The sequence below is a fragment of the Miscanthus floridulus genome, chromosome 10, assembly GCF_019320115.1.
Source record: "Miscanthus floridulus cultivar M001 chromosome 10, ASM1932011v1, whole genome shotgun sequence".
Lineage (NCBI taxonomy): Eukaryota > Viridiplantae > Streptophyta > Magnoliopsida > Poales > Poaceae > Miscanthus > Miscanthus floridulus.
Genome location: NC_089589.1, coordinates 29,241,377 through 29,385,555, shown reverse-complemented (window position 1 = coordinate 29,385,555; position 144,179 = coordinate 29,241,377). Strand labels below are relative to the sequence as shown.

General features: G+C 44.0%; 4 protein-coding genes and 2 pseudogenes across 17 annotated transcripts; 4 read left to right on the top strand and 2 right to left on the bottom strand.

Annotated features, from left to right (window-relative positions):
• Positions 1-39,315: 39,315 nt before the first annotated feature.
• Positions 39,316-79,035, bottom strand: LOC136486434 (receptor like protein kinase S.2-like). 6 transcript variants are annotated; one of them, XM_066483324.1, is made up of 16 exons: positions 78,906-79,035; positions 78,735-78,809; positions 70,100-70,169; positions 69,841-69,986; positions 50,528-50,792; positions 48,830-49,055; positions 48,582-48,735; positions 48,244-48,459; positions 43,711-43,768; positions 43,284-43,450; positions 42,935-43,196; positions 42,634-42,829; positions 42,388-42,538; positions 42,099-42,278; positions 41,348-41,440; positions 39,316-40,035 (listed from the first exon to the last, which is right to left on the bottom strand). In XM_066483324.1, the coding sequence occupies exons 3-16, from the start codon at positions 70,158-70,160 to the stop codon at positions 39,520-39,522; spliced, it is 2,691 nt and encodes an 896-aa protein (XP_066339421.1). In that variant the 5' UTR covers positions 70,161-70,169; positions 78,735-78,809; positions 78,906-79,035; the 3' UTR covers positions 39,316-39,519. The 6 variants fall into 6 exon arrangements, with proteins under 6 accessions (XP_066339421.1, XP_066339423.1, XP_066339424.1 ...); XM_066483326.1 differs by having other exon boundaries at positions 43,284-43,429; XM_066483327.1 differs by having other exon boundaries at positions 43,284-43,426.
• A 6,101-nt stretch (positions 79,036-85,136) lies between these two features.
• On the top strand, positions 85,137-86,181 carry LOC136488315 (tetraspanin-8-like; annotated as a pseudogene).
• Positions 86,182-88,099: 1,918 nt separating this feature from the next.
• On the top strand, positions 88,100-92,045 carry LOC136489921 (uncharacterized). 9 transcript variants are annotated; one of them, XR_010767440.1, is made up of 6 exons: positions 88,100-88,486; positions 89,189-89,292; positions 89,372-89,443; positions 89,523-89,598; positions 91,602-91,664; positions 91,745-92,045. XR_010767440.1 is itself a non-coding variant. In XM_066486434.1 (6 exons), exons 1-6 carry the CDS (start codon positions 88,453-88,455, stop codon positions 91,787-91,789), a joined length of 372 nt encoding a protein of 123 aa, XP_066342531.1. In that variant the 5' UTR covers positions 88,100-88,452; the 3' UTR covers positions 91,790-92,045. The 9 variants fall into 9 exon arrangements, 2 of the variants coding, with proteins under 2 accessions (XP_066342531.1, XP_066342530.1); XR_010767441.1 differs by having other exon boundaries at positions 91,592-91,664; XM_066486434.1 differs by having other exon boundaries at positions 89,372-89,411; positions 91,592-91,664.
• A 5,629-nt stretch (positions 92,046-97,674) lies between these two features.
• Positions 97,675-98,780, top strand: LOC136488314 (uncharacterized). The gene is made up of 3 exons (XM_066485294.1): positions 97,675-97,758; positions 97,925-98,199; positions 98,750-98,780. The coding sequence occupies exons 1-3, from the start codon at positions 97,675-97,677 to the stop codon at positions 98,778-98,780; spliced, it is 390 nt and encodes a 129-aa protein (XP_066341391.1).
• Positions 98,781-106,420: 7,640 nt separating this feature from the next.
• On the top strand, positions 106,421-107,222 carry LOC136489920 (uncharacterized). The gene has a single exon (XM_066486431.1). The coding sequence runs from the start codon at positions 106,546-106,548 to the stop codon at positions 106,924-106,926; it is 381 nt and encodes a 126-aa protein (XP_066342528.1). The 5' UTR covers positions 106,421-106,545; the 3' UTR covers positions 106,927-107,222.
• A 4,422-nt stretch (positions 107,223-111,644) lies between these two features.
• On the bottom strand, positions 111,645-113,261 carry LOC136488313 (uncharacterized; annotated as a pseudogene).
• Between the last annotated feature and the right edge of the window lie 30,918 nt (positions 113,262-144,179).

The following is a 144,179-nucleotide window of genomic DNA, read 5'->3' as shown; positions in this document are numbered from 1 at the left end:
ATGGCCGATGCAGGTGATCTCTGGACATTATTAAAACATTGATAGTTCTGGCACCCCTTGTAATATTCAAAATAGTCTTCTAGCATCGTTGGTCAGAAATATCCAGCTCCGCGAATAATCCATTTTATCTTATAAGCTGATTGATGCGCTCCACATATCCATTCATGCACCTCACCCATCAACACCTTAGCTTCTTCTTGGTTTAAGCATTTGAGCAACACCCCATCGATTGTTTTATAATATAACTGGTCATCTAACAAAACATATTTAGCCAATTTATACCTTAGCTTTCTGGTAACTTTCTGAGACAGATCTCTAAGGTAGTCGGCTATTTTGACTCTCTAATCATCACTTGAGGTTTCACTACTCAAGACTTCTTGAAACACTCGATATCCTAATGCACTTTGAGTTAGACGATTAGCTTCTTGGTTTTGTGCTCTCGAAATATGTTGGAAAGAGATATGAAGGAACTCCTTGGGTAACTTTTGGCACTCATCATAGTATCCTTTCAAAGTCTCTTCTTTGCACTCATATAGGTCGATCAACTGATTAATAATTAACTGTGAATCTCTAAATACTTCATTTGCTTCGGCCTTTACTTCATGAAGAAGTTGAAATCCCTTGAGAATAGCTTCGTACTCCGCTTGATTGTTAGTAATCATTGGCTCAGTTGAAAGAGCAAACTCAAAACTTGCCCCCGAGGCGAAATAATAACAATACCAATGCCACCACCCTGCTTGCATGATGACCCATCAAAGAATAACGTCCAAGGCATCGGCTCTACATAACCAATGCTTGACTTATGATGCTAGGTGACAAAATCGGCCATTACTTGTCCTTTGACTGCTTTAGCCGATTCGTACTTGAAGTCAAATTTCGATAACGCAAGAATCAACTTTCCCACTCTTCCATTCAGTATTGGTATTGATAACATGTGCTTAACCACGTTAGCCTTGGAAACAACTGTACACTCGACCGATAATAAGTAGTGTCACAGTTTAGTGCAAGAGAAATATAAGCACAAGCTTAACTTTTCAGTGGGAGAATATCTTGTCTCTGGATCCAGTAGTCTTCTACTCAGATAGAAAATAACTCTGTGTTTTCTTTCAAATTCTTGCATCAAGGCTGATCCAATTGTCTTGTCATCGGCTGATATGTACAACTTAAAAGGCTTACCTTGCTGAGGAGGGACCAGCACAGGTGGACACTTTATATATTCTTTTATCTCTTCAAACGCCCTTTGTTGTATGTCACCCCACTTGAATTCTTGATCATTTTTCAACTTCAACAAGGGAGAAAACGGCAGGATCCTTTTTGACAAATTTGAAATGAATCTTCTGATGAAATTGACCTTACCAAGCAGAGATTGCAACTCTGTTTTGGTAGTCAAGGGAATTGCCTCATCAATTGCTTTCATGTTTTTCTAACCAACTTCGATTCCTCTCTCGTGGACCATGAATCCTAAGAATTGTCTAGATGATACTCCAAAAGCACACTTATTAGGATTCATCTTTAAACCATGCTTTGTTGTGCATTCTAGAGTCTCACGCAAGTCAGCCATACTTGAGGTTTACCGGATGCCTGAGCCTGTTCCATCTCTTTATTCCTTAGGCGTTGCACCCTTCTCTTCTGGCTTCTTGTTAAACCTCCTGGACACCATTGGCCTTCCAACCAAATATATTTTCTTTTGTTGCCTTCTTCTTCATAATCAGCCCAGTCCTAGTCAACAACTCTTTTTCCTTGCCGATTATGAACACTTTTATTTTTTAAGCGCCGATCCATGTTATTATGATGATATGCATCTTGAGCATGGATAGACCAGCAGTTGGTTTGAGACTACCTAAACTCCCAATATTGATTGCTGTATTCTGGACAGTCATGTCTAGTAGGCAACTTCAAACCTTCATTCTAGCAATGTCTGAAGAAAGGATAATTCCAATGTAATTCGGTTTGTTTTCTTTCATACCTCTCTTCTATCAATTGATGCTGGTATGTTTGATCATTTAACCAACGCTGATAATCCTTTGCCTTCTGCCGCTGCCACTTATTCAACAGAATCCAAGATGTAACTTGCAGCTTTGTCGTCTCTGCTTTGGACGTCTCCCCCTGCTCGTATCGGCTCTTTTGCTTGGCACGACGTCTTTTAATCTCTCTATACTCGTTAGCCGATATTTGTGTCTTGGGATCGATTGTTCTAGCCTCTTTTGATTTGGTTGATGTTAGGACCTTAGTCTTTCCTTTGAGTAGCCTAGCATCAACCGTGTTTTGATCTCCTAGGAAAGGATTATCATCAACTTTCATTTTCCAAGGCGTATCAAATTTGAGCCTCCCCTACTGAATAGCCCTCTGTATATGCTGTCGGAAAATTCTACATTCATTGGTGGAATGAGAAGTAGCATTATGGAACTTACATAACTTCTTATTCTTGAACTAATCTGAGGGCAACATGACATGACCATCGGGCAACTTGATCTACCCTTTCTCAAGCAAGAAGTCGAAGAGCTTATCTAATTTGGTGACATCAAAGTCATAGCTCTCCTTGACTCCTCTTCCCCAAGGATTTGGCACCATTACTGTCTTCTTGCCTTAATTCCATTCAGCGGCAGCAACCTCTTCTTCTTCATCTTCATAGCCGTCATTGACTGAGTATGGATCATAAGCTTCAGCTACTGTGATACTCTTCTGAAATCGGGTATCTCTACGCATACTCTGGAATTGGCTATTGAGCGCTGCCACTCATTGAGCCAATTGACCCACATTGTCAAATTCTTGTCCTAGCAGCTTTTCTTTCCACATTGGCATCATTCCTTGAATAGCTAAATCAGCTAGTTGATCATCAGCCAAGTTTAAGGAGAAGCACAAATTCCTAGTCTCCTAGAACCTCTGAAGAAACTCAGTGCCCGATTCATTAGTCTTCTATCTTATAGTTGTCAGATCGGTAATCTTCTTTTCTCCAGTCCCAGTGTAAAAATATATATGAAACTTCTTCTCTAGGTCAGCCCAATTGGCAATAGAATCGACTGGTAGTAATGAAAACCAAGTGAAGGTTGGCCCTGATAAGGACAAGGAGAAGAAACGAACTCGATGGGCATCCTCGACTGATGCTTCACCTAATTGTGTAAGATACCGACTGATATGTTCTATCATGCTTGTACTATCTTGGCCAGTGAACTTAGCAAATTCTGAGAGCCTATAATTTGTGGGAAGAGTGACCAAATCATACCTTTCTAGATATGAGTGTTTGTACAAAAAGGTCAGCCCTTTTGGCTTCAGACCGAACTGATTTTTCATCATCTCGGTCACCCTCAGCAATAATTCATTAGCTTGCGGATTTGGATTCCTCTACACCTGCTGACCCATCTGTGGATTGAAATCCCATGTGCCTTGATATCCTGGATTTGGCATCATGTGAAGGGTGTTATAATCTGTGCCATACTGATACCCTTGTGAAATCTCGATCTACTGGGTCCTTTGCTAGCTTGCTGCTTGAAGTCTCTGATTGTAGACATAAGGATCTATATCTTTACAGATCCTTTGAATTGATGGTGCTATTTTTTGAGCCGACGATGGTATGTGGCTTGATGTGCCAAAATGGATCACCTAGTTCTAACTTTGCCCCGCTGGCTGTTGCACATGCTATACTGATGGTCCAGGATTGTACTGTATCTGATTTGCAGTAGTTCCTTGAGTTTGTTCAGATGAGCCCTGAACTTCCTGGGCGTCACCATTACCAGCTGGTACTACTTCTTGATGGCTGGTACCAACTTGATTAGTCCCTTGGGTCGACAGATCTAGAATGTTGTAATAAGCCAACCCACCTTGACCAACTGGAAACCCATGAATCACCTCTCTCATGGCATTGTGGAATATGTCCAAGAAAGCTTTATTATGGCTTGATATGGCATCATGAACATATTTATCTACAACTTCCTTAAAGAAACACCTATCTTCATCTTCAGTTGTATCTGTCTGCCCGTGTAGTAGAACTCTTGGTAGTGGAAATTTCTGAACAGTTGTATTGTCACGTGTATTGGTGTAGGACAACAAACACTTGTTCTGAAACTCTTCTATAGCTTTTTTGATGATACCCTTATCCACATCAGGTAGATCTTCATAATGCAGCATAAGGATGTCATTGTTGTTGTGAACCGCCATGACGACGTGGGGTCCCACCGAGCGTGCCAGAAATGCGTGTCGACACAGAATTTTTGTCCCGTGCTGAGGACACACGAGCAAGCCAGAAGGGTCCGCTTGATGGAGCTAGAGATCTGCCTAGCTTCAGCGCAGGGATGGTCGATCCTACGCAGTCCCACCAAGCGTGCCAGAAACGCATGTTGAAATTTCATCCTGTGCCGAGGACACGCGTAGCAAGCCGGAAGGGTCTACTCGATGGAGCTGTAGATCCGCCTAGCTTCAGCGTAGGGATGGTCGATCCTATGCAATCCTCCCAAGACGTGCCAGTCAATTTGATCCTATATTGACAAGGAGAGAAACTTCATCAGTAATTAAGGGTGGAACATGCCGGTGTTTCCAGATAGTCCTGAATGTGCGGCTCTAAGAGCCGATATAAAAGGAGATAGACTAAATAGTCAATTCCAGCATATTCGTAAGAATAAATCGGTTAAAGCTCATGGGGTTGTGTAAGAAGAATCGGTTATCATTCTAGATGAATATCATTTTTAGACAAATATTGGTCACTGGCAAAAAGATATCAATAGTAATTAGTTCATGCTAAGCCAATGACGGCAAGTAACTGAACCCCTTTTATGAAAGCAACAGTTCATCATCATTCAACCATTTAATAGAGATAGATCTAATGAACATATTAGATCTCATCTATCGCTATGACCAGTGGGGCATGAGGCAGAATCATGCAGGGTGTAGAAATAATAATAGACTCGACGACCCTAACTTATTACTAATATCAGTGGGGCATGAGGCAGAATCATGTAGACCATAATACAATAATAAGATCATGGGGCTAACACATCTTTCAACTTATTGCTACTTCAACGATCTCGTGATGCGAACTATTCATGAAAGCGCTCGATATCGGCTAAAACAGCCGATTCAAGCATAGCGCAAAGCTAAGGTCATGCCCTCTCAGGAATAATCTACCAAATAACGATCCCCACTCCACGGTGCTAATAGTGGGGTGTGAGGCAGAATCATATAGGCCATGATAACGTTTTCGCTAGCCAATAGATCTACTCAAGATCAAACACGCCTTAACCACACGCTATGTATGATCAAGATTGATGTAAAACAGCCGATAAAACATAACTCATCATTTAAAGTACAGATTAGATCAGTTATGATTAACAAACGATGGGTTAAAAAGGATATAAGGCCGATCTAGATCAATCCCAATCGAGCGAAGTGATATTGCTATAATTAAATAGATAATGGAAGCAATAAGCAATATCGGTAACTTAATGAATCTATCCAAAGGAACGCCACACTTAGATAGAGCCGATAACTTGACCTTAATCTAGTTCGAGCAGTGGAGGTCGACCGGATTGATGCAGCCATACTTGAACTAGACAATAGTCGATAACTAACTTATACCAGAGTCGCAGTGGAGGTCGACCGGATCGATGCAGCCATACAAACAGAGGAATAAGCCATGATGGTACTTACTGACAAGCAGTGGAGGTCGACCGGATCGATGCAACCGTACTTGCTGAAGAACTCGCCGAGATCTACTCTACTCCTACTCCTAAGGGGTGGCCGGAGCCAAAAAAAGTAAATAACTGGTATTGGATTAATTGTGTGTCTCTTTACAATAGCCGAGGTTTGATATTTATACCCGAGACCTACGTATGACTCCTATCTAAGCACGACCCATCACAATCTTTGGCCCTAAGAGAAAACATTCCTAATTTAAGATAACTTGGACTCTAATCTTTCCCCTTTTGTAGAGTCCATCATGTCTTGTCTCGGCGCCGATCTTAGCCTTTGTCATTATCTGCTGGCGCTGCCTGAAGAAAGCTAATTCCAGTGCTGCATTCGAATCAGCTGATTCCGATCTACACGCAATTGATTCCCTGCTGACATAATCTTGGGAGCTTTTGAGTCCCTGTGACTCTCCTTCCGATCTCATATGGACACTTGCCAATGAAGTGATCGGTACTACCACAATTGTAGCATGCCCTCTTCTTCTTGTTTGGAAATTTTCACTTCACTACCTTGTAGCCTTGCTTCTTTAGACCTTTTTGAAATCTCTTCATAAGGAGAGCAACATCATCAACCTTCTCATGTTGATCATCATCATTTTCACTCTCACTTGAGGATGATGTAGTCTCTACTTGTTCTTGGACTTGCTTGCTTGCTTTGGGCTTGCTTGTTGATCTTGGACTTGCTTGTAGAGCCTTGCTTGCTTGATTTGTTGGACTTGAGAGCTACATCCTTGATCTTCATGCCTTCTAGCTTTGCTTGCAACTCACTAAGCTTCTTCCTCTCATTTGCTTCTTCTCTTTGCATGTCAAAGGTCAAGATCCTCCCAAGTACATCATTTGGTGTGAAGTACTTAAACTTCTTCTTGTCTCTAATTAGAGTCACTACGATCTCATTTCTAGGTGAATAAGCTTCCAACATAATCTTGACTACCTTGTGATCATCTAGCTCATCACCACCATAGCCTCTATTCTTGCCCACCATTGTCATCAACCTATCAAACATTTTGTGGCCCTTCTCCATCCAAGATTACAAGTTGATCTTGGCCATCAACAAATCAATTCTTGCCTTTCTCACTTTGTCAACTCCTTCATGTGCAAGGTGCAAAGTGTCCCATATTTGATTTACAACATCAACTCCAATCACTCTATTGTACTCATCACCGTCCAAAGCACTAAGCAACACACTTGTGGCTTGACCATTGAGGTGAAGGATTTTCATCTCTTCCAGTGTTGGGTTCTTGGGATCAACTGGTACCTCAAATCCATTGCACACGACCTCCCAAATGCCGGGGTGTAGACCTATAAGACAGGCTCTCATCAAGTGCTTCCACTTGGCAATGTTAGTCCCATCGAAATGAGGTAACTTGCCCATGGCCACATTGATGAAAGACCTCCGATCATGGTTAGTCATAGGCATAGAAGAATAATTAAATGATACTTGATATGTCACTTGATGATGCATTTGTTGCCTTCTCTTCTTCTTCCTTCTTTTTTCTAACTTCTCTTCTTTTTCTTCTTGCTTCTCTCTTGAGCTTTCTTTCTTCTTTTTTTGCTTCTTGTCTTCAAGCCTTTGATGCTCCTTCTTCTTTTCTCTTGCTTCTCTTTTTGCCTTTCTAGCTGCCTTCCTTTTTCTTCTTTCTTCATCATTTAGAGCTTTCTTAGCATCGGTAGCCTCAAGCTGCGGGAGTGTGGTATTGCTCGCTATAGAAGCACTTAGCTCGCTGTTGTCGGTGTCATGCAACTCCACATCCTCTGAATCAATGTCAATGTGCTTCACACCACTAGTACCGCCTCTGGGCTCCATACCTCACACGGAGAAGTGCTCATGAGGTAACCCGCTCTGATACCACTTGTAGGATCTCTGGTTAGCCTAGAGGGGGTGAATAGGGCTATTAAAACAAAACTTAAACTTTTGTCAAATTCAACCCGTGGCACTGCTACTCTATGCCCACGGCACTGCCGCTCTGTGGCACTACCGAGCTAGAACAGTGGCACTGCCACACCTGCAGACAACTTCAAGATATAATTCAAAATCAGTGAAAGGAAACTTGAATCCAAGAGTTTACTAAGGTCCCTACAGGTGTGTAGAATACAGATTGACAACAAGAAGTGGTAGGAACACCACACAAGTAGATCGGCCACAAACCCTATAAATCACCTCAACAACAATATGAATCACAAGAGTGTAAAGCAAGCAGGCGGTTACACAATGATTTATCACGTGGGTTAGCTCGCCACTAAGGCTTGCCAATGTCTATATTGTTGAGGTTAGCCACTAAGGTATAGGGCTTTCCAACCCTTCCTCATTCTCAAGTCAAGAGAGTTAACTCTTGAGATGAGGGGTGAATTTACGAGCTGCAAGAGTTGGTTACAAACCTCCAGAGGCTGCCATACAAGTTGGCAAGCTCCACGGGCGATGCTCCAGCAGGCTAGGAGCCAAGCTCCAAGAGTAACAAACGCAACCGCCGGCTAAAACGTGAACCAAGTGCTCTTTAGAGTTTGTGAATCAGTGGATCTGCTCTCTAATCGAGTTTGGCACCTTTTTCTCTCAAGGATTGATGGGGAAATCAATGGAGAAGCTTGAGAGCTCAAGGTCACCAATGGAGGAGAGAGAGAAGAGCACTTTTCAGCTTCTGCACGAGCTGAACGGCTGAGGGAAGAAGATAGACGTTGGAGGGCAAAGGAAAAGTATAAATACCCCCCTGCCTCCAATAGTCATTTAAGTTGCGGCAATGCCGCTCAGCGGCAGTGCCTCTCTCAAGGTGCGGCACTGGCGCACTAGGCAAGACAGCAAGGGTAAAGAATGAAGTGCTCAAGGTCACCAATGTATTTGTAAGATTGAGCACTTGATAGCACACTTTAGCTTAAGCAATGTGTCCCCCTTTATAGTACGGCTTTTCCTATACTCAAATTCAAAATATAAAAAATTTAAACCTCCTTTGAGTTTGAAGCCATCAACAATTGTAAATGGGGGCTTCTCTGTTTCGTTTAACATCCTCGAATAAAGATTCCCTGCTTGTCATCTTCATAAATCTCATTAGTTCTCTAATTGCGTAGTCATTATCACCAAAACTACAATTAGGGCTTCATTGCACTTTCAACGGGGCCTGCTGCGGCCTTCTCCACTGGAGCAGCAAGCTTCGCGCCACCGACGAGCTCTACACCAGTGAATTCCACGCGCCGATGAGCCTCCATTCCGAAGCAGCAAGGAAATGTTGCACTGAAAGCGAATGTTGCAAACGTATGTTTCAAGTGTTTCAGATGTTTCAGAGGTATGTTTCATGTGTTTCATATGGATGTTGCAAAAGTAGATCGGGATGTTGCATATGCATGTGGTGCAAGTGTTTTAGAGGCATATTGCAAGTGTTTTGCTCTTTTAGATGTATGTTGTAAGCGTTTTGATCTGGATGTTGGATATGTTTCACATATATGTTGCAAGAGTATGTTTTAAATATTTTAGCTGTTCTATTCTTATGTTGCAGTGAGTGTTTTCATGTTGCAAGTATTTTATCTAGACATTGCATATGTTTTCACATATATGTTGTAAGTGTATGTTCTAAATGTTTTATCTGCTTTAGACTTATGTTGTATTAAGTGTTTCGTGTTTCAAAGGTATGTTGTGTGTTCAGAGAGTCATGGGGGCACGGCGTGGGCGTTGGGGAAGGGGCGCGACGAGCCGAGGTCCGACAGATGGGGCGTCCGGCGCACCAGGGGTCCTGCGGACGGGGCGCGCTCTTCCTCATCCGGGCTCCTGGGTCCCGCCCGCGCGGAGAAAGAGGAGGGGGTCAGGGGGAAGGAGTGGCGGGCGCAGCCAGGGTGGCGAGGCAGATGGGGGACGGATGTGCATGTGCATCAGCGATACGTCGCAGCGGCAGGTGCGGACGGATGGGCTTGGGCAGCAGCATGCGCGGGGCGTCCGGACGTGCTCATCTGCTCCGGACGTCCCAGTGGCGGGCGCTAGTAAGCCCCCAGCAGATAATGAAGCACGAGCGGTTTTCTAGCCACGCCTGTCTCCCGCCATGCTACGTACACCTGCTCGTGGTGTCCATGGACAGCTCCTAACAGTGCGTCATGCATGGATACTGGTAGGAGAGAGCTACCCTAAACACTATCAGATCGCACTTCCAAAAGCAGGCACGGAAATGTTATGAGCTGAGCTATTGCCTGTTGATCTGCTGCCGTGTGTCGCCTGTGTCGGCATGCTTGCAGCTTCAGCTGTCGACCAGCAAAACTGTGTTTCAGGCTTCCAGCCATGCATGTCCGCCTGTCGCGTCGTCTGATCTTTTTGACTCCCCCACTGTGGCTGCGAGATGAATCCCTCTCAAATGATTGTTTGACTTCTAGGCGCTCTAGCTACTTTTGGCATGTTCTTGTCGCTTTCAAATAAACTAACAGCCACATGATCCAAGCAACTCCTTACACATGGGCAACGTGTGATGCAGATCATTGTTACTGAGACCTCAACGCAAAGCCTGAAATCGACCGAGAGCACGTGCAATGACTCAATTTTAGTCTAGCTACTAGGGTGTACGTGAACCGAATCTCTTTGGCGACAACTACAACTCAATCATTCCTCTGATCAAAAAGCGAAAGAAGCAAGGCTCTTAGTGAATCTCTTTGACAGCACTCGGTACGACTAACCGTTGCACGGTATGACGAGTCATCGATGATTCATATATCTCCCACAACTAAAAAGAACAAAACGTGGACACTTTTTGATGCGACTTTTCAACGTGGGCCCGTAGTCCTGCCTGCTGCGTTCCCGCAGCCTCTCTCTGCCTGTACGATCCCACGGCATAACATAATCGTGTGGTCCCTCCCTCGCGCACGTGAACACTCCCTCCGACAAAAAAAAAAGCTCGCCCGCAAGAATTCGGAAGAAAATTGGATGGACATTGGCACCATTGATCGATCAATCACTGCACAATCACCGCAGCCCCAGAGGGAAAAGGAAATCACTGATCAAAACCCGCTCCTGCCCTTCCTGCGCTCGCCCTCGCGCCTCCTTCTGCCTATCTTCCGGCGCCGGTCCAGCGAGACGTGGAGGTGTCACCGCCGCCTCGCAACCATCCTCCGCACCTGCACAGGCACCTCGCCCCGCCCCTGCTCTGACCCCTCCAAGCACCCCTTTTAGATCTGCGAGGAGCCGCGCCCGTCGCTCCATCACATCGCTATGCCTCGTCTCCACCGGACGCCTCCACGCCAAGGTCGCCACCAGGAGCGTCATGCATGCGGCGCCTGCACCGGCACCTCACCTCCAGAAACACCACCGCCTCCATGACCTGCCCTGTCGTCGATGCCGCCGCTGAACGCGCCACCGCCTCCACGACCTGCCCTGCCGTTGCTGGCTCGCTGCTTCGCGCCGTTGCTGCTCCACGCCGCCGGGCGCCAATCACTAGCCGGAAACGAGCGCCCAATAGGTATGCCACCCTTCTCTTTGCTGCGAACTAACTTTGATCCCGTTCAAAGATTATCAGTCGTTCATGTGCACACCAAATGTCCTTTATTGGATGCGTGCCTGCAGTTGTGTGCTTTGATCTGCTTTGCAGGTTATGTTTATTGGGATCTGATCCAATTACAAGTGTTCTCCGTTTTAGCGTCCAATCACGGCCTCCATCTGGTCTTCGATCATGGCGGACTCTCGGATTGCTCACGCTGTCAACATCTTCCTCGCCATGGTCTTCACTCGGAAGGAGCTCTTGGATGACGTTGCACCCGACCTCCGCGGCGCCCAGGTAGAGTCGTAGAGATGGCCCTTTTTTATTATCTAGAGATGACTGCTCAGTTTGCCGAAATCTGAACTTTGCTTCTTCAATGGTGCTTCTGAGACGTGAGGACATTTCTTCTTTGGGTTCTAATATTATATAGATATGCAAGCTGTAGTCGGCTCTTCTTTGATCGTAACAATAAGAAGTTTGAAATATTATTGTTTCTTGTTTTCATCAAGTTTGAAATAATAATTTAATCTGAATTTTGAATATAAATATGAAATTTGAATATAATTCTTGCAGGAATAAAGTTGACACAATTTTGCGTAAGCTGCAGAGATGTGGAGAAGGTTGACTGGAGATTGCAAGAATACGACTGTGCAGAGGTAATGTTCTGCGATTAACTAATTATCACATGCTGTTTATAAAGATTAATGTTACAGAGTTGAGAGTTCCATTACTGTTTTCTTCCTGCTTGCGCACTGTCTGAATGTATACATGTCTAATGTATCTGCAGTATGTTCTCCATGAGCTTGCATCTTCTCCAGTAACATCTTCCTATTGTACAACATTTTTCTGAGCTTTCTACAAGTGTTCTATTCATGTTATATTCAACTAAGATGCATGTAAGTATAAACATTATTTTTTTCTCGAACCAAAGTATAAACATTAATTATTTAGCATGATTTTATATTGGCTTCTTTATAAGAAAAAAACAATGATAAAACATAAATATTGGATAAAATTAAGAGTACTCCATTTGTTCTAAATTTTTAGTCATTTTGGTTTTTATAATTACATAGTTTTTTCTAGACACCTAGATATACACCATATCTAGATACATAATAAAAACTATGAATTTAGAAAAGCCAAAATGACTTACAATTTGAAGAGACAGAATAGTACTTCAACTTATACAATTAGCTCGTGCGTGCTCCAATAGAGTGAAACATGGCCTATTGGCCAAACCGAAGACCCAAGACCCGATGAGAGGTGGCTGTCAGCTAGCGCTCGCTCGCTTTTGTCATATATATATGTGCATTTAGTTACTGGATTAATCTTAGAATTATCATAGTTGCACAGCGACTTGTCTAGGAGAAGTTTTTGTTGGTGGGGCTATACATTTGCCCATTAACTAATGTTTGGACATAGATCATGCTTGCACATTTACATTACAGTTGATGAATTAGTACATGTCTTGAGTTGTCCAAGATAAACAGAAGAACATCAGCTACTTAAAAGCATATAAGATAAATAAAGAAAGCTCATCCATCAGTTACTAAATGATATGATCACGTAGGGAAAACTCAGAGCTTTTTTTCCCCTGTGCTTACCTGTTTCTGAATCCACTATGCAGTAGCAGATAACTTTGATGAGGTTCAGGTGTTTAGGTTTTTTTCAGATATGTCAGCTTTCTTTTGGCAGTAAGTCACCGAACTTATGTTTTACTAACGGTCAGGACACAAAGCTAGAAGTTGCTTACTTGTCACGCAAATTGTGAAGGTTAATGACCACTTTTTTATGATGTGAACAAGAATATAATAGATAATCGAGAATATTAAATTGACATGTTCTAATTTATTTCTGAATGAGCACGCAAAGTGGGCAGCTGTGCACTATCTCAGTTATACCATTCCAGTGATTATGAATTCACCTTTATGAACTTCTGAGTCATAGTTTATCCATGTACGATATTAGAATACAATAGTTCGGCCGCATGTGATTTAGTTGGCTTGAATCGGAAGAAAAAAGTTCAGATCTACATGTGATTTGAATCTTTATTATAGACTTATGTAATATTGATGTTTCAAACATCACGGTTGCAGCCTTTTGTACTATAGTGGCTGACGTGTTGAAGATGGGTGATTCAGTGTAGGTACAATGGTGTGGCAAATGCAGGTGAGCAGTACCCTGTCTGCAGTTAACACAACATGCAAACTGTCGCATCATTTCAATGATTTGGTTTGGAACAATATGAATACGATAATGAGTTAACGTTGCACCCTGTCTCCAACTAATATGCCATGCAAATCGTTGCATCAGAAAAAAAGAAGCTAACTATATTGATGTTTCCTGGCTGCCTTGGTAGCTTAACAGTAAGCATTTGTATATGCTTATCTCTTTTGTTTCTAACCATCTTAGTTCCACCGTACCTCTTGGTTTACTGATCAAAGTGTCTTTCTTTGATGCAGTAATGATGGGAACAGAGTGCATCATGGCAACACAACAGTGCCGGTCATAGCTGGTGGTGGCGATGATGATCCCCTTCTTCCAGCGGGTAACGCACATAAATGTAGAGAATGGTTAAGATGATTCTTTAATAACATCACATAGATGTATTACCCTTGCAACATGATGTCGGCCCACACGAAGGTGGTCGGACATGTATTTATGCCTGCTAACTTCGTTCCCTTTCAAAGATTATCATGCGTACATGTGCACACCCATGTCCTTTACTGCATCTGCGCTTACAGTTTTGTGTGCGTTACACTGAATGTTCTGTGCACTGAAAGTTTCCCACTCAAGAAAATTTGCTTACGTGCTGATTTCAGAACTCTGCATTAGGGGCATGCTGATGATGAAATTGAAGTTACCTTATTTATGTGGCAGCGGCCACCAGCAGCATCAAAATAGGAGAAGAATGGTTTCCTTATTCTAAGGTTTAATTCGGTTTTCAATCTAATCCAAATCTTTCCTCCACCCCAGTTAGTTGTCGAAGCCATCGCGCGGTGGGAGACCACAATGCGGGCGCCTGGCAATGGTTAGGTGGCGGTATGGGCACGGGCACCAAACGACCCTGGCCCTTGACTCTGCCCTGGCGCAAGAACGGCAACCCGGGCCCAGCCTCGGCGTGGTCGCGTAGGCTGCCATTAGCACTGTGTATGCAAGAAGACCCCAATCAGACACCAAGCACTAATTAAGCATGGTGCTGATGAAGATATAAATATGTCATCACTGTTATCATTATTGCTCCAATTTACTGACAGTATTCTGATATCAACTCCATGGTGCCTGCGTTATGTATTGATATTTTTTGAAAGTGAATTAGATAGCCAGATCAATTTCTAACATATGAAGTGAACTTTTTACTCGGTATAAGAAGTTGGGTGGACTTTCCTGAGTTTTTGTGCTGGTAATTTAAACCACATTACTATTTCGTAAAGATGAAATTAATTGCTGGATCTTGGTTACATCAGTTTTTCAATCCACTTCTCTAGATTCATTTCTAAAACAACGGTCTTTTTGAGAATGAGGAAGTACATTTAGTTGTCATTAATTTAGAGATTGTACGTCATGAGTCCATAGATTGTACGTCATAAGATTTTTATATGTTTTAATCGTGTGACATAGTATCATAGAATTCTACATGTACCCATACGACAAATGTACAATACTATAAATGCATACCTTGATGATTGCAAACATCAATGAAAATTTTAGCCATGCATAAAATTCAATTGTAATATTGACATTCCGAACATCTTTTATAACAATACAACACGTTCATGCTCAAATTATTCAGGGTATTATTTGTTCCCATTGCAACGCACGGAAAGGTCTATACAGTAGAGTTGGTGAGCATGTGACACCGCGCTCTCCATGATCGTGAAAATTTCACGAACTTTGCTTTTTGGATTAAATGTCACTTTAACGTCGAATTTAATTTCACAATATTGTTATCTTATCGTACGATCCGTATGTTTTTACTAAAAAAAAGTTTAGTTGTCCCGTAGAAACGTACGGGCACACTACGTAGTAGTAATATATATACAACAAAATATCAGCGTCGGTCAGTGTCTGCAAATCTTCTCACCACTTACCACTTACACGCAAAAAAAGAGAAACAAAAATGATTCTCCGTTCTTATCTCACCACTAAACTTCCTCTCATAAGTAATACGTACTAATCGAGATGTTGTGCTCATGCGTAACACTGAAGGAACTGTTTTCGCCTGCTCGAGCACCAGGGCATAACTTCTCTGTCACACTCACACGAGCATCACGCTGCTGGCTTCTCTGTCGCTGTCGTGAACACGTATCAGTGTAGTAGTGAGGGCAGGCCGGCCTGGCCGACAATCAACCAAAACCGAACTGGGCCAGTTTGGAAAACTGGTCAGCTCTAGTTTCTTCAGAGCCCATACAGTAGCAGCCCAAACCGGCTTGGGTCGGTTTCTAAACCACCGTGGACCGGTTTTTACTGGGGTTTTCATGCAATTTTGCCCAAATTTGATTCTTTTGAATGTATTTGAATTCCTAACTCGAATTTGAACTTTCCCGGTAACTTTTTTGTTGTCAACACCTTCAAGCAATGCATCCAAGCACCTAGCAAGATAAAAAGGTGTGAGAATAAATCTTAGTATGCAAACTATTTGAACAAGTCATTTAAACTGCAAGTTCAATAGACATCAATTTAAATAAACATAACAAATAGGATAGTGGATAAAAAGAATCATGATTATGTTAATATCCAATATCATGGCCATAATGAAAAATAATAATGGACGTTCATGTTCTAATATGTACTCCCTTCAGGTTGCTAAAAAAAAAGTCATTTTGAACATGGCTTGAGTCAAACATTGGTAATATAAATCATGAATAACATTTAAGTTGTTGAGTTTGAAAATGTGAAAACTATATGAATAGATTTGTCTTGAAAAATACTTTCATAAAAATATACATATACCACTTTTCAATAAATATTATATAAAAATAAGAAGTCAAAGTTATACTTTGGAGACCGTGTCACTGTCAAAACGACTTCTTTACCAACCTGAAGGGAGTAATAACTAAGCCACGACTACATATCAATTTCATGAGAAACGACACTTCTTATATTCACCTTAATCTTTGCTAACATTAATACTTGAAAAATAATAACCACCTAAACGAGTACAAATGCAATGCGTATGTCATTTTGAAAGACCAAAAAAGAAGGGGGTGAATAAGAGGCAATTAAAATTCTTTGTAAGAACTTGGCCTATGTCCTTAATATAATCTACAGTCCCATCGAGTACCGTTAGCCAATATCATATGGTCACAGTGGACCTACTAAACCTACAAACTAGAATGGGAAGATACGGAAGAAAATAGAGGTCAAAATGAGCAAACTTGGAAACCAACGCAAAAACCGGCCTGAGCCAATTTTTTCATAACACTGCTCATGGAAAGACAAAAGTCAAAAACTGATCAAATGACCTCCAAAAATCTGAAATTTAGTGGAGTAGTTTGTAACACTACAGAAAAGATCTCTACCAAAAAAAATTACCTCAATGGAAGCAAGTTAAAAAAACCGGCCTAGGCTGGTCTATGAAACCGGCTTGGGCTGGTATCTACTATTTTCAGCAGAATCCTCTCCAAGAAAAAATCAAAGCAAAATCAAATGAGCTCCAAAATGTCTGAAACTTGGCACACACGTTGACTAACCCATATATAATCTACCCCCAAGAGATCAACTTTAAAAGATCAAAACTTGAATGGGAATTTCAAAATCCCTCTCTCAAATTGGGGTTTTTGTCAAGAATCCTCCAAATGATGATCTCTAGGTGCCTGTGGAAAATCAGTTGAAACCAGTGGCTAGATAAGTTCCCAAGGGGTCATAGCACCTAAAGATCAACCATGAACAACCCAAAACCTTCAGATCAATCATTTCCAAGAAAATCATCAAAAGATGTTTCAAAAGGAGAGGTTTGGGAAGGGAAACTTGTGAGATGAGAGATGGGCTTCAAGCCATGGTTTGAACAAGTTCCAGGAGTGCCAAAACACTACAAAATTGAGGCTACAACGCAACCAAACCAGCAGATCAAAAATCACCCAAAAATGACCACAAAAATCACCAAAAAAGAAAAGTCGGAGGCGGAAGTTGATGAACTCAAGATTTCAGCCAACAACTTGATTAAGCAACCATGAAATCTTCTTTACAAGACCAGGTCTAGCCTCCTCCCTTCATCCTTCCACTAGATATAGAAAACTAGAGCAAAAGGTGCTTATATGTCTCTGCTTCTTATATCCCTCACAAGAAAAACACTTGGCTAGCCTAACAGAACAACTTGGGGTGGAAGAGATAGCTATCTTGGGAAGCCACTATACTTATTTATAGGGCTTTAACCACTTAGCCACGAGGGAGAAATGGTCCAAATCAGATTCCGTACATTGGATGGCTGCAAGCTGTCACACCCCAAAATTTTTGATTTTGGGTTGTGCGTAGAAAACACTAATTAAAATAAATGTTTTGATTTTTGGATAAAATTTTCCAAGTTTAGTTGAGGATAGCGTCAATTAGTTATAGGAAAAATGTGAATCTTTAGACTTTTCTGAACTAATTTGATGGGCTATTGCTTGATGTGATGTTTGCTTGTTGCTTCTTTGTGTGTTGAGAGTGAGCAAAGTCTTTAAAATGCGTTTAGTAGGTCGATTTTCCTTCTCCGGCACGCCTTTATCTTTTTCTACAATAAAATTCTTTGTTTCTCGGCTCAAGTTTTCATTGGGAGCTTCCTAAAATCTTTTCTTTATAATGTAAATTACTTCTTCAGTCAATCAATCTCTACGAACTTCTCGGGAAATTTTTCCAGCTTTTTTTGGAACTTGTTCCTTGTGAGCATAATTTAATTTTTAGATGCTCCAAATTATGTTATCATGGGCTCCAAATACTTTATTTGGGTTCCTCATGTTCCATAATGTCTCTGGGAAAATTTCCTGAATTTTCAGAGCTTTCAGAGTATTTTTCGTGGCTTAAATAACAATTCTAGACTTTTCTAGAATTATTTTATCCATGAAATTAATTAATTCCAAAAATAATAAATCTCTCATTTTTTCCAACGCTCAAAGCCCATGTGCAATAATCCTAATAAATCCTAAAGGCACACGTCTTTATTTACTAATGGGCTTTAATATTTATTTAGGCCCATTAGTGCAGGTGGATGGTGTAACGTCTATTAGTACCATATCGCTTGTTGATGTGGATTTTGGGAGTTTTTATCCCTATAAATATATACCAACTCCTTGGGCAAAGCACACCAAAACTATCGTAAGGAGAGCCCCTAGTTTGGGAAATCGCTCGTGTAGTAAGTTAGATTTTTCTCCTCCTTCTCTCGTCGTCGCCGTCGTCGTCGCTGCCACACTACCCGACGTCGTAGACCCACCATCGATCGCATGAAGGCCCTAGGTGAGTTCGTCGTCTTCTCCTCTTATTCCTTGAGCTCTCGGCTCGTCAAACCATGGCCTCTAGGGCCCAAACCAAGCGCTCCGGGGAGCTTCTCGCCATCGTTAATGGAGCTCTGCTGCGCTGGTTTTCTTCTCCGGCTGGTGACTCTCTCCCCCTCCTTTCTAATCTGGGCAGTCCAGATTCAATCCAGCGGTCCAAGATCGCCCGTATCCCTTCGCCGGGTTTATTTGCAAAAGAGACCCTGTAGTTTCGCGTAATATAACCCGTAGTCCATGGCGCACTTCCAGAATATGTTTTCCTATTCTAGAAGCGATGCTTCTTTCTAGTAGATTCGGAATACGTTTTCTCTTTCAGAAAGCGTAAAATCCATCTGTTAGATTCAAAATACGTTTTCTTCTTTTGAAAACGTAGTTTCTTCGGCCAAAATACGCTTTCATCTATTTACAGTTTTGCCACTAGTCTTATTTAGGCCATAAAATCTTCGTTTTAACTCTGTTTTGATCCATTCAAGTTGTGTTAGAGTCATAATTGAGTAATCTACATGTTCATCCTACTGTTAAATATATTTTCAACTTTTGAAATTTGAGGTTAGATTTAATCTATTATTTTATTAAAGGAAATCTTGTTTAATTCATAACTCCTTCGTTATAGCTCCAATTAGAGTGCTTTTCACGTCTGTGTGTTCGTAGTGGGACGTAGATTTTTTTACAAACTTTTCATCTTGATTTTATGTTTGGTGTACTATTCTAATTTAGATCTATTGTTTGCTTCGTGTATGATTACATGGATGCTTGTGTGGTGCTTTATGATCATGTCCAGTCAGTGAGAAGTATGTTGATGAAATAGAAGAAGTTGATGATCTAGAAGAAGTCTTTTGGAGGTTACAATTCAGTAGAAGAAGGATCTGAGTTTTAAGGAAAGTATAGCATGGGATCTTCCTTGTGGTCCTATGCACCTTTAATCATTTAATTCATGCTGCATGTGTGTACCTTGACTACCACTAAGGATTTCCTAGTACTTTGTACCTTGTTCCTTGATACCTATGGGGTATTGCATTGGGTAGTATGATGCTAGTGCTCAACTACAACCATGATCTTATAACTTGACTAATGGTATATGCAATAAACATTAAAAGATGCTTTTTAGCAATATGGAACCAGGGGGCTAGAGCATTGGACTGTTTTTATGGTGCTCTAGATTTCTCTTCCTAAGGACTTATCTATAAACGAACATCCGTGACTTATAGTAAAGCTATGAGGGCTACATGGCTCTGGCTTTAGCTCAGTATGAGGACATTTTCTAGCTTGTTAGAGCACTACTACAGAATGGACTTGTTGTCCCGGGCGGTAACAGCCTTTAGTCCCGGTTACCGCGCCGGGACAACGATCCCGGGACTAAAGGTGGAACCTTCAGTCCCGAGTCATCGAGCCGGGACTAAAGAGGGACCTTTAGTCCCGGTTGGTAACACCAACCGGGACTAAAGGCCCTCCAGCCGAGCAAACCTGGCGCACCCTTTAGTCCCGGTTGGTAACCCCAACCGGGACTAAAGGTTCCTTTTCTTTTTCTTTTTTTTGTTTAATTTGTTTTTAGTTCAGTTACACGTATTTGTTTAATATATAATATGTTTTTATGTACGTATTCTATGCTGCTAATATAAATACACGCATGCATATAATTATATCTAATTCTCATCTTGAGCATTATTATATTCGAATAAAGTATGAAACTATATATATTATAGATATATATATATATATGTATATATACAACACTTTCATAATCTTGTTCTCGAAAATAACGATATCAATAAACATTTAATTTACATCATTTATTCCTTAAGATCAAAGTAGAACTCGCCGTTGGGATTTAGCACTTTTTCTAGAAGATATCTTGCTATTGACTCTTGAACTGCTTTCAGATGGTCTTTTTGCATGACCCTTCGTTTCAACCATTCAGTCTTGCATTTGAAATAAAAGGAAAAGTATTAATACACATATATGTATATATATTCATTTAAAAATAAATAAAAATTGATATATACGTACTCTGAGGACATCTTCAGGAGTTCTTCTTATGTGCGCAGTGATAAATTCACAAACGTAGTATCCACACAAGTTATTACCTGGTTCCTGCCGCAAACACCACTGTACGAGAAGAAGATTATTCTCATCATCTCACACATAAATTGAAGTACGATATAGTAATTAAACACGTGGGGAAGTGTATATAGTACAACTTACTGGTATTTCAACTACATTAACTGGTGCCTTGCAATCCTTGCGATGTTGCCGAATAAACTCTTTCCAAACCCTGTGCGACCAATAATGTACGATCGTTAATAAATTATGGCAAAGTCTATTCAATAATAGTTGTGCGCGAGAGATCGAAATTACCCCTGGATAATGTCTATCATATCTTGGTATAGTGCCCGTTCTTTTCTCAACGAGTCAAAGATTAGTAACCGACTTGAGTTTAACTCAATGACAATGAGTATCCAGTGAAAACTGCATTGGTTTATACACACACGTATATGCATATAAGTTGTATTGATATTACATAAAATGTGTAGACTACATTATTATTAACACTTACTCAAAGTTGTACGGGAAAAGTATTGTTGTCTTGTCGTGCTGCTTCACGAAGAACATCATCATATTCTCCTGTGCTTCAGATACCCATCGCTCCTTGACAATAATACCGATTTTGAATGCGATATAAGGATCAATAAAGCCAACACTGGTGTCTTGTATTCTTTGGAGCTCTGACATCTGGAATCTAAATATAAATATAAGTTACATGTGAGGATAATTATATACACGTACGCATGGAAGTGAGTTTATTAAATAAAAGTAAGAATCACTTACAAACAAAAGGAGCTAATGATTGATTTGTCCAGAGCGTCCATGTGGTATAGTTGATGCAATTCTTCGAAACTAATATGTAAGATGTCATTGCCACGGAAGTAATGATGGTCTCTAAATCTGACAAAGATCCACTGCTCACCCCTGCCACACGCCTGCATGTACCACTTGTTGAGCAAGTACATTTGCGTACCCAATTCATTCAGAGCCGCAGGGTTGTATAGACTTTTGCCATATTTATAAGTCTTCCAGGTATCAACTTCCAGGTTCTAGATTGGAGCTTTGCCCATCAATTGATCCAAGGTTAAACCAGTATCTTGAAAAAAAGCATTAAGGGCTTGAACCGACACTTCTCCAGAGTTGTCTGGTCGATAGACTTCTATGTTGGAACCATATTGATTAGCAACAACAAGATTTTGCATTGGTTGCTTCTGTTGTCCGAGCTATGGGACATCCTTCCCTGATGCTCTTTTCCTTTTCTTATCTGCATCATGTGACTTCACGAGGGAGCGGTCATAGTCTGATAGTGGCGAAGGCTTATGAAGTTCAATCATCTTTTTCTTGTGTGCATCGACCTTCTGCCTCAGCACATCTCGTGGTATGTAAAAGTACGGCTTCTCCTTATGCTTCGCTTGACTCTTGTTTTTGATATCTATAAAAAAATCTTTCACTTTTTTGTCTTCTTCAGCTGCTATTTGCTCATCAGTCTTTTCAGGAAGTATTTCTTGAGAAATAACTCTTTTTCTCGGGGTCTTCTTTGCCGCCGGGACCTTAGACGTCTTTGTAGTGCGTCGCTGTGGAGGGGGTGGGGGCGGTGTTGGAGACCGGCGTGGAGGCGATGTGGCCGGTGTTGGTGGAGACCAGCGTGGAGGCGTTGGAGATCGTTGTGGAGGCGGTGGGGCCGGTGTAGGAGTTGGAGATCGTCGTGGAGGCGATGGGGCCGGTGTAGGAGTTGGCGATCGCCGTGGGGATGAAGTCGTCTCGCCCCCCGCGATGCTGTGATGAGATGGGGAATGAATGATTAGGCTTGGCTGGGGGGAGACCCTGCTACAAAAACAAGTTGTGTGTCAATTATTTTTTAAGCCAATAGAAAATTAATGGAAAATAATATTTCATTCACTTTCATTCGTACCTAGGGTGAGGTAGGGGAAGCGGTGGCGCCCCAGGAATGATGATGAAGCATTTGCGCCAGTGAATAAATGTTTTTTCTGCTTCTCCTAGTGTCTTCTCCCCATCACCACCTTCAATGTCAAGAGGAACATTGCTGTAACCTTTGAGCACTCTATCGACCGAGACGCTAGCATATCCAGGTTGAATAACTGACCCATGGATTCTTGGTGTCTTCGTTCGGTCTATTGGAGATACAACCCCGACAGCCACCATGATTGATGCATTATTACCATCTGGAATGTGCAGCTCACATGTTGTTAGAGGCTCGGTAATGTCATCAACAGGGAAGCGCAACCCAGCGTCGTCTTGAATAACTGGCAGCTCCGTAGAAGCACAACTTCTTTTCATCTGACCAACGGGGCTAATGGTGACTCCCGGCGTTGATTGTGATTGCATTTGACTCATTGCTAGCTGCACTTGCCTCTTGATCTCCTCCTACATTCTTGCCTCAAGAGATTTTTCTCGTTCACGTGATTCAAGCAATGCTTGTCGTGACTCATCAACAAATTGCTCCAATGCACGGATTCGTTCTGCCTCCTCATCCTTCTTTCTTTGGCGGCTTTTGTAGGTATCCTTGTCTGTTGGGAATGCGTGTAGCCACGGAACCGCCCCATAGCCTCTTGTTCGACCACCGTGTTCGGGATTCTCTAGTGCATATGTCAATTCATCCTTCTCTCTGTTGGGCTTGAAAACACCACTATCAGCTTCTTCCCTAGCACGAGCTAGTCTCTGTGTTGCTCTCTCAATTTTTTGGCCAAAAATTAGCTTGCCAGTGTCTAGGTCTAGGCTTCCCCCATGAGCGTAGAACCAATTCTTCGCGCGTTGAGGCCAGTTCTTCTCTATTGTTTCAGGTATGATTCCCTTGGCAGTAATCTCTGCTTCTAGGTTCTGCCACTTGGGAATAGCACTCTTATAACCACCTGATCCCATGTGATGATGGTATTGCTTCTGTCGGGCATTCTATCGATTCCTCATCACACGTTCCTCACTGTCTTGGGATGTCTTGTATTCTACGAAGGCATCCCAATGGGACTCCAACTTGACAAACGCCTTAGCATTGAAATTCGGCGTAGCATTCTTCAAGATAAACTTTTTATACAATGTCTTCTTCCAACTCTGGAACAATGTTGCCATCTTCTTCATTGTCCAATCCCTCACTAGCTCCTTCAAAGCATCATCTGCTTGTAATGTGAAATGCTGAGTGATATCTCTCCAAGCTAGGTTCTTGTCACGATCAGATACAAAACTAACATTAGGAGCGGATATCTTCTGCTTCTATTCACGAGCACTAACTGGGATCCTATCCCTTACAACGAACCCACATTGATTGACATATGTCTGAGCATGTGGTCCCAATGGTTTGCCGGTGTCGGTGTCGAATTCTGATATTATGAAACGGCCCTCTAATGGCTTTTTTGGCCCTCGGACTTTCCTACTTTTATCGGTGGTTGATGTAGATCTAGAGACCGGCTACATGAGTAGAAACACAACGATTAACAACAAATATACGTACGCATGCATCTATAAGAGATGATAGATAATCGAATATACCTCGCCAGTATTTTCTTGCGCGACAATTTGTTGATCTTCAACCACCGGCATATTCAGGATATCCTCATAATCAGCAAAGTACTGACTCGTGTCATCTACATCCACATTGGTGCCGGCGTTGATAATATCCGCCATTATGTCATCACTCAAGTTATCATTCGGAGCAGCCATTTGTATCTTCAAGATAACACATAGATAGAATTACTATGGTACATAACATAAGTACATGTGATAACACATATAGAATTACTAAATTCAATTAAATATAATAACACATAATATTTCATCAACATGGAAATATGTACATGTATATATATACACATAGAATGATACAATATATTTTCTCTCTCTCTCAACACATAGAAATAAGTGCATATGTCTATATCTCTAGATATGCATGTGATACACATAGAATGTCTCTCTAGATACAATTTTCTCTCTCTCTCAACACATGAAAATAAGTACATGTATATATACATATAGAAATAATTAAGTACATATGTATACATATAGAATCTCTCTCTAGATATAATATATATAGAGAGATAGAATATATAATTACTAAATCCAATTAAATAAATCTAACATGAAATTAGATAAACTAGTAAGATAATACATTTTAATCTAACATATATCAAAAACTATAATAAAAAACTATCTAAAAAAACTATCTAAATAAAATACTAATTAAATTTTAATACATTTAAATCTAATATATCAAAAACTATCTAAAAATAACTAAAAAACTAACAATAAACTACATGTACTTATTTTAATCTAACATACAGCCGAGACTTTGTAAAAAAAATCTAAAAACCATGGCCGATCGAGAGCAGCAGATCATATCGAGTTCGACGGAGGTCGTACGGCGTGGGCGCGCGGGAAGCGTCGGCGACGGATGGTGGGGTCGGGTGCGGCGGCGGAGACGGGATGTGGCGATGTGGGCCTGGAGAATGGCGCGGCCGGGCGGGGGTAGACGACGACGGCGGCGCGGCAGAGACGAGCTCGACGACGGCAGATGGCGCGGCCAGGCGGGGCTAAGCGACGGAGGCGAGATCGAAGATGAACAGAATAGACGTTCGATATATATAGCCTGCGACCCTTTAGTCCCGGCTGGTAACACCAGCCGGGACTAAAGGGCATTTAGTCCCGACTGGTAATACCAACCGGGACTAAAGGTCCAACCCTTTAGTCCCGGTTGGTCTTACCAGCCGGGACTAAATGTCCTTTAGTCCCGGCTCGTGTTGCCAGCCGGGACTAAAGGTATTTTTTGGCGGGCACCGAAATTGCCGCCCACCCTTTAGTCCCGGTTCTTGGTCTGGGCCGGGACTGAAGCCCTGAAAAATTTGCCAACCCGCCAGCGTAATTGGAAAGGCCTGGGATTTTGTTTTTGTTTAATACTAGGTTAATCAATTAATTCCATAGCAACTTCAATACTTTGCAATATTTATTTTAAAAAATACTATTGATTAACTAATTATTTATTGTAAATAGGAAAATTTTGTAACCTAAAGTTTTTAATTTCTTTTATGAATATAGAATATAAATGTTACTAATACTAAGTATTTTGTTAATGCAAAAATATATTTCTAACTTAAAATTAATAAAACTAATATTATTCGATAGGAAATTTATTATCACATTATTGTAACGTTAATGTTTCAATTTTTTCTCGGTTTTTGACCAAAATTGACAGGAATTTTTTGTTGAACCTATAAAAATAGAGAAAATGTAGTATTTTTTGTTCTACAGCTTTCTCAAATGAAAAAATGGCCTATATAAGGATTGTATATATTGATGAGCTTAACAAACTCGGTATTCAAAACTTTTCAATTTGAGACAATCTAGGGTCCCGAAAACTAGTTTGTAGGCGTCGAAATTTAAAAATCACAAATTTGAACCGTCCAAACTTTCTCAAATGGAAAGTTGACCAAAACAACAATTGTAGATCTTTTTTAGTTTAACAAACTTGGTATTCAAAACTTTTCAATTTGAAGTCATTTAGAGTTCATAATACTAGAGTCAAAGTGTTGTTTTTTTATTTGACCAAATTTGACTTGGTCAAACTTGCTCAAATGAGACACTAAATGACCTCAGATGAAAAAACTCTGAATACCAAGTTTGATCATCTCAGAAAGATCTATAGTTGTTACATAGCTCATTTTCCCATTTGAGAAATTTTTATCAAACACTAGTCACAACTTCTTGAATCTCATATATACTTTCTAAAACTATGTCACACACTTGTGAAATTTGAACTACATTTTGTTCAAGCTTTCTCAAATGAAAAAATGGACTATATAAGAATTGTATATATTGATGAGCTTAACAAACTCGGTATTTAAAACTTTTCAATTTGAGACAATCTAGGGTCCCGAAAACTAGTTTGTAGGCGTCGAAATTTAAAAATCACAAATTTGAACCATCCAAACTTTCTCAAATGGAAAGTTGACCAAAACAACAATTGTAGATCTTTTTGAGTTTAACAAACTTGGTATTCAAAACTTTTCAATTTGAAGTCATTTAGAGTTTATAATACTAGAGTCAAAGTGTTGTTTTTTTATTTGACCAAATTTGACTTGGTCAAACTTGCTCAAATGAGACACTAAATGACCTCAGATGGAAAAACTCTGAATACCAAGTTTGATCATCTCAGCAAGATCTACAATTGTGAAGTCATAACATATTACATAATATCCGTCTCTAAAACATAATATATTAAACATGCATCGTTGTATCATGCGGGCACAACAGTGAATTTCTTCTTGACGTATGACCCTTGGTTATGATCTTGTCGTGACCATGGAGTGTCTTCATCATTTAACATGATGCTTGGATCTTTCTTCACTATGAAGGGTGGAATTCGGACATTTCTTTCGTAATCTTCTGACATGTCTGACTTGTCTTCAATTCCCACTATATTTATTTTCCCAGAAAGAATTATGTGGTGCTTTGGCTCATTGATCATTGAGTTGATGTCTTCGTTTTTTCCTCTCTTTGATTTTGTAGACATGTCTTTCACATAGAACACCTGACTCACATCGGCAGCAAGGACGAATGGTTCCTCTTTGTACCCAATATTGTTGAGGTCCACTGTTGTCATTTCATACTCTTTGTCGACTGTTACCCCTCCTCCGGTCAGCTTCACCCATTGGCACCAGAACAAAGGGACTTTAAAATTAGGTGCGTAGTCTAGTTCCCATATCTCTTCTATGCGGCCATAATATGTTTGTATATTCCTATTTGGATCTGTTCCATCTATGCGAACACCACTATTTTGATTGGTGCTCCTTTTATCTTGGGCAACTGTGTAAAATGTATTCCCATTTATCTCGTACCCTTGGTACGTGAGGATATGCCACGATGGCTGCCTAGCCAACAAATACAGTTGCTCATCAATACTGTCATCGCCTTGACATTCTTTTCGCAACCAACCACTGAAACTTTCCATGTGCTGACGCCTAATCCAAGCTTCAGTCTTCCCTAGAAATTTAGATCGTAAGAACTCCTTATGTATCTCGATGTACGGATGCACCAATGACGAGTTCTGAAGAACTGTGTAGTGTGCTTTATTGAAATAATCGTCTTCCATGCCGATATATGTTTTCTTCCCTAAAGTTCCTTTACCACTGAGTCGCCCCTCGTGTCGTGATTCGGGAACACCAATCGGGGCAAGGTCAGGAATAAAGTCAACACAGAACTCAATGACCTCCTCTGTTCTATAGCCCTGGGTGATGCTTCCTTCAGGCTTAGAATGGACTTTCACATATTTCTTCAAGACTCCCATAAACCTCTCGAAGGGGAACATGTTATGTAAGAACACGGGTCCAAGAATACTAATCTCCTTCACCAAATGAACTAGGATATGTGTCATGATATTAAAGAAGGATGGAGGGAACACCAACTCAAAGCTGACAAGACATTGAACCACATCATTCTGTAGAGTAGCTAGTTCCACTGGATTGATTGCCTTCTGAGAAATTGCATTGAGGAATGCACATAGCTTCATGGTGGCTAGACGTACATGTGGAGGTAGAATTCCTCTTAAAGCAACTGGAAGCAATTGCGTCATAAGCACGTGGCAGTCATGGGACTTTAACTTTAGGAATTTCTTATCTGGCACATTTATTATACCCTTTATATTGGAGGAGAATCCCGATGGGACCTTGATGCTGCTTAGACATTCGAACATGTTGTCCCTCTCTTCTTTGCTAAGCGTGTAGCTAGCAGGACTTAAGTAATGACGTCCATCATCTGTCTTCTCTAGATGAAGATTGTCTCGTTCTTTCATGCCCTGCAAGTCCTGGCGTGCTTCAAGTGAATCCTTTGGCTTCCCGTACACACCCATGAATCCTAACAGGTTCACACAAATATTCTTTGTTAGGTGCATCACGTCGATTGCGTTGCGGACCTCTAGGACTTGCCAATAGGGTAGCTCCCAAAAGATGGACTTCTTCTTCCACATGGGTGCATGTCCCTTAGCATCTTTGGGAACAGATTCACTGCCTTGTCCCTTTCCAAATACTACTTTCACATCCTTGACCATTGCGAGTACATCTTCCCTGGTTCGGTTATGAGGTTTCTTCCGATGGTCTAGCTTACCTTTAAAATGCTTCCCTTTCTTTCTTACTTGGTGATTCAACGGAAGGAATCGACGATGGCCAAGGTACACGACCTTTCGACATCTTTTCAAATATATACTGTCAAGGTCATCAAAACAATGTGTGCATGCATTATATCCTTTGTTTGTCTGACCTGAAAGATTACTTAAAGCAGGCCAATCATTGATTGTTATGAACAACATTGCTCGTAGGTCAAAGTGTTCTTGTTTGTACTCATCCCAGACACGTACACCTGGTTTGTTCCATAAAACTAGAAGTTCTTCAACTAATGGCTTCAGATAGACATCAATATCGTTGCCAGGTTGCCTCGGACCTTGGATGAGGATCGGCATCATAATGAACTTCCGCTTCATACATAACCATGGAGGAAGGTTGTAGATACATAGAGTAACTGGCCAAGTGCTATGACTAGTGCTCTGCTCTCCAAAAGGATTCATACCATCTGTACTTAAGGCGAACCTTAAGTTTCTAGCCTCATTTGCAAACTCTGGAAATTCCCTGTCTATCGCTCTCCACTGGGACCCATCAGCTGGGTGTCTCAGCATATTGTCTACCTTACGGTCTTCTTTATACCACCGCAACAACTTTGCATGGTCTTTATTTCTGAACAAACGTTTTAAGCGTGGTATTATAGGAGCATACCACATAACCTTGGCAGGGATTTTCTTTCTAGGACGTTGTTCACCCTCGACGTCACCAGGATCATCGCGCCTGATCTTATACCGCGATGCTTTACATACCAGGCATTCATCCAAATTCTCGTATTCATTGCCATGGTAGAGGATGCAGTCATTAGGACATGCATGTATCTTCTGGATTTTTAATCCCAATGGGCAGACAACCTTTTTTGCTTCGTACATAGTGGTGGGCAATTCATTTGGCTTCGGAAGCATCTTCTTTATAAGGTTCAATAAATTCCCAAATGCCTTGTCGGATATACCATTCTTTGCCTTCCACTGTAGCAATTTCAGTGTTGTACCCAGCTTTTTTTGCCCCTCTTCGGCCGTCGGGTATAGCAACTTCCTATGATCCTCAAGCATGCGCTCGAACTTAACTTTCTCTTTTTCACTTTCCCATTCTTATTGTGCATCACGAATGGCATTGCCAAGAGCATCACCGAGATCATCTTCTACCGCTACCTCTTCTTCATCTCCCCCCATTGTAGTATCATCAAAGGCACCATACTGAGCAATAATGTCATCAATGTCTAAATCTTCCCCTTCACCTTCTTCCATCATGATCCCGCTTTCTCCATGCTTAGTCCAACATATATAGTTTGACATGAAACCTGACTTAAGCAAATGTGAATGAAGACTCATTGAGCTTGAATATTCCTTTAAATTCTTACATAGGGCACATGGACAGCACATGAAACCATCCCGCTTATTTGCCTCGACCACACCTAAGAAATAGTGCAAGCCCTCAATAAAGTCTTGGGAGCGGCGATCGGCATTGTACATCCAATGGCGTGACATAATCTGTATTACACGACAAATTATGAAAACCTTGAACATAATTTAGTATTTTATTACACAACATAAATGACACACACACGATTGATTAATTAACTAAGTCTGGCTACAACGTAAGCAATCCCAACTATCACTAAACAAACTAAAACTACAATGCACTTCAGTAACATAATTATTTCGTGATCGTACGCAACTAAAACAAACAAATCATTCTTCTGTTGAATATCAATAAGCTTCTCCTGCTGGCTCACTGCCTCATCAGCAGCAGCCGCTACCTCAAGCGCACCCAAATTCTACATGTATGTAGCATAATCTTCCTCCCAGTACCAACCATCGCATCCATTGCCCTCCCACTGTAATTAAAGCCAAAAATTATTTAGTAAAAAATATTCAAGAAAAGCAGGTCAATTAGCCATACAGATAAAATGCGTAAGAAACTCACATCGCGATCCGGGCACTTGTAGAAAACACGACCCTTGTTGGGTCCCTGTCTCTTGACTCGGTACTCCATCACAATCTTCTGCTTACACTTGCCGCAGATAATGAGAGGGAGTTCTGGCCTCAGTCGTTTCGCAACCGAACGAGAGGCCGATGATCCGGTACCAGTTGTCATCTACTTTCTATACTTATTTTTGCAAACTAGTGTAAATTTCATATTTTCTAAAATGATATATTTAAACAAAACTAGTACGGATTTCACATGTTTCAATAAATAACCATCCGTACTAGTTGACCTTGCTTACGTGATTATCTCGGCCAGCATTTCTCCACCGGACGGCACCGTACTTGGCCAAGGAAGAGCTCTGATTCTACGAGAAAGGGAACACGGTCTTCCACGACCGTTGCCGCTCTCCCTCGTAGCATCAAAGTTCCTCCTTGACGTCCGTTACCGCTCGGCAGAGAACATGTTGGCCGAGCTGAACACGGTCCGCAAGTTCAACTAGTACGGATTTTCTATAATTTTCTAACTATTTACTAAGTTTTTCATTTCATGGAAAATTTAATTCTAAAAAAGGCATGATTTCTAAGTAGCTCATTTCATGGAAAAAATAATTCTAAGTGACCTGCTCGATATCGGCGAGCTCGCGGACGTTTAGGTTGCCGAGGATAGTAACATTTGTAGATCTGAAGTTATCAAATATCCATCAAATTATAGCTCAAAAACATGTTTCAATAAATGACCATCCGTACTAGTTGACCTTGCTTACGTGATCAACTCGGCGAGCATTTCTCCACCGGACAGCACCGTACTTGGCCAAGGAAGAGCTCCGATTCTACGAGAAAGGGAACACGGTCTTCCACGATAGTTGCCGCTCTCCCTCGTAGAATCAAAGCTCCTCCTTGACGTCCGTTACCGCTCGGCAGAGAACATGCTCGCCGACCTGAACACGGTCTACAAGTTCAACTAGTACGAATTTTCTACAATTTTCTAACTATTTTCTAAGTTTTTCATTTCATGGAAAATTTAATTCTAAAAAATAAAAGGCATGATTTCTAAGTATTTCATTTCATGAAAAAAATAATTCTAAGTGACCTGCTCGACATCGGCGAGCTCGTGGGCGTTTAGGTTGCCGAGGATAGTAACATTTGTAGATGACATTTGTAGGTCCGAAGTTATCAAATATCCATCAAATTATAGCTCAAAAATATGTTTCAATAAATAACCATCCGTACTAGTTGACCTTGCTTACGTGATCATCTCGGCGAGCATTTTTCCACCGGACGGCACCGTACTTGCTAAGGAAGAGCTCCGATTCTATGAGAAAGGGAACACGGTCTTCTACGACCGTTGCCGCTCTCCCTCGTAGAATCAAAGCTCCTCCTTGACGTCCGTTACCGCTCGACAGAGAACATGCTTGCCGAGCTAAACACGGTCCGCAAGTTCAACTAGTACGGATTTTCTACAATTTTCTAACTATTTTCTAAGTTTTTCATTTCATGGAAAAATTAATTCTAAGATCACGTAAGCCACCGGGGACGAGGATGGCGCGTGCTCCAGCGAGGACGAGCGAGGCATGATTTTGATGAACTAATTTAACTTTTGTTTATCCAAACATATATGCAAATCATCATGTGATTTGGAGCTAAAAATGACATATAAAATCATAATAAAGTCCAACATATAAAGTTACACATGCATCTACATCGCAAAATGAGATAAGCTACTGATAAAACATAAGATGATTAAGTTTGTTACCTCCAAAATCGAAGAGCAACACCAATGGAGGGGGAGAGAGCAAGAACAACAGCAAGCTGAAGAACAGAGGCAGTGAGTTTGAATGGAATGACTCGGGCTCGGGGAGGAAGAAATGAGCTAGATTATAGGTCGGGATAATTAGTCCCGGTTAGGGGTCCAAACCGGGACTAAAGATTAATCTTTATTCCCGGGGAATTACCCAAACCGGGACTAAAAGCTTTAGTTCCGGTTGGTATTACGAACCGGGACTAAAGGTAAACCTTTAGTCCCGGTTGGTAATACCAGCCGGGACTAAAGATCCCTGCCCCGCGGACGACCGTTGGGCAGGGACCTTTAGTCCCGGTTGGTATTACCAACAGGGACTAAAGGGTCCTTTAGTCCCGGGGGCAAAAAATACCGAGGCTAATGCTAATTTGGGACATCGTTCTAAAGTCTGTTCTCTAGTAGTGGAGGTTACCTTTATTGGCGTAAGAATGGCTTGCCGAATCGGGTATATGACAGCCTCTGTCCCCTTGTGTATAGGCTGCGTGTCATTGTGCCATCAGGAAGGGGGGTTCCTACATCTGTTTGTCGAGTGAATATAATGGCCCTAACTTGTTAGATAAACCTTTGAAAGGCTTCATAGTGAACCATGCCGACCTTCCTTGGAAGTGGGTCAAGAGATTAGCTACCTCGGGCGAAAGGGTAAATCATGACTCACAGTGAAAGTGTACCACCTCTGCAGATTGTAAAACTGGTATATCAGTCATGCTCATGGTCATGAGCGGCCTTGGAACATTTACGGAATAGATGATGAACACTAATGATATGGATGATGAAGATGCTCATTAATGATTACTGTTTATGCTATTTATTATTCATGTTTACTTGATCATGTGTTTATATGGGCTTGTGATAAACTTGTTGCTACTCCTATGCTAAAATTGTGACAATTAAAAGCTAATCGCAGTTAAACCAGTGTCAGCCTTTTGAGCCTCATGAACCCCATGTTATATTTGTTGAGTACGATATGTACTTACACTTGCTTTACTTTTTAAATCTTTGAAAAAATCTCGGATGGGTACTAGATTGCTAGAGTTTAGAGGAATTAGGCTTGTGATCAACCAGTCAGTTGTCCCTGTGGAATTAGAGTCTTCACCCGAAGATTGGAGTTGTCTTTCCGCTGTTTGTTATCTAAGATTATATTCTTTATACTTGGTACGTTATATATTGAGCATTGTCTATTGATATTACCCTTATTTGTAGCTATATGTGAGAATTGACTTCCTGGACTCATATATGGTGTGTATCTGGTTTTATTCTTAAAACCAGGTGCTACACAAGCCCTTCATGAATTCGCTTTGCCTCGACGCAAGCTCTGTGATGACACCACATGCCGCCCTGAGATCCTCCTCTAGTTTTGAGGGCCAAATCTGCCAAACCTATCGCCCACTATTTCAAGGCCCAAACCACCACACCCACTTGGAGTTGCGTTGTAGCTACACCTTCTCCGCGATGTTGACGCGTGTCCTGCTTGTCCTTCACTACTACAGAATAGGTATTCACTACCAGCTCCAGAACCCCCATCGCCGCCAGTTTTGGCCCTCGGAAGTGTAAGTCAACGGTGATGCCCATTGTCATTACTGCCGGTTACAAAACCGGCGATGATAAAAACTTATCACTACCAGTTCGTGTTACCAGCCGGTGGTGATAAGGATTTTCAAAAATTCCAAAATTGAGTAAAAAATTATCATTTTTTTAATCCTGGGAAGGCCCCACAAGTCACGCGATTTTTCGCGCGCTGCGCGGTGCTAGGATTCGAACCGGAGACCTATGCCCTCACGCGTAGCTGCTCTAACCACTCCGCCCCTAAGTCAGTTGTGTCCATACAACATGTATATTCCTTTGGTACTAACTTCTTATGATTTGAAAATGAATATTTAGAACCCTAAACGACTTCAGATAAAAAAGTCATCAACTACAAAGTTGTTGTTCTGATCGAGATCTACAACTTTGATGTTGGTGGTTTTGCCATCCGAGGTTGTTTGACAAATTTGAATTTCAAATCGTCAAAACTTCAGCCATACAGTTGGGACATCAAATAATTTCAAATGAAAAAGTCATCAACTACAAAGTTGTAGTTCTCATAGAGATCCACAACTTTGGTTTTGGTTGATTTTCCATCCGAGGTCCATTGCAAAATTTGAATTTTAAAATTTTTGAACTTGAGATACAAATTTAAGACCCTAAATGATTTCTAATGAAAAAGTTTTCAACTACAAAGTTGTAGATCATAGCGAAATCTATAACTTTGCTTTTGATCATTTTTTCATCTGAGGTTGTTTGTATATTTCAAAAAAATTGAATTATAAAATATAAGAGCTTCAAACAGAATTCTGGGACTGCAAACAATTTCAAATAAAAAAGTCATCAACTACAAAGTTGTAGATCTCATCGAGATCTACAACTTCAATATAAAGTTTATTTTCATCCAACTTTGTTTGAAAAAGTTATGAATTTTATTGTGCTGCAGCATAAATCATCACCGCTGGTTCGTATTACGAACCGTTAGTAAAAAAGATTTTCACCACCGGTTGGTACCACAAACCGGCAGTACAAATAGGTCGACCATCACTACCTGTTGGTAACACAAACCGGCTATAATGATAGGTTTATCACCGCCGGTTCGTGTTACCAGCCGACGGTGATAAGTGCCCAAATTTTCACCAACGGTTCATAACACGAACTGGCGGTGAAAATCATTTCACCAACGGTTCGTAATACGAACTGGCGGTGATGAGTATCACTGCCTGTTTTTAGCAAACCGGCGGTGAAAGTGGCGGCGGTAATTACCTGTTATGTAGTAGTGCATGGCTGTCCAATCACCAAGTGTGATGCCTTGACATGGTCCGATTGTCATCTTGACTTTGGTCAACACCATCTCCATCATCATCCTCGCATGTACACTTGCTTCTCGAGGTTTCCAAGTGCTAGATGTCCATGGCCCATCCTTCGGCCCTCAGTCCCTTGGTGCAAACCTTCATGTCCTCCCTTCACTGCTCCTAGTCCATCATGCACAGACTCCTCACTTGACCTTCACCATTATTATGGATAATCTCACGCTCAACACCTGCACATCATAAAGCCGAGAGACATGTTGCACACATAACGTACTCACGCCATAGTTAATCTCAGTACAGTAAACCAAAGCTTTGATCATCACCTTGATAATCACTCATTACTCACACATGAGCACATATCCACTGTATGTTCACACGTGACTTCTGTCTCCATACCAAATAAGGTACGAAGCTATATCATACCGCTCCTCGAGAAATATGATGTTGTATTAGTACAGTCGCAGCCATAAGATGATGACATAATCCACAATGGTATTCTGGAATAGTCATATAACATTCTCACCGACCCAGCTCAAATGCACTCTGGAATAGTTATATCACTTTTCTCAATGATCTAGCTCACATGCACCTCATGGCACGAATGCATATGATGCAATAATATTCTCCAATTGCAAGAAAAGTACTTACCACATACCCCACAAACATCCCCATGCGTAAACATATCAAACGCTTAAACATATCACTTACCTCTTGCTAAAATACTTTTCATAAGCTTTAGCATTAAAGAACATATTGAACTACGTGAAGGAATAAGTTACTAATTATTTAGGTATACCATATTTGTTTGGTTAATCTTTTGATAGAGTTTAGGTAGAATAAACCAAACCAAATTTATTTGCCATAGAACAATGATGCAAACAACACAAGTCACATTTTGGAGCACTGCTACACCTATTTTAGCAACATGAACTCAGTTCATACATTTACACAAGCATATTTGATTAGCAAGTAAAGTGATACCATGTTCCAAATCACCATGCAAACCAAAACAACAAGCACAACGTTCAGTTCACAACAATGGTGCTTGGTTATTACGTATCTTTAAATCTACAAAATGAATGATAGTACAAATACATATTTGGAAACTTAGAACAAAGGTTGCTAGCACCGTGGAGCCTCCACTAGCCATAGATATCACCACCCCGCTGTTGATCTACATAGAGAGAGGAAGAAGAGATGAGCATGACAAGGTGAACCCGAAGGGGATTTGGACACGCACACTACTACATAAAGGGTTTGTAGGGGCGGCTCAAGACCATTTGTAGGGGCGGTTTGGTCAACCGCCCCTACCAAATCGTCTCTGCAAATCATGTATTTGTAGAGGCGGTTCCCTGACCGCTCCTACAAATCGATTTGTAGGGGCGGCTGGTGTTATCAGTCGCTCCTACAAATCGATTTGTAGGGGTGGCTACTAACACCAGCTGTCCTTATAATACCTGTTTGTAAGGGCGGTTTAGTCTAGAACCGCCCCTATAGTACATTTTTTCCGAAAACAAATTCAAATCCATTGCCGTCGTGCCCCCGGAACTGCAGAGGCCACCGCGCCCACGGCCATCAGCGAGCAGGCAAGGGAACGCGCGTCGTGTGCCCGGTTGCCGCCCGAGCTGGCGTAGAAGCACAGGCCCACTGCTGCCAGGACCTCGCCGCTATAGATCCAGTCACCGTCACCTTGGCCACGCACGAGGGTGCGCGAGATCCAGCCGCTGCAGTCCCTCGACGTGCGCTGCAGCGGCAGACAGTCCGCACCCTGATGGTAGACTGTCTGCGCCTGAGCTGAGCGACGCTTCCTGGACGAGAACGACATGGACCGAGCAGTCGCGGGTCTGCTTGCAGCCAGCACTGGGAACGAGAGCGGCAGACACCGAGGAGACCGGAGCAGCCTGGGCTGAGCGGATGCTCACTGGAGCCCAACCCTGATACCTTGAGGAACAGAAAGGGGCGAGCAAAAGAATGAACGGGAAACTAACAGAAGGACCGGAGGAAAATAGGTGCTCGCCTGGAGGATTGATGCACGCTTTTGCCAAAGCAACTTGGCCAGGAGATGCACACGACCAGGATGCTAGCAATGGCAACTCACAGGTGCCCTCACGGAACCACAGCGAGAACCTGACGAAGAACAGTAAAGAACGAACAAGAAAAAAGGCACCAAGAAATTCAACCAAATCCTACCCAAACCTCCATGATTCATCCCCAGAATTTGCATAGGAGAAATTCGACTTGCTACAAATCTATCTCCAAGAAATCATCGCCTGGGATTAATCCAAACTCCGGGAAAAATTCAGATTGTAGACAAGAACGGGTTTTTTCTCCTCAAAAGCGAAAACCGGATCGATCTACGAGCTCGTGCCAAATTGATTTGAATCACTGGAGGGATTAGTTCAGCACGTGTCCTAGCTCGTCATGGATGAACTAAAAACTCCCCAAAACATCTCAGTCCAAAAAGATGAAGCAAGAAAGGGTAGGGAGAAGGACGACGAACATAGAACAGCAAACACAAAAATACACAGCTCAAAGAGATGAACCCCGGAGGGTAATGCAAGGTAAGGGCCTCTCTCATGAACAATAAAGGCAGAGTTGGGAAAAGGAAGGGGTGGGTGCGTGCGGCGGTAAGGGAGATGGCCACTGGCTGCACGTCACGCGACGGTGGATTCGCCAAACCAGGGGCACGGCGCCGGTTGTTTTCCAAACCACGCACGCTAAACGAGATGAGGTGGGGCCGGTGCAGCAGGGTCGGTCAGCAACCAGTGCCATTCCTCCCAAAACGCGCCGTCGCCGCGGGAAAATTGGGCCGGCGAATTTCCAATTCACGCGCGCGTGCTCGGTCTCAGAGGGAACGCGGCAAGGGACAAGCGAGGACAGGCAGGGCTCAACGGTTTAGCCGAAACTGCGGTTGCGGTCGCGCGAAAACAGGGGCGGCTGGTGATTGAGCCGCCCCTACAAATCGCAACACCAGGGGCGGTTGGTGAGTGAGCCGCCCCTACAAATCGACTCATTTGTAGGGGCGGCTTGTATCACCAGCTGCCCCTACTGTGCTATTTGTAGGGGCGGCTAGTCTCGTGGCTCCCGAGCACGCCACTGTAGGGGCGGCTCCATCACCAGCCACCCCTACAAAAAATTTATCCCGTTGCTATAAACCGTTTTTCACGTAGTGGCACCAACTTGGAACGATGAAGTTCCCTGCCCCCACACATGACCAAGCCATCCACCATGGAGATGATGCCTTCTCCGACGCCTCCCCTTTATGGATCTAACTAGTCCACCATGGGTAGATCCACATAGCATGATGCCCTAATCCACCGCCCTCCGCTTAGCAACGGTCGGATGCGTTGGCGCCCACATGAGATCCCTTACTGCTAGCACTAGATCCAACATCGCTTGTATGGGATCCACAGCCACCCACACTGGATCCATCTCCACCTGCATGGGACTACAAGAGAACCACATGCCGTAGCCGGTAGGAGAAGTCGGTAGGGGAGTTCAGCCAAGCATGCATGTCACTGCTAGCCATGGAGGAGGAGGCAGAGGGACATGGGGTTCTCTGGTGACAACCGCGTCTGGGGTGGCAGAGGGAGATGGAGCTAGGGTCGTGGGGATGGAGAGAGAGGCGGAGGTGCTCAAGCGCGAGACCCTGGTGGCAGCTGAGAATAAGATGAAGTGCTCAGCTAAGATGACACCCTAGGACGTGTTTGTATACTACCCAAGTTTGATGGGTCGATAGTGAGCCTCAAGCATATTTTGAAAGATGGACAACTTAAAAGCCAACCTGTAAAAATGGCCCAATTCTTAGAGGCGAGGTTCCAGCTGCCTGGCTCTATAAATTGATTAACATAGGCAAGGTTTGTCTTTAGGTCTCTAGGTATTATCAATAGAGACGGCTTTTTTATGCCCGCCTCTAAAAATAAGATGGACGTGTGTCCTAAAATCTTTCTTTTTGTAGTGCGTGTTGCGTCAAAGAATCCAATAAAACCACTCCTTTGGTGTAATCAAAGTGGAGATGTAATATTTTGTTTCTTTATTCATGTAGTAGTCATCATCATATTCATTAATACAGATATCCCAGTACGTATTAAATAATTTCGTCCAGAAACATGAAATTCAATTTTAACAAATCTCAAAAATGTCAAAAGTCGAACTAGATTTCATATATGCATGCATAACTAGATTTTAACATTTTAGGCCCTTTCAAGGCCATCACTGGGTCACCAAGCTGGTAGAAAACAATCCACGAAGAGACGACGGAGGTTCTCTCTGCGGAAGTGGAACCAGGGTCCAAAACAAACCGCAGTTTGCGTGTGGACATTTGTAGCCAGCTTCACCGAATGCACTTCACGGCCGGCCTCCTTGGCTCTGTTGATAAAACTGCTGTGCTGATAGAGGAAGTCAGGCGGAGGGGGGTCCTGTGCCAGCAGCAGGTCCTCGTCGCCTGCTCTAGTGCTAACAAGCTCGAAGAATCCGCCGCTGCTCACTGGTCTGCGCAGGGTCACGGCGAGGGTGAGCTTGGACTTCGGAGGCACCACGCCGCATGTTGGCCCCTCCAAGTCCCGGATCGGATGACCCTTGCTCAGGAGCCTGAAGGCGACGCGGTCATTGGTGTTGTTAATTAGGTGCAGCTTGGAGGAGATCGGCGAACCGCCACTTGGCGTCGAGGGGAACCGGAGCCGGAGAGGATGGATGCTGAGGAGATCGCTGCTGCTGGGGCCGCGCCTTACCTGCAACTGAGGGAGGAGAGTGCCTCATTCATATATTAGGTACAGAAAAGAGTTTAGAGCTTATTTGAACATCATCATTAAAAAAATTAAACATTATTGAAGCATGAAATTTGTGTGTCCATACACACATTTCACGCCTCAAATAACTTCATATGCTGATGTTTTTTATTATACCATCGCACGACACCTACCAAGTTTTGAGATGAATCGAGAGAAGATTCCATATAGTGGGTGATGTTATGCGATCACCGAGGTGGCGCTACCGCGCTAGGACTACAAGGTTTTAAAATTCTCTCAAGTTTTCTTGTTTTTTGCACAAATTGCCTACATATATGGTTATTGCTCATCTTTAGAGTTTTCACTAATACACAAGAAATATTAAATATCATGTAGTGATTACTCCCTCTGATTTATTTTATAGGGCATCTTGTGACATGGCACGGTCTTTTAAATTATACTTTTACTATTTATTTAGATTATAATATATTGTTTATAATTATAAACTTATAATTATTGGGTATAAATTTAATAGTATCAAGTCTGTATTACAATATTTAAAATTTGTTAGCTAAATTATTGACCAAAGATTATAAAGTTTGGCTCAACACATATGCGAAATGCCTTATAAACTACTCCCTCCATCCCATATTATCCGTCGCTTTTGGTTTCCGTGCCGCAAGTTTGACTCAATTTGTAGAAAATACGTACAACATTTGTATCTCTAAATAAATTTATTAGAAAACTAGATTTAAAGATCTTTTCAATGATACCAATTATGCACCATAAATATTAATATTTTTAATATATATTTTATCAAAGTTATTTCTCGGGAAGCGAAAACGACAGATATTTTGGGACGGAGGGAGTAGACTAGAAGGAGTATTATCTATGACCCATAATGAAAGAAAGAATCTTTATTCTTTCTACTTCATTAAATATTCAGAATGATTATCTAACTACACAATAATAAAAATGCACATGTTCCCTTGTCGGCACTAAATTTCAATATTTCACAAGTACATTTTACAAATGGTTGAGGGTTAAAGGTGTGTTTAGAACTATCTCAAATAGGGAAGGTTATAGTTTATAATCTAGCTAGAACATTTCTCAAGAGTTATTTACAATAAGCGTCCTATAATTATTTTTGTTACAAAATATTAGTTTGAGATTATTGGTTCCTATATATAATTTATTTTTCTCCTTGGGTCACTTAACTAAGAAAACAATTGTGGACAAGAATATTAAACCTTGGCTATTTGAGAAAAACACTTGGAAAATGTTGAGATATGCTATTGGTAATAGTACTAAATGAGCTCACCTCAGCACTTGTATCTTCTGGCCCCTCAGGTTCATGTATACTTTGCTTGGGTGCATATGCAGACACACATCCCGGTGGGGGCGGTGGGCACGGCTATTAATGAATATATACAATTTTTTTTAGTGATATATAAACTCTCGGAAAGAAATCGATTCTCTCATAGACCAAGTCAAAAAATATAAATGCATACAATTTTATTTGAAGAATTTGCATGCCTTCAATTTGCAATATAATATTCAGATATGTGGATGCCTATATAATATCACAATACCATTACATACAAACAAATAAAAGAATAGCATCATCTCTATCTAGCAAGGCACGCACGGTCTAGTCTTGTACCAGCTGCTTTGCACGAATATACTGTACGTGAAACAGGTATTGTAAGTTATATATGATGTATGACTTGTATTCTTAATCTTTACACTATATCGTTGTTAAATACTAGAATGTAAGAATTGATTGAATAACACTACCTAATTATTTCATACTTCAGCTGCTTTAAACGAGCAAGCATTTTAAAACAACAATTACATGTGGATGCCCATGGTATTGCTGTGTGTGTGTCCCACAGTCCCGGTGACATGTGGGGCTCAACCGTATCATTATTGACTGTGTCGCAAATATGGAATTATCCAAAATTGCAATGGAAGGAAAAAATTACTCCCATATTTATTGATTGGAAGTTATGCTGCTACGAGGGAACGTCCACAGAAAAGTAACAAAATATATGTACAAATGATCATAGTACCTTGATTTCCATCCTGTTCAGCTTATCTATGATCTCCACTATATTGGGCCTTCTGATTCTTTCATGCTCCACACACTTCAATGCTATTTCAGTGCAAAGCTTTACTTGTCGGCAATGTGTATCCAGTATGGAACCAACGAGTGTTCCATTATCCCACCTTTTCCTCCAGATCCTTTGTACCTGACAATACAGATGTATCCTGTTAAAGAAACATTGCATATGCAGTTTGTATATTTCCATATATATAGAAACATTGATACTGTTAAAGACAAACAATACTGTTTCTTACGTCATCAGCAAACTGTTCAGAATTCATGCCACGATATTTGGAGTAGCCCCTTTTTCCAGCCACAATCTTTAATATTATAATTCCCAAGCTGAATATGTCAAATTTTTCTGAGATCAATCTTCTTTCTATGTACTCTGGTGGCTGGTATTCACTGCATCCAATATATCATAAAAGAAATTTGTAGTTAGCACGTATGGGATGACTGGAAAGTGATACATAGAACAAGGCAGACCGCTTAATAATTACCGTGTTCCTATATAGCCCTTGAAAATCTCGGCCATGCCCAAATCTCCAAGTTTTGGCACCATATGTTCATCGAGTAATATATTGCTAGGTTTTAGGTTCAGATGAACTGCTTGACGTTCCTTGTGGATATATTTTAAACCTTCACAAGTTCCCTTGATAATTCTGTACCTTGTATGCCAGTCCAACACGTCTTCATCTACAGTTTGAGTCAACATTATCAATATGGAACAGGACTATCCCAACTAACACATTCAGAATTAAGAGTAACAAACTACAAGCTATTTGTGAAGGAACATCATACTAGACAGATGGTTTTCGAGGCTCCCATTGTGCAAATACTCCAGACAGAGTGCTCTTGTTGTCTTTTCAGTCATAACTAATCTACCATTGTATGGTACAGCTTCATATTGTGTTTCGTAGCAATAGTCAATCAAACACACAATGTTTGGATGCTCAACCTTCATAAGTCTGTCAAACTCAACCTTGAAATCCTCAGCATCAGGTCCTAGCCCGTCAAAATCAAGTATCTTCACTGCAACTTTTTTTCCATTTTCCTTCTCTCCCTGTTAAAGATGTACTGATAATCAACTTATATTAGTGAAAGATGGAAATTTACTAGACTTACAATGCTTATCCACGGTATGTTATACCAGGTACACTTTTCCAAATGAGCCTGCACCAAGTTTCCGATTCTCGGAGAAATCGTCCGTAATTCCTTTTAACTCTGTGAGCATGAGACCTGTTGATCCCTTAGTTGTTGAGTAGCTGTAACGTAGCGGCCTTGCTTCCATTTCTGCTGGTAACAGAAAATTGTGTGCTGCATAAGCAAGCATGCTATAAGATCAGAGAGAGAGAGAGAGAGAGAGAGAGAGAGAGAGAGATGTGTTAGAGCTAATTGTAACCCACACATTCTCACCCACTTAAAGATTTACACTTTAGTCATTGCTTTGTCAAAAAATTGAAATGGGGGACGATGGCTTGGACTCGTGCTAGATTAATATGTTGGTAGAAATTGCAAGCAAGTTGATAGTAAGCCAACATGGCATGCATCTACAGAGAGTGAGGTTTTCCATGTACCGGCAATCAGTTGGGCTGATATTTGTTCTTCGCTAGTTGGCATGATCATTCGGGGGTCCTGCAATAAAATAATCATTCACACATGTAGAAATTATGTGCAACCAATAGAAAATTACTTCACTTTGTCTTCCTAAGCATATTAGCACTCAATATTCGAAAGAATATAAGCCTCTTATTCTGTTTTGTCAATTAATGACATTGTGACAATCATGACAAACATATGCTTTGTTGAAATGATATTGAGTGAGGTCACAATGATGGCTTTATTACTGATTTTTTCGTAGTGGTTTGTTGGATATGGTTCAATGGATATGCATAATGACCACAGGATAGACTTCTACTATGTGTCATTTTTTGAGTTGATAGATACTCCCTCCATCCCAAAAAGAATGTTGCTGTGGGGTTCATGTTGGTAAAATTTTCTTAAGTTTGACTAGATTTGTAGTAAATATTAGCAAACATTTGTATCTCCAAAGTTTATTATGAAAATATATACAATGATTAATCTAATGATAATAGTTAAGTATCATCAATATTGATATTTTCTTATATATATTTCATCAAGCTTGAAAATGTTTGACTTCTATAACTTATGGGACGGAGGGAGTACATCAGTTTAGGTCTTATTTCTCCTTTGGCCATGGGGTGCGGGGGAGTTTGGTGGCGTTCAAGAGTATGATATTGAGCCTAGCAGTTATGTGTTGTGCACACTGAAATCTTGCATTTGGTGGCTTGGATGAAATGCTAAGGTGCAAAGACACAAAGACAAAGCAAGGACTTGAGGGGATTGAATTGTTGCGTATCCTAAAAAATTGTACTGAATGATCTCAACAAATAAAGTATCATATTGATTGATACTCACAGGATGTTCTAGTGGAATCACCAAATGAAAGTAGTAGGGTAATTGACACAAGGGCGTCTGAGACTTGACTGAGTGACACTAATAGGATGCTTTGGTGGTGTCACTGGACACTAGCACCACAGCTCAACCATATAGTAAAGTTCGCTCAACTGTGGTGGCTACGTACTTTTTGAGGGATTCATCACCATTTCCAATTGTGGTCTCTTGCTTCCAAGTTATGACCATAGTCACTCATCAAAGTGTCGAGCAAGATTTGGCAGTAGAGTGATTTGCATCTTCCTAGCCAAATGAAGACTAAGGACAACACTCATTTTTAAAAAGTAGCAAGTGTGCATCTATGCATGTCTTTGGCTTGTGTTTTTTCGATCAATTCGGGGGGAGTTCCCACCTACTTATATTGAATCAAAGGAGCAAAAAGCTCGAACAGATATAGTATACTTCCGGCATACAAGAAGGTGTACACATAGTAGGAGAGGGGGTGTGGAGAGATAGAGTACAGAGAGCAACTGAAGAGTTGTTACAACAATTTAGCACAGGTAACAGGCAAGCCATGGCACCACCCGTAAGACAACCACCAATCACCAAAGAATGCCACCACCAAACAACATACTCGCCGATGCACCAAGATTATTGTGCAACCACACCACCCCTCGTAACTACGTCGATCCAAAGCCATTCTCTATGATGGAGCACAATGGAAAGGGGACTAAGGGTGGTGAGAAACACTCCAACCAGGGCACGCTGGAGACGACGACCTCCCTTTAAGCTGAAGGCACCACCTATTGCAGCACATCCAAGCTCCACGTAGCGTAATCGAATGCCAAAATAAGGGGAGGAATCCTTGAAGGGGGATGATGGAAGAGGTAGACCGCATGGCATAAGATATGATGACACCACCAACAGGAGACCGCCGACGTAGCAGAGGCGCCGAGGGCGGACACTCACCAGGCCATGATAGGAGTCGAACTTGCAATGCCTGCCATGTCTGTCGCTAGGCAGGCTCAAGAGATGAACGAATGAAGGGGGGAGCAGGAGGTACCCCACACAGGCAACATGGGGCGAGCGGATTGTTGTGCCGAGATAGAGCACCTACCCGTGCACCTGGTGCAACACTTTCGTTGCACATTAGCCCATGGATGAGCATAGGCCGCCGAAGAACCAAGTGGAGGTGCCACTCTCCAGCACCTCCCCGTGCACCGGGCATGACACTTTCGCTACTCGGTCGAGCACACCAGGAAGACGTTGTGCCATCACAAACCACTCTGGCCAAAAGCCCCAAAGCCAAAGTGAGCGGTAGCTCCGTTGATTTTGCACGGTCGCCTAGGATCAGCACCAATGGAGGAAGTGGAGGGGCTTCGGCAAAGGGTGGCACTGGCGAAACCGAGCAGACGCCCATTTTCTGGGCCAGGTAGGTGAAGTGTGGGGCACGGGGACTAAAGGGGGGCTGGGTGCGCGCCTTCCCATGCCTGCCAGAGGCCGATAGAACTAGACTCAGGGAAGATGCGACGTGCGTCGGCCTCCTCCTCACCGCGCAGGCCATGGACTTGCCCTATCGGGGCCAGCAGATTCAGGCTCTGGGACATGGATTCAGATGAGGAAGTGATGGACCTAGGCTCGAGAGGCTGGGTCTGCCTCACCGACCGCTGGAGGGTGCCAGAGACAGGGAAGAGGAGCGCTAGGCGGTTTCGGTGGTGGATCCGGACTTGGGGAGGCTGGATCTACGTTGTCGGTAGCCGGAGATTGCCGAAGACGAGGAAGAGGAGCCCTAGGCCGCCGAGCATGTTCCTTGCACGGAGAGCTCTCGACCCGTAGCTAGGCAAACTGCCTCGTTGCCGCTGTCCTTGGGAGCCGCACGGGCTTCCTGGTAGCTCCCTCTAGCGGCGGCGAGGGGACGGGAGGAGGTGGAGTTGGGGCGACGGCGGCTAGGGTTTCTTGCCACCTGAACCACCCATGCAGGTGGGCTACACGGGCGTGTCTCACCAGATTATTCTTCTCCTCGTCTTTGGCTTGTGTAGATAATGTGAGACTCTTTATTTCTTACTCTAGGCAATGTTTTCCTAAACGGTAAACGGTCTTTACACGGTCGCCCTTCGTTTAGCGTTTAGGCTATTTACACGGTGTTTAAACGAAGTTAAATGGTCTAAACGGTTTTGTACTTTAAAAAATACATATAATTATATATGTGCATGTAAAAAATCAAGTATTCTAGCATTTATATATATTTATCCGAGTAAAAATCAATTATTTTGGTATGTATATATATTTATGCATGTGAAAAGAACCAAATATAGATATTTATGCATGTAACATATCAAGTGTACACATTTATAAATATAATAAACTTAAGTATACAAATTTATCTATACAAAACTGAACTAGATTTACCTCGTGTTCGCCTAAACGGCCGTTTAAACAGTTGTTTAGCTCGTTTAATGCTGTTTATCTCCGTTCCGTTTAGGCCGTTTAGGCCATTTTTTCCCATTTTTTGACCGTTTAAACGGTCAACCATTTAATTTCCGTTTACCCCCTAAACGAAACAGTTTACCACCGTTTACCGTTTACTGGCCGTTTAATCCGTTTAGGCGAACACTGACTCTAGGTGATCAGCATCACAAATAAGGGTAGGTGGTATTTGTTCTGACATCCCAAGGAGGAGACTTATGGAAGATCCAAAACAAGTTGTGCTCGATTTGGAATTAGCCAATCCAGAGTGAAAAATAGATTACCACTAGATAGCCCTTACACCTTATGTAGACCAAGGGAGAGTTGCAACCTTGCATAGGGGCTCAACGAGGACTAGCAAAGCTTGCCAACCATTCAATACCTCAGGAATAATCAAGTGTTCCAACCACTTCATTTATATTATATTCCTAAGTTTGCTTATTAACAATTTAATTTGTTTTGATTCCTTTCCTATATTTTCCTTGCCAATATACGATTTGAACTAGAATGAAAAACTCTGAGCCTTAGATATAGATGTGCATATCCACTATAGATATAAGTTATTTTAGCTATGTGGCTAGCATTTGTGTATTTTTAGAGCTAACTGGATATGACGTGAGGGGAGGGGGGGTTTTGTTGCTGATCAACACAACCCACCCTACTCCAACTCGCCCTACTCCAACTCAACCCCAGCTACAGATATTTTCATTAGGAGGATTGTTCCTTAGCATGTGTCTTATGCACTCTCTCTACGAAATATCTATGGACATCTTTCTGATGGTATACATCAAGGCTAAATCAAGTAGTAACTATAATTAAGTACTGCAATCTGGACTAACCACATGATTTGTGCTAAGTCTGGTAACTATTTTAATACTAGATAGACATGATCGAGACTAATGAGTAATGTGCACCAATCTGAGTACCCATCTTATTTGCCTTTAGAGGGAAAATGTGTAACACCATTATGTAAGTCTTACTGTGCCTCCAAGATTTTTCTAGTGTGTGGGGGAGATATATATATATATGCATATGTGGTGTGCAGGATCTACCATGTACTGTATCAAAGAAACAGATGTCAAAACTCTATAAGTTGTTCAAACATTTCTGAGACACAGGGATGGAAAATATGTCCCGTCATTGAAAGTTCTATTTTATGCCTTTAATAAAATATTTCCACACAAATAAATAGAAGTGTGCATACCATTAAATTTAATTCGTATACATACCCTTTCTATATGTCGACCTTGATTATTTTCAAACATGCCCATTTCATGTTCCATCGCATTCAGCTTATCAATGATCTCCACTATGTTGGGCCTTCTTCTTTTGCACTCCATGCATTGCAATGCAATTTCAGTGCAAATCTTTACTTGTCTGCAGTATGTATCCAGTAAAGAACCATTGCATGTTCCACTCAACTTACTCCTCCATTTCATTTGTACCTGATAAAACAGGAATGCAATTGAATCTAGATGGATACTATGTACACAAATACTCTACATTAAAGGCACATTTGAAGCAAAACAATATTATTCCTGGTAAAAAGAAAACTATCGTTCCTTACAGTATCAACAAAATTATCAGAAACCGTGTCATCAGATGTGTAGTAGTCACTATGCCGCTCCTCAATAATCTTTATCATAATAACACCCAAGCTGAATATATCAAACTTCTTTGAAACCACATTTCTGCCTAAGTATTCGGGTGGCTGGTATCCACTGCATCCATGGAATGGTACACATATAAATTTGCTGTGGGCTTGATTTGCTTACTAAGAGTATGATGCATTTGCACAAAAACCAGTCACCTTACCGTGTTCCTATCAGACAACTTGTGATCTGAGTTCCTTGGTCGCAAATCCTGGACAAACCAAAATCTGCCAGTTTGGGCACCATATTCTGGTCTAGTAATATATTATCAGGTTTTAGATCTAAATGAAGGACAGGTGGTCTTAGTTCCTCATGCATGTACTTTAAACCCTCACAAATTCCTTTGATAATCTTGTAGCGTGTATGCCAGTCAAGTTCTTCATCTGCATCTTATGGTAAACAAAACAAATACACTTTAATAGGATGGAAATACGTAGAACTATTTCTTTTTTTAGATAATGGATTCATTAATCGGACCTCTATATTCATGAAGGATATACACAGCCAAAAGAATACAAGAGCAGTTAGACTCACAACTCAACATAGAGGAGAATACACAACCAAAAGAGGGAAAAACTACAACCTTGGCACATCCCTACTTCCTAACATCCTCAGATTCGGCGAGTGAAAGTTGTCAAATCACCACCACCCCTAGTGCGCCATGGCTACGAACATCCGCTGGTGCCATCTTCATCCGCTTCAAGTGAGGCGAACGCCATGTGACGCCGGTTAGCCCACCTTCATCATCCGTTGTCCAATAAGAACTAGCCGATCGAAGGCCAGCTGACATGATCCATTTCTGCTTCGCCAGATTCCAAGGCCTCCATCGCCCATAGGGCAGCGGCAGTCATTGGGATCATGGCCTTCGCCTCTGCTGGAGTCCTTTGTGGCTGCCACCTAGGATAGCCTCTTCCACCCAGACTCCCGGCCTCCGCCACCCTTAGGGCCGCCGCTGCCGATGGGATCTGCCTCCTCCTCGCCAAGATCTTCACCAGTGCTCAGGCCATCGCTGCCCCTAGGGTTGCCGCCATCGCCGAGGAGGTCTTCGGATTGCCAGGCCACCGCTGCTCCAAGGACACGCCTGCATACAGAACCACCTCCGCTAGGTCCGCCTTCTCCTTGCCAAGGACAGGTAGTCGACGCTTAGGCCGCCACCGTCCTCCTTTACACCTGCCGCCGCTTTTCTATTGACATGCTACATTAAGAAGGGAAAAAATCCACAATAGGTTCCTCCACTATGCTTCAAAAAAGATAGTAGGTTCCTCTTTGTCCAACATTCACTGAGTACTTCACAATTGGTGAATTGACCCTTCTACTTGGCATGCCGGTTCACATGGGCTGTTTTTGGATGCAATGGACTCTGGTGTGGCATTTATTCATTGTCACGGATTCCCTCATCTCTATTCTCCCTCACTTCTATATAGGCCTGCTCATTAATCCCTTCCTTTATTTGTCTCTTAATCCTCGCAATCTGCAAAATTCCCTTTCTCCTCTCCCCCTCTCCTGCCTATCTTCTGCCTCCCCCATGACAAAACCCAAAGAAGCCATGGGGTCACAGTGGGTTGGCCGGTAAGGAATGGGAGCAGTGTGATCTCTCTCTACTACATAAGTGTGGCCACGCAGCATCCCCTAACTCAAAAGAGTTAGGCACCAATACATGCTACATTATTGGATGTTATCTGTCCTATAGATACAACCACGTCGTGCTATGTAATGTGAACCTGTATTTCCATAATAGCTTGTAATCTGTACAATTATAGTACACGTTGAAGTTGGACAAACCACCAAATAGAGGAACATAACAAATACAAGGTCTTTCTCAAATAGGAACAACTCAAAGTTACGGTGAAGGACACCTTACTTGTAGAAAGATGCCTTTGAAGACTCCCATTCTGCAAATACTCCAAGATGAGTGCTCTTGTTGCCTCTTCAGCGAGAACTAGATTTCCATTGTATGGTATAGCTACATGTTTGGTTTCATAGCAAAAACCCATCAACCGTACAATGTTTGTATGGTCGAGCTTCATTAGGTTGTCAAATTCATTCTGGAATTGCTTACTAACAGAGTCTGGTTCCCTATTGTAAAGCAACTTCACAGCAACCTTTTGTCCATTTTCATACTCTCCCTGTTAGAATACATATATTTACTATTACTTTTTCAATTGTAAAAGAATTATAAATGTCAACAGGATATTAGCATGAGAATTAAATGCTTCATTCTTCTATCCTTCATCCTTCCTGCGTGTCTTTCCAAATCAACATCACCTCCTCATTTCACTCCTTAAAAACCCAACAACACTTCATCCTTCATGCATGTTTTTAGAACGAGGTTCCAAAAAAACAGGGAGATAAATTTGCACCAAGGCCGACCCAGCAAAGAACACAGGTGGTCACACGTCACAAGTAACAATTCACATGATTTTATTGCACTAGTAGAGAAATGGGTTGTAGTCCTGGTTGGGAACTGGCTTTAGTCCCGGTTTCCCAACCGGGACTACGAATCCGGGACTAAAGGTCCTGGCCTTTAGTCTCGGGTCACATAACCAGGACTAAAGGTCCATCCTCAGGAGAAAAATAAACGAAATTGTAAGGATACCTCTCTTGCGATGTGTGAGATTCGAACCCAGGACCTCTTTTCTCGCGCATAAACTCCTTACTAATTCAGCTGTACATCACATGTGACAGGGTCCTGGACACTCTCCTTTTGAATTGACCTGTGGGGTACCTTTAGTCCCGGGTGGGAGACCTTTAATCCGGGTTGGTGACACCAACCGGGACTAAAAGGTCACCCTTTAGTCCCGGTTGGTGTTACCAGCCGGGACTAAAGGTTGAAGGACCTTTAGTCCGGGTTGGTAACACCAACCGAGACTAAAGGTGGCCTGCTGCGAAAGCGTGCCAGGACAGGGGCCTTTAGTCCCTGTTGGTAGCTCCAACCGGGACTAATTCTTTCTTTACTCCCGGATGCAAAAAATACCGAGACTAAAGCCCAAAATCGAAGCGGGTGAAAGGTCGTTTCTCTACTAGTGTTGAAACCATAATCTTCCACCTCATGTTATCGTTTCTTACCCTCCAACCACATTGTTGTTGCATTATTGGTAGGAATATCATAACCTTTCATTTTGAACATTGGTCGAAACAATTTTCAAAGGCATCGGCTTCCAAACAAGTATGACAAAAAAGTTTGCAAACATTTTTACAATTTTGCTTCAGATTGAGATGCATATGATACATCCCTCCATATAATTATTATAGAGAAACTGAACTTACTTAAACAGTAAGAAAAACTTTTTCAATGATTTTCAAAGGTAGTTCACATAGCAACTACATGTGTATATAAATGGTATTTACCAAGGTGGTTCCTTATGTGGACCACCTCAAAAATGGGCTCATTTCCACTGGGTCCTTGTAGGCCACGCCATTGGAAATCAATTTCTAGAGACCGTCCTAGACAGCTGGGCCCATCATGTGATTTCTAGAAACTCTTGTATTTATAGACCGCCTCTACAACAAAATAGTGGTGTCAATAAAAATCATTTTATCATAACGAAGCAGAGGAAGAGACGAAGTACAATATAATCATTGTAAGGTGTATGAATGTGTGAAGGAATATTTATGAGGAGGAAGAAGGGTGAGGAAGAGGCAGAGGAGCAAGGTTTTAGTATCTTGGGTGATTTCGACTCTAGGATCGATGCAATGGTCAACATTAAGGCCATAATGGCAGCAGAGCATCATATGCATCTTTCTCTACAAAGCCCTTGCCCAACTACCATTTGGCCTAAAGCTTGTGATGGAGGAGCGAATGGCATATATAGGGGAGGCTGGCACAAACCTGGATTCATGCAGTAAGGTGCGGTTGTAGGGGAGTACGACACATGAACATAGTGCTCATATGTCGGTAGGCACATCGTGGCATGTCTATAGACATCCATAACGCAAGTTACGAATGTTAATAGCCCGATATTGAGAGAGACCCCATGCTAGAGGACCATGATAGTGAAGACGGTAACATGATTACAAGGAAGGTGGCAACATTGTTGCTGAGAATGAGTCACCCCTTCCACAAGTGTTTAGGTACCCCTTTTGGGAATGGGTGGCTTTAGTTAGATATTCCCTTGGCAAAATTGGTTGTTGGACACTAAAAGTGAGGTTACTTTGCCAGCGGACACCGAAAATAAATCGATTTACTGGTGGACACTCTACATTGTGCAAAATTTGCTAGAGGACATCGAATGCATAAAAATATTAATTTCTGCCTTAAGAGGAGAGAGAACAGTGGTGAAATGATGATTCTGCCCCTGCCCTTTTCTTCTTCCTCCCTCCTCCTTCCTGCACGCAGCGCTTGGCACCGCAACCTGGCCGGCGGTGAGATTTCCGGCGGCAGGCATGGCACCGCAGACTTGCGTGGTCTCCCACACCCATCTAGACAAGTCGCGGTACCAATGGAGGCCTTTAGCTATGGCCGCGGCGTGAAAAGCGGCTCGACTCCTAGGTATGGCGGCGGGCTTTGCCGCCTCCGGCTCGGTGTGGCCTCTATGTGCGCACGTGAACTCTAGGTGACCAAGGTGGAGATCTAAGGTTCGAAGTCAAGCTTGGGAAGGTAGACGTGAAGCGTGGTTGCATCCATGGCGATGTCGCGGCGAGCTCATGGCTGCAGTGCTCGGCGTTCTACTACCAGCGGCAAAGACCTTGGCCACCGGCCACTGGCGCGGGCTCCAGCGACCTAGGGAGACACCAAAATGAGAAAGAAGGATGCGCCAGCCATGCGCGACCTCTGCTCGACAGCGTTAATGGCGGGTGCGGCGGTGGCAATTTCCCAAGGCGACGACCGACGTCGCCTACAACCTAGAGGACCCGCCCTCGGTGTACAACAACGAGTCCATCCACAGCCACCTCGATGGATACACATCGATGGCAAGGACGGTCCATGGCCCAGAGTATGATTTGAGCGCCCATGACCTTGATGGAGAAGTGGTCATGAGGGCGGGAGGAGGCAAGAAGCATGGCCGATTCTGGATTGGCGATGGCACAATCGACACGGCCAGTACTCTCACTCTCTCCCAGATTAGAGCATGGAGCACGAGTTCCAGCCCGGCGATACGCCCACGGCCAGACTCTACACGGTTCCAGATGAACGCACTCCAGGTTATTTCTATTTTATTCATTGTTCATTGATTTTTACATACTTTTGCATTGCATTGTAACATTGGGATGAAATATTGTAGGCTCAGTTGGAACAAGAAACGAGGCGCCGGGAGGAGCTAGAGGTGAAGATGGAGGCAGAGCGGCAGAGGATGGAGGCAGAGCGGCTGTAGATGTTTGAATATATGAGGGGTGTTTACGCTACAATCGGTCAACCTCCGCCACTGATGCCAGTCCCTCCTCCTCAACCTGCTCCAAATATTGTTTCAGGCACTGTGAGTCACTTCACAACCTTATAATCACCGTTTCTAGTTTATGCAAAATCAATCTTTTCTCCTTTGTGATGTGCGTATGTTTATAGTTTCTAATTTCTAGTTTATTTCTACTTTGTTGTTAACCTTGTAATCACTATTTCGTTCTCAACCACTGTAACTTAGCTACTTTTAGTTTCCGCAGAATTAATCACTTTTTCTAGTTGCTAGTTTATTTCTAATACTTGTATGTTTTGTTCTCAATCACTGTTAATGATTTATCTTTTCTCCTTTGTGCAGAATCAATCTGCGGCATCGAATGAGCCTTATGACCGACAGTGGTTACCGTGGTCATAGTTTATTTGCATTCCTAATGAGCCTGGAGAGCGACCGGGAACTATGTACTTGTGATTCTGAAGTTTATTTGTATTTGTGATTATGAAGTTCATTTGCATCTGTGATGTGGTCTATATATCTATATGAACTGTTTGTGATGCCTATTGTGAACTATCTGTGATGGATATGATGTTTATTTGAATGTGGTACGTGACTGTGACCGAACCAAATAAACTGATTATATGTGGCAGCTTTGCCGAGTGTTACACTCGGCAAAAGGGCTATTTGCCGAGTGCCATGAAAAATACACTCGGAAAATCATACACGTGGCAAAAATCTATGCATTATGGGGCTAAAATGGCTTCTTTGCCGAGTGTCTGCGCTGTGACACTCAGCAAAGAAGGCATATTTGCCGAGTGTCAGCACCTGGACACTCGATGATGAGACCAAAAGCTGGGTCTGGAATGGCCAGTCTTTGTCGAGTGTCTGGGATGTGACACTCGACAAACATGGATTATTTGCCGAGTGTCTGGGCCGGGACACTCGGCAAACATGGATTATTTGCTGAGTGTCATGGCTGGGGCACTCGGCAAACAATGTCATGCTTGCCGAGTGCCGAGGTCGTTAGGCACTCGGCAAACACGCCGTGACCGTCTCCGCGCTGTCACGTTACTTTTTTTTTTGCCGAGCGTTGGTTTCAGCACTCGGCAACGTCTTTGCCGAGTGCCCGATAAAAAACACTCGGCAAATAAACTTTTGTCGTCACTGTGTATGACGTGTGCTGTTTGCCGAGTATAACACTCGGCAAAGTCTTTACCGAATGTTTTTTGGGCTTCGCCGTGTGCCTTGGAGACACGGCAAAGATCCTGTTTCCGGTAGTGTTGGGCGGTCTTTCTCCCACCGACCGAGTTTTTTTATGAACAATATAGCCAGTTACAATATTCTCTAAATTAAGTACTAGCATAAAAATGTCAATACAACTAGTTGAATTTACTTCAGATGTAAAATAAATTATATATAGCGCATGATAAACATGAGAGGCAAGGTGCACAATGACGATGTTGAGCTGCACTAGATGGACCAAAACACAAGGGGACGAAATTTTAAGCTTCCACTACATATTTCGTTGGAGTTTCATTCAATAGGAAACAATGCGAACTAGTTTTCACGGGGATCAAACCCATCTTCTCTCTCTCCTATTAATTTTTATGCCACCGGACCATTTTTTCTGGTGTGGCACCATAATAGAAGTATGAGACCTCTACCGAAAACCCCAGTGAGGTTAGCCTAAGTGTAGTGCTTAGATGGTAAGTATGGAACCTATCCCATAGTTTTTTTGGTACGGTTGAGACTGCTCTTAGGACAAAGCTAAAGTAAACTATAATTTGGAATATTGAGAGTAGATATCTAGATAGAAGTTTATAAGGGGGCATGTCACACGCCCCAATGGGGCCCACCACAGTGGATCCAGCGTGCCGGCAGGAGGCGTGGACTCAGACCAGACCGTCACTGGAGGCGCCCAGCGCACAAGAGGGGTGCGCGCGGCCAGGGAGGACGGTCCGCCACCGCCTCCACATTATCCCGAACTCTAGGCGAATTGGGAAAATAAGGAGAGTAGGAAAATAAATAGAGAACTACTTAGAAAAAAACAGATCAAGGTTTATTAGGAAATAAATAATATTGTGCAATCCATACCACTGCCGCCCCACGCTGCCGTTCCCCTGTCCTAGCTGGTCCAACCGGCCAACCCCGAGCAGGACGATGACACATGGTATCCGTGGACCTGATGGATCTAATGGCCAACACCACTGTCACGCCCGAGGTGAAGAAGATATTGGAGGACTTCGCCGCTAAAATCAAGAAGCACGTCAACAAGATTGATGAGATGAACGAGGAAATCAGCAAGGACAACGCCACAACCACCACCGCGTCCAAGGCAAGGCGGGATCAGGAGATTGCTGCCAAGGAACTCGAGGAGGGAACCAAGCGTGCCATGGAGACAGCTGGGCGTGCTTTCCTCTTGGAACAGATGGAATGCTCCAAATTGTCAAGAATTCCAGAGATCATGGAGCAGGTCACAAACAAGTTGTTCATCACCAATACGGAGGAGGCGCCACCCAAGGTGCCCATGCCCCAGCCATCGACAACACCAGGCTCATCGTCTCCTCAACCGATAGTAGATCCAAAACTGCCTTCGGGTGGAATCTCTGCAGCACCCATACTCGCACCAAGGTCATCTACAACACCAACATCAACCATGCTATCCAGCACTTCGACCATGGCTGCAGCACCAGGATCATACCCAGCCATCCAATCCGCAGAGGAAACCTCGAACGTCAACAGTATTAAAAAGAAGTGCGACGATCATGACCGTGAGCATCATACCTTCGTTCCCGTCAATGACACCGCATTGCTAGAAGTCCCTATTCACCCAGCACAGGGCAATGACCGCCACCGCAGGATATGCCCAGCACAAATGCATCTACAGGCACTAGCTACACCACCGATGTAACACCTAATGCCATCACCAGAGCCGGCGAAACCATCGGCATCAACATAATAAGCATGAAGTTGGGGCTCCCGTACATGGCACTGTCAATCTGCAATGGTACACTACTGGAAACAGGGCCTTTGCCGAGTGCAAACTGCTTTGTCGAGTGTCAAAAATCGGGCACTCGGCAAAGACCACCTTTGCCGAGTGCCGCACTCGGCAAAAAAGGGCACTCGGCAAAGGACTTCTTTGCCGAGTGCCAGGCTCTCGGCAAAAGCGCGGCACTCGGCATAGGCTGCCCCGCGTAACGGTGTTCGGCCACGTCCTTCTTTGCCGAGTGCATGATGTTAGGCACTCCGCAAAGATTTTTTTTTGGAAAATACTTTGCCGAGTGCCCCTGACACGGCACTCGACAAAGATTCAATATTTTTTTTTGAAATGTCTTTGCCGAGTGCCTAACAGCTTCGGCACTCAGCAAAGGGAGGAATTAAAAAAATTACTTTTTTTTTGAAATGCCTTTGCCGAGTGCCCCTGTGAAGGCACTCGCCAAAGAGGAAATTTCTAAAAAAAATTCAAAAATCCTCTTTGTCGAGCGCCTTATTCTTGGCACTCAGCAAAGACCCCTTTGCCGAGTGCCATGCCCCGGCGCTCGGCCAAGTTTTTTTTTGTTTTTGGCCTCCAAATTTTTTTTGCAGCCCTTTTAAAGTACCAGGAACTTCTCGTTAAAATTTGGGGATTTTTTATGGCTTTTTGATATATTTAGTTACTTTATTTCGTTTACTTGAATTTTTTCGAAAAATATAAATTTGAACTGCACGTGGTACGAATAATGGAATTTAATGATTCAAAAAATGATAGTCATGTTACTTAGTGTAGTGTGAGGCCGTATCCAGGAACGGATCCGAAATTTCAGACATCTTGTTCACGAAACATGACCGCGAACTTGCGTGCGAAGTGTTTTTAAATTCTATAAAAAACAAATGAAGTCCGAAAATCATGAAACTTGTTGAGATGTCATGATATCGTATGTGGAGGCTATGATAAAAATTTAAGAAGATTTCAATGCCCGCCGCAGCCCCTCCCCGCGCCGCGCGCCGGCGCCTGCCCCCGCCCCCGCCCCCGCCCCCGCGCCCATGTGTGGCCGAGCGTGGCCAGCTCGCCCACGTCGGCCCGCCAACACCGGCGGGTGGAGGAGGGGAGGAGGAGGAGGAGGAGGGGGAGGAGGCGAGGAGGAGGCGAGGAGGAGGAGGAGGAGCCGGCCCTGCCCCCGACCGCGCCCCATGGACCGTCCACCCCGATGCCGCCCATGCCCGACCCCTTTCCTGACTCCGGCGACCCCGACCCCGACCACGACGCCGCCCGTCCCTACCCCCGGCGCCTGTCAGGTATGCCCTCTCTCTTGTTGTTGTCGTGGTAGTGATAGTTGTAGTAGTATTAGTTGTAGTAGTAGTGCTAGTGGTAGTAGTAGTATTAGAAGTAGTGGTAGTAGTAGTAGAACTAGTGGTAGTAGTAGTAGAACTAGTGGTAGTAGTAGTAGTAGTGGTAGTAGTAGTAGTAGTAGTAGTAGTGGTAGTAGTAGTAGGAATAGTGGTAGTAGTAGTAGAACTAGTGGTAGTAGTAGTAGCAATAGTGGAAGTAGTAGTAGAAGTAGTGGTACTACTTGGATATATTCTTCTGCATGGATTGATATCCAAACTACATGGCTTCTCTTGAGACATATGTGCTTGTCGGCCATCGTGCCGTTGTTTTTTGCAGGTTTTGGAAACCTCACCGTGCAGAGGAGGTTCTACCGAATTTTTTTAAATGACAGTATTTTGTTCCATTTTTGTAGAGGAGCCCGTCGAAGCCGAGTCGGTGTTCCCATCGCCGTGCCGGTCTGCCTGCACCGCGTCACCTCGCCACTGCACCGACCCACCATAGCCCCGCTAGCCTAACTCCGCCGCCACCCTAAGTATAACCCCTCTTTCCGTATCATGGTCGTAGATCGCGTAACCCAGTTAGGCGTCTCCCGTTCGAAAGAGATACGGTTGGAGGTATGCAGATCTTTGCATATCTATGACCGTATCTGTTTCGGATTGTCCACGTTTTTTTGACAGCCCGCGGATGAGTAGATGAGTTAGTTTCCATGGTCTGCTCCGGTCCGAGACAGAGTTTCGGCATCACCTCCCTGTTGTTCTCCGGATACGCACTCTTCTTTGGCAGGACGTGTATCTGGAGAACAGCGGGAAGGTGCTGCCAAAATTCTGTCTCGGATAGGAGTAGAGCATGGAAACTAACCTCATTTACGCGTCATTATGGAGGGCAACAGAGGATGGTGGCCCAGCCGGAGGCCGAGCGGGCCGAGCGGTAGGCCTAGGCGCAGAGGCTGGCGGACATTACGGAGTTCCTACAAGGGCTTGGGCTACGTGTGGGCTTCTCTCTGCCAGCTGGGCTGTTGGTTCCACATCCGCCTCCGCGTCCTGCAGCTGCAGCTACTCCTGTGAGTATGAAAGTTTTTTACTTTCGCATGTGCTTTGCTTGTATAGCCTCTACCTTCCTAGATTAGCTATCCAAATAATATTGTCTTACATGCAATCTTTTCTCCTTTGTGCAGTCTCCATCTGACGGTGGTTCAAATAATCCACCTCATGCACCTCCGAATGATGGAGCTGTGCCTTCACCACAGTCGCAGTGGCCGAGATAAGTGCACGTTGTATTTTTTTCATTTGTTGTTCACTTGGTGATGGACTTGTGATATACTTGTGATGCACTTGTGGACTTTGATGGACTTGTGGATTTATTTGGATGGACTTGAGCACTTATTATTATATATGTGATATATATTGTGATAGATGTGATATGTGCGGATGGATGTGTGGATGGATGAGATATATATGTGATGGATGAGATATATATATGATGAATGAGATATATATGTGATATATGTTTGTATGAATTTATTTGTCATGATAGAATGTAAAAAAAATGTCGTTTCGGGTCACTTTGCCGGGTGTTGCACTCGGCAAAGGACCCCGTTGCCGAGTGCCATGGTCACAGCACTCGGCAAAGCTGGAAAAATGGGCACTCGGAAAACCATTTTTTCAGCTTTGCCGAGTGCCATGACCATGGTACTCGGCAAAGAATTTTTTAAAAAAAAATTCAAACTTTGCCGAGCGCTGGCCAGGAGGCACTCGGCAAAGAATTTTTAGAAAAAATAAATAAAACATCTTTGCCAAGGGCCGGATAGAGGGCACTCGGCAAAGAAATTTAAAAAAATAATAAAAAATCTTTGCCGAGTGCCTGCAGGGTTGGCACTCGGCAAAGCGACCGTCAACGGGGCCGGCGCCGTGACGGTCGCTTTTCTTTGCCGAGTACCCGATAAAAGACACTCGGCAAAGAGGGCTTTGCCGATCAATTTTTTGCCGTGTGTTCTTTGCCGAGTGCAATTTGGCCTTTGCCGAGTGCCTCAGGCACTCGGCAAAGAAGCTGAATCCAGTAATGGTAGGAGACTGCCAGATTATGCAAAACTAGGCAACCGGCTACAGATCCAAAACTCCAATCAACACTCTCCGACTATACAGCTAATCTGGATAGATATCAGCATGCCACGCACCCCTACCAATGCCACGGGAGCAACACATGGTGTCACATCTCCACCAACACTGCGCAACAATAACCTCATCAACACCGGTGCTAGCTTGTTCCAACATCTCTGTTCGCATTGATATGGACAAACATAAAATTGAGGCCCTCTTGGTGGGATTACACGACACAGATATCTTGGGCGACACTTCATGGTTAAACAAACTTAAGCCAAATCAAGGGAACTTCGACGACAAGGAGATCTGCGTGAGAAGGAGCAGCTACACAATCTTCAACATCGGTACAGCACAAGCCTCGATGACAAGAACGCCACAACACATGGCAGCCACACACCATCAGCTCCAAAACACCCCAGGTACCAAGCTACAATATACCCCCACATAAGCAGATATTATTAACGGGAGATGGCAACCCCTGTCCTGTTAACAAGATCCAAGGAAAAATGGCGGTTCGCTAGAGTGAGTCTGGCCCAACATCAGACAACACCAACCCCCACAGCTACGCCGACTCTCTACAATACCTCACAGCTCTGGTGCTCCAACGACTCGTCATACAACTAGAGGAAATACAGGTGGGAGCCATAGTGCCACTTCAGTAGCTACAGATACCACCATCAGAAAGCTGCATCGGCATCACCAGCATCAGCGGCACCGCAAAACCAGCTTGGTCACTTGACCAAGGAATCATCATCAGCTTCAACATGTACTTCTACTTGCAGGCACCATCACCACCATGGCCGAACTCGCTCGACTTCCACTTTGCCATTAGTTGAATGACAACCTGGCACTTCATCGCAAAAGGCTCCCACGCTACAACAGCTTTGACACTCCTCTTCATGAAGAACGGCTACATCAACATACACCATAGCTCCGGAGGATGCCGTCACATCATCAACGCTGGTCGAGACACACATGCGCCGTCGATCAGGGACACAACACCACCTCATCTTCGACCACATCAACAACTTATAGCCCTACCCCGAGTTCGTCACCTTCCACATGGAGAATGAGTTGGGGCGCATCATCTTCATTATCCAGGTGGCTACATTTGAAGCAGCTTTCTTCCCCGAGCAGCGTCAATGACCAAGCAGGAATACAGTGCGAGGACGCGTTGTGCGGAGAACGGGGGAGGGATGTCACGCGCCCAAATGGGGCCCACCCTAGCGGGTCCAGCGGGCTGGCGGGAGGCCTGGACTCAGCCTAGACCAAGGCCGGGGGCGCCTAACACACAGGAGGGGAGCGTGCGGCCATGGAGGGCAGTCCGCCACCGCCTCCACATTATCCCGACTCTAGGCGAATTAGGAAAACAAGGAGAGTAGGAAAATAAATAGAGATCTTCTTAGAAAAAATAGATTAAGGTTTATTAGGAAATAAATAATATTGCTCGTAAAGAAAGCAGTCCAAATCTGCAAAGACTCTTCTTATAGTTTTCTTAGTATGCAAGTCTAGATTGCTTAGGGGCCAAGTCTCCAAGGACTATAAACAGAGGAGCGATGTAATCGTTCAATCTTAAGCAAAGAATTGGGCTTCGGGTCTTATCTACCCCCCTCTTTCTCTCTCTTCTAAGCCTCGGTCTTCTCCCCTGCCTCTCTCCCTCACTCGCGCCAGCACCCTACGCTGCCACCCTAGCCGCCCAACGCCGCCAGCAGCAGCCGGCGCGGCACCCCGACGCCGCCACCCCACACCTCCGTTCCCCTGCCCTAGCCACCCCAACCAGCCAACCCCGAGCAGGACCGTGATAGGGCAATAAACCGTGTTTAGAGATCATATGACAAAAGTGCATTCTTTGTATAAAGATTCTTGATTGTAGGATTTTGTGTAACATCACTCTCTCTCTCAAACCTATGGTTATATGGTGATTGGGGGTGAATATCGAACCAGCTCAGCTTGACTTGACTTGGCTTAGTCTGGATCATTATAAGATAATGAGATCTTGAAGTCTAGCTCAGCTGAAAGCTCAAGGTGGCTCATTTGGCTCACAAGCCGTAGCAATAATCCTCACTCAAATCAAATGGCATCAACAGTTGGGTTAAGCACCTAACGGAACAGCTATCCTAAAAAATAGAAAAAATACTTCATCCCAGGAACAAACAAAGCTGAGAGCCATTAAAACTTATTCCAAATCCAAAAAGAAAATTAAGGGATGTGGATGCATAGTTAGCCAGTCCCTAGAGTGCTCCACCGAACCAACCAAATGACTCATTTGCATCCCAGATTTTGAACATAATAGCATACTACTCTACCACAAAAAAAAAAATTGGGAGACTGCCCAATACCCAAATACCCAATGGATGTTAGCTGATAAAGAAAGGGGGTATGGACAATTTACATACCCAGGGGTATGTTATTGGGAGAAATCCTCTACGCGCCATTGGGTAGGCAGGTGTGGGTGTGCATGTGGGTATATACTACCGATACCCTCCTACCCGTGGGTAATAAATACCCGTATTAGAAGACTATCTATCCAAAATGTTAATTTTATTATCTAGTTGCTGTTGATTGTTTATTTGTTTGTCATATGATCATACACTCTAAGTATATGTATGTTGTGTACTAACCTTGATCATTTGATACTATTGTGCCAGGCAGGTATGAGTAATGAATGTTTTAAATGATGGATTTAATAATTGGCTTGTATTGTAATTCAATTAAATCAAATAAATCCTAAGGCCGATATTAAATGTTATGTGCATTATAGTTTTAGTCCCATTCTGGATTTTTGACTGGACGTTGACTCAATTTATATGGGTGGATTGTATGTACCTATATTGAGAAGTTGAGAGAGGATGAGGGCGTGCCACACGCGTGTGCGCCATCACCGCCGAGCCGAGCCTAGCTAAGGCAAGGTGAGGCATGGCCATAGCCATGCTGACCCGTCACGACATGGTGCGAGGCACGGGTTTGTTTTGCCACTTAAACCAGTTGATGATAGGAGTTTTAGAAGTTACTGCTCGTGATGACGGGACCTACGAGAGTTTGATCCATGAGAGTCGATCTCTTCCACTTCTGTCTTCTGATCTTCCGCATCAAAAGGCCACGATGTCTAAAATACTCATCTTAGCATCCAGTCTGTACTCTTGCGCAAATATTCCTTCACATAGTTTGTGCTACAACCAGAGTTCTCCCCGTCCTGGTTCCTACATGCATAGGAATACGGAGAGCAGGCCTTTGAAACCAAGCTATCCCCGTGTTCATCTTCTCAGGTGAAGGGCGGCAATCAGGTTGTGGAGCATCCACGTGTGACACGACTTCTCGATCGATCCACAACTTCCTTACTTTTTGGCGGTGACTTCCGTGGTGTTCGGCACTACAACTCTTCTGCACTGCACCGATCAGGACGACTAAAACAATAAGCGCTTTGTCAACTAGTGTAACAGGCTCTGGTGCCGCTGGGTATGCTACTACAATGACTCGTTGTGTTCTTATATTTTCTATGTTCGAATCCACAATAGTATAATATTAGCTATCTCATTTACGACTGGATCTCACACGCACCCTTTTGATGTCACCAACATGCTATTAATATTTTTCTAGATTAAATTAGTACTGAGTTTGCCTAATTTTTTGACAATCCAAAAAGTTGATAGGCATTTTTCAGTAGCTAGGTTTTCTAATGGACTAAAACCCAATGTTTTTTAGGGCACACACTAGAAGAGGTGGGGTCATCGATGCATCTTATGGTTGACTGCTACGCATTGCTATTTTGTTGACAAACCTACATCAATAGGACCGCATACTCCTAAAGAGGAGCGTGTGATCCATGAGGCTGACACTACATTCAAGGGGGCAATAATCAGCGTGCTTGGGGACACCATAGTTGATGCAAACATGATTTAGCCTTCTGGAAAAGAAATATGGGGTGCACTTGAGGCCAAATATAGAGATTCTAATGCTGGTATTGAGTTGTATATCATGGAACAGTTTTATGACTACTGAATGGTTGATTGTTGTTCCATAGTAGAACAAGCTCATGAGGTACAAACACTGGCAAAAGAGCTTGAGAATTTTGGTTGTGTGCTGCCTGATAAGTTTGTGCCGAGATGCATCAATGCTAAGCTGCTAAAGACTTGGACCAACTTTGCTACCTCTCTGAAACATAAGAAACATGAGTTCAACATTGCTGATCTCATTGGCTCTTTGGATATTAAAGAGAAGGCAAGATCAATGGATGCCCACGATAAGAAAATTGTTGAGGGATATTTTATGCCCATATGATGCTGAAAAATCCTTAAAATTTCCACAAGAAGAAATCAAGCAAGAACTCAAATAAAAGACCATGACTCCTTTTAAGAAGAAGAAGGAAAAAGGAAATTGTTTCACTTGTGGAAAGCACGAGCATTATGCTAGGGAGTGAGAGGAGAGAAAGTGGAAGCCTAACAAGAAATCTACAAACATGGTTGAGGCTGATGGAGGAACATTGGGTCCTGTAACTCATGTTCTTTTGGTTTGCCATTCACCTAAATGGTGGGTTGATACAAGTGCCAATATTCATGTGTGCTGATATTTTCTTGTTTTCTTCTTATTAGGTCAGGCGAACTTTCTCCTTGCTAATGGGGAACGGAGCATGTGCGGCTGTTCGTGGTGTTGGTACGGTCGACCTGATCGAAGCTTACTTTGGGAAAGATCATACAATTGAAGAATGTGCAGCATGTCCTCTCAATAAGAAGGAATTTAATTAGTGGTTCTCTGCTATGTCAATGTGGTTTTAAACTTGTGTTTGAGTCAAATAAGTGTATACTTCCTAATTATGGAACTTTTATTGGTAAAAGCTATGAGAGCGGAGGCTTGTTCCACTTAACTTTTACTAATGCTTGTTTTAATTCTACGAACCTTGTGAGCCATGATATTGAGTCGTATGTTTGGCATTCATGTCTTTGTCATATAAATTTTGGTTCAATGACACACTTAGTAGATATATATGAATTTAATCGCGAAATTTGATTTGGTCAAAGGTTCTAAGTGTCATGTATGTGTGGAAACGAAGCAACCTCGCAAGACTCACAAGGCTGCGGCGGCAAGGGACTTGGCACCATTAGAACTAATCCATTCCAATCTATGTGAAGTTAATGGCAAGTTGACCAAAGCTGGCAAATGATATTTCATGACATACATAGATGATTGTACAAGATTTTGCTATGTGTATCTATTAAAATCAAACGATGAAGCATATAAGATCTTTAAGGGTGATGTAGAAAACCAACTTGAGAAGAAAAGTAAACGGTTATGGTATGATCGTGGGGGAGAATAATTCTGAAAAGAATTTTCTGAGTTTTGCATGAAGCATGCATGGTATTATTCATGAGACGACACAGCATACTCACGACAATCCAATGGGATTTCCGACAGGAAGAACCGCCCTCTAACTGAGTTGGTTAACGCCATGTTAGAAACAAAGTGACTTACTAAGTAATGGTCGGGTGAGGCTATCTTTGATAGCGTGTCCTATTCAGAATAGAGTTCCCACAAGGAACAAAGAAATTACACCATTCAAGGAATGGGAGAAGAAGAGGTTAAATTTTTCTAACCTATGAACATGTGGTTGTTTGGCAAAAGTGAATGAGCCAATTAACAAAAAGTGAAAGCTTGGATCAAAAACTGCTATACACAGCATGGGTTATAGGGTTTTAATAATAAACTCTAGAATACCTGATATGAATGTTGGTACCATTATGGAATCTAGAGATGCCACAATTTTTTAGAGTGTATTTCCTATGAAAAATACTCCTAGCACTTCTAGTCATGAATCTATATCACTTTCCATAGTTGCATGAACCGATAAAACACGCTGATGTGAAACCCATGTGAAAAATCTTGAGGAGGATAATAATATAGTTACTCGAAAGAGCAAAAGACAGAGGACTGCAAAATCTTTTGGTGATTGCTATATTATATACCTTATGGATGACACTCCTAAAACCATAGAAGAGGCATATTCATCTCTTAACACTGACTTGTGGAAGGAAGATGTTTAGAGTGAGATGTACTCTATTATGTCTAATGGAACTTGGGAGGATGTTGATCGTCCTTATGGGTGCAAACCTGTAGGATGTAAATGGGTGTTCAAGAAAAAGTTTAGGCTTGATGGTATTATCAAGAAGTACAAGACGACGCTTGTTGCCAAGGTTATACCTAGAAAGAAGGCAAAAATTATTTTGATACTATTCACCAGTTGCTCATTTGACGACTATAAGAGTGTTTGGCAGCCTCACATGGTCTTCTTGCTCATCAAATGGACATTAAGAAAGTTTCTTGAATGGAGAGCTTGAGGAAGAGATTTGTATGGATCACTCTTATGGATTTGTAGCAAATGGTTAAGAGGGAAAGGTGTGTAAACTATTGAAATATGTGTATGGCCTAAAGCAAGCACCTAAGTAGTGGCATGAGAAGTTCGACAGAACTTTGACATCAGCCGACTTTGTTGTGAATGAAGCTGATAAATGCGTTTACTATTAGTACGGTGGGGGAGAAGGTATGATCTTGTGCTTATATGTTGATGATATACTAATTTTTGGAAACAATCTTACTATGATTAAGGAAGTGAAAGACTTTTTGCCTAGTAACATTGAAATGAAAGATTTGGAAGAAGCTGTTGTTATTATTAACATAAAGCTACATAGAGAAGGAAATGGTATGGTAACACTTGTGCAATCCAATATGTGGAAAAGGTGTTGAGTCGCTTATAGTGATTGCAAACCTGCTCTAACTCCTTATGACCCAAATGTGCTATTGAAGAGAAATAAAAGATTAGCATTGGTCAATTGGGATATTCGCAAATCATCGGCTTACTTATGTATTTAGCTAGTGCAACGAGGCCTGACATCTTGTTTGATGTGAGCAAACTCAGCTATTTTGTTTCAATCCAGGAGGTGATGATTGGCTTGCTCTTGAGAGGGTATTGCGCTATCTAAAAGGGACTATGAGCTACGGTATTCACTATACTAAGTATCCAAGGGTACTAGCGGGTTATTGTGATGCAAATTGGATATCTGATGCTGGTGAGATTTATGCCACAAGTGAATATGTGTTCTCACTTGGAGGTGGCATTGTTTCATGGAAGTTTTGAAAGTAGACCATCTTAACGAGGTCAACAATGGAAGCAGAACTCATAGAATTAGATATTGCCACTTCTAAGGTTGAGTGGCTTGGTGAACTCCTTATAGATTTATCGGTAGTTGAAAACCTATACTGGCTATTTCTATGAACTGTGATAATCAAAGTAAACAGTTCTAAGGATAACATGAAGTCAACAAGGCATGTAAAGATGCGGTTAAAATATGTCTGGAAACTACGAAACTCCGGAGTACTAGTATTGTACAATGTCCATACATCTAAGAATCTGGCAGATCAATTCACTAAGGGTTTGCCATGTAATGTGATAGATGGTGCATCAAGGGAGATGGGCTTGAGACCCATGTGTAGACATTCCATAGTGTGGTAACCTTTTATATGATTGGAGATTTCATAGTGTTCAACTTAACAGTCTCCATCGAAACCCTGCTATATTAAAGAACTATGGATTTGAGAATATTTGATATGCACCTTACCATTTGGTGGGGAATGTTGGATTTAACCATGGGCTTGGCCTATTTTCATTCAATTAAATCAAAGAAATCATAGGGCCCATATCAAATGTTATGTGCATTATAGTGTTAGTCCCATATAGGATTTTGATTGGATGTTGACTCAACTTATATGGGTGGACTATATGTGCCTATATTGAAAAGTTGAGAGAGGATGAGGGCATGACACACGTGCGCTCACACCGCCACCACCACCGAGGTGAGGCGAGGCGTGGCATGGCGTGGTCGACCCGGCTCGACCCGTCATGACACGATGTGGTGCGGGGAGTGGATTGGTTTTGCCACTTAAGCCGGTTGATGACAGGAGTTTCGGAAGTTACTGCTCATGACGATTGGACTTACGAGAGTTTCATCTATGAGATGAGAGTCTTCCATTTTCATCATCTTCTGTTTCCATCTTCTGATCTTCCGCACCAAAAAACCCCGACGTATGATCTGTTCTGCTTCCAAGAGACTTCTGGTCTTCTACAGGAGTGGGTGAGATAAAAGACTCATCCCGACATCCATTCAGTACTATTGCGCAAATATTCCTCCACGTAGTTTTTCTGCTGCAACCAGAGTTCTCCCCGCCTTGGTTCCTGCATGCACAGGAATAGAGAGAGGAGGCCTTCGAAACCAAGCGGCCTCTGTGTTCATCTGCTCAGGTGAAGGGCGACAATCAGGTTTTTGGGGAGTACTCCAACCACGATCTCATACACAATGTGGGGTTGACTCCTAGCAATAGAAGGAAAGGGCTTGGCCCTCTCTGATGGACGGCCACATCCTTGCACCCCCTTCACTCGTTGTCGTTGGTGCTTTAGTTGTCATGGGAGATGGAGTTGGGCTGTGCTACAACCTAAAACTGAGATTGCAGTGGCGCAAGAGTGATGAGAAGGAGAGAGTCTAATGTCTAGACGCAGCTGGCCCCACCTCCTCGATAGGGCTAGTAGAGGAAATAAGTTGGGTTTGTCCCCTTAGCGGCAAAGCGCTGGAGCTGCTCCGTTATTGTCTAATAGCTTGGGCTATTGGCTATTGGCTCATGAACTGGCTGCTTCGGTCGTCGTTGTTTTACGAGCTGAGGCTTGAGCTTGGCTTCATAAAAGAATATACAATGATAGAAGCGGAGATGAGGCAGCCACGAACCGAGCGAACAAGTTATGTGTTTTTTTCTAACGAACCCTAATCATAACTATTGGAATTAAAATATAACATAACAAAAAAAGTGCTATTGTGAGATCAATAAAAGCCATTTAGGCCTTGTTTGGATGCCCATGTATCCATCTCAATCCATATGTGTTCGGGTGGGTTCGTGTGGAGTTTAAACTAAATTCCACATCAATTCACCCCAATACACATGGATAGAGGTGGATACATAGGCATACAAACAAGCCCTTACTGATCAATAAAAGTGTGGAGAGATCAATGAGGAGCGAGGGGGCTGGGCCAGGGAGGATTCAAGTGGAAGCTACAGGAAGACAACAACGGTTCGATAGATAGAGGTCCTGCAGATGTATGATGGATCTAGGTCTTCTATAGCTCACTATATATACTTCTACCTCCGGTATCAAATATAACTGTATCTATTAGAAACTATATTGTTGTTTAAATACTTTTAGGGATATCTATGGAATCTGAGAAACTGACAAGATTGACATATACTCCTATATTATAGATTCATTATGAAAATTGCTTAAAAATGTATACATTTTTTCGTTCAAGAAATTATATTATCATAGATTTTGCTAGTTAAATTATTATGTCGAAAACCATATTAATATCCTAATTAATGCAATTGTGTGTAATGTAAAATGGAGTACCAGGTAGACTTGTCCAAATGTGCCTTGACCAAGTTTTCGCTCCTGACAGAAATTGTTAGTGATTGTTCTTAACACTGGGAGAGTGACATCCGTTGGCGTCATAGCTGCTGCTGCTGTTCCGTAACCCGATATCCTTGCTACTGTCTCTGATGGTAACAAAAACGTTGTGCTCCATAAGCATGCACAAATAAAGGAGAGGGAAAGGAAGAGAGAGAGAGAGAGAGAGAGAGAGAGAGAGAGACATAGGCGTTCAACTTACCAGCAGGCAGTACTTGCTCTGCTCCTACTCCTAGTCCTCCGCCATAAGCTGTCGTGATCATTTGGGGTTCCTGCAAACAAACCATTCATGCATTTACCACGAACAACAGGAAGGACTGAACTTTACCATGTACTCAATCGGACAAGCCGGGTTCCAATCCAAACAAACAATAATGCAGCAGATGGGATTAGCTTTAACAGCTTGTGTGTCAGCAGCAATGAGGCCGGTGAGAAGGTGATGATGAAACCCAGATACATATAAATACACAGTGTCTGCCCCGAGCTTCAGAAGTGGGTGTTTGCTACAGCAGATCAATATACCATATATTGTAGATCACATGGTACCGGCCGGTGAGCTGGCTAATAGACTACAGCCTCACCAGTCTCGCCACGGTGCCGGACACAGACATACCCATATATATATGCCATCTGGATCAATGCAAAGCAAGATGGGATCTTGTATATCTTTCTCTCTCTTTATTTTTATTTTTTATTTTTGCATCAGTGCCACATGGGCCTATGTAGCACTTCGCTGTCCACACCTCCCAAAGTCCACACCTCCCAAAGTAGTGAGAATACTCTCCGCGGATGCTTACCTGCGACGAAGATTCCAACAATTATATATATTATTATCTCCTGATAACTAACCAAATAGTAGACTAGGATTCTGATATCAAAGTCGCACATGCATATATATGCATCTCAACATCTGATGGTTGTTAAGTTGTTGTCATCGATCGCTACAAGCAACGAGATCAAAGTTTATTATATGGTGCAACAAAAGAAATGAATGGGATGGTATTATGAACTCGCCTTTGGATTATATTTATCACCAAGTGTTGGTCCAAAAAAATTGCCATGTGAGACACACTAAGGGCTTGTTCGGTTTGATAAGGATTTAAATCCTCGCAACCCCTTCCGACCCCCTTGGATAGGGAATTTACCGAACAAGTCATGAAAGAGTCGTCCGTGGGGCTTGCCCCATCGCACCGGTGCATTTACTATGTAATAATTGCCATACAGTTTTCACTTTGTAATTGATTATTACACTAGTGTTATTAATAGGTTTGCCTTTGCGAACTAATTAAGCAAATGAGGTTTAACTGCTTGTAGCAGCAATGAGGCCAGTGAGGTGGTGATGAAACATAGATATATGTTTTGTCGGATGTGAGGAAGAAGTGATGGGAATAATCCTACATGATTTAGCCCTATATGCATGCATGTGAGGATTAAAATCCTATTTACACCATGAATGCAGTTACCTTTTGCTATCTACCTTAGCTTCTTCTTACACATGATTTGGTATAACTTCCATCAAAATGTTCTGACTAAATGGTCATTTAGCATGTTTACACACTGTTTAAACTCTACACACTGGTACGTCATTTCCGTTTAATTGGCTATTTATCCTGTTTAACCAGCCATGTTGCTCGTCGTTTAAGTGGTTGTTTAGACCGAATAATGGTTAACAGCAAGTGACCGACTATTTACCATTTAGTGTTTAGGATAACACTGTTGAAGAATGATTTACTTAAAGCACAGGGAAATTATATTAACAAATAGATCAAGATAAATATCAACAGATAGCAATCTTGTGGTCTTCATCTATCCCATCATTAAAGCTGGGAAATTAGAAAGTGGATGGTGCGACCAAACAAACCTTCTTTATCTAACTGGGTAACCCCAAACATTTGATTTAGTGGGTTAGCTAGGATTTTAAGATATGGTGGTCTAACTTAACATAATTATTTTAACAGTGTCTTAACATGACAACACATAAAAGGATAGTATTTATCCAAACACACAATACAAAAAGATTTAAAAGATCTTATGAACATCATAAAATAAATAATAAGGTTTTTAATTTGTAAGAGTAGCTTTAAATATCTAGCTATGTAGTAAAACACACTAGGACAAAATGATAATGTGTGATTGATATATCATTGAGACCACCCTCTGGTAGTGCCCCTGATATGATATGATTGCACAAGAGATGTATGCAAATTAAACAAATATACACCCAAAGATGGGCAACTCTACCACATACAAAGGGAACTAACTTCCATCATATGAGAGTAGTTAGATCAGGCACCATAGTTTGGACCTAGAGAAACGGTAAATTTGTTATTTGACACTTCCATCATCCTAGATGAGCTAGTCTCGGGGTTCCAGAAGAAGTCTTCGGGAGTTCTAGTACAACTATTGTATCTTTTCTTCTGTAGGAGATTGATAATTTAATTCAGTTATCATCTCTATTTAATTTGAGCAAATACATTCGGCAATTTACTTGCATTATTCCAAGTTTAGATCAAAGTAGTTTAGTCAAGGCTTAGCCCTTTTTATCTAAAACTAGTTCTAGTACAGGTCCCTCATCCAGTGCTTACTATTTACTTTGAGTTGCTGCCTTGCTTTGACATTGAGTAAGTTAATAATCAATTCTGAAGAGTTGGAATTGGCACCTCATTTAGACCAAGAGAAAGCTTTGATACCATGTACATAAGAAATCAGCTGAGTGTGAAAGCCTCATGTTTGGTTTGGTAATTGAGACAACTAGTGGACTAACGTTTGCTATATGTTGACTAAGCTAGGTGAAGTCCACAACAAGATGGTGAGCAAGGCTAGGACTTGGACGAAGGGTGATCAATCCAAATGGAGCAAGCTCACACTTGGAGAGAGAAGATGAAGAGGTGAAAACAGACCAAATGCAAAGGTATATGTTAGTGGTTTTGTTTTCACCGGCCAAGACGCAATAGATTGTGTGGTCAAGTTTAGGATAGATAGTTGTATTATTAAGAGATGAACTATAAAGCAAACACGGTTATCTAATGTCACTAGGTGTTGATTTACATGCATATGCATTAGATCTAGTGTGTGTTGAGTAGCAAGTGTGAATCTTTTTTAAAACACTTTGAAGAATGGTAACGCATGGCTTAGATGTTTGGTAAAACATTTGAGAGTTGTCATGCTTGCGAAGAGGAGGATGAAAAGCACTCAGTGGTGCTGTTTAGCATTCACACCATAGTTCTCCGGTGTTGCACCGAAGGTGCCACTAGAGCTCTTAATCAGCATGCTGGTGCCCGCACCTTGCCTTCCGGTGCAAGACAGGGGAGGCGCACCGATGGGATCCGGTGTTGGCTTAGCTCTGTGTGGGAGAATTCAAAGGCTCCATCGGAGCCATCCAGTGTGGTCACCGAAGTTGGCACTGGTGCATTTTACCAGAGAGGTTGCAAAACATCTCAGAGCGCTAACATTCACCAGATCGTTCTGGTTTGCCACAGAGGGCTGCACCGGAGTCCGGTACAAAGAGGATGTTCTCGGGCTCAAGTAGATCTCAAGCGGTCCAATGGTTAGTTTTTGAGCCATTGGAAACTAGCAATTGTAAGGCTCTTCGGTGCGAACTCCAGTGCACAACCTAAGATATCTAGGGCACCCGCAACCTGCACAAGTTGAGGGTAATGGTTGGAATTGTTTGTGGGCTTATAAATAGCCCTTGTGGCTGGCCTTGATCACTCTCTTGGCACTCCATACACTTGTGCACATCCTCTAAAGCTAAGAAACACACTCCACTCATTTGCATCACTTTGGATCACATTTGGGTGAGATTAGAGAGGCTCTAGTGCATTTGCATTGATGATTTGCATCTCACGGCACTAGTTGAGTGTGGTCGCTTTGGTTTTCCTATTACTCTTGGTGATTGCCATCACCTAGCCGGCTTTGAGCTTGGAGGATCGTTGAGGGGCTTGTGGTGAACGCTTGTTGCCTCCGATCGAGTTGATTGTAAGGGGATCCCGTGCTCGTCCCAGTGGGAGATCTCGAAGAGCAACTCTAATGGAATGCTCGTGGCTAGTTGGAGTGCTTCTTATGTTTAATTCTTGCGGCAGCTAAGTTGTGGGTCTAGCTTTAGTGGATAGTTGCGCTTGAACCATCACATTAAGACTGGCCACAACGAGGACGTAGATTGCTGGCAAGCAACCGAACCTTTGGGATAAATCTTTGTGTTCATCTCTTGCACAGTTTGGTATAAACCATCTCACTAGCTTTACATTCATGTCTTGTGCTTGTATGCGGTAGTTGCTTGTGGTGTAGCTCTCTAGTTAGTTGTAGTTTTAGTGAGTAGAAGTAGCTAGTTAGCTGCTTCACTAGTTTAGCTAGAACTAGAGTTGTCTTGCTTAGCTAGTAGCTCTTGTGTGGTGAAGTGAACAAGTGTAGAATTAAATTGCTACTAGTATTGTTTAGGGGGGCTTGCTTGGGTGAACTAGAACTATTGCAAGTAGTGGCTTTTAGGACTTGTTATTTTACTTACCACTTTGCTCTAGTGTTTGTGAGTTTGTAAAGATAATTTATAGGTTATTTATGCCCCGACCTATGTATGTCCTTTAGAGTGGAGTCCTAGATATGCTTAAGACCAAAAGAGAAATGGTTTTGCTGTGGTACTCTCAAATATGAGCCATTCATTTATTTTAATTGAACAGTTACGATCATCTGTTACCTTCTAGGAGGTAATTGGTGAAATATATATTTATTTGATTTATATTTTGTAAAATAGGATAAATAAGGAAAGCTTTTAGATATTAAATCTTTCTCCTAGATTTGATTGATGAATACATGATCTGGCAGGTATGGTATTTTTTATTTTGCAACTTTGGATTCGATATATTTTTATTACCATGTAATTTTGCTTGTAACTTGATATAATTGATTTTGCATGATTTATCGATAAATATTTCTTTAATTTAATACATTAGTGACTGCGGCGGTCACATAAAAGGAAGGTGCGGCCATAAACAAGGGGCCACAGCCGTCTTGTTGTCTCCCGTCATGAGGGGGGCTTCCAGATGTCAACGGGGAATTCCCCGTCGGGGAGTGCCTCCCCATCCCCGTGGAGAAGAAAATTCCCCATCCCCATCCCCGTCAAGTGCCATGGGGGAGACTTTCTCCCCATCCCCATCCCCGCGAGGAATTAGTCCCCGTGGGGATCCCCATGGACCACAGGTATTTCATCTACAAAGTTTGCACTTTAAACTTTATTTAAGTAGCACATATATGTTCTATAGCATTTTCGCTTAATAAAAATTGGTTTAAAACCCTAAGTGATATAACGGGACTATGAAATGTAACTTTCGTTTCGCGTTTCGCGTTTCCGTTGATCGTTTCGACAGGAGCTAGGGTTGCAACATTGCTTATATATCACAGGTATTGGGCATTGCCAGTATATGGGCCTTTGGAATTGGGTCCCCGCGGGGAGCGGGGACGGGGGCCTGCATACCATCCCTGCCCTCGTGATCTCCGACGGGGATAACTTCAGCCCCGTTTAATCCCCCGTGGGGGTAGAATTCATACCATCCCCGTCCCCTAATGGGTGAATTCCCCGCGGGGATTCGAGGAACGGGGCCCCCGTTGACATCTATGGGGGGCTTGACATTTTTTCTTTTTCTAGGTTAATTAATTAATTCAAAAAATCATTAAAATCAAGGACTTAGATTTATTTGAGGTATTATCTCCTACTCCCTCCATCCCAAATTATTAAGTCATTCTAAAAATCTTGGAGAGTTAAAGCATCTTAAGTTTGACCAAATTTATATAATAAAATAATAATAACATTTATGATGCCAACTAAAAATCATTACATTTTTCATCAACTATAATTTCATAGTATACCTATTTGATATCATACATCTTTATAGTTCTCTCTATAATTTTGATCAAACTTAAGATGTTTTGACTCTCCAAGATTCTTGGAATGGCTTATAATTTGGAATGGAGGGAGTAGTACGTAAAGGAAGCATCATACTATTCCTCAAAGAGAAATACATTCTTCCAACCCAATGGCCCATGCATTTTTATAAGTTCATAAGTTTTGAGTCACTCCCTCTATTTTAAAAAGTACTAGATCATTTTAATTTTATTATTATAAGTAAAACTTTCACAAATTTTAACTAAATTTACAATAAATTATATTAACATCTACAACACTAAATTAGTTTCATTACACCAACATAGAAATATGTTTTTATAGTATATTTATTTTGGCACTAGAGATATTAATATATTTTTTATAACTTGGTCAAAGGGACATGTTTAGATATACTAAGGATTATGACAATCTGGATTCCGAATACAAAAAATAAGGCCTATTTTATCCATGGATTATAGACGGAGATTATATTATAGGCGGTCGAAGGTGTTTTACACGCATTATATCCAAAGAATAGGGTTGGAAATAGATAGATCGATTCGTACTCTTGTGGTTGGATAAATCATAATTTCTAGAGATCCAAAGTCCAAACGGATACTTAGAGAGGACTTTGAACTAACTTAAACACACTATAATTTTGAACGGAGGAAGTATTTATATCACTCAAAAATGATGTTGAGGTAGTTTTTGTCACATATATACTTAGCCGATGCATAGTCATTGGTGGGAAGACAAAGGCTAAGCTTAAAGGTGCGCCTAACAAGTGGACCCTAATTAATTATTTTTCTAGTCGAAAATATAGTAACTCGTAATATAGTCACTTTTAGATTTGCTTAGTTAAATTTGGACTGTGAATATATATAAAAAAATTATGTGGATCGACAATCTAGGATTAGCACCACTCCAAACATTGAGAGAAATACTTTGATTATATACATAACTCTTTTCATTAATATATATTCTTAAAGTAAAAAAAACTCGACCCATGGGGATATGGTAGTCTTTGGTTATTGTGCTTAAGAAGAAGACCTTCTAACGCAAGTCGAAAAACCTCGAACCTCTGCCTAGCCATACACAGTGACACCGCACCTCCCACTAGACTGGACTTGTCTTAGACATGTGCTTTAGTGTGGAGTTGGCAAAGGGATTCTTTTATGTCTCCGTCCAGCGAAACGTGCCCCGTCGGGCTCGAATTTGGGTCGCCAGGGTGCGACGCAAGATGGCTAGCCAATCATGTCCCCTCGCTATATTCTTAAAATATTAATGGTCAAAGTGCCATACTTTTTTTAAAGGACGGCAAAAGCTTTGCCGTGATTTTTATTAGAGGAAGAAAGAAGAAATGACAAGTGCCCGCCCAGTTTTTTGAATGAAAACTGGGCCCAAAAAACAAACAACTGAAGAGAGTGTGCCACTCATCCTACACAACTTTGGTATAACAACCAAACAACTATCAAAAACTCATGCCACTATTTGCTCCAACTTGGTCAAAATCGACCCAACTACAACTCAACTAACAACAAACAAGGACTGAAGAAAAACACGAGGACCTGTCGGGTGACGCCAAACAGCACAGTGGAGCACCACCATGGCCAGACGGTAAGGAGCAACCGCGGAACTGGAAAGCCTAGCAATGCCTCCAAGGAGGAAACGACGCTAAAATCGCCAACAAAGTAGCCCGCCAAAGGAAGGTTTTCACCTGCAGCATCCAGTACGGTATAGGGAGAGGTAGGAAATGACGCCTGCAAGAAGATAACGGCGTCTACAGACGACGTCATCCAAGCTTTCGCCTCGACCTCAAACAACCTCCACACCGTCGCCACCGAAGTCCCAACCCTACCAGGGATGCAGGGTGCGGCGATGATTCAGCAGCAGCCCCGTCCGGCCGCCGCCCGTAGGGACGTTGGCCAAGAGAAACACCAGGAAAACCCAGTCGGAGAGTCCGCCCCCGCTGGAACCGTCAAAGCCGGCCAGCAGCAAGCAGATCTAGCCAGCTCTGCCACGGAAACTAACCCGAGAAAGGGGAGAGGTAGATGACGGGGAGAAGAGGGCCAGGATCAGAAGATGCCCCAGTCGGCCAACCCACCAACGTTCCGACCTCTACCGAGCTGGCCCTGCATCCATCACGCCACCCAAGGCCTCGAGCAGCCTCCGCACCAAACTGCCACCAGAGGAGCGCAGGAGCATGCCACGAACGCAACCGCTGCAGCCCGAGCTAGCCTACCGCGCCACGCCTCGACCAGGCCAAGTCGGAGCCCGGCCACCGCGCTCGCACCGGAGTCCGGCCGCACCGCGCGGAGATCTGGCCACCGGTGCCCAGATCCGGCCACCAGGCGCGCCGCGCGACACTAGCAGCCATCGACACCGCAGCCACCGAGACGAGGGGGAGCCCGCAGATCCGGCCGCCGGCAACAAGGATCTCGTAGCCCCGCACGGATCCGCCCGCCGCACAGGCAGCGACGACGCGCTGCCGTTGGAGCGCAGCAGCAAGACCGTACGGAACTCGAACTCGCGTCCACGCCGCTGCGAGCAACCATGGCACAGCACAGACAATAGAGGGCAGGGTGGCCCCGCCGCCGCCATCCTTGCTGCCCGCCGGACACGCGGCCGGCAGCTCCGGCGGCGGCGAGGGCGGAGTCGCTGGCGCGGGGGCCTGGGGACGAGGAGCGAGGGGACCGCCCGAGCCGCCCTAAAGTGCCATACTAAAAACAGTGTTTATTCATAACGAATTTATATTGACGGTCAAAGAAGTTCACGCAATCTTTTCTCTCTCTTGCTGAAGGAACTAATGTTAGATCGGAAAACTTTTTTAGGAAAAGATTAATCTTTGCGAAACTTTTGCTGAATGAGGAGAAATTATTGCATTTCTCAAAACTTTGAGAAAGACTTTGAGTTTCTGAAAATGTAATGTGATGTAACACCATTGCCATAAATGGAACCTCACCTGTGGTGGCGCCGGCGGCAACCCGAACAGCGGCTTCTATACGGCCGGCGGCGCCCTTGCACCGACAGTCCGAGACTACAGAGATCGAGCGGGTAAAAACCAAAGGAACGGAAGAAGAAGGAAGGGTGAGAGGCATCAGACATGGTAGCACAACAAGACGACGATCCTCACCTACAACGCTTCCGTCAGTGGCGCCGTACGTCGGGCAGATCTAGCGAGCGAGCGAGGGGCTGCAGAATGAGGAGGAGGAGGAGGAGGAGAGGCGTAGCAATGTGAGCACAGAGGACTGCGGAGAAGGAAGTAAACGGGCAGCAGGAGGCAACGGACTTCACTTTCATTGGGGGCATTTAATTTCGCTTCGGGCCCCTCACAGGCGGAGACCGCGGAAAACAAAGTCGCGCGCGAGGACCGCCACCGCAGCGTCTTAAAATAAAGCTCTACACTACCGTACTGCTTCTAGACGCCACGAGTGGGGAGAGATGGAGGGTGAAGGCGTAGGAGCCCATTGTTTATGCACCGCACCGGACCAAGCTAGAGCAAATTATAGAGATTACTTTTATCTCGTAGGTGTTGCAATATAGTATGAGCTACGCTCAATAGAAATTCTGAACCAATTCTTAATAAATCTTAAAGTCGCATTCATATATATATATATATATATATATATATATATATATATATATATATATATATATATATATATATATATATATATATATATATATATGTATGTATGTATGTATATGAGAGAGGGATGAACTTTAATCCTTACTAGTTAGAGTGGAAGCTGCCATACTTAAATACAGAAGCTCTTTCTACTTCTCGTCAAGTCCAGTATACGAGAGAGGAAGGAAACCCACATGTGCGCTTGCCTCGCCTTGCTAGGCGTGTGACACATGCGTGAGTAGAGATGAAAACGGTACGGATATTTTCCAACCGTATTCGAAACCGAATCCGTTTAGAGGGGTTGAGATCTGTCCGTATCCGTATCCGAGTCCGGATATTCAATATCCGATACCGTATCCGTATCTGAATACTCAAATCGCATATTTATGATGTCGATATTCAATCGTATCCTATCCGACATAGTTGACACTATCCGTATTCGAATCCGAATCCGGACAGAAATATGAAAACAAATGTAATATCGGTGATATCCGTTCGTATCCGATCAATTTTCATCCCCATGCGTGAGTGATCCGCTAACACGTAATATACTATAACACTGGTCTTTTTTGTTTGCACTAAAGCTCATTAAATACACTAATGTGTCTTAATATTTATTACCGAACTTGAGGGCACGACCATTACTCTTCACGTCCTGGCCTACCACTTCCGATGACGCCCCGTTGCTGACGTCGCTTTGGGCTCATCGGGCTTCCGCCACCCTCGCACCGGTCCATCACGAATTGAAGGCGTTATTTGCTCTGAACCAAAGTAGAGTCTGCCAGCAGACACGCCAATCAATTTGGATCTATCTGCCCACCAAACCCACTAATTTTCCCTTGTTCGTAACTGTACTAGCAGTGTAGCAGTATGTTCGGTTGGCTGGTTTGTATCGTTGCTGATTCGTGAAGAAATACTGCTGGCTGATTTGTGTGAGAAAAAAATATACTGCTGGCTGATTTGTGTGAGAAAAAAATATTGTTTCGGCTGAAAATTTACGATCGTTTACGACAAACTACAGCCAAACGAACAGGTTGCTAGCCCTTATGTACTGATATGTGCCAGCTCACATGCATGATACCTGCAGACAGTCTTCTACTGTACCAACAAAAAACGGTGCTGTCGCCTCTAACCCTTCTTTGTCTTTGTGAAATATAATACCTCCGTCGAGAAAAACAATTCTAGTTCTTCTTTTGTTCAAACTATCTAAAGTTTGACCAAATTTGTACAAAAATATCAAGATTTCTTATACCAAATAGATATATGATAAAATGTTTCTTATTAAGAAATAAGAATGTAATAATCCTTATTTAGTACAGTAGATATCGATACTTTTATCATAAAGTCAATCAAACTCGAGATGTTTTTGACTTAATATGTGCTAGAATTTTATTCTTTCTGGAGTACCCCTCCGTTCATACTAATTGGAGTAAGCCACCAAGATCAAGGAGCATTATCCTTCACCAATCATGTATTAACTCCGCATGGTTATCTAGCACGAAGAGTGTTTGCTCGATCCCCCGAACATAGGTGTAGCGTTGGGTGGCTAGAGTTGGCCCGGTGAAAGCCCCTAGTTTGGTCTTGGTAATTGAGTGACAACTTAGGTGAACCCATATGTGTTTGATGTGAGATACATAGGTGTGTTTAGTCCATAGGTACACTAGTATGAGCAAATTGAGCCATGGTGGTGAAGTGGGTTGGAATTGTTACAATGCTCAATTAGTTATGATGGAGGAGCTCATTGCATATGAGACATGACATGATGTCATGTGGCTAGGTGGAGAAGGTCTAAGAGACATGGCTTGGCTACGAAGGACCGGATATTGCTAGTGTGAAGGGTAAGTCTGAGGCATGTTGGCGGTGAAGGTAGAGCAAGGACTTGGTACCGATGGACTGGGTGCAACGGTGAAGACCAAGTGGAGGTGCGATGGATGAACCAATAAGACCACATGATGACATGAAGTGGATCATATCATATACAGGAGATCAAGCCAAATGTTGATATATATTGATTACAAGTGGCTTCATGGAGGTTGAATGTTTGTGTGCGATCACCGAGGATGGAGATGAAATAGAATCCGCGAGGCAAAGGCATATTTGTAGGAAATTTCATTTCACGGGTCTAAGATTGAGTAGAGAAGTGATTAACCAGGTTTAGGATAGATAGCCATTCTATAAAGAGGGGGAATCTTTTAGTTGCAACGGTTATCTAGTGCCACTAAGTATGGGTTTTATTTGCATAATCATTGCGCTTAGTGACATGGGAGATGCATGAGAAAACACTAAAAAAATCTTTGTGGAAATACTAACTCTTGTGCTAAATTTGTTTTGGCATATTTGGTGGAGCTAGCACTTAAAAGCAAAGAAAAAGGAGTGCTCTGGGCCTCTCCGGAATTTCCCTGCAGGAGTGAGGGGGCGCGCGGCTGGGCCTTAGGCCTTAGCGCCAGCTTGCTATGTGCGCCAGTGGCCAGCTGTTTGGGCCGGCCCGTCGACCTGAAATGCGCGTGCGTGTGCTGCTGGCCCAGAAAGAGGAAGCGCGCGGGGCAGTGGTATTTCTCCACAAAAACAACGGTCGGGTAGTGATTGGTACCTCAGTTTCTGTACTCATACCACACAGACATAGGTACACTGGCCTGCTGCCTGTCGGACTATGCTTCCAGTCAGTGGCGGATGCAGAACAAGATTTAAGGAGGGGCTGGTCTCTTCTTCTTCCTCTATCTCTCTATTTTTCTTCTTTTCTTCACCTTTTCTTCTCCATCACCCTTCCCATATTTCCATTGATGCACCAGCAGTAGGGGGGCTGGAGCCCCCCCAGCCCCCCATGTAGATCCGCCCCTGCTTCCAGTGGAGTTCAGAAGAAGCTTTGATTCAGTCACGCTATTGGTCTCCTGGCTCGTATGGAAGGAGCGCAATCGCTGAGTCTTTGACAGCAAGGCGATGCTGCCAGGCCGTCTTACGGAGCTCATCCTTGAAGAAGCTGAATGCTGGATACAGGCAGGGTTTGCTCCTTTGTCGCTGCTAGCTGCTACGCACAGCTGAATGTGCAGCTCTAGTTTAGCCGCCAAATAGCAAGTGTGTAATAGCCCTTTCGTGCTCATTTTATCTGTGTGTTTCCGTCTATGTGTGCTTCTTGCTAGCGTACTATATTCCATATTGTGAAGAAGAAGAAATTCAGGAACTTGGTCATTTTTTCAGAAACGCCCCCGCTGGTGAGTTTGCGGAGAACCACCTCCGTCCCCCAACCCTAGCTTCCCTCTCATTCGTCTCCCTCCTCCCCGCCCCACCTACCCCACCGCCGTGCCGCTGCCCTTCACATCCTCTGCCACCAACCCTCGCTGCTGCTCGCTGCACGTGCTTCCCACACCGCCATCGCTCAATCGTGGGGAGCCGTGCGAGGTCAGTGGAATTCGGCGGGCACAATGGCACGGGGAGTCGCACGAATCGATGGTGTCGAGATAGGGCGGAACTCGCCGGCCTCCGCGGCGCACACGCTCGTCGCCCATGGCAGCAGGCAGCCGAGCTCCCAACTCACGATGAGAAAACTGCACTCCGTCAGATCTGGCACGGTGGAGACGGCCAGGTACGCGCCACCCGTGCCACACGTTGTGTAACCGTGGTCCATCCATCCATCCCTCTTCACCTTGATCCCAAATCAGGCGCCGGATGTGCCCTGGAGTTGAAGGGGTGGCATTCATCTCTGGTGAGCTGGCCCCAGCTGCGTCAGCGGTAGAGGGAGAGGTCGAGCGCTAACGAGAAGCCAGGTGAGTTGCAAGTTTCTGTGTTATGAGGAAATCGTTTGTTATGGGTTTCTGGCTTCTCATAACCAACTCTATAGTGTGGAGTGCTTTGTGTTAAGTATGAAGTTATCCTCATAGTTCCAGTTTAGCCTCTGCGTGGATGTTCAAGGAAAAGGTTTCTTTCTTTCCTAAAATAGCATATCAGCAAAGCACGATTCAAATTCGAACCTTTAACATGTAGTTTGAACAATAATGGGCATTACATCTCAGTTTCATGAGATCAATCACATAGCTTCCTTTCCATAATCAGCAATGTTTGGCGCCCCTCTGTTTTTGTACAGGAATATAAGCAAAATTTATCGGCTTAATGAGTTCCTTAATTCGAACAATAATAGGCAGTCACTACCGGAAACCTTAAATTTGTCGAGTATTTCTATGTTTGCCGAGTGCATTCCCTCGGGCATTTGGCAAACAAATTCTTTGCTGAGTGCTATCCTAAAAACACTCAACAAAAAAAAAACACTCGGCAAAGAGGAGAGTTTGTCGAGTGTCAAACAAAAAAAAACTCGTCAAATAGGGGTTTACTAAGTATCACAAAAAAATACTCGACAAAAAGAGAGGTTTGCCGAGTGTCCAAAAACAACACTCGGCAAAGCAAAAAAAATGAAGAAAAAAAAACCCACCCGCCCCTGAAATCACCCACCCGTCCCTCCCCTCCCTCCGAGCTCGCTCCCTCCCATCCTCTCCTGCGTGCGGTCGACGCCTCCCCTCCTCCCGCCGGCAGCCGGCCCCTCCCCTCCCTCCCCCCCCTCACCAGCGGCGCCCCTCCCCCGGATCCACCGCCTCGCCCCTCCCCCGGATCCGCCGCCCCCTCCCTCCCCTCCTTCACCGGCGGCGCCCCTCCCCCGGATCCGCCGCCCCCCTCCCTCACCGGTGGCGCCCCTCCCCCGGATCCGCCGCCCCTCCCTCACCGGTGGCGCCCCTCCCCTGGATCCGCCGCCCTGCCCCTCCCCTCCCTCACCGGCGGTGTCCCTCCCCCGGATCCGCCGCTCCCTCCCTCATCGGCGGCCTGGGCGAGCGCGTGCGGCAGGTGGCCTGGGAGGCGGACGTAGAAGGCGAGCAGCGATGGTGGTGCTTGGCGCGGACCCGTTCCTCCGACCGACGGCGTCCGTGCCCCCAACAACTCCTTCCCTAGTGACCTCCCTCAACTCGAGCGGCGGCGGGGCCCTCCCATCGACTGGCTGTGGCCACTCTCCCCCGACCTGCAGCGGGCCCCATCCCCTTGACCGGAGGTCTCCCCGTGGCAGCAGCCGCGACCCCTTTCCCCACAAGGACCTTCGACGTCGGCGCCGGCCCTGCTCCCTCCCGGATGTGGTAGCGGCGGCCCCAATACTCCCAACTGCAACAGCGACAAGGCCAGGAGCACCACGGCCCGCCCGCTCAGCCAGGCGCGGCTGTGCTGGCCTGCCCTGCGCGGCGTGCGAGCATATCAACTAACCACTTTCTGCTTGCTTTATCAGACAGGGGGAATATTGGTTCTCTGGGAAGCAGCTGTTCCAGTTTGGATATAAAAAGAAATTACACTAACAGTAGTTACTTGCCGCGCAGTATATCACTACTACAGGAATCAATTTGCGCAGCGTGGCCAAATTGGGCTCCGTGGCGGGCACCTCTTTTGCCCGCCACGGTTAACCGGTGGCCGGCCACCGAGGCCGGCCACCGAGGCGCCCGCTGCGGAAAAAGGGTTTACCGCGGTGGGCCACCTTACTTGCCCGCCGCAGGAAATCGTTATTTACCGCGGCGGGCATCGTTTAAGGCCCGCCACGAAAAATCGGAGGCCCAATAGGCCCAAAGCGAGGCCCACTATTTCCGTCGTCATATATATACACAGACTAGGGTTTCACTCGCACTCCCAGCAGCCGCGCCTCCCTCTCTCATCTCACTCTCTGCGCCGCGACTCCCTCCCACCCGCAGTCCCGCACCCCGGCGTCCACCAGCCATGGCGTTCCGGCTGAGCAACAACCTGATCGGGATCCTCAACCTCGTCACCTTCCTGCTCTCCATCTCGATCCTGGGCGCGGGCATCTGGCTGGGCCACCGCGCGGACGGCACAGAGTGTGAGCGCTACCTCTCGGCGCCGGTCATCGTGCTCGGGGCCCTCCTCCTCGTCATCTCACTCGTGGGCCTCATCGGCGCCTGCTGCTGCGTGACCTGGCTGCTCTGGGTCTACCACCTCGCCATGTTCGTCCTCATCGTCGTCCTCTTCTGCTTCACCGTCTTCGCCTTCGTTGTGACAAACAAGGGCGCCGGGGAGGCCGTCTCGGGGCGGGGGTACAAGGAGTACAGGCTCGGGGATTACTCCAACTGGCTGCAGAAGCGGGTCGATAACACCAAGAACTGGGACAGGATCAGGGGCTACCTCTAGGACTCCAAGGTCTGCAAGAAACTGCAGGACAAGAACGAGACCGTCGCGCAGTTCATGGCTTCCGATCTCTCCCCCATCGAGGTAATTATTTATTTGTTTATTATTCATTCACGTCAAAACTCGATCTATTTCTTTTAGCGGTGACCGAATCCGGCAGGTGATGGCATCCCGAGGCGGATCTGGTCGGTGGCGGCGCGCGGTGGCCGGATCCGGCGGGCGAGGACGGTTCGGCGCGGCGGCCTCCCTCCACCACGGTGGGATCCACCACGGCCACGACGCCAGGACCTCCACCACGGTCCCGAGACGCTGGGGCCCGGCCGGCTGCTCCTCTTCTCCCTCCCCGAGCGGCAAGGATCTGCAGCCGTGGGAAGCCCGGATCCGTCGCCGGTGGGCTCGAGAGCGGGCTCGCCGGCGGGCTCCTGGTTTTTTTTTGTTTTTTTAAATGATTAACCACAGCAGGCATCCTAACGTGCCCGCCATGGTAAAAGTATATGTACCGCGGCGGGCAAGGCCGCCCGCCGCGGTTAAGCCACGATTGGCTGTGGCCTCTAGGCCGCGGCGGACGGCTTTGCCCGCCGCGGAAAACCGAAAACGCCCGCCTCCAGTAAAATTTGTGTAGTAGTGTATGCCGCCATATATGATCGCAAAAAAAATGCCGCCATATATCTGCCATGTTTCCTGTTCTGAGTTCTGACTTATGACTAGGAGGAGACGGGGGCCTGGGGGAAAGGAGCCAGGGGAACCAAAGGTTTGCCTAGCCAAGCAGCGGCACTGGTCGGTCGGTGGTCGCTTTGCTTGTGGGATCGGATTCGCCCGCCGAGGAAACGGACTTTGGACTCGCCATTTTGGTAGCATAGTTTTTGAATTTTTTTCTAGATGTTGATTCTTCTGAACTTATACCTGTTATTAGTCACTTAAATTTGTTATCTTCATTTCTATGTCCATGTGGTTATTATGAGAATTATGTTGCCAGGAGCATGATGTGCACGTAGATATGGTGTACTAAGAGTGTTTTGTATGGCAGCTATTAATCTGAAATATGCTGAGAAAAAAATTATTTTTTTCTTTGAAAAATAGGTTTGCCGAGTGAATTTCCCAAAAATACTCGGCAAACAATAATGGTATGCTGAGGAAAAAATATTTTTTTCTTTGGAAAAATAGGTTTGCCGAGTGTAATTCTCAAAAACACGGCAAACAATAATATTTTGCCGAGTGTATTTTGGAAAAACACTCGGCAAACCACTTTTCTTTTGCCGAGGCCCCGTTCGGCTTACCCCATATTCGGCTTGTTTTTTCAGACGGAACAGTGTTTCTCTCTCACAACAATTCAGCCAGAACAGTGTTTTTCAGCCAAGATTCAGATCAGCGAACAGGACCCGAGTGTCAAATTTGACACTCGGCAAACCATTTGCCGAGTGCGCGATAAAAAACACTCGGTAAATAGTTGTTTGCCGACACTATAGATGTCGTGTACTGTTTGCCTAGTGTTTTTTGGTCTTTGCCGAGTGCCTGTGGCACACGGCAAAGTCACTGTTTCCTGTAGTGAGTGCAGTCAGTTTTTCACCATAGCTGCTTGAATTTCTTGTTGAAGAACCTATGGCTCTATGCAAGGTTTCGGTGGCTATGCAACAACAAAATTATGCCCACCCCAGAGATAAGAGCATGAAGTTTGCCCTGGCTTCATTTTTCTCAGCAATAATGGATAATTCCTGCTATATGAATATTATAGTTCAGTATTCCATATAAGAGATGCTAACATACATAAGTACATTACAATATATAACTATAACTACATATACTGACTAGAGCATTATGTTCGACTGATCTTCGTTGCTAGCTTGATTGCCACACGTACTGATGTTTTTTTTCCTTTGCTTTGTAGGTTACTCTTTGAAGAAAGACATATGTTAAATTTGAAATTGATTTGGGAAAAGGAGGGCGGTAAATAATTTTTTTACTAACAGGTAATTCATTCAATATTCCATTGTGCGTTCAGAAATGCCACTCAACATTTCATTTTCTTGAGAAATGGCTCTTTACAGATTATTGTAACTCTTATCTCTCTCTCTCTGCCTTGCATCTATTTTTGTTGTTGATTTTAAGGAGGGTACAAGAGATCTTTTGGGCCATGGCCAGGGCCGTCGCCCTCGGCACATATCTGCCCCTAGCTAGCACACACGACTTCTTATTAATGATCACCGTTGTTTAAGGTACAAGAGCTGGGTATGAAGTAGAAGACAGGGTTGACTAGTTGGAAACATAAATATTCCTGTCGTTACGAGACCAACCGATAGAAAACATACAATTGTTCTGTGTGTTACTGTATACCCAACAAGAAAATTATATTTATTCTGTCGGTCGTTAGAGTACCGACAGAGAAATTCTATTCAACGTGCATCTGGAATCAAAACTGGTTGCTAACCTGGGCCTGGGCCGCGGTGGCCTTTCAGCCAGCCCAAAAGGGGGCCGTGCTTAGCCTGAACACATATATATAAATGGTGTACCAACCCTAGCGCTCGCCAGATGCAGCCACCGCTCGTGCCTGTCGTCATCACGGCGCTGCTTCTACCTCTCATCACGGTGGGTCGGGCGGATCTAGGTGGCGGCGGCCGGCTCGCCCCACGCTCGCCCGGTGGCTCGTGGCCAGCAGGAGCGGCAGCGGCCAAGCGGGTAGTCGTGGCGGCCTGCCAGTTCCCGCGCCCGGGGCCCTCGCGTGCTGGCCCGGCGGCCCCAAGGCGGCGGCGGCCCCCAACGCAGCGGTGCGTCCCCCAGCTGCTCTCCTCGGTACGGCTCCAAGTCGGCGGTGCGCACCCCAAGTGACGGCGGTCCCAAGGCGGCGGCGGTCCCCAAGGCAGCGGCAGATCCGGCTACTCTCGTCTCCACCTTGTTCATGGCGTCACCAAGCTTTTTAGATCAGCATCAAGGTGTGTGCTGTGTAACCCTATCATCTCTCTCTGTCCTTTTAATTGCCTTTAATAGATCTGGGAATAGCCTGTCGTTGGAGATATGGTTGAATCTTTAACCAATTACATTGATTCTTAATGATACTAAGTTCAGCGACCATTATATAGATAAAAAAAGAAATCTGCAGCCTGTGGTATTGTAGGTGTGAGTTAAAATATGTTAGCAATGATGCCAGAGTTAAGAAAGAGTACAAAAGTTCCATTCTAGGATGTGGACCTGCACAGATTTGCTGCAAAATCATATCCTTCTGTTAGGTGTCATTCAAATAGGAATACTGGAAATTATTGTTGTACTGTTCCTTGTGCAAGTTACATCCCAAAATTTTGCAAGGAAATAATGATAGCATTGTTAGTGTAAGTCCTTGTAGAAAGACTTTGGAAAGAGCTATGCATTACTTCTCACATAAACCAAATAACTAGTAAATTTGATTTGGTTATAGAGCAGAAAGATTTAAGTGTCACATATAGGCCGAGAACATGTACGGAGGCATGAGCAATACGATACTACGTGAGGCCACCAAAGTTATTTTTCTTCCTTCGGCATATGCATAATTTTGTGTGCTCTGTAGGGAGAAGGAACTGAAAACGCTTGAAGTGATAAAGTCGAATCTTCTCCTATGATTTATGTTTATGTTTGCTTGAGAATTTTTTTGCCTTTTGTAGCAAACTCAAGAAACACATGGCAACACAAGACTACGGAAGATCTTGCTGCTGCTGAAAAGGAATTTGAAGATCTGCAACCGTATGAACTGCCTAAAGCTGAAATGGTCGATCTAGTGCAGTAGCATGGCGTAAGTCTGGTGCTTCACAGTGGTTTTGACTATAACTTTATTTGTCATGAAGCAGGACACAGTGATGCCATGGAGCAGCTGGCATGGATCAATTAGTTAAGGAACTGTTTTTTTAAATCTTCTATTGGTACAGTACCTTGTTGGCTCATTGATTTTTTGACAGTTCAAACATTGTAGTGTTTCTATTTTAATAAGCCCTTTTGCAGGCTTGCTGCTCTTTGCTGTTGCTGCATGCTGGATGATTGTTGCTGCTGTTTCTGACATACATGCACCTGAGACAAGGTAACCTTACATGCCTCTAGGTTGATGTTAATATTAGTCTGTACACAATGCTTGACTCTTTGCAATCAACAAACTTGTGTAGGTTAGTAAGCTTGTTATTTGCTCTACACCATGTCAATTATTTTTCTATGTGTAGTTTAATATATTCTGATGCTAAGAATATATGCTAAGTTAATATTTCTGTTAAATTGGTTAATAATTTGTATGTGTTTTCAAGATTTAGTTTGGCTCCAATAATCAGTGATTGTCTTGCTTAGTGAAAATTGGAATAAGAGTAGCTGCAGAACTAAGGCATTACTTAGTTGTTTTTTGTCACCCAATTTTAAGGATAAAATGGAGTGCAAAACCCTATGTGCGCCCAGAGATCAGTCACACATAAGCCGACAAATTATGAATAGTATCATCACCAATGTTTATTACATCACGAATAAGATATAGTTATTACATAAGTATAGCGGAAATAATAAAAAGATCTCTCGCGGAAGCTCCAATTCACAGGGACGTCAACTGGTTGACCACAAGTCTAGTAGTCCTCAGGGAAATCATCATTCTCAAGGTCATCTGTTACCCATCCGGGATTTTTATCCAAATAATGAAAATAAACAAGCGTAAGTACATGTCGTACTTAACAAGTGTAACACGGGGTTCATGAGGCTCAAAAGGCTAGACACAGGTTTAACAGCGTTCAGCTTTTAGTTGTCACAATTTTAGCTTATGAGTAGCATCAAGTTGTTTCAGTTCCCAAGGTAGAACACATGATCAAATGTAAACATGAGTAATGAATAGCATAAACAGATAAAGTTTAATGTTCATCTATTCCATAAATGTTCCAAGGCTGCTCGTGACCGTGAGCACGGCTGATATACCAGTTTTACACTCTGCAGAGGTTGTATACTTTCACTGTGAGTCGTGATACCCATATGCCCGGGTTTATAACTCCCAAAACACTTCCAAGGTGAGCAGGCAGGGGTCACTATGAAGCCTTTCAAAGGTTCATCTAACAAGTTAGGGTCATTAGATTCACTCGGCAAACAGATATAGAGCTTCCATTCCTGATGGCACATTGACACGCAGCCTATACACATAAGGCTAGAGGCTGCTCTATACCCGATTCGGCAAGCCATTTTTACGCCAATGAAGGTAACCACTAACAAGCTAGAAAAGGCCCTGATACTGAGCTAAAGCCAGAGCCATGTAGCTCTCACAGCTGTACTGTAAGTCCCGGATGATCACTCACAGATAAGTCCTTAGGGAGAGGAATCTGAGGCATTTAGAAAGTAGCTAAATACTCCAGCCCTCTGTTTCCATGTTGCTAAAAAGTCATATTTTATGTTTATTGCATATACCATTAGTCAAGTTACAAGATCATGGTTTAACTGAGCTCTAGCAAAGCTACCCATATGCATAACCCATAGGTGACAAGGCAATAGTTCAATTCTAGGAAATTCCTAACAAGAAGACATATGCAACATGAATTTAATGAATTAAAGTGAATAGGAAACAAGGATGATCCCATGCTATACTTGCCTTGAGCAACGTACTCCTGCTGGTCTTGCTCGTCAAAGTCGTACCCTTGACCTTCTGAGAACTGCTCACCGTCTATACTCGATAACCACCGCAACATACAAGCATCCAGGAGCAATCATGCAAAGCAAACAAGGCTATAGATTAGAACAGTACATCAACAGCAAAGAATCAAGATGAAAAGTTTGGAAAACGAATCTACGTCTCGCTATGAACACACAGCCGCTGTTGTTGTATCAAGTCTTGCATTTATTCTACGCGACTGTTGTTGTATCAAGTCATCGTTTGCTACTGCTTTCCAGCACTGCTTCATCATTTCATCGTTACGAATGTTCAAATCACCATATTTATTAAATCATACATCCAATTCATAATCTGATTGAACCTTTGTGCTCCTTCAAGACTAATATTGATTATGTTCTGATGTAAAATAAAATAACAACATGTGGGCACAATGTAATGCACATAGCTTCTGTCAGCCCACAAGACCCGTCGCTAATGCTGTGAGTAATGGCGTGGTGGCTGTATTCACTTGGCTCAAGGTATGGAAGCCATCCTTATGCATGTGTGATTGTTAATTTTTTAGAAACATGTGTGATAGTTAATGGTTGCACTTTTGTAGGCTCATATGCCGAGGAGGGGGAATGCACTAAATGCAACAATCTGATGAAAGTGATAAAGAGGACCCTAATCAGCAGATGCCATCATCCAGACCAGAGTAGTTATCTTTACTATTTATTTACTGTCATTTCGAACAGCAGCTTTGCAGAGGTTGCAGTAAGCCTCTTCCTCAAAACGGCCGAGTAGTAGTGTTTGCTGTCATTTTTCAGAAAGTATTGTCTGTTTGGACTTCATTTGTTGTGGAGATCGGAATAATGTTGAACTTCTTGCCTCTGATTTGGCTCTCAAATATGCATTTGTGTTTGACAAGTCGTCTCCAAGTTATGCATTTGAGTCATGCATTTGAGATATGCCTCTGAGATCGGAATAATTTGAACTTCTTGCCTCTGAGATATGCATTTGTGTACGACAAGTAGTTTGCGAGTTGTAATGTTAAAGCGCCTCCTCATGAAATTTTAGAATAAGGAACTAAGTTTGCATGTCTCAAAATAATTGAGTAAAAGAATCAATTCACAGACCTTTTATAACATCACATTTTTTTTCTTAAATAGTGTTACCTAGTGGGGTCTTCTAAGATTAAAATATTTTTTACTATTTTTTGTCGAATTTATAATTTCTAAAAAATAATTTGTATTGTTGTAGGACGGAACAATGAGAAGCGAGAGTAAAGTGAGAGGAAGAGAGCATAGAGTGAGAGAAGAGAGCAAATAAGTAACAAAAAAAAAGGTCCCCTCCACCTTCCCTCTCTATCTCTTTTATAGTGGTGGTGGGTGGGAAGATTTTTATTATTTCCCCTGTTGAGGCTTGTATTTACAAAAAGCTTCTAGGGCTATAAATGGTCCCTAAATGTTATCTCAAAAGCCCTAGGCAATGTACTTGGCCCTGAACGATACACACCAATAGTAACCCCTCAGGTATTCAGTTTTGATCAAACGTACAAAACCTAATAGCTGGACACAACTAAGTGTTGGCCCAAATACAACTCAGACCCAGCCACAAGAATCGACTTGTTTTGAAGACTTTTGATATTAAACCACACACTGAGCAAAATGGATAGTCTCTTCCATACATTCCTACACATCTCCTAGCGTTTTGAAACTTAAAAAAGTTATAGGTGTTAAACCGAGCATCCAAATCAAATTTCAATTACACCATCGTGTTTCTTGCAACAAATCCTTCAAAACAAGGTCTGACATGAATATATTTTGACAAAAATTTATTGACGAACATTTATCTCATGAAGATATATCATTTTGTATTATTTATTAAGCAAAGGCAAAATTCTAGGTCCATAAAACAATGTTGCGTCTTTTTAGTAAAAATGTTATCAGTTTAGGAAAACAATATTCTAGTTATAGGTTCATGCAATTGATATTATAATATCCATAAAAAAATAAAAAAAAACTATCAAATATATTGAAATAGTAAAAAATAAATACAATAATATAAATAAAAATATTAAAAGCTATAGCAAAGCATTAGGGAAACAAAAATAAAAAACCATGTAATATAGGAAAATTTAAAACATTACATGGATACTTTTCGAATATCCTAAAATATTCTAAAGAAAATCTCACTAGTACTAGGAATACTAAAAGATAGTATAGATCGAACATCCCATTTATAGAACATAAACATCTCAATATACATCATATAACATCACATTATATTAGTGAACATCACATATATGACATATAATATAGAAAATAAAAAAGTAAACGAATGAATTTGTTAAAATAAGTAAGTAGAGTACAATAACAAACAAGAAAAATGCACATAAAACATGAATATCAAATGATAAATATATAGAAAAATAAAATAAATGAATAACTTAAATAAGGAAGGAGAAAACACATACATACTATGCGAATAAGACATGCATCTTGTGCAACACATAAAATGAAAAAAAACTTGAAAACAAAAGATAGGTCATATAGTAAATTAAGGAAAGAAACCGAAGCAAGAAAAAAGAAAATAAAAAAGAACTAAATATTAAAAAAATAAAGAAAAAATTCATTAGAGTAAAGTAAAAAGGAAAAATGACATATAAAATATGAATAAAATAAAGAGAAGAATAAAAGACCATGCAAAATAAAAAATAAAAGAAAAAGAAATGTAACAAGAATAGAAAATAAAAAAGAAGTGAACCATATAGCCTAGGAAACCACAAGCATGAAAACATCGTTGTGGGCCGTACAGTTGCGCTCGCTGTAGGCCGCATCGTGGGCCATGCTTGCTTATGCAGTATGAGTGTAGTATCCACGCTCACAGCTCAGCGCATGGCTCCCGTTCAAGCGCTCAGACAGGAAGATTTTCGCTCTCAGCCTCCTTCCCTTTGGCATCAATATTATCAGACATCACATGCATACTACGTGAATATCATAGCATGTCATGGTATATAGAAAATTTAAAAGCAAACATGAAAATACAAAAAAATTAATTAGAGTAAAATAAAAAGAGAAAAAAATAAAAAATCTAAAAAAACTAAAATAAGAAAGGAAAACAAAAATATAACATGAAAATAAAAATAAATAAAATAAATAAAAAAATTAAGTTTAGTAAAAGAAATAAGAAATAAAAGAAAGATAAAAAATAAAAGAATGGATACAGAAGGATGTAAAGAAAAACAAAATAAAGATGAAGAGAACAATAAAAAATCACATAAAAATAAAAGGGAAGTAAAAATAAATAGATGGACATAAAGACAAAAATAAGAAAATAAAAGAAAATAAAAGAAATAAGTAATAAGAAAGAAAAAAGAAGAATAAGAAAAAAGAAAAAATCCACCATAGAGAAGCAAACAGATACGAAACACGTACTTGGAAGGAACGACACCTTGTTACTCAAGGCACGTGGCGCGGACGGTTTCTCTCGAAACCTGTCCCCACGAGAACGAAAGCGACTGCAACTTCCATGCTCCCGCCAAGCAGGAGCGTCAATCCCCTCCGCCTTCGGCAGCCTCCTGGCCTCGCATGTGTGGGGGATCTACGTCTCCTTGCCTAGCAGTGTAGATTAGGTTTCTGTTGGGGTTTGTATCCCAGCGGCGTCTGCTTGGTGGAGGCGGCGTTGGCTTATGTGGAATAAGATCCTCCTCGTCCCGATTCACCTCGTCATCTTCTCTGAGATGACGATGGGCTTGTGAGGGAGGCTCGCGGGGAAGTTGTTAGGTTTGCGGTGGACAGGCATGACGGTCTAGCTCTCTCTTCTCCTGGTCTCCGCTAGGACGGCCAAATCCAGGTCTAGGTTTGCACAGGGTGTGTCCTCGGCTGATATTTACTAGAGTTCTTCCCGTCCGTTGCGGGATTCTAGTGCAGCTCTTCTCAAAGGCTCTGGGCGATGGTGCTCTCATGGGCTTGCAAATGGGTGCCGTTTATCTCGGCTTTCTCCGGCGATATAGTCGACGGCAAAAGTTGGCGAAAGACGACGACTCTGGTGGACACGAAGGCTCTGAAGGGCTTCCTTATATTTTTCTTTTTTGCTGAGGTGGCTTTGTGTAGTTTGGATGGGGCGGCTTCCTCCCATGTATCCTTTGCGTCTGTGTTCATATGTGTATGTGTATTAGTATGTTTTCCTTACTATATGCAGCGCATATTTGATAAAAAACACGTACTTGGACCTTCCTCCACAGTCGTACTATAATTATTATTGGGCCACCGGAAAAAATAATAAAGCCCATAATAAAAATTAGATGTTGAGGTAGATGTTGGCGCTCCGCGCATGACTTCCATCCGAACGTTCGGACGGGAAGATTTCCGTTGGCCTGGCTGCGTGCGCTGTCCGGTGCTTATAAAAAATTATTAAAAGTACATACTACATAAAAGGATTATTGAAAAAGAGAGAAATAAACAGCAGGATAAAGAAGTCAGAGGCAGAAGCTGAAGGCAACCGTTCATCTTGGCAAAGACACGGAAGAAAAAGAAAGGAAATCTTTCAGTCAAGGTACTCCGATCCTCTTCCTCCCTGCCGGTCCCTCTCTCTCCTGGGTCCTCACGGATCCAAATGCAAATGCAATATCCACTAATAGAGACGGCTTCTTTGTCGAGTGTTCCAGCTTTTGTTGAGTGCTTTTTATCGAGCGCTCGGCAAAGAGGCTATTTGCTGAGTGCCATAGAGAAAGCACTCGACAAACAACTAACACTCGGTAAAGAGGTGGTTTGCCTAGTGTCGAGCACTCCGCAAACAATAACACTCGGCAAAGACCAGGTTTGCCGAGTGTCGAGCACTCGGCAAACAATAACACTCGGCAAAGAGACGCCGCCGTTTACCTTTTGCCGAGTGTCTTCTGCTGACACTCGGCAAAGCGGTGATTTACCAGGTGTTATTTTTTGAAACTCGGCAAACCATATTTTTTTCACTTTTGACCTCCAAACTTTTTCTACAGCCCTCATACAATACCTGGTACTCCATGTTCCAATACGGCACGTTTCTCGGAATTTTTCTATATTTCTTTAATTTATTTCATTTAATTAAATTTTCTTGGATAATTCAAATTATAACTGCTAGTCATTCGAATAATGAAAAAAATGAATGAAAAAATGATATTCATGTTATTTAGTATAATGTGAGGCCGTATCCAGGAACAGACCACCAATTTTGAACATCTTGTTCACGAAACATGGCCACAAACTTACGGTCGAGTTGCTTTTAAATTCTATAAAAAGCAAACAAAGTCCAAAAATCATGAAACTTGTCAAGATGTCATGATATCATATGTGGAGGCTGTGATAAAAATTTGAGAAGGTTTCGCGCAAGTTATCACGTATGATGCTTGTAAACCGAAGAATCTCCGAAGAAGTTTCATGATTTCATGAAGAGGCCGACGAGGTGATAAGCATCGTACGTGACAAACTTGCGTGAAACCTCCTTAATTTTTTATCACAGCCTCCACATATGATATCATGACATCTCGACAAGTTTCCAGATTTTCGGTCTTTGTTTGTTTTTTATAGAATTTAAAAACAACTCGACCGTAAGTTCGTGGTCATGTTTCGTGAACAAGATGTTCGAAATTGGTGGTCTGTTCCTGGATACGGCCTCACATTATACTAAACAGTGTTATCCTAAACGCTAAACGGTAAACAGTCAGTCACCTACCGTTTAGCCTATTATTCGGGCAAAACGGGTGTTTAAACGGGGAAAACGGCCGTTTAAACGGTCAAAACAACCGATTAAACGGAAACGGTGTACCACCGTGTAGCGTTTAAACGGTGTGTAAACGGGCTAAACGGCCGTTTAGGCGAACAGTGATACTAAATAACATGAATATCATTTTCTCATTCATTTTTTTTTCATTATTCGAATGACTAGCAGTTATAATTTGAATTATCCAAGAAAATTCAATTAAATAAAATAAATTAAAGAAATATAGAAAAAGTCCGAGAAATATGCCACATTGGAACATGGAGTACCAGGTATTGTATGAGGACTGCAGAAAAAGTATGGAGGTCAAAAATGAAAAAAATGGTTTACCGAGTGTCAAAAAATGACACTCGGCAAATCACCTCTTTGCCGAGTGTCAGTAGAAGGCATTCGGCAAAGAGATTGGTTTACTGAGTGTCAAAAAAACACTCGGCAAAGAGGGGGTTTGCCGAGTGTCATTTTTAAAACACTCGGCAAAGAAATAAAATCTTTTTTTCTAGAAAAGAAGAAGAAGAAAAAAAATAAAAAAAACTTTACTGAGTGCTCAGATCTAGTACACTCGGCAAACCCTGCTTTGCTGAGTGTCAGATCTAGGACACTCGGCAAAAAATAAAAAAAAATCATTTGCCGAGTGTCAGATCTAGAACACTTGGCAAACACTGCTTTGCCGAGTGTCAGATCTAGGACACTCGGCAAAGCTGCTATACTATATAACTGCACGGCGACGCGCATCAGCCAGGCAAATCCGAGGGTGGGCAGCTCACCCAGCAGGGCGCGAGTCAGTGCGCTGTGATGGAGCGACGGGTGCAGCAGCCCGGCGACGCCCAACAGCCAGGCAAGGACGGCAGTGGCGACTCTCCTCCTCCACCGCAACCGGTAAGACCCGCTCTCCTCCTGCTGCACAGAGCCCCACGAACCTTCTTGTACATCTTCATCCCGTGGAAGGTCTGCTTGCTGTCTGCTTGCCGCGGAAGGTCTCCTCCTCCTGCTACACCCGCTCTCCTCGAACTGACGCGCTTGCTGTCTGCTTGCCGCTTCGCAGTTCTTGGAGGTGACGTGCAGGAGCTCCGGCAAGGTCCAACGGTTCACGGCAGGGATGACGGCCCGCTGCGCGCTGCACGCCATCAACCGCAAGCTCGAACCCGGGGCCCCGTCGGCGCTGCACGTCGAGGCCGTCAGGGACGACGAAGAGCCCGTCAGCTTCGGCCCCAGCGCGGCCCTCGCCGACTACGGCCGCGGCTGGAGGCTGCAAACCGTCACCGCGCAGGACGCGCTCGGGATCCATCACGCGCTGCACGTGGAAAGGCAGCGGCGACGGTTTTTTTATATTTTTTCAAAAATTCGTTGCGAGTGGCGATTTAGCGCTTGGCAAAGGCTTTGCCGTCACGGTGGCGCTCGCCGTCACGACGACTTTTCTTTGCCGAGTGTCAGATTAGCACTCGGCAGAGCCTTTGCCGAGTGCCCGATAAAGTGTACTCGGCAAAGAGGTCTTTATCGATAAACTGTTTACCGAGCGTCCTTTGCCAAGTGTAACACTCGGCAAAGGTTTTGCCGAATGTATATCGGCCTTTACCAAGTGCCGGAGGCACTCAGCAAAGAAGGTGAATCCGGTAGCGATCGATCTCCAACTCGCGAGGTGTGTGTTTGTTCACGAACAAACCCACCACTTCTTCATGTGTGATAAAACTCGTGATGGGCCTCGATCGCACGCCTAATCCGAGCCGGATCAGCGTGTGGAAAGGAAACATGTGATCAGGAAGCCCATCAAGCCACGCGTCAGACAATTCATTCCTACCTTCTCATGCTCATAGGGCTTTTTCTTTTCTTTTACACTTTTGTCAATTTCCAAATCCATATGTGTCGTCAGTCTCAGTGTCTTACCTATTGGTGCGCTCTAATCCAATGAGTCTATGTTTATTTTTTCAGAAAAAAATCCTACGAGTCTACCTGTTATATAGTGCATTCTATGAATTTTAAGACAAATTAAGAGAGAACATAAAAATACATATACCCTTGTTTTATTTCGTAATCAGATGATATCGTAAGCGTAATTAATGTTGATTGGTTGATAAATGAAAATTATTTAATGCAAAACTATGTTTTATCCTCCAGAATGCATTATATTTGATGACAAATTTTGAATGTTAGAATACACTCTATTATAGGACGGAGGGAGTAGCTAAGGTAAGCTCCAGTATCTCATCACATGGGTGGCAATCTGATCACATGCATACAGTGCTTGCCAAATCGTAATAGTGAATCACTTGTCAAAAAAGGTACAGTTTTTTATAGGAACCAAAACAAACCAAAAGCTACTAAAACAACCATGTAACAAGTGAAAGGTCCTTGTTTGGTTTTGGTAATTGAGTGACAACTTAGGTGGACTAATTGTGTTTATGTGAGATACACAGGTGATTAGTCCACAGGTACATGTGTGTGAGCAACATATGCCATGGAGGTGAAAATGGTTTGGAGATGTTGCAAAGCTCACACATGTGACGATGAAGGAGCTTAAATGCACATGAGACATGACATTGAGTCATGTGATCAAGGTGGAGAAGATCAAGACAAGACTTGGCTTGATGGACCGGTTGCAAGCGTGAAGGGCAAGTCGAAGGCTTTGGAGTGATGGACCGCGTGGCGGTGAAGCTTGAGCAAGACTTGGCGCCGATGGACGATGGCAACGGTGAAGAGCAAGTAGAGTCAAGATCGATGAACCAATATGATCATGTGATGATATAAAGTGGATCATATCATTATTGATCGTGTTGGTGCATGTGTTGCATCGACATTGGAGGAGATGGAATGGAATGCGCAAGGCAAAGGTATAACCTAGGGCATTTCATTTCATCGGTCATAGGTGTGTAGAGAAGTTTATGACCGGGTTTAGGATAGATGGCCGTACTATCAAGAGGGGCAAACTTGTTTGCATATCGGTCATCTAGTGCCACTCGAGTGATCTAACTTTGCATTGTCGCTAGGATCGAGTGGCGTGGCAAGTTGAGTGGCTAACATCCTTTGGGAAATGATTGTGAAAAAGCTAACACACATACACATTGTGGTGTACACTTGGTGGTGTTGGCACATTTACAAAGGAGATGGTGTTTGCAGGAGTGAGATAGGTTTGGGTCCCTCTCTCCCTCCCGCCGAGCTTGTGAGGCAGGATTCGGCGCTTTCGGGAAAATTGAATGCCTATTTTCTATTGCGCCGGATGCAAATTCTTGTGGTTAGCACACTTGAGCAAGGGTGAAGAGAATGGAGAAGATGCTGGCGTCGGTCAACTAACCGGACGCTGGATCTGAATGCACCGGACGCTGGCAGGCTGCGTCTGGTCGCGCTGACGTATGGTGACGCAGTAGCTGGAGAGTGACCGGACGCTGGCTGCGTCCGATCGCGTTCGACCGGACGCGTCCGGTCATGCTCAGGAGCTTACTGAAAACGATCGGACGCTGAGGGTCCAGCGTCCGGTCAGTTGTGTGCTGAAGCGTCCGGTCAGGTCAAGTGACCGTTGGAACCGGGACACGTGGTCATCTGTGGGCGACCGGACGCTGAGGTCCAGCGTCCGGTCAACACGACCGGAGCGTCCGGTCGGCCCGACCGTTGCCCAGTGAAGGGGTAACGGCTAGTTTAGCCCTTGGGGCTATAAATAGAAGTGGCCCTTGGCCATGGCTGGTGTGGAGCACCTCAAGGGACTTAGTGTCCATGCTTGTGAGTGCTTGGGAGCCCTCCATCACACATATACTTGATAGTGATCATTCGATTGTGTGAGTAAGCGATTCTAGTGCGATTGCATCGTGAGGTTGCATCGAGTGGCACTACGTGATCGAGTTGCAAGCCGGTGGTGCTTGTTACTCTTGGAGGTTGCCACCTCCTAGACGGCTTGGTGGTGGTCTCCGTCGAAGCGCGCAAGAAGCTTGTGCGACGCTCCGGAGAAGTGCTTGTGAGGGGCATTGTGCTCGCCCCGCGGGAGCCGCGAAGAGCAACTCTAGTAAAGCGTGTCATTGAGCTACCCTCACTCAAGGGGTAGGATCTTGCGGCGCCCGACGTGCGGGCTTAGCGGGTGATGCTAATTAGCCGCCGAACCACCAAGTGAGCGGTCGACACAATGGGGACTAGCGTGTTGGCAAACACGTGAACCTCGGGAGAAAAATCATCGTGTCAACCTTGTTCTTCCCGTTGGTTTGCATCCCCGTTACACAAGCTTGCAATTACTTTTATACATATTAAGCTTGTGTAGTTGCTCTTGTAATTAGATAGCTTGTGTAGCTTGCTAATTACCTTCTTGCTTGTGTAGCATAGAAGTAGCTCCCTTGCGTGGCTAATTTGGTTTTAGTAACCTTGTTAGTCACATTGCTTAGTTTGTGTAGCTAAGTATTTACGCTCTCTAATTAGACATTGGTTGCCTTGTTATTGAGCATTGCTAGTGAGCTTAGTTAGCTTTGTGCTTTTGCTTACTAGCTTGTGTAGGAGCTCCCTTGTCACTTAAAGTACTAGTGGCATAGGTTTGTGTAACCTTGCTCCTAGAATTGTTTAGGAGAGCTCTAGCTAGCCCGGCATCTTTATTGCATAATTGTTATCTTTGCAAGGTGCTAGTGAACATATATAGTGGGGTATAGTCTTGGCTAGACCGATAGTTTTAATTCCGCATTTGTATCGGTTAGCTGACGCGATTAAGTTTTAGAAAAGACTATTCACCCCCCCTCTAGTCGCCATCTCGACCCTTCAACAAGCCCCACTAAAAACGTAACTCTCTATTCCAGTGTCACTTGTAAGCACAAACTTAATTGTAGTCCTTCCGTTCCAAATTGAATCAACTTTCAGAGTTGTCTTAAGTCAAAACTTCATTAAATTTGGGCTTGCCGTTCAAAATCCATATGTTTGTGCTTCCGTTCCAAATCCATATGTGCCATATGGACGGGGCATCTGGACGTCCGCGCTCGCAGCCTACGTCGTTTCACGCGCCCACATGGGGTCCGTGTTGTCTCGAACATCACCAGCACCGAGATGCGAGGAAGTGAGTGGCGGATGCCCAGCCGGGGTCTAGCGGAGGAGGAGACACCGAGACGAGGCAACAGAAGGCGAGGAGGGCTGGGAGATGCAACACCCGATATACTATTGAAAGATTCAGATACAACACTTGCAACATACGTCTCAAAGCAGGATGAAACACTTCAAATATGCATCTAAAACACTTGTAAAAACGCCTAAAAACACTTGAAACCATTGAAAAACATATGCAACTTCCAAATAAAATACTTACAATATATGTGTGAAAGATATGCAATATCCAAACAAACACACTTGCAACATATGTCTGGAAAACAGATGAAACAATTTTTGCGACAAAACAGATGAAACATTGGGAACAGAAGCTTGCAACATACGTGTACAACCATTGAAACATGTGCAACATCCCGATCTAGTTTTGCAACATCCATATGAAAAACTTACAACATACTTATGAAACATCTGAAACACTTGAAACATAGACTTGCAACATGTGTTTTTCACACTTCTTCCATACGACGCAGCCCGGAGCGAGGGAACGGCTGGTTTCGACGGCCGAGGATGGTGGACGACGGCCGATGGGAGGTTGCGTCAGCGGTCGCGCCGGCCGAGACGGAAGAGGGCCACCGACAGCGACGGACCTCTCGATCCGGCCATTGGGTGGTCGCGTCAGGTAGGGCGACGGTGGACCTAGCGTCGAAGTTGCCGAGGATGGAGGATGACGACCACAAGCGCGTGGGGTGAAGGCGAGGAAGACGAGCACCGTGGAGTCGGGCGTGCAAGATGAGCGCAGTGAAGTCGGGCGCGGTGGATAAGGCCACGACAGGTGTCCAGCTTTTTTTTAACAAAGCCGTCCGTCCGGACGGAGGCCCTGACTAAAACATTGCCGTATTAAATTTTATTAAATTATAGAAAACTGTATCAATATCTATGACAACAAATTTGTACCACTAGATATGTTGTGAAATTTTTTTTCATAGTGTACTTGTTTGGTGTCATAAATGCCATTATATTTTTCAACTAAGTTAGTCGAATTTGAGATTATTTGCCTTATAGTGATTCATATAAATTATATTATTTTAATAACGGAGTACTGACACTGTACTAATACTACTAGCTTTGTTGTGATCGTGGTGCATGGGTGCGTGGACTAGTGGCCGCGCCTGCTGACGTCAGTGTGCCATTCTTTGCGTCCGACCATGCGTGTGACCGCGGGCCCCACTCGTCTGTCCTCACTTGCTCCCGTCCCACGTGGACTCGACACGGCGGCCATGATCTTGAGCCTGTTCGTTTGGTCGTAATTGATTGTAATTAACCTGTTTATCAGTTAATGAATAATATTTTTTTTTCATATCAAGCCAGCTAACATTAATTTTAGTCATGGTTTATAAGCCAAATCAGCCCAAACGAACAGGACGCTTATCCACGTGCTTTTGCCGCCAACATGGCATGGGCCCACACAGAGTATCCCAGCCAACCATTTCTGGCCACTAGTCCGTCATGCATCGCCTCATATAGCTCCTTGCCTTTTGTTTGAGATCTCCTTTTGTTTTGCCTCCCCGTGGTGGTCGTAACTCGTAACAAAAGTCAAATGGAGAAGCACAGCAGGAACTAGCCATCAAGTTTTATTCACGCCCTTTCTATACTCTTTCTATTCACTTTAGACATAATTCTAAAAGAGTGACTTGTTGGCCATTGCATGTGTGGGTGTGTGAGTGCCTATGACATGTGAATTTCTTTGGTTAGCGCGACTGATACGTAGAGTCTGTCTTGATATGAGTGCTAATTGCTAGCTAACTAAAAATCAACCAAAATTAGTTCTAGTGCATCCAAATAGGAGTGCTAATATATAGATGGGTTACTTTTTTTTGTCAAATCTTCAACTACTTGTTAGTTAATTAAATAGCCAACCATTGCTAATTTAGACTACTTTTTAGCCCAAACTATTAACTAGCTATATATGTATGTAAACATGCCCTATAATCTAGGTTTGAAAGAACTCTGCGGATGCATATGAGGATTTTTAGCATGATGTAGTCCTACGCATCGCTATCAATCATTGTCATAGCATGATTTATTGGATCAAACAACACCCAAAAGTTATTTGGTGACGCTCCTTGTCACCATACATTTCCTACTATGCTGGCCCTAGTTCTGATTTGTGATACACATATTTAGTTCTCTATGGAAAAGTGATATTGTATTTTTTTTGCGACAAATGCCAATCCAATATGGATAACAAGAAATAAATGGAGGGGGTGTTGACTTCATTCAGTCAAACACCCCAAAGTTACTTTTAATAAATGATGCAGTAATCTTGTTTTGTTGGTTTTGCTCTGAATAACACATTGACTACGCCAATAGTCATAACATGGTGAAATCAACAAACATCGCACATCCAAGCTTGTCGATTGCTCGAGACGGTGGAGATGCAATTCTATCTTTCTTTGGATGGCCAAATAATGTAGAATTGAGTTGAGTTGAGTTTTTCATAACTATTTATGCTGTAATAAACAGTTGGATTCTCTCCTGGTCACAACAAATGAATCATATGATTTTCTTGGCTACTAGAGAAGAAGGCAGATCAACTATCTTCTAGACAACTGAGATATGGTACCGCTTGTACAACAACATATGTTACCATGATAACTAGGGAAGAAAACGGATCGGATACGGACGGATATCACTAATATTATATTTGTTTTCATATTTATATCTGGATTTGGATTCGAATACGGATAGTGTCAACCATGCCGGATAGGATACGATTGGACATCGACATCATAAATATGCAATTTGAGTATTCGAATGTGAATACGGTATCGGATGTTGAATATCCGGACCCAGATACGGACAGATCTAAACCCCTCTAAACAAAATTCAGTCTCGAATACGGTCGAAAAATATCCGTACCGTTTTCACTGAGAGAAAATAAACAGGCTAACAGTGAAATCCAGACCAGAAGCCAATCCATGATGCGTCTTGTAGAAAAATCCTCTCTCGATCACGTAATTAAGTCGTAACCGCTCCTCCATGTTATTAGTGGTGAATATTTTAATGCCACCCGTCGCCATCAATCAGTGAATGCAAGACGGTTAAGTACTGCTACCTACGTGGCGTGGCGTGATGAATTATTGGGGTGCCGAATACACAAAACCCGGAATGATGAAACACCGTATTTAATTATTTCTTCTTATTATAGCATGCACAAACCTCATCTCTGTATGCTCGCAACGCAATCGCAAATGCAGTAATTAATCTCGGATTTCTTTTTCTTTGAACCGTCGCTAAGGGCACCGGTAGAGAAATGGGTTGCGGTCCTGACTTTAGTCCCGGTTTCCCAACCAGGACTACGAATCTGGGACTAAAGGGTCACATAATCGGGACTAAAGGTCCATCCTCAGGAGAAAAATAAACGAAATTGTAGGGAGACCTCTCTTGCAATGTGTGAGATTCGAACCCAGGACTTCTTTCCTCACGCATAAACTTCTTACCAATTCAGCTGTACACTGCATGTGATAGGGTCCTGGACACTCTCCTTTTGAATTGACTTGTGGGATACCTTTAGTCTCAGATGGGAGACCTTTAATCCGGGTTGGTGACACCAACTGGGACTAAAAGATCACCCTTTAGTCCCGGTTGATTTTACCAGCCGGGAATAAAGGTTGAAGGACCTTTACTCCGGGTTGGTAACATCAACCGGGACTAAAGGTGGCCTGTTGCGAAAGCGTGCCAGGACAGGGGCCTTTAGTCCCTGTTGGTAGCTCCAACCAGGACTAATTCTTCCTTTACTCTTGGACGCAAAAAATACCGAGACTAAAGCCTAAAATCGAAGCGGATGAAAGGTCATTTCTCTACTGGTGGGTGTTCCCTACTTTTTTTTTTGTTTTTTTAATCCAGCCCAGAAATTGATCCCGTGAGGATTCAAATCTGGCCTGCTGGCCCATTCGCAATCTCGAATTTCTTCATAAACCGTGAGACGCAGATAAGCCAGTGATCTTGTGTGTAAAAACCGTTTGATGGGTCTTTGCACGTTAATGAAAGCCCGATCAGGATCAGTGTACGTGTGGAACACGTGATCAACCTTGTGCACTCGATTTTGATTCCCAGTCCAAAGTCACGGCACGTACGGTCAGACAGTTTGTGTGTGGTCAGAGAGACCTTCTCATTTTTTGGCAATCCGTGTTAGTAATTTCCATAACCATGACCTCAGCGTCTTAATTGGTGTGCTTTACTCCAATGAGTTTATGTTAGTTTCTTTTGTTTTTTTTTTTTATAAATGAAATGGAACCAGTGGGTCTAATAAAATGGTCGGTGAGCTCTAGTATCTCATTACAAGTCTTCTGGCAAAAAAAAAATATTTAATAATGAAATGGTCAACATTAGAAAGCGACCTGTACAGTAATTGAGCAAAATATCAGGGGGGAGATTCATAAAACAAGAGGCTAGAAACGCTTTCCATTCCATCAAGAAAATCCCAAACAAACATTTTTTTCTTAAAAAATGAGCTTCCTTATTAAAGGGTCGGAGCAGCGAAGAAAGAGACTCTGCTTGTCCGCACGGCAACCCCCACCCCCGCTCGAGTCCGACGCTGTCCTCCTGTCCATGGCAGCACCCCCGCCGGCTCGCCCCCACCAGCCGTCCTCGTCGTGCTAGATGCATGGGGCCGCCTCCCGCCGCGCGGCGCCGGCGTGGCGGTCGTCGTGCCTGGCGCTGTGTCTGCTGCCCGTCGCGCTGCCGCTGCTGCTCCTCTGCCTCCCGCTGCTCTGCGTCGCCGTCGCCGTCGCCCGCTTCCGCCGCCGCCGGCGAAGGCTGCTGATGATGACGGTGACGGCCAAGAGCAGGAGGTGCTGCCCCAGTCAGCGGTCTGAGGAGGCGGAGGGCGAGGGCCGCCGCGCCGCCGCCGCGCTGCTGCACAAGTACCTCGAGGACCAGATGGAGCTCGTGGGCGCCGACGCCGGGGCAGGGGCAGCCCCCGCCGCCGTTACCGTGGACCCGACGCTGAGCTCGCAGCGAAGCCACCCGCAGCAGCAGTAGCGTGGGGGGTGAGAGAGAGAGAGAGAGAGGATGGAGCTGCTCTGCTGATTGTGCGCAGCAAACAGAGCCTGGTGATTACGGCCGGCTGATTAGAGGATTCTTTTGGTGTTCTTGCGTCCCTCTGTTTGTCTCTTGGGATGGATTTGTTTCGTGATTTTCCGTTTCTGTAGCTGTATGTCGATTTGGGGAGGATTTGCGTTTGCGAGACGAGATCATGTCCTGAATTCCTGTCAGACGTGACCGTGTGAGGTATGTCAATGAAAAGATTCAGCTTTTAAGTGACTGTTTGGTTTGTAGCCAAATTTTGCCACCCGAACGATTTTGCAGGCCAAAGTTAGTTAAAAAATTTACCATAGATTTGGCTAAGCCAAATAAGAGATGTTAGCAAGTTTTGATAGTCAATCAAATAATAGCTAAAATTATAGCTAGCCAAACCTTTAGTTTAACATATTTTGGAAGCTAACCAATCAGCCCTGTCACTGACTCAAATGTGATTTCGGCTCATCTTCCTCTGTATCTTGCAGCAGCAACATCCTAGTGCAGTATTACTTCTCATCACAAAGCATTTGCCCTTCGCCACGATTACTTCCCCATTTTGGTGTGCATTTCTGAACCAAGATGCGATGTTCGTCAATCATAAGAAAGAAGACAATTATATTACACCAGCAGATCCATAATAATAAAAAATAATCTATGCAAAATTTCTACGGTTAATTTGTACGGGAAACCTTGGGGAGGACGGAAGGAGCCCTTCATTTCTAGGTTTTTTTAATAAAGGGTAGTTCATATCGGCTTCATCTATCTACCGATAGAATCATGCCAATTATTACAAAGTTCGGCTCGTAGGCTAGCACGCGAGCTGTAAAGAGTCTTCAACTTACAGCCAAACACACGAATGAACAAAACGAAATAGAAGTCTTGACTAAATGAGACCAATATGTCAATTTGACAACCATCCATTGGAGCCAAAGAAATGCAAGGCCGACGTCTCTAGATGCTGCCCTGCTAGGATCAGCTGGTCCCGTCGATCATCACACTGCTGCAATCTTGCCCATTGCCGGAGCCAGTGAGTTCCCCTGAAAAGAAGCTGCAAAGATATTTTGATCTACATTTGTCAAAAACCATCTCGTTTCTCGTTATCCAAACTGCCCAACATAAAGCCGATGCTGCTGTTAATAACAATGAACTATGATCGTTACTAGCCATCTTTGACCACCTATTAAATAGGTCATCTATGCTTTTTTTTGGCGGGGGGGGGGGGGGGGGGGGGGGGGCGATATTCCAAACAGTAGATAAACCGCGCGCCACAAGAATTTAGCATAAAGACAATCCAAAAAAAGGTGTTGAATGGTTTCGGAAGAGTGACAAAAGCTACACCTTGTGTCACCATTCTAGTTTCGCCGGGCAAGGTTGTCGTTAGTTAAAATCACACCCTTTTTTAGGTACCACAAAAATATTTTTATTCTCGTAGGAACTTTAATGTGCCATAAGTCTTGTGACACTCTCACCCCATTGTTAATCAACGCAACATACATGGATTTGACAGAAAAACTTCCTGATGAATGTAGCGCCCAAACAAAAACATCTCTTTCCTCCTGTAAGTTTACATCGTGTAAAGAAGCAACAATTCTGTGCCAATCCCTTAGGTTCGTACCCATTAAATTTCGGCGAAAAGAAATATTTAGTAGGGATGAACTAAGAATCTGTGCCACAAAGTCTTGTTTGCTTCTTACAATATTAAACAACACATGAAATTTATCTTTAAGAGGTTTATTTCCCAACCAAGTGTCTACCCAAAACCGGGTTTGCGACCCATCTTTCACCTTGAACGAACCAAAGCCCATAAAGGTGTCTTTGACATTCATCAAGCTTTTCCAGAAATGAGAGTCTGCTAGTTTTTTGACACAACTCCCTAGAGTCTTATCTTTTGTGTATTTATTCCTCAAAAGTTCCTGCCACATGCCATCCTCATTCAACAATTTAAAAAGCCATTTACTCAACAAGCACTTGTTTTGTATAGCCAAATTCTGTATACCTAAACCATCCTGAATTTTTGGTTGACACAAAATTTCCCATTTGGCTAATCTATATTTCCGCTTTGTGTTGGTCGTTTTGCCAATAGAATCTTGATCTAAAACAGTCAATTTTCTCTAACACACCTCTTGGGAGTTCGAAGAAAGACATCATAAACATTGGTAAACTAGAAAGCACCGAGTTTATTAAGACCAAACGACCTCCAACCGAAAGCATTTTACCTTTCCACCCACTAAACCTCTTTTCAATTCTGTTCTCAATCGTTTGCTAATCTTTATTGTTTAGTTTCCTAGTGTTCATAGGTAAGCCAAGGTAATGAAAGGGGTACTCCCCAATCTCACATCCAAACAACTACGAATAAAACACTTCATGGTCTTTAGCTTTACCAAAACAAAAGATTTCACTTTTGTGGAAGTTTATCTTAAGCCCCGATAGTTGTTCGAAAGTGCTAAGTATTAGTTTCATATTTATCGCCTTCCCAACATCATGGCTCATAAAAATCACTGTGTCATCCGCATACTGGAGGATAGATAGACCATCTTGAATAAGATGAGGGATAACCCCTTCAACTTGACCTGCTTCCTTTGCTCTAGCAATCAGTATGGCCAGCATGTCCGCCACTATATTAAATAGTATTGGCGACATTGGGTCACCCTGCCGTAAGCATTTTCTTGTTTGGAAGTAGGATCCTAGTTGGTCATTAACCTTAATATTAACATTGCCACCATGCGTGAATTGTTCCACCCATGAGCACCATTTGTGTGAAAACCCTTTCATCCTTAGAGTTTGTTGTAGAAAACTCCATTTTACCTTATCATATGCCTTTTCAAAATCAATTTTGAAAATAACCCCATCCTGTTTTTTTGAATGAAGTTCATGTATCGTCTCATGGAGTATTACTACGCCCTCCATAATATTTCTACCTAGGAGAAAGGCTGTTTGTGTTGGTCTAATAATCTTCTAGGCTATGGTAGATAATCTATTGGTTGCAACTTTCGTGAAGATTTTGAAAGAGACATTCAACAAACATATTGTCCTGTATTGTTGAATCACTTTCGCATCCTTCTTTTTGGGTAACAAAATTATGGTTCCAAAGTTAAGGCTATCCAGTGGCAAGGAACCCTGATGAAATTCCATAAACAAAGCCATCATGTCATCTTTTATTAAAGTCCAGAAGACCTGATAAAACTCTAGAGGGAAACCATCTGGTCTAGGTGCCTTATTATGTTCCATTTGGAAGATCGCAGCCCTCACCTCATCTTCTGAAAAATCATCTGTCAAATACTCATTTTCTAGAGCAGATACCTGTGGAATGTCCTCAGTCTGTAACTCATCCAACATGATGGGAGAGTTCTCCAATGGACCAAACAGGTTCTTATAATAATTGGTGATATGCATTTTGAGCTGAGCATCACCACTTATTATATTATTCCCATTCTCCAACTGGAAAATACGAGTTTTTCGATGTCTACAGTTTGCTAACAGGTGATAGTATTTTGTATTTGCATCACCCTCTAGAAGATTTTTCACTTTAGCCCTTTGGTACCATTTAAGTTCTTCCTCTCGAAGTAATTGAGCAAGCCTATTATTTAACAGATGTTTTAGATTAAATTCCATTTCACTAAGCATAGAAGTTTCTGCCTTTTTATCCAATTCGTCGAGTTTATTTAGAAGTGTCATTTTTTCTTTCTTGTAAGCACCACTTACATTTTTTGCCCATCCTCTGAGGTATTGGCGTAGCCTTCTGATCTTTAGCTTGCCACCTCTCTAAAGGAGTGCCTTCGACTAATACGCTATGCCACACATCTCGTAACATGTCACAAAATTCGTCTCTCAGCAACCACCCCAATTCAAATTTAAATTGGGGTTGATAAGATGAAGATGGATTATTTGTGCAAAAAAATAGTGGAGTGTGATCAGAAATCTCTCTAGACAGTGCATGTACAGTAGTATGCGGATACTTGGACTCAAAATCTGTACAAACCAGGATCCTATCTAATTTTTCGAAGGTCTGATTTTGTAAATGATTAGCCCAAGTAAACTTTCTTCCTGACATTTCTACTTCTCTGAGATTTAGAGTGTCAATCACGACATTGAACATGAAAGGCCATCTATCATTGTAGTTGTCATTATTTTTCTCATCCGGTCTACGAATAATATTAAAATCGCCACCTATAACAATAGGTAGAGCTTCTTTTGAACATACTCGCACAACTTCGGATAAGAAATTTGATTTGTGATCTAGTTGCGCCGGCCCATAAACTGAAATCAAATTAAACTTAAAATCATCTTCTTTGTGAAGTACTTTGAAACGAATAAAAAAATCCCCTTCTTTGATTTCATCAATGTCAAAAGTTAACAAGTTGATACCTAGAATCATGCCACTAGACCGACCCCGTGGAGCCATGCAATGCCAAAGAAAATCTCTGCCAGCGCAAATATTATTCAAAGTGGATTGCGGAAAGTTGACTCTACCAGTCTCTGATAAAGCAATAAAATCTAAGTTCTTTTCTTTTGTTAGGTCAGAAAGAAATCTATAATTTTTAGTATCAGCAAACCAGTTGCAATTCCAAAAAATACCTTTCATCTAGACTTGTTTTTAAAAATTTTCTTATATCTAGAGCGTGTCCTTTTGTTTTGTGATATAGGGGTCTGTAGACACAAAGGGTCACAACCCCCATCACCTAGCCCTTCAGAGATTTATGAACAAATTAGATTTAAAGCTTCTAGGTCTATGTTATGTTCTGTAGAACATACAGTCGAGACATCATCCAACAAAATTTTGTTCCCCTCCACTAACATGTCATTCTCATTCATTCTATGAAATTCTAGATCTCTTAAAGACTTTAAAGAATGCGACACTGCTTGTTCATTATCCCCAAGAACAACCCCTAACGAATTAGTTGTAGCTAACAAAACAGAATCATCGAGAGTATGAAAAGAGTTTGGCTGAGTTCCTTTACCTTTGCCTGGAGGGGAATCCAAGTTTTTGCGTGCTTTCGATTTCGTTGCCTTCTCCAAAGAGTCTTGGTCTGCAGTTGTCGCATTCCTTTTGCTTGATCTCATAGGTGACACTGTTCCACCATTTTGCCCTTTCATTTTATTGAGAAGACCAGAGTCATTCTGAGTAGTCATCAAATTAGCCTTCCGTTGGCCAGTACCATTTGCTATTATCCCACTCTGAGTAAGCACTATCACTGGTTTATTGCTCGCTTTCACACCTGCTGAGACAGATCCCACACCTGCTTCCTTGTTTTGCTGAATCCTAGAGCTAGCACCTCCTTCCTCTTGCTGGACAGCACCACTAGCGGCACTATGCTGACCAGAGGCAGGTAGCTGATTACCAGGTGCATTGTTATCTGCATGTTCCTCCTCTTTTTCACCATCTTCATCCATGTCATCCCCCTCTTTTTCCCCGTTGGGTTTATCTTCATCCATGGTAGAGTCCATGTCAATAACCTGAGGCTCACCATTGGACATATCTTGCTCAACACTAAATTGTAGCTCATAAACAAAATCCCCAATCACTACATCCACTAGGTCCGGGATGAGATTAGGATCCAGCACGGCTACTTTCATTCTTGCTCGACCAAACTTCTTTGTGAATTTTGTGTCAACAGCTCGAGGAACACCTAAAATTGAGCCAATTGCCCAAATAATAGGAAATTCCCGAAATTCCTTTGGTAAACCACGGAACTGAACCCAAACCTTGTCAATCTCATATTTGTAAACCTCGTTTTGAACACCTTTTTCTAAACGAATTTTTCCTTTCACTGTCTTTGTGTCCATAGGATCCCAGTTCACCATGTGATCCAGCAGTTCTGAGGATGGGAAATTAGTGATAAAGGCATCATTGTCTTTCTCCTCAATCACCCACTTATTTTTGCCAGGTAGTAGTTTTTCAAGTTCCACTGCCAACTGGTCAGCAGTAAGAGAACCCTCCAAAACACGTACCATAGCTGTTTTTCCTCTAAATTTAACTTGAGATTCTTAGCAACTGGAATAAAATAAAAGCCCAAACCTTCTACAGCATAGCCACATGGAATAGCAGTAGTTTGCATTTTCTTCATATTTGGGAAAATTTTTGTAACGTGATCACCATAACAAATGTCACAACAAAGCGTCACAGTGCAAATAGCCATGGTGTGTCCTTTAGTATGGCAACGATAGCAAAAAGGTTTACCCTTGCTCTTTTGAGCTCCATGAAGAGATGACTCTGGCGCTTCACTAGTCACAATTGAGGCATTAGTGCTCGGTGGGGCAGCGGTCTTGTGAGTTTTGGATGCAGCCGGCGCCGTCATAGTCGTGTGTGCCAGAGTCTTGGTCGTAGTCCCAGATGCATGTGGCACTGCCCCCATGACTAGTACCGGGTCAGCAACAGCGCCATGGGCAGTCTGGTTCGGCATCACTGGCGCATCCCCCGCCTGAACTCGGTCGTGGCAGCCGAGTGCAGGCCACCGGTCTAGAACACGACTAGATTTGGAGGAGCAAACAGATGTCCTCCCTGATTCCCCGGCACCGCAGACGGTTGGTGTTGAGGTTGAGGCCGACCGGAATTCGACCAGTTTCCTGGACCCCGTCCACTGCCATAACCCCCGCCATGGGGCCGACCACCACTGCCGAAGCCTTGATAGCCTCCATTGTAGCCGTTGTAGCCAAAGCCGCCATGCCCTCCATGTCCTCGTCCCTGGCCACGCGATGGGAAGAAGTCGCGGCCTCTACCCCTTCCGCCGAACCCTAGGTTGAAGCCAGGATGGAAGCCAGGATTGAAACCTGCCTTGAAACCTGTCGCTCTTCCCCCACCACGCGGACCAAAGTTGCCTGGAGGCATTCCATTGTTGTCTGATCCTTGAGCCGCCATGGACGTCCCCTCTCGAACCACGTCGGCGAAAGACCGCGAACGAGGTGATCCGAAGGAATTCGATGGCGGCGGCTTGGGTAGGGATTTTTTGGTTTTCCTGGTGCCTGTTTTCGCGAATAAGGCGCACAGCCCCTGTGTGGGCCAAAATATTTTCCCAGACCCGATAACAACTCGTTTTGGAAACCCAGGAGCGCCCTGATCCGTCTTCTCCGAAGCACCACGCGTGATGCACACGGTCGTTGCGACTGGAAGCACAGTGGGAGTTAAGGGAGGAAAAACCAGATCAAGACCCTGGGATTTCAAATTTTTGGAATTTTTCAAACCCTTTTCTTTCCTTGCCGGACTTGATCTCGCCAGCAATCTCGGCTGTCAAGACGACGAGGCCAAACCACCACAAGTGCCGGAGTGCTGGTGAGTTGCCTTGGCAACGAAATCCCTAAGAGTTCGCGGGGGATAAACTCGAGGTGAGGGCAAAGGCCCCTGCCATGGCGCCCCAACCAGCTTTCTCTAGACCATCTTCGAGATAATTGATTTAGAAAGATGACGATCACCGGAGGACAGAACATTACCTGAAGCCAGTGCTTGTTCTGCTCTGAATAGTTGCTCCACTGTGAAACCCGCATCTAAAGCATCCTTGATGAATTCTGGGGTTGATGGTTCGCTCTGCATCTCCTCCGACCCTTCATCTTCCGATTCTTCGGAGTCATCCTCATGACCCTAGAACTTGGACGGGATTGCATGTACTAATGGAGATTTCCCGATGTTTCTCTGAACACTATGAACTGGTTTTGGTCGTCGGGTCGCATCCGTGGCCAAAGCCACAGCCCACGACAGAGCCTCACGGCCCTCCTTGCAATGCCAGACGTCATCCCCCTCTGCGTCTCTGTCGTCTTCGGTGGCCTCAGCGGCTGTGGCCATCGGCCGCAGCACCTGCCTGACCGCCGGGGCAAGCTTCATCCCCTTCATTTCTAGGTGCGACGGTATTTTGTAAGTGGCGGAAGAAAGCTCATGACGATAAGGCCATGCCGAAGCTAGAGAGCCCTGGGAGTAATGTTTGGATACTTTTATTGTTGTTGTATGGGCTACCTAGTTGATTGTTGATGTGCTCTAGAGTTTTGAGCGACTGCCCGGGTTGTCCTCGACGCAAAGATTTTATTTAATTCTTGTTTCTTGTGAAAAATATAAAGCTACGTCATTAATGTTCAAATAATGCTACGAAAAATGTTATAAATTTGTTATACTATTTTTTTCTAGGTTGCTTGTATACGCTGTGTTTGTGACCATTCTGTATTTATTTATGATATACAAATTCATTCAAACTACGAAAAATTAGTAAACCATTTCGAAAATGTTTGGAACCTTGTATTTCCTTAACATGCAGTAATTGTAAGGTTGTATCAAAATTTAATGTGCATACAAGTTCAAAATTGATCTGAGGTGTATACGCTTCAAAGTTTGACTTGAGTTACATGAGGCATACCCATTTTGTAAACAATGTCCATGCTTCCTTATTTAAAACATTCAAAAATTTTATGGCAAGCATAAACAGCCAAAATATGACTTCATATAGATTTTTAGATTTTCATGAACACTTTTAGGTATTATTAGAATTATTTTTGTGGTAGTTTGGAGATAAAAGGTTCAATTATCCTTACAAAAGAATTGAATTTTTGAACTATCTCCATGAAAAATGATTGAATGCACCAAATGAGCCCAGAAATAATTTGTATGTAATTTTTTTGAAACTTATAGGGGTGCACGCAATTCAATTTTTTGAATAACTTTCGACTTTGGTTCAACTCGTTTGGCTTAGCTCGTTTAATTTGGCTCAGCTTGTTAAGCTCGGTTTGAAATTAGATCTCAAATAATTTAGGAGACTATGATAAATAAGATTATGTTAATTTTGGGGAAAAAATTAAAAAAATGCAGTTGACTTGTTATGCACCCCTTACCTCAATAATGATTGAAGTCTACCAAATTAAAGGCTATATATTTTTGAATTTTATGATAATTTTTAGAATTGTTTTTTTTCTTATGATGATATTTTAAATTATTATTTATAACGGTAAATGTGACTATTTTCAATGCAAATTTAGAGGTTACTCTATGCATTTTCAATAATAGGAAAAGCGGGTAACATGAAAGCTCCGTTGGATCCGTTGGAGGCCTCGTGTCTAGAGTGAGGTCTCCAAGCGGGCGCTCAGCCTGGGCGTTCGGTTTTAACCAACGGTTTGGTTCGGTTTTTTTGGTTTTTCAAAATTTTGGTTTCCAGAAAATGACCCGATCGGTTTGCTAAAATTCCAAAAACCGACCAATTTCGGTCATTTTTTAGTTCGATTTTTCGGTTAAAACCGAATAAACCGATGCAAGAAAATATCAGACATGATTTAGAACCGACAGCACAGCACAGTATATTATTTGAAGACTCAAGACTGTTACAAACTTAATAATTCAATGCTCAAATCAAATATTACAAATTTGCAGTTCATTCTTGATAATAAACCATAGTACTCCATCAGTTTTGATAAACAACAGGAAAAAAACAGGGTTCGGTTCGGTTTCTCGGTACTTCGGTTCGATATTGCATAGAAACCGAAACCGAAGCCGAACACCGAACTTCACAGAACTGGAAACCAAAATCGAACCGAAAAACCAAACTACAGACTATTCGGTTCGGTTTCGGTTCGGTATTCGGTTTTCGGTGAAAAAGTGCCCAGGCTGAGCGGGCGCAAGGCAACAGCCTGCACCTAACGATTGGGCCCGAGTGGACCAAACGTGCACGCCATGGTGGGCGATAAATTAAGCAGAGTCCCATTTATAAGTACCAACTTGTCCGCTAAAACCAAAACACACCGGATGATTATCGATTACCGTGATCATCGATTCACCGTCTGGTAAACACGGAGAGCAACTACACAAATATCCATGAAAATTCTCTGTAGGTGGTTCGGTAACACACTACACGTGTGTATAGCATTTTTGCCGCTACCTACGATCATATACAAATAATAAAAATGAATCTGTTATTATAGAATGGATTGCAAGTAGGAGTAAATACACAGGTAATGGATTCCACATACGAGTAAATACACAAGTAATATAACATAGTGGGAAGAGTCATAATTATGAAAGTAATTTTCATGTAAGATTGTGTTATTGACCTATATGAAATTTGAAATTTTATATATGAAATTTGAAATTATGAAAGTAATTTTCATGTAAGATTGGGAAGAGTCAAAATTATGAAAGTAATGGATTCCACATACGAGTAAATACACAAGTAATATAACATAGTGGTAATTTTGAAATATATATTGTACTTAATTTTAATTGAATTATTCTCCATAATTGTCTATATTAGCATCATATATGTCAACTTTAGGGATATTTAGTTTTTTTTATAAGAGCTCTTTTACAATGGTTGGAAAAGTACCTTGGTCTCTAGGTACTTTTATCTTTTTCTATTTTCTAATTAATTAGTTGAGAAATATATTATAGAGGGTATTTTAGTAATTGAGGTTGGGACCTTCTAAAACTAGACATAACCCTCTCAGTCCCTCTGAGACATGTTCCACTCGGCCGATAAGCGCTGCCGGCCTGCCGCCATGAAGTCTCGATAGGGTGCTGCCGACCCAGCCGCCGGCGCCACTAGGCCCTAGACGCCGCTGCTCAGTTGCACTTTTCCATCGACCCCGCACAGCAGAGCTCGGGCATCTTGTGTGTTAGGGCCATATCATCATGTTCCTACTGCAGGGTCCGGTCTTCCTCGCTCCTCTCGCTCTTGAGCGATCTTTCTATCCATGTTGAACATGTTGGTAAAGGACGTTTGCCTCCATGCTCCCTGCAGTAAATAACGTTTGGATTAACAAATGAACCAATTTTTTTCATCAAATGTCTACACAAAGATGTTGATTGGTTATGGTAAATCCCAAAAGACTGTGTAGAAAGAAAATGCAAACGTATGACCAATTTTTCTCCTAAGAATCCTAAACAATGATGTGTGCTCACCTATAGTCACCTGGAACAAGAGGATCAGCGACGTGTGCAAAGGGCAGAGGAGCCAGGCGGCGTAGGTGCAGACATACTGATGTAGACAAGGCCCGATCTTTCGATAGGTACGATAGCGTCGATTGGTGGAGACTCGATGTTCACGATCTAGGCTTCGAACCAAGACTGATTCGGACCCTTGTAACCGTTACACCACTGCTCCGTTCGTTATCAACCACGCGAACGCGATTGACCTCGCCGAGAAGGCTTTCATGCAAGCGAATCCAGAACATAAGCAAGAACGGGATGAACGCAATCTGAAATTGCAAATAAATATGAGGCTTATGATAACGAGAAGAAGTTCAGATCTTTATTCGAAAGGACTAATCGCCACAGGCGAACAAGATCAAGAACCGGGGCCCTGGTTCACAGCAAGCGGCCTTGGCGGCACAGTTGCAGCAAAACGATGTCTGTTTCACGAGGAAATCAAGAACTAAATAAAACCCCAAACCCTAAGGAGAGCGACGGCTGCTAATTATAGAGCCCCAGACGTCACCCCCCTGGATGCGCCCCCTAATGGGCTCTAAGATGATACACAGCCCAACGGACCAAAAGACGGTGTCACAGCACCATGGTAGATTCTGGACGCTGACTTGTTTTGACGATTCCCGTTGATTTCGAAGGGCTTTTGATGTAAGACCACTTGCATTGGCTTCGTTATCTAATTAGCTTTCCATCCATATGTGGATCATCGAAAAAAGAGCCCGGACGCGCCCGTGTGACTAGTTTTATGACAGACCGGTCCTAAAACCCAAGATGGCCTCGAACTTGATTTGGGCCTCCACCTTGGTGACTCGAAACGCATGAGCTTTGAGCCTCCTTCTCGGTTAGGACACCCTCGCTGATCTCCTCGTCCTCTATCTCCAAGCATGGTCGTATGCATGGAGCTCATGTCCTCATCATCCTCCCTTTCTTGATGAAAAGCCATCCTCGGCGTCGATTTTACTTGAAGTCGATCCTGCACAACATGAGGACAAACGATGTTTCCAAAATAATGGGAATGGACAATATTGTGAGAAAGAATATGACAACATGTCCAGGTTTGTAGATGTCTTGTCCTACGGACATGTAGTGTCGGTACAGAAAGTGACCAACTAGTGAATATTTGTAGTTTTGCTGTACGTTGTGATCGGAGGTGGCCTAGCACTCAATGACATAGGATTTATACTGGTTCAGGCAACATGCCCTACATCCAGTCGGGGTCGGTCGGTGACTTTATTCCTGAGCCCAGGTGCTCGAAGTTTGCTGTGGGGTTACAAACGAGAAGGAGAAAGATGGGGTGTACAAGAGGCCCGGTTGGCTCCGGTCGGAAGGGCCGAGAGCGACGGGGACTCCGCTATGAGCTAAGTGTTCAAGCGTGTGCTTGAGGTCTGAACCTGGCGGCTCTATGGTTGTGAGCTATTGGACTAATGAATCTAAAGGAATTGAGCTTGGATGGATCGGTCTGTCTTTGTTGGAGGAAGCACACCCCCTTTTATAGATGAAGGGGATGACATTACAAATGAGAGGGTGAGGGTACATATGCTGCCGAGCCTTATTGCCAACGCCTACCGAGCCTTGTTGCCCACACCGATGGGTACAAGATAGTGGTAGGCGCCTACAACACTGTTGCTATCATTGTAGAATGTCAGATGCACACGGGAGGTCGTGCTGCCTTTTTCAGGGATGGTGGACGTCGGTACCTGCAAAATACTATTTGATGCCTAGAGTCATGTGAGGAGTCTCGCTATGTTCACCCGGTACGATAAATCCTGGTGCCCATACCGCTATCAATGTCCAGAGACACACGGGGGCCTTACCGTATGGGAGTTTTAGCGGCCCCTACAATACTATAGAGGGAGATGTCGACGCCTACAATATTGTTTGTGTTAGGGTGGCTATAGAGTACTGTTCCATGCAGGGTATGGTCCCTGGTACAGTGGTTTTGACTTGTGAGCCTTGCCTTGCCTTGCCTTTCCCCACACGTCTTCTGGTTCCTATCGAACGGGCGTCCTAGGTCGGATGGCTCCAGTCGGCTCTAAGTGCGTCGGTCGGAGAAGAGCGGTGAGCTGGGTTCCTACGAGCCCCGGTTAGAGGGACGCGGGGTCAGAGTCAGAAGTAGGGCTTGGGGCAAGCCTTCCGATTGGAGAGGCCGTCCGAAGGCGGCTGAAGCCCGAATCGAGGGCTCCGGTCGGATAGGTGGGCCAAAGTAGATGACGAGCGGGCATTGCTCTTCTTGGGCCTGGCCTTCCGGTCGGTTGCTGGACCGCCCCTTTGCCCTGTTGTTTTTAGACTCTTGGGCCGAGCCTTGGCGCAGAAGCCGGTCCCCGAGGGATCTCGGGTTTATGAACCCGACAGGAGCCCCCGAGCCCCTAGGCAATTCGGGTAGAATCGTCCGAGGGATTTTTGTCTTGCCGACAGGTACGCGCGAGCGCACCCACGGGTGTAGCCCCCGAGCCCCCAGGCGGTTCAGGCAGAACCGTTTGTGGGGTGTTGTTTTAGCGGGCATGTGTGCTTGGTTTTTAGTTTGAGATGGAATTTTGTCAACCAAGGCGTCGTTGTGCAACCGAGGTGTTTTTAGGCGCGAAGATTTGGATTGAAACAAAACTTACTGATCCTGACGTCGATGCGCGCCGTGGATCGGGCGAGAAAGTTAGTTTGGACGTGAGAGAGCTCACTGATCCTAGCATTGATGCGCGCCGTGGGATCAGGTGAGGGAGTTAGTTTGGATGCGAGAGAGCTCACTGATCCTGGCGTCGATGCGCGTTGTCGGATCGGGTGATTGAGTTAGTTCAGATGCGAGATAACTCACTGATCCTAGCGTCGATGTGCGCCATGGGAACGGGTGAGGGAGTTAGTTCAGTCATGGGAGAGCTCACTAATCCTGGCATCGATGCGCACCATGGGATCAGGTGAGGGAGTTAGTTTGGTCATGAGAGAGCTCACTGATCCTGGCGTCGATGCGCACCATGGGATCGGGTGAGGGAGTTAGTTCGGTTGTGAGAGAGCTCACTGATCCTGGCGTCAATGTGCGCCGTGGGATTGGGTGAGGGAGTTAGTTTGGACAGACCCTAGTGTCGGTGCACGCCGTGGTTTTGAAATGGTTAGTTTAGGGGATGGACGAGACCGAGCCCGTGGGTCCTGGTGTCGGTGCGCATCGTGGGACCGGGCGGGTCGGAGTCATGGATCCTTGGCCTTGGCACAACCCGGGCAGCCGAGGTAGTTAGTTCAGTTAGTTTTCACGCGAGTTCAGAGTCATGGTCCCTAGATTTTTGGAGCGTAGTCGGAAGTGAAGCCATTACGTGAGTTCGGAGTCACGGTCCCAAGCCATAGCCGGATGTCGTAGATCCTGTCGACGTGAGTTCGGGGTCATGGTCCTAGGGTTTTTGGAGCACAAACAAAGCGTAGTTAGTTAGTTAAAGATTGGACGAGGTGGTGCTCGTGGATCCTGGCGTCGGTGCACGCCGTGGGACTGATCGAGTCATAGTCGTGGATCTGGTGAGTTTGAGGTCGCTTCCTTGGCGTTTGTCTTGAGCCCTGGAGCCCTGGTGGGCCTTCATGGGGGTCGATGTGAGTTATGTGCATTACCCCCATCCGGTTCCTCACAACCGGAGGGGCTGAGTTTCGTCCCTTGTCCTGATCGCTTGGGCTCGAAGACTAGCTCGGTGAGTTCGCTAACGTGTGTGATCGAGTGAAATCCAAGCCCATCATTCAGGACAGGGTCGGCATAGCCCTCTTGTGACATTCCACTAATCCTTTACCTGCAACCCGATAGATGCCTAGGTCGTTCCAGAGACCGACCTGGGTGGCCTAACGGCCTCCCCTCGATGGAGATTCTGTGGGCCTAGCGAGAGGTTCAGGATCGAACGAGAAGGTTGAGATGACCCGATCTACCAGATCGGGCTAGGGCCGCACGGTGCTCATCTATGGTTTTCTCCCCTGGCTCTGTTGGTTACTCATGTCAAATGAGGCAACTGCCGCTTAGTGACGCAACATGGAGCGTTTTGATGCATTTCGCTGTAGTGCGATGCTTAGTTCCTGAGCCCTCAGGCGGTTCAGGGCCTAAATCGTCCGGGAGGCATGGGTGTATGGAAAGAGATGTGCGTATGGATGTATGAAATGATTTATAAGGAAATAGAGGGGTTCGGTACTACTCACCTTGATGGCTTAAGTGATGAGGTTCGGAGAGCTTCAGTCGGACAAGTCTGACCGGGACCTACGCTTGTCAATCATGGGTGAGTTCTTGTGTGAATAGTTTTTGTATTAATGAACACATGCTCACCTTGATGGCCTGAGTGATGAGGTTTTGGAAAGCTTCGGACAGAAATGTCCGACCGGAATCTTGACAACCTGAGTGACAGGGTTCGGAGAGCTTCAGTCGGAAATGTCTGATCGGGACCCGTGCTCGTCGTTCGTGATGGAGTCGGCATGGCCTACATGGGCCGCCCCTTCGCTTCCTTACCTATCATTCGGTGTCTATCCGGAGTGATTCGATCGACTCAGGGGGTCGGATGGTTTTTTTGGCGGAAGATTTCGCTTTGGGTTCTTCTAGGTCTGGCCTGAGGAAGCGGGGAGCCGCCCGCGTGCGGTGGCGCTTCGGTTCCTGTGCCCGTCGTGTGGTAGTGGTTGATCATGCGGTAGTGGTGGGCCATGGCCAGGCCATGTCCCTTCTGATTAGGAGCCGTTTCGTCGGGCAGAGCATGTCTCATCGGTCAGGGCACATCTTATCTGCATTAAATGGAAAAGACAGAAATTCTCGCTCCATCATTCCAACTTCTCCGATCGGCGCGTCCTTCCCTAACTGTTGTTCCCTTTTCCTTAAGTAGGAGAAGGGAGAGGGTTTTCGTTCCATTCTTTTGCCTATTGTTCATCTGTCGCCGCCTTCTCTCTTCCTTTTTTGTCGTGAGCATTCCTGAGAGCCGCGGAGGTTTCTAGGGAAGAAAGGGGAGAGAGTGAGGGAGAAGAGAGGAACTCATCGAAATGTCGGACTGGAGGTCGTCCACCATGAGGACGTTGGTGCTAGAGGCTTTCATCATGAAGGGGTTTCTACCGCCGTAGGACGTGGCACACTGGAGGGTCCCTGGGAGGGAGGAGTTCCTACAACCTCATCCCGACGAGGTGGTTTCTATCCCTACCTTTCATGAGCGTGGATTAGGATACCCCGCGCACTAGTTCCTGTGCGGCCTCCTCAATGAGTGGGGTCTAGAGCTACATCACCTCAATCTGATGGGGGTGCTGCACATCGCTGGTTTCGTCACTGTCTGCAAGGCTTTCCTTGGGATGGAGCCGCACGCGGATCTCTTCCGGCTTTTCTTCTTCGAGAGAGCTATGACGGCGGGAATTTGGCTGAGACTGCACCGGTGGGGGGGGGGGGGGGTTTGCCCTACAAAAGAAGCCGAGCGCGGGAGGTGTGTATCCCGCGTACACCCCATGTGACTCCAACCAGGGATGGCATGGGGAATGGTTTTACATCCAGAATCTGGCGGAGGCGTCGTTTCCGGTGTTCACCGGTGGGAGGCCGGTGAAGCAGAAAAGTTGGTCATGGGGTTGCACCCGCACAGAGAGGCACAAGTTGGAGGTAATCGAGGAGGAGCTGTGGAAGCTCATAAGGCTTAGCCTTGATAGGGTGCGGGTGGTCCACACCCTCTTCCGCCACCGGGTTGCACCGTTGGCGGAGAGGATGCGGCTGATGTGGATGTACGGTGGCCGGTCGGACCCGGACTATGCGTCGCCGGAGGCCCTCTGGGTGCTGCAGTTGAGGTCCAAGGATACGGTTGTGGGGAAACCCATACCATTCAATGCCTCGGTCGTGTCCAACCTAGTATGATCCCTTATTTTGTTCATGTTTCTTCCTCTACCTTTGTTGTTTCTTGATCCTAGGTCATCCGTTCCATAGGGGCTTGAAAGGTACAAGTCCTGGCCACACCTTCCTAAGGGACCGAAGGGCAGGGCCTGATAGGCTGCCCAGAAGGAGGCGGCAGATGCCCGAAAGAAGAAGAGAACCAGGGAGGTTCAATAGAAGGAAGAGAAGAAGAAGGAGGTCCCCCGGTGCGTGAGGGTCGAGGAATGTAGGAGCGATGTCGAGTTGGAACTCACGTCGGATGATCCTACGGATTTGGATGACATGGTCTTCTCCGATGAGGAGGAGAGTCAGGAGGTTGTTGTGACCTCGACGGAGCGTCACAACCTTGCAGCTTGTGGAGGTTCCCACATCGAGGAAGCGTGCGGCGGGCGTGGACGCCATCGGTGGATGGGCGGCGAAGCGGACGCGGTCACTGCGCCTCTCAGTGGTGTCGCCGGTCCTATCGTCGCCCGTGGCGGATGTGGCTGAGCGAGCCAGGCGGTTCGAGGAGTGGTCCAGCAGTCGTGCATGATGGGACCGGTGTCAATGCTTGGCTCATAGCCGGAGGATGCTCTGCCTGCCGTGGGTGCAGTCAAGCAGACCGGGTGGTCCCCTGAGGAGCAGACTAGCGCCCGAGCGATGCGCGTCTTGCAGTCGGAGGACGCTCCATCCGCTGCTCTAGTTGGGGAGTCCCGAGCTAGAGGTCGTAGTCACCCATAGGCCAGGCAGGAGTCGGTCGGGATGACTCCGCCCTTGTCTGATGTGAGGGGGCGTGATTCGCAGCCTAGGAGCGGTCCTCATGCTGTAGGGCCATCGACATCGGGCCCTGCTTTCAGAGTCGTGCCATTCACCTTTCGGTATGTTTTTCTTTCTGTTGTTTTTCGATACTCCGTTGGTTGAGCTTTTTTGGATGGTGACTTACCCGCACTTTCTGTTAGCGGCCGAGGGATGCCAGGGTTGAGCGTCGCTCCGACCCCCATGTAGGAGACTTGGAGGCCTACCCTGCAGCATTCCCTCCTGGGGGTGGTGCCCCCCGAGGCAACTGCTGATAAGGCGGCAACGGCGGCATCGGTGTTGGCGGCGATCCCGGTGCTGATGGGGGTTGCGTCGGAGGTAACTCTCGTGGTCCCTCCTCTACTGGTCGTAGTGGAAGAGACAAGGGAGGGCGAGCTCCCTATCTCGCCAGGTGGAGGGCCGCATGGCTTATCCTTGCCATCGGAGCCAAAGGCACCGGAGGGAAGTGCGGTCGGGACAGAGTTGGGATGCCTGGCGGTGTTCCATGCAAATGAGGTGGTGGACATCCCATTTGACAACAAGGCAGATGTCATGGCGGAGACGCCGGTGTCGCCGTAGGAGCTGGTAGTGGTCCAGTTGGAGGCTGGGCCCTTCGGCGGTTTGCTGGAGGGTGACCTAGAGTGGCCCTGCCCTGAGGACCCATCGAAGGCGCGGTTCATCCTCCGGGATTCTCGGGAGCATCAGCTCTGGACATTTTTGGGGTGCAAGGGCATGTTGCAGTGTCCGAGCTCACCACACTGTCCGCAAAGCTTGAAAGTGCCTAAAAGAAGGCTCAGTTCGCTCGGCAGTTAGTTGAGGGCGACCTGCAGCTTGTCGCGGAGGTGAGTTTCTGGTACTTGTCCTTGCCCTTTGAATCTTTCATCGGTTGTTTTTAGCATGCTTGTTTTTTGTAGGATATAAGGAAGATGTCTTCCTGCAAGTCTTACTTCCTCCGGGCGGAATACACCTGGATGGCTGAGCTCGAGCGTCGGGTAGAGTCCGCTCGCCACGAGTCCCAAGACTGGGCGGCCGAGGCGGCCATGGCGTGGGTGGAGGGGCAGCGTGTAGCGGAGCGGGCGACTACCACCGAGCAAGGGCTCGAGGCGACGAAAGCTCGCCAGGCGGAGACTGAGGCGGAGTTGCGAGCATCCCTGGCGAGCACCGAGATAGCGCTTCAAGAGGCCTTGGCGGCCCTTGAGCTGGAGTGGAGTGCTTTGGCGTCGGAACAGGCCACCCTAGAGTCGGCACAGATGGCCCTGGAGGTGGAGCGAAGGGCCTGGTCAGAGGCGGACCAGGAGGTGCTCGTGCTTCGAGGTCGGGTGATGGGGACAGAGGAGGCGAACACCTGGCTATGCGCGCAGGTGACTCGACAGGCGGAGGAATTCTCTGCCCTTGAGAACTCTCATGCTGGTACGTACCCTTTCTTGTTTTTTGTTGCATTGGTTTCTTTCTTCAGCCTGTTCCTGAGCTTGTCGTCCCTCCTTCAGAGCTAGATGGAAAGGTGAAGATGCTAGAGCAGGACCTAGAGATGACCAAGGTGACCCTCAGCCGGAATGTGGAGGAGCTGGCCAAGTCCCACGAAGGGCGACATGCTCTTGAGGGGGACCTTGACCAGATTTGCAACGTTGCCCAGCTCGTCATCTCGGAAGTCTTTGGGCCAGTGCCAAGCACTAGCGCGCCTGCTGTCCAGCTAGCAGAGGTCCCGGACCTTGTCAAGGACCTTGTTAGGAGCAGGCTATTTTATGGGGCATCGGGGCTGCTGACCACAGTGGCGACGCACCACCCGAATCTAGACTTCGCCACTATCTGCAGCAGGTATGTTGAAGGACCGAGCATGGAGGACATCCAGTCGATCGGGGAGAGCTTGCTGCCACACGCGCGGTCGGTGTCGGAGCAAGTCTCCGCCGAGTGGGTGATGGACGCTCGCTGTGAAGACATGGCCCAAAGCATGTGTGGGGAGGACTCTTCCGAGCCTACGGATAGCACGGAGCCTAGTTTAGGGGGTAACATTGCCTCGGCCCTGATCGAGCCGAACGTCGTGCTGCCGGGGAGTGAGCAGCCTGCGCCTTCGTCGGTCGCTCCGACAGTAGATGTCGCTGGGCCAGTCCAATAGCTTGCAAAATATAAGTAGTTAGTAAATGTAAAAAGTTTAAGTTTGTGGGGGAGCCCCTGTGTAAAACGTTCGTGTGTGTTTTAATGACTGCAATCGGTTTTTGTTTTTATGATGGAGTTGCTCCATTCGGGGAAGCTTGTTCCCTTTCGTTCCTTAGTTTTCCCTTAGCATAATTTTGCTTTTTATTTTTTTCTTTCTCGTACCTGCCTGTTTGTCCCGTAGGCTGCAACTTTGTGAGCCCAGGGCATGGCCTGCGAGTCTCGGTCGCTCATAACCGTAGGAAAGGGCACGGTGCGATCAGTCGGAATGTTTTAAAGCAAAGCTACGTAAGGTAAATCAAAGGAACGAACTGCCCTTTTGTTCGGGTAGGAAGGAGTTTCTCCATATGAAAGTAAAAGAGTACTCAAAGTAAAAACAAAAAAGAGGTGTAGTAGAGCCCCCTAGTGGAGCCCCCGAGCTCCCCGAGATGAAAAAGTGTTTGGGTCGGGGTGCTTTTATAGGAGCGTTCGCTAAGTAAACAAAGGTAAGACTGAAACTTAATAAAAGAAGAAACGACATAGCTGTTCCAAGGTGCTCGGAGAGAGCGTTGTAATTGTTGTCCTTCAGTTGGGAGGCGTCCAGTCAGATCACTTCATCCTTCAGTCGTCTGGATCCTTGCCCGCTGCGCCCCTTCTTCGGTTGCTGCCTCTTCACCTTTTTCTCTCCTTGGCATGCCAGTCTACCTTAGCAGGCGCTTGAGCAGCTGGCAGTCCTTGTAGAGATGTTTGACGGGATAGTCATGGTTGGTGCACAGGCTGTCCATGAGCTCATGAAAGTGACCGGGAGGGTCTTGCTAGGGCTACGTGCCCACGTGATCGGCCACGGCGACCAACACAGAGTTGGTCGGTCGACGGCGATCCTTTCTGTTCTTTTTCCCCTCTACGTGGAGGGGCCCTCGTCTTGATCCTGGCACTTGGCCTTACCCTTGCCGTGGCCTCCGTTGAAGCATGGTGGGAACGGCGCTTGCTGGAGGTGTTGGACAAAGGACCGTGGTCCTAGGCTGTTAGGGCTAGGACTCCGGTCGACGTTGCGCATGTCTCAGTTTGGCCTGAGCCACGCGTAGATAGGTGGTCGGCATGGAGCGGTCGTCAAGTCGAGGTGAGGTGCCATTGTGGCTTCCTATGCCGCACTCTTTGTTTGTTGCGGTGATAGGGTGTAGTGCCCCATCTACTGCATCCTTGTTCTCCGGATGGGGAGCGAGGTCATGAGTCGGCGTCATGATGTGGAGCACTCTGCTTGTTGAACGGCGGTGGTCTCCAGCAGTGCCCTGAGGTTCTGGTGGATCGCCCGTTTGTGAGGGTCGTTCGGCTCGGACAGGTCACACAGGAGCATTGCCGCGGCGGCAATGTTCTGACTGGCCCAAGCGAACTGCGGGGGATCGGCCCCCCTAATCAGGATGTTTTGCTAGGGCTGACGTGACCCCAAGCGCCGTTCGCCGGTCTATGCGCACGGGGTGCAGTGTGGTGCGCCGAGCACGCTGGTGCAGTCGGTGGCTGATGCGGCCACTGTCGTCGGAAATCCTCCCCATGCTTACGTGTGAGGTCGGGGGTCTCCACATGAGGGCCTAGAGGGGCGTGAGTCCGTGAGGACTCTGTTACCCCTGGTGGCTGCTCTGGAGCGTCCGCCATAGCGCATTCACGGGACGAACGATGGCTAGGTGCCACATCGCCGATGCTGGAGCCGCCACTCCCGGCGTCGTCATCCATGATGTCGAGGAAACAGGTGGGAGCATAGCTCACCATCCCCATGAATTCAGACATGAGAGGGAGCGGCGCCATAATTTTTTGGAGCCCCCAGGCGCACGCGTCCGCAGGAGACACGAGGCCGTAGGGGGACTAGTCGTACGGTGGCGGCGATAGGGACAATGGCAACCCTCTAGGTATTTGGTAGAGGATAGAACGTAGTAAGTGAATAACAACATGTATATTACTCAGAGTGAGGTTTGAGCAGAGAGTTTGCTCGGAATGAAGCGCAGATGCTGCGCCATTGAAGTCACGTGTCCTAGAGTCGATGGAGGACGTCTCTCCGATGGGTGCTGGGTCGCGAGTCTCCTCACGGAGGTGGAGTACGCTGAGCCCGTCGGCGACGAATTCTAGGCTTTCGAAGAGGAAGGCCTGGGATGGCTCAAAAATGGGTGGAACCCGCATCCTGGCGAGCAAGAGTGCGGGAAACTCCAATGAGCCGAAGGGAATCGTATCGCCTGAGCCTACCACGGCGGGGGTGGCGGAAGTATGAGCCATCCGATGACCAAAAAAGTGTTGAACGTACAACGTCTCCCCCACGGATGGCGCCAACTGTCGGTACAGAAAGTGACCAACTAGTGAATATTTGTAGTTTTATTATATGTTGTGATCAGAGGTGGCCTAGCACTCAATGGCATAGAATTTATACTAGTTCAGGCAATGTGACCTACATCCAGTCGGGGTTGGTCGGTGACTTTATTCCTAAGCCTAGGTGCTCGAAGTTTGCTGTGGGGTTACAAACGAGAAGGAGAAAGATGGGGTGTACAAGAGGCCATGTTGGCTCCGGTCGGAAGGGCCGAGAGCGACGGGGACTCCGGTATGAGCTAAGTGTTCAAGCGTGTGCTTGAGGTCTGAACCTGGCGGTTCTGTGGTTGTGAGCTATTGGACTAATTAATCTAAAGGAACTGAGCTTGGATGGATCAGTCTGTCTTTGTTGGAGGAAGCACACCCCCTTTTATAGATGAAGGGGATGGCTTTACAAATGAGAGGGTGAGGGTACATATGCTGCCGAGCCTTGTTGCCCATGCCTACTGAGCCTTGTTGCCCACACTGATGGGTACAACATAGTGGTAGGCGTCTACAACACTATTGCTGTCACTGTAGAATGTCAGATGCACATGGGAGGTCGTGCTGCCTTTTTTAGGGATGGTGGACGTCGGTACCTACAAATACTGTTTGATGCCTAGAGTCATGTGAGGAGTCTTGCTATGTTCACCCAGTACGGTAAATGCTAGTGCCCATACCGCTATCGATGTCTAGAGACACGTGGGGGGCCTTACCGTATGAGAGTTTTAGCGGCCCCTAGAATTATGTAGAGGGAGATGTCAGCGCCTACAATACTATTTGTGTCAGGGTGGCTGTAGAGTACTGTTCCATGCAGGGTATGGTCCCTGGTACAGTGGTTTTGACTTGTGAGCCTTGCCTTGCCTTTCCCCGCACGTCTTCTGGTTCCTACCGAACGGGCGTCCCTGGTTGGATGGCTCCAGTCGACTCTGAGTGCGTCGGTTGGAGAAGAGCGGTGAGTAGGGTTCCTATGAGCCCCGGTCGGAGGGACGTGGGGTCAAAGTCGGAAGTAGGGCTTGGGGTAGGCCTTCTGATCGGAGAGGCCGTCTGGAGGCGGCTGAAGCCCGAATCGAGGGCTTTGGTCGGATAGGTGGGCTGAAGTAGCTGTCGAGCGGGCGTTGCTCTTCTTGGGCCTGGCCTTCCGGTCGGTTACTGGACCATCCCTTTGCCCTGTTGTTTTTAGACTCTTGGGCCAAGCCTTGGCGCAGAAGCCGGTCCCCGAGGGACCCTAGGTTTATGAACCCAACATGTAGTATGCTCTATTGAAACACACACGATCTTTACCAATACTATCCTATAAAAGATTAATACTAACAAGAAACATATGCTCCCTTTCTTTGGATTCCACTTGTGTTCCAAAAGCAAAACGAGGGGAATATGGCATAACAACAGTGTTGATTTTACTGTCCTCTAGTTGATCATTACTTTGCACAACAAAAGGAGAATTCAGATTTGTACAAATGTAAAGTCGTTCCATCATATATTGTCCTTGGTTATTATATTTGCCAAAAACATGATATGTATGTCTAGACAACCATAGAAAATCAACATATGCAATAAGTTTCTCCTCCAAATAACTAACATTGCACAGAACATCAAATTCAATGTAACCCAAAGTATTTAAAGAAGATAAAAGTTTTAGCTCATCAACATCACTAGCATTATGAATAACATGTTTATTTTCAACACAAATGTTCGATTCCAACACACATATAGCATGATCATTCATTAATGGTTGCATGGGTATAACATAAATTTCATCATGCAAGTCATCTTTGTTACAAGGAACATCAATCAAATCATCTTGTTACAAAGGTAAATTAAGCGAAGGCTCCACTAAAATTTGCTCTATCGTAGCATGATTGGTGGAAAAATTCAGCACATCAAGAGAACTCTCACCTTCCCTGTGTTTAGCATCATGGGCATTATCTTTGCTCTCATGTTCAACAGGAGTAATAGTTGATGGTTCTGAATTTTTACATGAGGTTGTGAGCATCTCATTTTCTGTCACGTCATCCTCGCTCTTTTGTACATTGTCCTGCAAAAGGTTAGGCATAGCAGGAGGAATATCAAGATATTGATCTAGTTGATGCACCTCATCATTTGAATTAATTACAAGAGATGGATTAACAAAATTTTCTCTCATAAGATCTTTCAAATCTATAACACCCTAAAATTTGCCTCTTTTGGAAATAGAGCTAAAATGATTAAATTTGGAATTTTGTGTTCATTAAAACATAGGAAATAATTTTTTTTATAAAATTAAAATTTAATATAAGGTTTAGCAACATGTTTGTGCATACATGTCCTTGCATTTGATGTATCTGATTGAGTGGTTGAACCCAAAATTCAAAATGAATTTAAAATGCATTTGAAAAAGATATTAAAAATGGCTTTGAAATAAAAGAGAATTGGGAAAAGAAAGAATTTAAAAAGTTATAAACTTTATTTTTGAAAGCCTACTAAAATTTTCCATTTTTATTTGAATTGGAAAGAATATTTGAATTGGGATTTGAAATAAGAAAAGAAATAGAAAAGGAAAAAAAAAGAAAACTCTCCTTCCCTCTCTCCCTTTCGGCCTTCATGGCCTAGCTCTCCATTTTTTCCTTCCCGAGCCACTGTTTCTTCTTCTCAGTTTTCCCCCACGTGGGCTGAGCCGGCCCAAGTGATCCCTCTCGCACCGCCCAGCAGGCCAGCCTGCACTCGCATTCCTCCGCGGGCCACTTCCCTCTTCTCTTGGGCCGCCCCATTTTCACCTCGCAGCCCGCGTCAATGAGCTAGCCCAAGGACAGCAGCCGTGCGTCCCCTCCCTCTCACTTACGTCGTTAGGTGGGCCCCATCCGTTAGATTTTTCTCTTACCTTCCGTTGCCACGCCGGACTCCACCGCCGTTGTCATGGAGGCCGTGTCTGCGCCACTCCTGACTCCTCCTCGCCGTGCACGCCACGCCGCTCCGCCCCATATAAGTCTCCGCACTCATCTCGTCCCCCACTGAGCCTGGAAAAGCAACAACCACCGCCTATGCCCTAGCGTGCTCGTGCCGATGAGCTACCCGCCTCCCTAAGCGCAGCGCCGCCTCCATGCTTCCTCTGCCGCCAAATCCCCCTACGTGAGCTCGCCTCAACCTCCTCTCTCCTCCCGTGCCTTTCCCATTGAAAATTGTGCACCCTAAGGCTGTTTTTGAGTTTCACCGCCGAGCTCCATCGCCGGTCATGGCGCCACCTTGCCGGCGTTACTATTCTAGCCGCCGGTTTTTTTCCTGCGTTCATCTGATCTCATGCGTTGATGTTAGATCCGACGGCCCACATTCATCCGTACCCTTTCGCCTGCCAACTTTGTAAAGAGCCCCTCGGTTTCTTAAAAATAGAACCCGCCGTCCTTTGCGTATTCCACAACTTCTGTTTTCTTCCTTTAAAAGTGTATTTTATTCGGTTGACTTCAAAAATACGTTTTCACTTATTTACAGATTTGCCACTGATTTTGTTTTAGCCATAACTTCTCCGTTTTAACTCCGATTTGACCTGTTTAAATTGCGTTAGGTTCGCAATTTCATAATCTACATGTTCATACTACTGTTAAGTAGGTTTTAACTTTTAAAATTCAAGGTTAGATTTAACCTATCATTTTATTACAGGAAATCTTGTTTAAATCATATCTTCTATGTTTTAACTCTGTTTTAGCCCATTCAAGTTGGGTTAGATTCATGGCGACGAGATCTATGTGTTAGTAACAGTGTTAATCATATTACTATTTATGAAATTTCATGGTTTCAATCATGTCTTGATTAATGATTATGCAACTGGATTTTATAAATAAAATATGGTTTGTTTTACTTTAGTTTTATAATTCAAATCTAAATTTGACTTAATTCAATTTATATACGCTTTTATATAGTTAAAATAAATGAAGCTTATAGTTTTATTTTCAGCGTATAAAGAAAATCTTTCGGTAGATGTATCTTTTTCACTGTAGCTCCGATTAGCGTGCTTTTCGCGTCTGTGTGTTTGTAGCGAGACATAGACTCGTTTTACAAACTTTTTATCTTGATTTTATGTTTGGTGTACTGTTCTAATTTAGATCTATTGCTTGCTTCATGTATGATTGCATGAATGGTTGTGTGGTGCTTTATTATCATGTCCAGTCGGTGAGATATATGTGGTGATCAAGGAGAAGACGAAGTGCGTTGAAGATTAAAGCTTACCGAAGGATCGGTGTTTTAAGGCAAGTATAGCATGGGATCTTCCTTGTTGCCTATTCACTATTAATCACTTAATTCATACTGCATGTGTCTACCTTGACTACCACTAAGGATTTTCTACTAATTTATACTTGTACCTTGACACCTTTGGTTATTGCATTGGGTAGCTTTGCTAGTGCTCAACAACAACCATGATCTTGTAACTTGACTAATGGTATATGCAATAAACACTAAAAGATGCTTTTTAGCAACATGGAACAAGAGGGCTAGAGCATTGGGCTATTTTTATGGTGCTCTAGATTCCTCTCCTTAAGGACTTATCTCTAAGTGATCATCCGGGACTTACAATACAGCTATGAGGGATACTTGGCTCTAGCTTTAGCTCAGTATGAGGACCTTTTCTAGCTTGTTAGAGGTTACCTTTATTGGCGTAAGAATGGCTTGACGAATCAGGTATAGGACAACCTCTACTCTTATGTGTATAGCCGTGATGGAATTTTGCCATTCGATAGGGGGGTTCCTACATCTGTTTGCCGAGTGAATCTAATGGCCCTAACTTGTTAGACGAACCTTTGAAAGGCTTCATAGTGAACCCTGCTGACCTTCCTTAGAAGTGGGTCAAGAGATTAGCTACCTCAGGCGAAAGGATAAATCACGACTCACAGTGAAAGTGTACAACCTCTGTAGACTGTAAAACTGGTATATCAGCCGTACTCATAGTCACGAGCGGCCTTGGAACATTTACGGAATAGATGATGAACACTGATGATAAAGATGCTCACTAATGATTATTGTTTATGCTATTCATTATTCATATTTACCTGATCATGTGTTTATGTGAGCTTGTGAATAAACTTGTTGCCACCTAATTGCTAAAAGATGACTCATTAAAAGCTAATCGCAGTTAAACCAGTGTCAACCTTTTGAGCCACATGAACCCCATGTTATATTTGTTGAGTACAACATGTACTTATGCTTGCTTTATTTTTCACATATTTGGAAAAATCCCGGATGGGTACCAGATTGCTAGAGTTTGAAGGAATTAGGCTCGTTATCAACCAGTCATTTGTCCCTATGGATTTAGAGTACTTGCCTGAAGATTAGAGTTGTCTTTCCGCTGTCTATACTCTGAGGTTATAATCTTTATACTAATACGCTATGTATTCAAGCATTGTCTTTTGATATTACCCTTATTTGTAGCTAAATGTAAGATTTGACTTCCTAGGCTCACATATGGCGTGTATCTGGTTTTGTTCTTAAAACCGGGTGCTATCAATACCATTCCATGTGTGAGGTTTATCTAAAAAACTTAAACTCCCACCAAGTTCATGCAGATTGTCTCAAAACACTAGTTGCATTTTTTTATTTTCCTCCGTTCGCACATATAACTTTGTGTAAAAATATTATCTATTTTAGTTTCCCACTCAATGTACTCATTAGCACCAATACCATCATAAGTAGGCGGGCAAGAAAGAATAGATTGACTTGCGGGAGGAGGTGTAGCAGCAATAGTGCGTGGCTCATGCATCATTGATGTCTCATATCGGTACGTGTTGTAACCTGTCATTGTTAGCATCAAACAAGAGAACACAAAAGTATGTATTTTCCTATCAGCTACTAGGATGTGGTCAAGGAGTAAAGTCACACACTCTCAAGCATCTTACCACGTTCTTACAAGTGTTTTTACCAAAGCAACAGGCGATGCAATCGGTCGGTGACTGTGATACCGTTGTAGCTTATGTGTAACAGTTGCAAGGCGAACCTGTACTTGGTTAGAAGAAAGTGGAGCTTGAATAGGCACAATATAGTAGCAAGGAATAGCAATATTCATAACTGAATAGCAAAGCCGAATAAGTATCCTGAGTACTTGTCTTAGTTGCTGGCATATTCACGTTCTAAGTACCAGATGTATCAAGTAATGTGAATAGTAGGAATATGATTAGAAACAAGGCAGAAATCAGCACACGCAAACATAGCTCAAATGGCGCTCTCTATGTGCTCCTCTAGATATTGTTTCACTTTTGCCCCTCTCTTTTTTTCTCTATTTTTGGGCTATCGTTGTTTTTCTGGGATTCTTTGACTTTTTATTTTTATTTTTTGATATTTTTTCTTCACTTAGGAGCACAAAAGAAGTAACCACAAAAAATATGAGCTTAAACAAGTGAAAGGCGTGGCCTATGGAAAATTCAGAAGACGTGCTCAAAATTGACAAAAAGCTTGTGACCACAAAAAGAGGATCTTGTGACCAGTTTTTGGCCAAAATAAAATTTTCTGAACCCGACAAAGCGAGGGACGAACGGATCTGAATTTTTTTCTGATCAATTTTAATATATGGAATGTCGAAATCTGAGTTCGTATGCGAAAACTAGACCAGTTTTGAGAACCAACTCCGAATTAGAGGACAAAACGAGAACAATGCGCGCAAAAGTTGTTGCGCCGACTATGGATAGATGCAAACAGTGAAGATAAGTGTAATAAATTAGATGACGTGGACTAGGGTTTGATGGATACAAAGGAACCACAGCAAGACTTGAAGGTGTTAAGGGATTATGATGAACAACAAAGGAAAAGACACAAAGTGGACTAAAAACGATCTAAAACCAACAACTAGAACTTGCCCTAGGACACAAACTCAACAACGCAAAACAGAGACAAAATTACGTGGCACAACGAGGCTATAAAACAGGGAATATGAGGCGGTGTATATATTTTTTTGCCTTTTTGTGGACTGTAGGTAAAACAAAAACAGTAACAATCTAAAAGGGAAAATAAAAGTATACCTAACGGGCAACAATGTCTCTGATACCACTTGATGTAGACAAGGCCCGATCTTCCGATAGGTACGATAGCGCCGATTGGTGGAGACTCGATGTTTACGATTTGGGCTTCGAACCAAGACTGATTCGGACCATCGCAACTGTTACACCACTGCTCCATTGGTTATCAACCACGCGAACGCGATTGACCTCGCCGAGAAGGCTTTTCTGCGAGCGAATCGAGAACACAAGCAAGAATGGGATGAACGTAATCTGAAATTGTAAATAAATATGAGGCTTATGATAACAAGAAGGAGTTCAGGTCTTTACTCGAAAGGACTAATCACCACAGACGAACAAGTTCAAGAACCGGGGCCCTGGTTCACAGCAAGCGGCCTTGGCGGCACAGTTGCAGCAAAAGGATCTCTGTTTCACGAGAAAATCAAGAACTAAATAAAACCCCAAACCCTAAGGAGAGCGATGACTGCTAATTATAGAGCCCCAGATGTCACCCCTCTTGGATGCGCCCCCTAATGGGCTCTAAGACGATAAACGGCCCAACGGACCAAAAGACGGTGTCACAGCACCATGGCAGATTCTGGACGCTGATTTGTTTTGACGATTCCTATTGATTCCAAAGGGCTTTTGACGTGAGACCACTTGTATTGGATTTCTTATCTAATTAGCTTTCCATCCATATATGGATCGTAAAAAACGGAGCCTGGACGCGCCCGTGTGACCAGTTTTATGATAGACTGGTCCTAGAATCCGAGATGGCCTTGAACTTGATTTGGGCCTCCACCTTGGTGACTCAAACCGGATGAGCTTCGAGCCTCCTTCTCGGTTAGGACACCCTCGCTGATCTCCTCATCCTCTATCTCCAAGCATGGTCGTATGCATGGAGCTCATGTCCTCATCACATACGAGATGAATGACGGCCATAACCTAGAATGACTGATTTACCCTTATTCGAAAATAAAATAGAAAAATGAAAAACAGATCTTGTTCCACATATTTTGGTACTAACCCCACCTAATTTGGTACTATCCCTACCTATTAGGTACCTCCAGGTACTTTCAGTTGGGTACCTCCTATTTTTCCACCGTCCGATCTTGCCCAATGGATGACCTATGTTTTTTCCAACCATTGTAATTTTTTTTCTTTTTATAAATCCAGAGTGGATATAATTTATACACAAATTAATTATTATTTTATCTTTTGTATGGTATACATATATAATTAGATGCAAACTTAGATGTTACTTTGCATTATTTTATAATGGTATGGATGGATATTTCTATACCTAATATTAAAGAGCCAAAATCTTGTCTATTTTTTGTTGTTGTGTCTGCCTCCTCCCGCATTTTGGTGTTGATGGATCTTCCCCTCTGATCACTCCTTGCGTGTGGTGTTGATGGATCTTCTAGCAGAATTGAAGGGAAAACTGGATTTTGATCATGGAAAAAAGTTCAGAAAGGAAATCCTTCACCTTTTTGGATGTTTGGTTCATCATACCGATGCTTTTCCAGATGTTTCCTTCTTCCTCCTTCTTTTAGAAAAGGGAATATATTAATATCCTAGCCTCTGCATCGACTAATGTATATGGCTGTTCATTATTACAAGCGAGCAAAAAAAAGTCTAACGAATCTCAAACACGAAGTTTTGAACCATGAATACAACAGAATTCTCAAAAGGAAAGACTAAAGAGCAATTCTGTTGCTAAAACGTCAGCCGTGTCTAGCAAACACCTCCATCGCGGTCGTATCAATAATCCTACGGCCCACCTTCATGAAATGGCGATCCTCCTCCTTCTGAAGTAATGTTCAGTACCTAGTCCAATACATTCCCTTGAAGATAACCTGCAAATAAGACGGTGCTATGACCTTGTCAAACACAACATCATTCCGAGTTAACCAAAGAGCCTAGCAAATGGCACTTGCACGCACAAGAATTTGAGACTTCCTTTTCCTATTTAACCCATCCAACCAACCTGTAAACAAATTGTGTACACTAGTTGGGTGTTTCAGGTTAAAAGAAATAAGAACAATTCTCCACATAAATTTAGCATAATGACAGTCAAAGAGTAAATATTGTATGGTCTTATTAGTGGAACAGAAACAACACTTCCTATCTCCTTACCACTGTCGCCTAGCTAAATTATCCTTGGTCAAGATTACGCCTTTGTATAAATACCACATAAATACTTTAATCTTGAGAGGTAGTTTAAGTTTCCAAATTAAAGTGTTGTAAGGTAAAGCCTGTACACCTAATAATGCTCTGTACCTAGAATTAACTGAAAACAACCCTTTCTGATGCAGCCCCCATACAAAGTGATCCCTTTGGATTGTTAAGTGTACATCCGCCACCATGGCCACTACATTGTGCCATGCTTGCAAATTAACCCCCATCAGAGATCTCCTGAAAGCTATATTTAATGGTGTCGTAGACAGTATCGTCCTAACAGATACACTTTTCTTTCTCACAATGTTATATAGTGACGGGAAGAGCATCTTGAAAGGGCATGGCGTTATCCACGAATCCGCCCAAAAACACACTTGGGATCTGTCACCTAGATCAAACCTACCCATCGGTAGGAACTCACCCTTGACCTTCATAAGGCCAACCCAAAACTGGGAGTCCCCGGGCATGTATTGAACCTGAGTCAAAGTCTTGTTCCTTAAATACTTATTTTTAAGCAACTTTTGCCAAACACCATCATCATTTATCAGTTTGAAAAGCCACTTGCTTAAGAGGCATTTATTATGGACACCTAGATTTAGGACACCCAATCCTCCTTGGTCTTTTGGTATACATACTACTTCCCATTTTGTCAATCTATATTTCTTCTTATGTTCATCGCTTTGCCAAAAGAACCGAGATCTAAAATAATCCAAATTTTTCAAAATTCCTCTAGGTATTTCAAAGAAGGACATCATGAACATAGGAAGACTACTCAGAACCGAGTGAATGAGGACAAGCCTTCCACCGACCGAAAGCATCTTACTCCTCCAACCACTCAGTCTTTTTTGAAATCTTTCTTCCGCGTGTTTCTACTCCTTATTCATTAGTTTTCGATGATGTATAGGAATTCCTAGATATCTAAAAGGGAATGATCCTACATTACACCCAAAAATTTGTGTATATTCCAATTGATTAGCATTAGCTGCTCCATAACAAAATAATTCACTCTTATGGAAATTGATTTTGAGTCCCGATAATTGCTCAAAGGCACAAAGCAAGAGCTTCATGTTTTTGGCCCTCTCTAAATCATTGTCCATAAAGATAACAGTGTCATCGGCATACTGACGGAATGAGAGTCTTTCATCAACCAAATGCGGAACCACTCCATGGATTTGTTCGGCCTCTTTTGCTCGTGAAATGAGTATAGCCAGCATGTCACCACTATGTTAAACAAGATTGGAGATAACGGGTCACCTTGCCGCACTTGTTTTCTTGTTTGGAAATAATGGCCTAAATTATCATTGACCTTTACTGCAACACTCCCTATAGACATGACTTTTGAAATCCATTCACACCAAACCAGTGAGAATCCTTTCATTCTGAGGACTTATTGTATAAAAGGCCACTTAAGATTATCATACGCTTTTTTGAAATCCAGCTTTAGGATCACTCCATCTTTCTTTTTCCTATGCAGCTCGTGTATTATTTCATGTAGTATTACAACACCTTCCATTATATATCTTCCCGGAATAAAAGTCGTCTGAGACGGACCTATCAACTTATCTGCCACTTTCAAAATTCTATAATTTAACACCTTCGTAAAAACCTTAAACGATAGATTTAAGAGACAAATAGGTCGGTATTGTTGTATCCTAGTCGCATCCGTGATCTTGGGTAATAGTGTAATTATCCCAAAATTTAAACTATGAATAAGCAGTCTCCCAATATAAAATTCATAAAAGAGACTCATCAAATCTTGCTTGACAACATCCCAAAAGAATTGGTAAAATTCTGCAGGAAAGCCATCCGGACCTGGTGCCTTATTATGTTCCATATCAAAGATTGCCATTTTGACCTCTTCCTCACTGAATGGAGCCACCAATACTTCATTCTCCTCCTCCGACACTTGAGGTATATCATGCCTCAGAGTCTCGTCCAATGAGAAAGAATTATGTAAATGAGGTCCAAACAATCTTTTGTAGTAATCGGTTATATAATCTTTCAAATTCGCATCCCCAACAATAATTCCTTCTTCCTATTCTAGTTGTGTGATTTCTGTGTTTCTATGTCTCCCATTTGCTATCATATGAAAATACTTAGTATTATCATCTCCCTACAACAACTTTGTTGCTTTTGATCATTGGAGCCAATAAATCTCCTCCTCTCTTAGCAACTTAGTTAATTGCCCTTTAAGATGGTATCTAAGCTCTATCTCCTTAGATGATAGCAAATTTGTTTCTGCCTTTCTATCGAGGATATCTATTTTATCCATCAGGTCTAGCTTATGTTTCTTGTTTTGGGAGACTAAATTTCTAGCCCAACCTCTAAGAAAATGTCACAGCCTCCTTATCTTAGACTGCCACCGTTCCGAGGGTGTTCTACCCGTATTCTCAGACTCCAACACCTCTTTTACCAAAACAAAAACACCATCCCTTGTCAGCCACCCTAGCTCAAATTTAAAATTCCTAGCGTTGCCTCTGTGAGATGGTTCCCCTACATCAAGTAAGAGTGCTGTGTGACCAGAGATTTCTCGAGTGAGAGCCTGGACGGTCGCCAACAGAAATTTTTGTTCCCATTCTGTTGTCACCAAAATATGATCTAATTTCTCATAGGTTGGAATTTCAGCATAATTAGCCCAAGTAAACTTTCTACCCGTCATTTCTAGTTCCCTTAGATTCAGAGTTTCGATAATGGCATTAAAGAGAAGTGGCCATTTATTATTATATCTTGAATTATTTTTTTCCGATGGGTTCCTAATTATATTGAAATCCCTCTACTATAAAAGGTAGATCCCCGCAACTAGTGCAAGCACGTACTAACTCTGATAAAAAGTTCCCTTTGTGCTCTTCCTGTTCTGTGCCATAGACCGACAAAATGGACCATCGAAAACCATCTACCTTATTTCTTAAGACAAATTTTATGTAGTAATCCCCATCAATAATACTTTCTACTTTGAAGCTTTCTTGATTTATTCCCATTAGCATCCCCCCAGACATTCCCCAGAGACATCGCTAATGCCAAACAAAATCAGTCCCCGCACAGAAATTTTCCAGACACTAAGTTGAGAATCTATTTCTGTTGGTTTTTGGTAAAGCTATAAAATCAAGTCTTTTATCTTTGACCATATCATGTAAAAAGGTATGTTTAGCCAGGTCACGTAGACCTCTGCAGTTCCAGAAGATCCCTTTCATTATAACAATTTTTTCTTTGCAGACGCCTTCCTATTAAGGAGTTTCTTAAACTTTTTATTTTTTGCCACCTTGATAGGTATGTGACCAAGTACCCCATCAACGCCCACATTACTATTGTCCATCACCTCCTCCATCAAGTCGCCACAGAGTCGACTGATGGTGGAAGTATCAGGATCGACCTCATCCTCCTCTGATTCACATTCTTTATCAGTTGAATTACAAACATACGAAGGCTTCAATCTCTCTTGTTCTGTATCTTTAATTAAAGCTATAGAACTAGTAATTAAATTTTCATTACCACCCAGAATGATCCCCACCCCTCCTAAATTTTGCTCAATACGATCACTAGAAAAAGAAACCACTGAATTAATAACTACCTTAGCATTACCTTGGGGATCCTCGAGATTTTTGATGGCAACTCTTTTTTCTGCCTTCTCAAGAGAGTGTACATCAGCCACGTCCGCATTCCGCTTGCTTCGCCGCATTGGAGTAAGCTCTCCGTCAGACAACACCGCCATCGTCATAACACTTCCCAATACATTGCCATCCGCTGACACTCTAGCCTCTACCATGGCTTTAGGACCGGCCCCAAGGTACTGATCCTCACCCACAAGCACTCCATCTGATGTCCCATCAACCAGGCTTGCCTCAAGTGACTCTCCAACTAGTGTGGAAGGCTGTTGGTTATGAATTTTTTGCGAACCCCAACTAGCAGCCCCCAAACCAGCCAACGCCTGTATCCCTGCCGTAGGTGGCTGCTGCTGCCCCTTCTCCTTCCCTTTCATTAAATTTCCTAGGACCAACTTGCCTCCCGACCTTGATGACTGTGATGAACGTTGCTGCATATGTGCTAGAGCTGAGGACCTTGAAGGTACCAGAGAAGCTACAACTCGCACATCCACCGAATGACCTCTCTTAACTCCCACAAAATTGCGTACCACATCACTCATATCATTCCCCTCATCTAATAAATCATCCTCTTCAAAATCAACATCCATATGTGCTTCTAGATTATTTGCTTCGTTTCGTGAATTGCTACTAACTACTACACTTGCTGCACTTGCACCTGAGTTGATAGCCTTGCCATGATTTTGTGCCTCCTCCATCTCATTGTCCTTTGGTGCCCCACTACCATGATCATCATTCCCATTATTCTTGGTGTTCCAAATACTTCGCAGCCCGATGTTTGGTAAATAAGGTTCAACTTCGAAAAGCAACTGGAAGTATCGATTACCAATAATGGCATCTAGTTTGGTTGGAATTGCCTCCGGATCTAGTACTGCCACTGCAAACCTTCCAAAGCTACTCGCTCTAGTTGCACCATGTCCACATCTTGAGTAACTCCAAAAAGAGTTCCCACAGCCCACAAAACCAAATACTCCCTTAAAATTATAGGAAGATTTAAGACTCTCATCCACACCACTAGCAGAGCATGATCGAAATATTCCTCATCTTCCTTGAATTCTTAAAATTTGAGTCACACCTTCTTTCATTTCCGCATTAAACCTTGTCATCTTTCCAAGATCACCCTTTGTAGGAAAAAGCACTTTGAACTCAAAGCTATTGTGCCGTTTTACTTCCCAAGCAAAAGTGTCAGAAACCAAAACCCACAAAAAAGCGACAACATCTTCTTCTGACAAATCTTTACCCGAAGTGGAGATCAGAGCCATTCTCGATTCTCTCTTTGTCGACTAAATTGGTGCATGTGGAATAAGGAAACCGGCTAGTGCATCTGTCGCTTGACCGACCAACTGGGCTACTAGTTTCGGCTGCTTAAGAATCGGGCATCGACTCATGGCATGATCAGAGCTTCTACAAATTTCACAAAATACCATCGCAGTGCACTCAAACATCAAGTGACCCTTTACACCACATCTTCTGCAATCCTTAGTGGTGCATGTCTTCTGTGAAGCACCTACAGCCCCCATGCTCGATGTTTGTACCACTAAATTTTCAACCTGCACATCAGTTGGTCCACCTGCTGAAGAAGAACCCTTTAGAATTTGAGATCCAGCATTAACACCTTGATATACTTTTCATCTCAATGAAACTTCTACGGCTTTTGTGTTGGCTTCTTGTTTGGGCGGATCATCATTGGCTTCTTTTCATGTGCGTTTCTTAAGTGATCACCATTTTTGTTTTGTTGAGACTTGCGGTCTCAGACAGTGTGGAGGAGGTAGAGGCCTCCGCCCGCCAAGCGCTGCCCTCAAGCGGAGGCTCAGAAAACAGGCACGACAAGTGGGCGTGTAGGGAAATGGCACATAAAACTAGGGTTTCATTAATTCATTCTCCAACCACCGGTACTGTTACAAGTGTTCCCTATTTATAGGGCTCAACTATCACTTTTACAGAGTTTACAATAGTACCCTTCAATTGCTACAGTGCATTCTCAGAATATTCCACTACTCGCCTTTCCTCTCGGGGGTAATCTTGTCATGCCACCCTCAGGTACTGGGCCTGCGCGATCAGCCGGCCCATCAGGCCTCAGGATTCGGCGATGGGCCTTTGGACCTCCGCCGTCGATCTCCGCCCCATTAGGCCTCAGGATTCAGCGACGGGCCTTTGGACCTCCACCGTCGGTCTCTGCCCCATCGGGCCTCAGGATTCGGCGAAGGGCCTTTAGGCCTCCGCCATTGATCTCCGCCCCTAGGACGCCGAGGCCGTAGACCCCCAACGCCCAGTATTGTCGTCCTCCTGCTTGGGTCTCTGCCCCTACGAGCGAAGGCTGAACCGGCGCGCCCGCGCCGTCCACGAGCGCCTTCCTTTGGTTACCTGCACACACACGTAGGTAACGTTGGCACTTGATTAGCCTTGCAGCGGGGCGGCCTCCGCCCCCTCCGCCCGGAGACACCTACAAGCTAACCGGGTGTAACACCCGGTTTTAAGAAGAAAACCAGGAAGTCAAATCTCACATATAGCTACAAATAAAGGTA

Bases quoted from the DNA above. Each gene is read 5' to 3' on its own strand.
- LOC136489920 (XM_066486431.1), top strand. From the start codon at position 106,546: ATGCATGGGGCCGCCTCCCGCCGCGCGGCGCCGGCGTGGCGGTCGTCG.
- LOC136489921 (XM_066486433.1), top strand. From the start codon at position 88,453: ATGGCGTCACCAAGCTTTTTAGATCAGCATCAAG. The intron at 89,412-89,522 runs GTTAAGGAACTG...GCCCTTTTGCAG, and splicing joins CAGCTGGCATGGATCAATTA to GCTTGCTGCTCTTTGCTGTT. The intron at 89,599-91,591 runs GTAACCTTACAT...TAATGCACATAG, and splicing joins ATACATGCACCTGAGACAAG to CTTCTGTCAGCCCACAAGAC.
- LOC136486434 (XM_066483321.1), bottom strand. From the start codon at position 70,184: ATGGTTTGTTTGCAGGAACCCCAAATGATCACGACAGCTTATGGCGGA. The intron at 42,830-42,934 runs GTATGATGTTCC...CTCAAACTGTAG, and splicing joins CCTCGAAAACCATCTGTCTA to ATGAAGACGTGTTGGACTGG. The intron at 40,036-41,347 runs GTGAGCTCATTT...CTCCTCCCTCAG, and splicing joins CAGAAGATACAAGTGCTGAG to TTGCAGGTAAGGCGCGGCCC.
- LOC136488314 (XM_066485294.1), top strand. From the start codon at position 97,675: ATGGAGCGACGGGTGCAGCAGCCCGGCGACGCCCAACAGCCAGGCAAG. The intron at 97,759-97,924 runs GTAAGACCCGCT...GCCGCTTCGCAG, and splicing joins CTCCTCCTCCACCGCAACCG to TTCTTGGAGGTGACGTGCAG. The intron at 98,200-98,749 runs GTTTTTTTATAT...ATGTGTCGTCAG, and splicing joins GTGGAAAGGCAGCGGCGACG to TCTCAGTGTCTTACCTATTG.